This window comes from Colias eurytheme, chromosome 15 (assembly GCF_061535395.1).
Source record: "Colias eurytheme isolate Ceu_HAF_F1 chromosome 15, ilColEury1 Martin Lab GWU primary, whole genome shotgun sequence".
Lineage (NCBI taxonomy): Eukaryota > Metazoa > Arthropoda > Insecta > Lepidoptera > Pieridae > Colias > Colias eurytheme.
Genome location: NC_142994.1, coordinates 5,007,719 through 5,151,897, shown reverse-complemented (window position 1 = coordinate 5,151,897; position 144,179 = coordinate 5,007,719). Strand labels below are relative to the sequence as shown.

At 34.0% G+C, this 144,179-nt stretch overlaps 8 protein-coding genes, 1 long non-coding RNA gene and 2 pseudogenes across 11 annotated transcripts; 6 read left to right on the top strand and 5 right to left on the bottom strand.

The window, feature by feature from the left end:
• Positions 1-25,412: 25,412 nt before the first annotated feature.
• On the top strand, positions 25,413-54,230 carry LOC149902282 (gamma-tubulin complex component 2-like). Of its 2 annotated transcripts, XM_090110307.1 has the most exons (16): positions 25,413-25,547; positions 25,624-25,791; positions 25,865-26,009; positions 27,257-27,443; positions 27,975-28,270; positions 28,751-28,879; positions 29,235-29,408; positions 29,830-30,007; positions 30,361-30,649; positions 30,972-31,087; positions 31,312-31,483; positions 33,331-33,499; positions 49,057-49,200; positions 50,546-50,623; positions 53,072-53,235; positions 53,641-54,230. In XM_090110307.1, the coding sequence occupies exons 1-16, from the start codon at positions 25,477-25,479 to the stop codon at positions 53,729-53,731; spliced, it is 2,571 nt and encodes an 856-aa protein (XP_089966433.1). In that variant the 5' UTR covers positions 25,413-25,476; the 3' UTR covers positions 53,732-54,230. The 2 variants fall into 2 exon arrangements, with proteins under 2 accessions (XP_089966433.1, XP_089966432.1); XM_090110306.1 differs by lacking the exon at positions 50,546-50,623.
• pain (transient receptor potential cation channel family member painless) lies at positions 34,472-47,842 on the bottom strand. Its single transcript, XM_090110305.1, has 2 exons — positions 47,812-47,842; positions 34,472-37,477 (listed from the first exon to the last, which is right to left on the bottom strand). Exon 2 carries the CDS (start codon positions 37,455-37,457, stop codon positions 34,611-34,613), a length of 2,847 nt encoding a protein of 948 aa, XP_089966431.1. The 5' UTR covers positions 37,458-37,477; positions 47,812-47,842; the 3' UTR covers positions 34,472-34,610.
• A 4,351-nt stretch (positions 54,231-58,581) lies between the features above and the next one.
• Positions 58,582-86,746, bottom strand: Drp1 (dynamin related protein 1). Its single transcript, XM_090109771.1, has 16 exons — positions 86,509-86,746; positions 86,113-86,257; positions 85,190-85,264; positions 84,824-85,032; positions 84,476-84,686; positions 83,659-83,768; positions 83,239-83,376; positions 82,387-82,627; positions 81,903-82,048; positions 78,153-78,296; positions 76,990-77,151; positions 74,845-74,916; positions 73,834-73,957; positions 69,502-69,597; positions 67,527-67,738; positions 58,582-59,287 (listed from the first exon to the last, which is right to left on the bottom strand). Exons 1-16 carry the CDS (start codon positions 86,608-86,610, stop codon positions 59,231-59,233), a joined length of 2,244 nt encoding a protein of 747 aa, XP_089965897.1. The 5' UTR covers positions 86,611-86,746; the 3' UTR covers positions 58,582-59,230.
• On the bottom strand, positions 60,602-62,618 carry LOC149902281 (uncharacterized). Its single transcript, XR_016457534.1, has 2 exons — positions 61,460-62,618; positions 60,602-60,825 (listed from the first exon to the last, which is right to left on the bottom strand). It is a non-coding gene; the product is annotated as an uncharacterized LOC149902281 (long non-coding RNA).
• Positions 86,747-87,529: 783 nt separating the features above from the next.
• On the top strand, positions 87,530-91,656 carry LOC149902279 (TIP41-like protein). Its single transcript, XM_090110170.1, has 6 exons — positions 87,530-87,680; positions 87,760-87,917; positions 88,145-88,324; positions 88,561-88,774; positions 89,117-89,275; positions 91,475-91,656. The coding sequence occupies exons 1-6, from the start codon at positions 87,645-87,647 to the stop codon at positions 91,577-91,579; spliced, it is 852 nt and encodes a 283-aa protein (XP_089966296.1). The 5' UTR covers positions 87,530-87,644; the 3' UTR covers positions 91,580-91,656.
• Positions 91,657-91,994: 338 nt separating this feature from the next.
• Positions 91,995-102,289, top strand: LOC149902278 (uncharacterized). The gene is made up of 10 exons (XM_090110159.1): positions 91,995-92,071; positions 92,273-92,489; positions 93,647-93,777; positions 94,172-94,426; positions 94,825-94,990; positions 95,987-96,153; positions 96,723-96,903; positions 97,216-97,524; positions 100,626-100,798; positions 101,583-102,289. The coding sequence occupies exons 1-10, from the start codon at positions 92,041-92,043 to the stop codon at positions 101,843-101,845; spliced, it is 1,893 nt and encodes a 630-aa protein (XP_089966285.1). The 5' UTR covers positions 91,995-92,040; the 3' UTR covers positions 101,846-102,289.
• A 142-nt stretch (positions 102,290-102,431) lies between these two features.
• LOC149902277 (circadian clock-controlled protein daywake-like) lies at positions 102,432-114,844 on the bottom strand. Its single transcript, XM_090110371.1, has 5 exons — positions 114,684-114,844; positions 104,695-104,923; positions 103,747-103,883; positions 103,401-103,550; positions 102,432-102,941 (listed from the first exon to the last, which is right to left on the bottom strand). Exons 1-5 carry the CDS (start codon positions 114,751-114,753, stop codon positions 102,778-102,780), a joined length of 750 nt encoding a protein of 249 aa, XP_089966497.1. The 5' UTR covers positions 114,754-114,844; the 3' UTR covers positions 102,432-102,777.
• A 10,712-nt stretch (positions 114,845-125,556) lies between these two features.
• On the top strand, positions 125,557-142,676 carry LOC149902273 (TWiK family of potassium channels protein 7). Of its 2 annotated transcripts, none has more exons than XM_090110374.1 (8): positions 125,557-125,758; positions 126,385-126,625; positions 131,965-132,138; positions 132,282-132,405; positions 132,528-132,686; positions 132,811-133,011; positions 133,116-133,333; positions 140,952-142,676. In XM_090110374.1, exons 2-8 carry the CDS (start codon positions 126,470-126,472, stop codon positions 141,114-141,116), a joined length of 1,197 nt encoding a protein of 398 aa, XP_089966500.1. In that variant the 5' UTR covers positions 125,557-125,758; positions 126,385-126,469; the 3' UTR covers positions 141,117-142,676. The 2 variants fall into 2 exon arrangements, with proteins under 2 accessions (XP_089966500.1, XP_089966501.1); XM_090110375.1 differs by lacking the exon at positions 125,557-125,758 and adding an exon at positions 125,985-126,101.
• LOC149902276 (cAMP-dependent protein kinase catalytic subunit alpha pseudogene) lies at positions 127,719-128,801 on the bottom strand (annotated as a pseudogene).
• On the top strand, positions 129,305-130,336 carry LOC149902275 (cAMP-dependent protein kinase catalytic subunit 1-like). Its single transcript, XM_090110323.1, has one exon. The coding sequence runs from the start codon at positions 129,344-129,346 to the stop codon at positions 130,334-130,336; it is 993 nt and encodes a 330-aa protein (XP_089966449.1). The 5' UTR covers positions 129,305-129,343.
• On the top strand, positions 130,648-131,716 carry LOC149902274 (cAMP-dependent protein kinase catalytic subunit beta-like; annotated as a pseudogene).
• Positions 142,677-144,179: the final 1,503 nt, after the last annotated feature.

Here is a 144,179-nt window from a genome sequence, read left to right as displayed (position 1 = left end):
TTAATTGGCATAAACCATTTATAAAACTACATTATGAAAATCAACAATAACGATGAACACTCTTTGATCTATCCACTATCTGATGTCCAGATAAATTGAAAACTCTCCGAGACCGTTAATGAAAAAAAATGTCTTTGGACGTTTAGATTTACCACGTCGCCTCTGATGTTCTACCGTTCCACACAAATTATCGACTCAGTTTGATCCCACGGCTAAAATAAAATATCATATTTCCTGTCAGACGAGCGAGCTTCAGCATACGAGTGTCTTTTTTCTACATTTTTTCAGGTCGCCGCATTTTTTAAAGAACTGCGTCGCACATGTTTGTTTAACAAACGTGACGCCTCCTTTTGATTTGTGTTTTTTACTGTCTAGGCGGGAGTAAGCGTCAGGATTACAAAATGATTGTTGCGAGAACGACGTAACAAATCTCAGTGCAATTCTAATATAATTGGAAGGAACTAGTTAGTGATCAATATAGTATTGTTTATTGCCGTTACAGCAAGCGTGCAAGCGCCGAGCGGGTGTGTTAGGTTGTATTGTGTGTTGCGCTGCTTCTCACGGCGGGTTGCGCGTCGGTTCCGTGCGCCTTGCATAACGGCCGAAGCACGTAATACTCCGTAACACCGCGTATTATGCATGTAGGGCGCGTGTCTAGTACGAGTAAGCCCGCTATGAGGCGCTAATCTACCATCAAAACACCCACTGCAGACGACTAGGTACTTGCTACGATATTCTAAGTAATATTCTTTCTAACTTCCTTGTCTTTCGAAAAATTAGGAGTTGCATCAGACATACGACATTCGTAATAAAAAAGGAATGTGTGAATTTTATGTTGCCAAATTATATAATTTTGTACCTAAAACGAAGCGATAGAGAATCTCATCTTTGTGAGCAATATAGTTAGTTGTTTTCATCATGTTTTTTAATTAATATTTTTTTTTACTTTATTTATATTGGATGTAGCCTTAGGATGTATGTAGCCCATAAGCATATTAAACAAATTTAATATTTATTGAAAACGAAAAATTACATTTGGATGGTTTGTAACACGGGTTTTATCTTTCACATCCAAACTATATTTTCCATTCGATATTATAGAGTGAGTAATAGGAATAAATATGAACTTACCGATCTCTAGCAGATAGTGGCGATGACACTTTAGACAAGTTTATCTAGTCAGATGGCACATGCTGCACTATTGTAAGCAACCACAATGGGCACCCCGTCTAGAGTTACGAAGATGACTAGCGCACGAGACACGTCAGATCAGCAGATAAATACCCAAATATCGCTTCTGACAACAAAAGATCGAATTGCGAGGTTGCAATCGAATCCGCAACCATTCCTCGGAAGCTACGGCGCCAGCTGCCGAGCTGGTATCAAGTTGCTTGCAGATAATAAAGGATTCTTTAATACGAAAAACGTTGAACGAATCGGAGGCATGTTCGAAACGTTTTTACGCTAAATCGAGTGCAAACAGAGGCCCAGTTGTAACGTACACCGGGTACGTCTTAAGTCAATTCGAAATTCTCTTTGCCTCTCAGAGCAATCTCATGTTACGCGTAACGAATTCACGTTTTAATCTTCGAATTCAAAGCCAATTGCAGATACGAACATTTAAATGATTCGTTGTTATTATGGAAAAATAAAACCGGCCAAGTGCGAGTCGGGCTCGCGCACAAAGGGTTCCGTAGCAGCAAATATAATAAATTACAGTTAAATCAACCTATCTCAAAAACTATAAGAGATACTTTGATCAAACCAAAAATCGTTGAAAGAGTTAATTAGCATGCATCACCTCTATTTTTTTTAGAATTTTATACCCCGTAGTTATAAAAATAGAGGGGGGGGGACATACTTTTTACGACTTTGAGAGCTGATATCTCAAAAACCGTTCACTTTAAGAAAAATGTTTTTTAGAAAACTTTATATCATTTTAAAAGACCTTTCCATTGATACCCCACACGGGTATGTACATCGAAAAAAAAAAATTTCATCCCTCAGTTACATGTATGGGGGGCCCCACCCCCAATTCTTTTTTTTACTATTTAGTGTCATATTTTTGTAGCGGTTCATACAACACATATTCCCATCAAATTTCATCACTGTAGTACTTATAGTTTCCGAGTAAATCGGCTGTGACAGACGGACAGACGGACAGACGGACAGACGGACATGACGAAACTATAAGGGTTCCGTTTTTGCCATTTTGGCTACGGAACCCTAAAAAATGAATACGGTAGGTATAGGTAGGTATTCGTTCAAACAAATAAATAATTAATATTCTAGTCTAGTCCAAAGACAAAAATATAGAAACAAAACATTATTAAATAGAAGCTAAAGCGAAATCAGGATTGATATTGCAATGAAAATAGGGCGCGGAAGTGTCGACCCGGATAACCGGGGGCGGATGAGTTCGGCAGGAGCCGGTCTTCTTTCCCATCCGGACTGTTCGTAATTACAACCTTTTCGCTGGCTTATTGCTAGGCGGGAATACACGTGTAGGTAAATATTATATTCTATTTGTATTTAATCTATTTGTATTATTTGTGTTAGCCTCCTACCCTCCTACCGACACTGATTAACGCACGAGAGAGCCATAGGATCCAGTTTTCTGTGGATAAGACTGACATAAGCATAGCTACACAGAAAACAATTTATTTTTAATGGAATATAAATGAAACTTAAATTAAATGTGATAGAAGACTTCATATTATATTTTATTACAAGAAGCAGTTCTAACTTACCGACTAAAATGCGAACAGCCAAAGTCATTTCATGAAGTTCCCTTCCTGGAACTGTAAAATTTCCCGCGGAGTATTCAATTGTTTACGCTTCGAGATTAATGCTGATATTAAGCAGTTCTCGCTCAAACTCATACATTTTTGAAACTATTTATAAGTTAAAATTTAACGCGAATTTACTATTTCTACTTTTATTATCAACTTCATAGATTTTTAATTGACTTTCAACAGGCAGGGGGTTGACTATTAAGAACTAAAGTGTGGTTATATAATACGTTATTGATATCATAAAATCAGCATAAATATTCTTTAATAATCTTGTTACTCATCTAATATAATAACAGTATGTACTTATAATTATAAGCCATTTAAGTTTTATGGGAAGCCGCGGGAGGGCGCGTGTTTTATAAATATTATTACGCCATTAAGGCTGAAACGGAATGTATTGATGACTATTCGAAGATTCCTTACAGATGCTGATTGAACAAATTAGTACCTAATAGAGTTCAATAAACTGAAGTAGTAATTACAATGAGACAAACAAAATGTGAGTGCCACTTGTTTAATTGGCGATTAATTGAGATATGAAGTGTGGAGTGTTAATAAATAAATGTTAAGAATATTTTAAATAAATGGATAATAATATACCGTATATAAATCGAATGTAAAGATACTTTAATTTGAGTATTTAAAATATTTTCTTTATTTACTATATTATTTAATTATTTTAAACGTATAAAAAAGTATTTTCAGCTATATTAATTTACAGTTTACAAATATGAAATAAGTAGATCCGATAAGGAGTAAGTAAAATTATCAAACCATGGATTACTCCTGGTTTGCTTCGCTGCATTAGACTTAGGGATAAACTACAAAAAAAATTTAAAAAAGCGCCTAATAATCTTATCTTATCTATAACTTATAAACGTTACCGTAACTTTTGTAACGCATTGTTAAAAAAAGTAAAAAGAAATTATGAACGGACACTTATAATAAACTCAAGTAATAACAATAAATCACTTTGGAATTGCATAAAAAAATTTACTCACATGAATACTCGAAATCAAAATGGCTGTGACTTACTTAATAATTCTGAAAATGCGGTTGAAACGCTAAATAGCATCAACTATTATTTTGCTAATATTGGCAAGGAACTTGCAGAAAAGAATTCACATAATACATCTGATGCGACTCTTCCTTCCTCGTCCAATTTTTTAAATTCTTTTTGTTTCTATGAAACCGACGAGATAGAAATAAACAATCTGATAGTCTCTCTTCGAAGTGATTGTGCAGTTGGATGGGACAACATCCCAGCCAATATAGTTAAACAATATAGACCTATATTTGTTAAGCCCCTTGTGTACATTTTTAATTTGTGCTTGTCTTCTGGGACTTTCCCCAATACTTTTAAAAAAGCCATTATCCATCCAATATATAAGGCGGGAGATAGAGGTTCTATGAATAATTATCGCCCTATATCGATACTCCCATGCCTCTCAAAGATATTTGAAAAAATAATGAATACACGTTTGGTTGCTTACTTTGAGAAGCACTGTATTTTATCACCCAATCAATTTGGCTTTCGCAGATCGAGATCAACGACGGATGCACTACACAATCTTATCGATCACGTTGTGGCTAATCTTGATATAAATAGAAGATGTGTTGCCGTCTTTCTCGATCTCGCGAAAGCTTTTGATACGGTATCGATGCCCCTGCTATTAAACAAACTAAATTATGTCGGTATAAGAGGTAAACCATTTGAATTGTTCAAAAGTTACTTAACCGATAGAACACAAATTGTTAAACTAAACGGCTTAATTAGTACTGAACAAACGCTTTCTTTTGGTATTCCGCAGGGAAGTATTTTAGGTCCAACGCTTTTCTTACTGTACATGAATGACTTGACAAATCTATCTCTTGACAACGGCAAAATAATAGCTTATGCAGACGATACGGTTTTAATATTTGATGGTCGAACGTGGGAGGAAGCTTTTTCACATTCACAGTCTGGTTTAAATATCGTAAGTAATTGGCTGCTATCTAATTCGTTGACTCTAAATTCTGATAAAACCAAATACTTAACTTTTGGCATAAACAAAAATTCTATAAGACATTCAAGTAACTTAACACTTAAAGCTCATTTCTGCCCTGATAAACTATCTTGTACATGTATAACTCTTCAAAATGTTGATTCCATTAAGTATCTAGGTGTTATTGTTGATTGCTATCTAAATTTTAATAAACATGCAACACTTCTGGCTGCCCGCATTCGTAAATTGATAATTATTTTTAAAAATCTCCGTCACATCATGAACTTTAACCTCATTAAACGGATATACTTTACATTATGCCAGTCCTTAATAAATTATGGAATATCTGCTTGGGGTGGCATGGCTAAGAGTTACATGCTTACCATTGAGAGAGCACAAAGATCAGTTTTAAAAGTCATGACCTTTAGGCCAATTGATTATCCGACCAAAGATTTATATAAAAAATGCCAAGTCCTAACAGTGCGACAATTGTTTTTGCTGCAACTTATTTTAAAAAAACACCAGGAACTTGAATTTGAATTAAACAGCACTGATAAACGTAGATCCTACATGGTATGTGAGGTTAAACGTTCTCAACACTATTTTCCTATGAAGTTTTATGCTAGATTAGGAGATTATATTTACAATAAAGCAAATAAAATCTTAAACATATATTCTATGAATAACTATAAATGTAAAAAAACAGTCACAGATTGGTTACAGGAGTTGTCTTATGAATCCACCGAAAACTTACTAAAGATAAAACTATAAATTTTGTTTCACATATAAATATTATAAAATATATATAATTTGTTTAATATTTAATCAATTACATACTAAATTTATTAAAATTATAAATCAATATTTGTTTATTTTACCTATTTTTTGTATTTTTATTTATTCTCTTATTTATTTATAAGTTACCTATTTGATACATTTACTTTATTTTGACACACATATACACACACCCTCACACGCCTACACACACACACACACACACATTACTCATAAACTTAAAATTTTATATTTATTTATTTAATAATCATATTTGTATAATATGCTTGCACATTCCATTTATATAACTAGCTCACTTCAAGTTTTTTGTTTTATTAAAGTTCAAATGACTTAGGGAGAAGCTGGTGCCTGTATACACAGGCTAGTTCTTCGAACTAAGCCTAAAACGGGTGCCACTTATACTTTTTACTTGTGAACAAAACTATAATGAATATGTCCATGTCTATGTATATGAAAGAATAAGAAATAAACGTTATTATTATTATTATTATGTGTATCTCATCCATAATACTCGGGTACCATCATAAGGAAGGTACCCGGTCCTTTGGAAGGCTTACGTGGGGACACGGATCCAACACGCAGAGGCCCTTTCGAGAACTTTACTGTGTTGTGGGACACCAGCCGCAGCCTGCCCATGACTGCACTATAGAGATACAGTCCTAGGCAGTCCGCGGCCGATGTAGGACTATTTCGAGTAATGGAAAACAAAATAAACTGGGCTATGGAGTGGGATGTTAAATGGGCCGGTATTTGGGAACTATTGGAAACTATGGCACCTGCCTTTCTACTAAAAGAAAGTAAAAATATGTTGGCAGGTGGTGACTCGCCCTCTCACTGTATGGGCCCCCGAAATAAGTCGCTGCAATAGTGCGACAAGGGGGCAACATATTGTGAGCAGCTAAGGGTGGAGAGGCGTCCCTGGACTTTAAACTACGATCACGCGCTCCCTGAGGGTCCAGCATCACGTGCCCACTCGCCACTTACGCTTCGCATCCACCCTTCGAGCTAAAAGCTCTCGCGACTCCACTCTGGCCGGCCGGTTAAGGCAAGCCAGAGGTGGGGGTCCTGTCCTCGTCAGGCTTCACTCCGACCGGCCGGTGAAGGCGAGCCGGAGATGAAGACAGGGGCCTCCCCCGGGAGCACTCGGTTCCCGCGGGGTCGCTACTCCCCGACACCCCGCCACAAGGTGTCCTGCGGGTTGACTGATTGCACGGGTGGAATATCTATTGTCACGTAGACAATAGATATTCCAACCGTGGGCGATGGGGTCGTCACATCCCTACGCCCTTATTATTATTATTATTATTAGCTAAGTGTCCACACGTGTGGCGGGTGGGCAGGACGACTGCACTAGCAGAATGTTTCTGTTCTCGGAATCGGTTTAATTTGGTACATGACGTCAGTTCCCTGTCGTCCGACCACTGCTGTTTCCTCAGTCTTCCGTATCTAATGATTATTATTGACTATTTAAATTTTCCTGTAATTAGACGCCGGCCGGTTATAAGCTAATTATTGTTAAAAATATTGAATAGAAATAGAATTGGAACACTGTTTGGATTTTGGTAATGATGGGTGTTGCTCTATCACATATAAAGTACTGATCACATTAATTCATAATTATATATTATTTATACGAATTACCGCAGTTATACCTATCTAGCTCCTAATGCAAGTATGTTTTAAATAGTTAATAATTCAAATGCTTAATAGGTAGGTATGCATACTTTTTTTATAAATGCATATACATTTACATGTTCCTAAATTGGTCCATTTTACTATTATAAGACTAGCTTAAGCTAGCCATGTCTTAAACATTGCCTAATGTAGAAAATACTATAATCCGCGGTAAATCAATAATGCTCCATTGCTAAGATAAATATCGCCCGCAGTGCCATAATAAGCAACAAGGAACTAAACACAGGGCGATAATAAATAGCTGCTTCACGACACGACAGATGTAGGAACAATCGCACCGCGGGACGTCCGAGGTTATGACGCCTCATTGACTCTACAATCGATGTACATTCACTAACAACCCATTATTTTAGCCTTTAAAAGTAAACAAAGATACTTCATTCAATGCATATATTTAATACATTTCATTGATCAAAATAGTTTTATGGAATTTTTATTTCAGATACTATAATACTATTGTTAATGACAATATCAAATACCAGTTGAGTTAACCCTGTAAATTCACACATATATGCTGATGTATAATTTTTGTGGAATTTATATTGGTATCTTTGAAATGTGTATGCATTTAAATACTTTTTTCTGAAATGCTTTTTATCCCTAATGCACTAATATAGCTGTAAAATATTGGTATAAAAACGCTAAAAGGCTTGTCGAGCTCTGATTGGAAACACATGTCGCCACCGAACTATGGAATAAATTAAAAAACAATCACCAGATCATTTGAGTAAACAGAAAAAAGGTTAGGCGTCGCTGCAAACGAGACATTTGCTGCCGTAAACAGACGTGGTTATGTTTCAAAGCGAATCAGGTTGGAAAGGAGTTTTCGGTAAGTCATATTATTGTAGAGCAACGTAAATGTTTTTGTTCCAAGGGCTTCGAGAATCTCAGCGTGGGAAAGTTCGGTAAGGTCAGGTGGCAGCACATGTGTTCCTTAAATGTTTGGAGGTTTAAAAATAATATTTAACAAAATACGAATGTAGGTGCTGAGCAGACATGAACATTTTATCCTCACTCTCGCCTGGTGGTCCGTTAACAATAACAAAGCATTATTTTGTCTTAGTTATGATGAGCATGGTTTATATTTGAGCGTCTTTAAATGTGCGGTTGCGTCCTAATCAAATTACCTACAATGTGCACACGCTTAATCGGCAATTCTGTGGTATTAACGCAATCAGTATCTACACGTACCTACTTAACATCTGCATCGATGTAATAAATAAGCACTTAACGACTGTTCTTTATAGTTATTATATACAAAATCAAGATCCGTGTATACTGTATATGATGTAGGCCGTAGCCCGTAGGTATATTCGTAGAATACTGTTACGTAAAGGTACTTTCGACTTCTAGGAATAATGCATGATGCTGTATAGACGCTGTTCATTCTTGTCGAGTGATATATTAAGAAGAATGTCTTTTACACAAAAAGTTAATCTTCGCGTCCAGACAACGCCCAGTATTGGCTCCCGTTGGATACTCGAGCCCGTGGGATTGAACTTATAATGGACTGGAATTTGCAACGTGGGTGTTCGTTTTGCACGCATAATGCACAATTTTTTATATCCGCAATCCGCATACTCTTCATGCTTTAAAAACTCATTGATGCGTTATAATATTGGTTTTGTGAATGAAAGCTTAATGTAAACACGGTCAGTACAGTATAAGATTACTTCTATAAGATGTAACGCGTGTACACTCTTTCATTCACCGCTGAAATGTTGGTGACATTTTAATGCGAAAAATACAGAACTGAATGGAAGAAGCTTTTTATATTTTGAACAATGTGTATATATTTATATTTAATGTAATCATTACGTATATAAACTAAAAGCATTTGGGTAATTTCTGTTTAAATATTATATTTAATAAAATTTATTAGTGTCACTGCGGAAGACAAAATACCACGCGGCAGTGAGTTAGTGTTAGTCAGAATCTCTGACAATGATTAATACTTCCTATTGACATGTACTTGACGCCTACATGTACTAACATAAGCTTTAAATATAAAAGTTAATGCTAAACTTGCATAAAACGACACAACTCAGATTTCCTAACAAGTAAAAAAATATAGTGAGTTGGACTACATTTTTAATTAAATATTTAAGATATGTATGTCGGCGTCAACGACGATAAACGACTACCCTCAAACTTCTAAATAATTATAACTAGCTAAAGTTTACTTTGATCTTTTTAAATAAGTGGTTGATTCATTAATCAACCACTAATGAAATAATTAAATTAACGAAATAATTAATCTTTGTTAAAAATGATAAAAATTCATTGTAAAAATTCGAGTGGCAACACTCAAACTAATTCTTGTGAGTCATGGTTTGCTTTAAATGCGATCGCCCGACGGCACAGAGCACATTCACTCGCCGGCCGTCAGAGCGTTCGGAGCTCTCTCTATAATTTCCACGTAGATTAAAAAGGCAGTAAAAATACCCACAGGCGTTCTACTCCGAGTATGAGCGCCTGCCCTGATGATGGTGACGTCGGAATTGCTGACGTCACTCTTTTAAAAATAGCCTTTTGGGCCCTTCTTCCGTCATCAGAAGTTGGATAGAATTCAAGCTCACTCTTTTTAAATGTTAAACGTTTACGACTTACGTAGTTTTGTAACGGCATACTGGCGTTTGTGTTTTTTCGTGCGTTGTGTAAAGTAAAAGTTTGTTACGTGGATTATTGTAACGGGAGTGTAGTTCATCGAAGGAATTGTGTGTGTTATCTGAGCTGCGCCTCTCTTTGTGATAAGCATAAATCTACGAGAACCTCCGAGAAATCTACGAGAACCTTCGAGAATCTGCCTATATCACAAATGAGTAGGTGTTGATCACATGATACGCGAACGGACTGTCTCTGTCATGTGGAGTGTTCAGTATTCTGAAAGGTCAGTGTGGCCGAGGCAGTGTGTTTTTGAAATCCCGAGATGAACTACCGTAGTGTTGTAATACGAGAAAAGGCGTACGAGGACGTACGATTGACAGTATGGCCGTGTTAGACTTAAAATCTACGAGAACCTTCGAGAACCTCCGAGAAATCTACGAGAACCTTCGAGACTCTCCGAGAACCTGTTACTAGACTGTCTGGTGCAGTCTGATACACAAATTCCTATAGCAGATTTCACTTGGTCGGTCCAGCGCATTGGTGACCTGCTTGGCATTGTTACAGACATTTACAACGAGGCTGGTGCAGAGCGCGCACCGCCTGTCAGTATGGCCGTGTCGGCGTCAACGACGATAAACGACTACCCTCAAACTTCTAAATAATTATAACTAGCTAAAGTTTACTTTGATCTTTTTAAATAAGTGGTTGATTCATTAATCAACCACTAATGAAATAATTAAATTAACGAAATAATTAATCTTTGTTAAAAATGATAAAAATTCATTGTAAAAATTCGAGTGGCAACACTCAAACTAATTCTTGTGAGTCATGGTTTGCTTTAAATGCGATCGCCCGACGGCACAGAGCACATTCACTCGCCGGCCGTCAGAGCGTTCGGAGCTCTCTCTATAATTTCCACGTAGATTAAAAAGGCAGTAAAAATACCCACAGGCGTTCTACTCCGAGTATGAGCGCCTGCCCTGATGATGGTGACGTCGGAATTGCTGACGTCACTCTTTTAAAAATAGCCTTTTGGGCCCTTCTTCCGTCATGTACTGTGCATGTACATACATAGGTAAAGTAGAGGGTAAAAATTGATGTTCAGATTCTATTTTGAAAAAAAAAATGTAAGTAGGTAATCAATATTACTTTTAAAATTAATACTATTCCATTTTTAAATCATCGGATATTATGTTTATTCTAATTTCAATAACAACTTTGATTTACAAATAATTTTTACGCATACAAAATAACTATTGATGAATTGAATTTATCACCTTAAAATACGGAAGCAATCGTCATTTTAAACTAAAAGTTTAGGTCAAGAACAACAGCTTCATTCATATCTTATATTACCTCATCTACGGTTGACGGAAACCCTTTTAAAGTTCTTATATTAATCACCTAATTTTAATAGGAAACTCTCCAAGGTCCATCTCTATTATTGAAGCGCACGCTCGTAATCGTCTAATAAATTACCGTTAACTAAGGTAAACTGGATATAAAGGGTATGAGACCTTCGTCGTAACCTTAAGGAATATATAATCTATTCCTGAAATACACAATAACAGAAAAACAGTAATTATAATCTTCTATAATCTGCGAAACAATGGTTCCAAAAACTTGTCGTAAGACTTGTAGGTGATAATAACTGTAACGATATGGTTTTACAAAGCAGGACAGTAGTTGTGGGAATCGATATTGATTAAAGTGTTACATAAATGCGATAATAGTTACACAAGTTGAGAGCTGCGAGTTACGTGGAGAAAGCAAGGTGGCCTTGGCAGTGAAGCGAGCGGTTACGCGAGCTACGTCGCGCAACGGCCGCGCCCCGCCTCTATCCAGTAACAAGATTTAGGTACTTTTTTTTTAAAGTTACAACTAGATCCTGTTTTTGGCGCGTAACTGCTACTCTATGGAGAACTTTGGTGATACGTAAGTTCTATATACAATTTTATATTTGGAAAAATTTTTGATCAACGTACGACATCGTGATGTGTATTTATCTTGTCATTTTTAGTGTTTTGCTAACTCGGTATTATCCAACCATTTTTACCTGTAGTGTTAAATGAGCAAAATGACTTGACAATTTATCGTTTTGCTAACATTAACTACGTTATTATAGCTTAATAAATCATTTAAATATATATAAATTCCATAAGTAAATTTGAGCGCAGATGAAAACCGCAACGTATAACAAACAAGCAATTTCGCGTAGCGACCAATATTTGAACAAATAAAGGCATATGATAATTATTTAGTTGCTATATTCACCTAGCAGAATAGCTATTACGTAATATACTTAGAAATTAATTTAATAAATAATAAACTATTACGCTTTACATCGTGATATCATCATCATAACTCAGTCGGCGCGACAAGATTTTATTAGCCCATATTAATATCGTTAATGCTAAAAGATGCTGCGATGTGCACTTGTTTTCACGCAAACAATACTTTCATTGTCAATGAACTTGGAAAGCGGGGATGTTCATTGTCATTAGATATAGCTGCAGAGAATGCACTCTCGCTCCGTTACGTGCAAAGCACACACGCAAATGATGCAATTATCTCGTGTTATGTGGATTCTTATAACAAAATTATGTTAACGAATTCATTTTGTGTAGGTATATGGATTAAGTGATTCTTGGAAATCCGTGCACGTGGTTTTATAATTATCCGTCTTATGTTCAAATAATGCTCTAGATATAACACTAATAATAATTTCGGAGAGCGACGTTTTAGTCAAGATTTATTTAAATTTTAGTGCTAGTTTTATATTAAACTATTCAATATATTATGTAGAATAGAATCATACTTAAATACGAATTACAATAATAGCTCAACAAATTTATTTCAAAACGCACGAAAGAAACATGTTTTCAAATACATATTTCAAGCAAGCATAAGCATCAACTTAGTCTATTTTGATAGACTTCACATATTGTTTTGAAACTACTTACCTATTTTGATAAAATATAATATACGCTCAAAATTCTCAAAAATGTGTTCAACGTAAAGGGGAACATTTTTTGCAGCAAGCCTCATAATGCAGGCACTCAGCTTTAAAAATACACTTGTTCTTAGTTTTTTGCAAGATAGTGAGGGTGTGGATTAATTACCCTTTAATAAGGCTTCAGGTGACATGCTACTCCTTTGAACTGTGGGAAATCGTGGGTGTAGTACCCTTGGCTCTCTCGCTTGACGCTCCAATGACCACGAAAACTGCTTTGTGATGAGATTTCTAAAAAACAGAGTAGCTTTTATATTCACTATAAAAGTCATTCTATTGTTATGGTCTTAATATTTTGTATTTTGTTAAAGAGCTTGTTCATTTTGGGTTAAAGTTACGGGTTCAACACTAGGATTTTTTAAAAATATTCTGAATTAAGTTATTAACGTGTAATTTTAAAATTCTTAATGCATTATCCTAGAGTTAGCTGTAGGTACTTATATTATTAACTTTAAGTAAGTCCTTAATTAGCATAATAATTAATATAGACCGTATTAGTTCTCCTTCATAAATATAGTAACCTTTGCATCATTATGATTTATGATTTTGTTGCAGTTGCTTCTAATTTTGTAAAAAAGTTTCAGATTAAAACATCTCCACTCACTCAACAGTTTTCCCTGTTCTCAAATCAGTGTTCACAATAAGAAAGGCTCAGGAAGCTCGCTCCATTGGCGTCGTCGTTACGCCAGCCCTTGAATGTAATCCGGACGCCATCTGACGACTTTATGTGACACCTACTATTGTTTACATGTTTAAATTAACTAATAAACGTTTATTTAACCTTAATATATAAATAGAAACAAAGTTAAAACTTAAAAGCAGGATTTTGTTTATTTTTTTAACAATCCTATCTTTTATTATGTAGAGTTTTAATAAAGCTCTACGCACCCTTTTTCATATTTTTGTATTTGCATGTAGATATTATTATTATACAATATTTTTTTCCTTTTTTTATAATCGTGAATCCCAACAAACGTCGATCCTCTTAGATTTGATATCCAATAAATATAAAACAGCCCCGAATTTTTTTGGAGTTGGTTTGTATACTGATGGGAGTTTCAAACGATTTAAAAATGTATTTAATACCTATATTTTGTCCTTAAACTATATAAGTAGAGTCATAAATTTAGTTACTTTGCTTTAATTAAATACAAAAATGTTGTAATTATTATTTCCACCTTTAGCACTACAGTTGGCTACAATCTATACAATTTAAACCTATATCCTGCTTCCGCTCAGTTAAGTCATTTAAAAGTCAGGTCTATAAAAATAAAGCCAAGTGGGTCAAATTACAACGAGTGTACAACTTCCAGTTATTACGTCAAATCTAAATACTTTTCAAGCGATTTCCGTACAAGTCGAAATTAACTCCGCTCAGAGGCAATTAATCACGGACCTTGACAATCTCTTATCGTACAGGGAAATACGTTGAAAATTACTAAATCCGCTCACATCCGCACAACCCATCGATTATGTTATTATTTTATTAAAAGTATTCAATGGCTCATCTATACTCTCTTGACAAACTCGTAGACGATAAGGGATACAAATCATCAATTAATTTTACTACCAAACATCATTTAATATAATAAAAAATTATGCGTTAATAACAAATTTACTAATTCATTTATTTTTTCATAATGATAGATTAACTTCAAAATTTATAGAGCAATTATAATAGTAAATTATTTATTTAGTTCCTACTTTGACTTTGTAACAAAATTGCAGTCGGTTAAACTAGCCATAATTAACTTTAATTGTAGTACAAAAACATTTATGTAGCTGCGTCATAACGAAATTATCCAGTACCTAGTTATCTAATAACTTAATATTATCAAATCTTAATACTAACGACATTATGATAACATTCAAAATATTAATCCAAAGAAATTGCTAATCTTATCAATTTACCGCAGATAATCTCATGACTTCATATGATTTACGGATATTCATGTTCCTGTTGATTGTACTTTGGTACAATCTTCAATTCTATAAAAATATTTTGACTTGTATGTTTTTGTGTCTTTTTCCCCATCAGTAGGTAGTGGACACTACCCCGTTATTTGTATACAGTAGCACCTCGTTAAGTCGAACCTCGATAAGTCAAAAACCTCCAAATCTCGAAAAAATGTCTTGTTCCCTTCCCTTCAAACCCGAAAACCTCCGTAACTTGAAATCTTGGCACTCTGTTAGTCGAAATAATCACTGAGTCCCTCCAAGCCATTTTGGTACATATTTTCACTCTATAACTCGAAAAATTAAATTTGACCTCTGTATCTCGAACATGGCAACATTTTATTTTACAATCTTTATAACTTGATCATTTGGACTTTAACAACTTGCCGACAGTGCAGTACACTATAATAATTGTTTCTTAGAAAACATTTTAGGAGTATACGATAATAAATTTATGGCTCACGAAAACACGTGTTTGCATTAAGTAGGTATCTGATGACGAAATTATCGATTCAGTAGCTCAGAAAACCGATACTAATGATTAAGATGACATAGAAGACGTGAATAGTACATGCGCTCCATGCGTTTCCATCAAAGAGGCAAGAACCGCATTGAATACCTTACGAAATTTTATAGAGCAAACGTATCTCTGAAGAAGAAGAATTTTCTGTTCTTTATAGATTAGACAATGCTAGAGAACAACCAAATTATCTAAAGCAAAAAAATACTGACTTTTTTAATTCCATATTTTTTATTTTAAAATGATTTGAAATAATGTTGATTTTTAATAAATAAAAACATGTTTGTCACCTCTGCAAGTTGAATTTTAATTTACTTTACCTCTCTAACTCAAAATTTATAAGAATAAAACTCAAACTCTTTATGTCGAATCAAAATCCGCCTAAGTAGAAATCCTCCATAAGTTGAAAACTCTATAACTCGAATTTTTTGGCGTCTCCCTTGATATTCGACTTATAGAGGTGCTACTGTATTTCCATCGGGGAACTTTAATGGCAGTTGGCACAAGTACTGAGAAGTAAAGGAAGTGAGCGGACGCAACCTTGACATTTCCCGCCAACAATCGTAGACGCAGCCGTTACTAGGAAGTGCCAGTTAACAGATCATTGACCAAATTACTAGTTTAAATCCAAAAGACCAAAACCTAAACTTTTGACCTAAATTAGGATGAGTCCTTACTATGAAGCAAAAGGTATCTACACATATTTTACCGATTGTGCATAATGTTAATTTCTATCATTACCAATTTTATTTTCTAAATTTGGCACATGCAACCAATACTTTTCGTCCATTATTTATATAATGGCTTATGCGTAGACGTGAGTCAGAACATTGAATCGTAAATTATTGTTGGCGGTGGCAGATGGAAGTGTAATTCCATACTTCCAATGATGTCTCAATAACAAAATAAAAAGTCAATCTACATCTGAGCTCGAGTGTATTAATGCGAAGCACAATGTGCCCGCAGACCGCAACCACTTGAATCGGAGTACGTTCATGTTGTATTGAAAAAACCCTTTATGTAAATTTAAAAACACATTTTACTTTCGGATATGGCCACTGAGGAAGATAAGGAAGACGAAATAATTTTTAGATTTTATTATTCATGCTCTTATTCTTTATTAAAATCAAAAATATCTATTTTGCATTAGGTAATAATTAGGTCATTATAAAAAATGTTATATATAATAAAGTAATATCGATTTAATGGATGGATATCCTGTATGATCAATGATATATCCGGTACAGTTTAGGAAGTCTATAATACGGTAGCAGACTAATGCGGTTAATATTGTTTCTCATTTGCAATATCTATTAGTAATGTACGAGCATAGATAATTCAGTGTTTAATATATTATATGGAGTACATATAAAATATTAATAATTATTAATTTGTAGAGTAAAAAGTAATTAAATAAAATATGAATGATACAGGAATTCAATTTATCTTGCGTTATAATTTTTCAGTCAACTTTACGTGGTCACACCGTGGTCATTACTTTCAGCGCCATCTAGTATAATTATGAAGATAAACTTTGATTTTCCTACTCCTCAACAGATGGCAATATAATAAAAACAAATGCAACATTAATCTTTATTTGAATTATCATTTTTGTTATTATTCAATCACCATTCAAAATATTATGGGAATATTATATTATTAAATATTACCTTTCATAAGACCCCTTAAAACGTACAATATCTTAAATTAATAACTACGTATAATATGTTAGTTTCACATGTTTTCGTCACAAAGGTAATGTACTTTTTATTTCCTACACTCACATAATGTTAAAAATAATATATTTGTATACATAGGTTTAAGCAAAATAAGATAAAAACAAAACGGACTCCTGAATGTAGGTAACAATTTCCAACCATATAAACTAAATGTATTTTTCGGGTCTTTTTGATAAAGATATATAAATCATTAATCCACCATCGAAGTGTATACTCAATAAAAAATATTACTTATAGCCACTGCATACCTACACGTTCATACTGAAGTTAAGGCCGGAAGCAATTATGTTAGCGTTCTCAGTACTAATTCCCATACAGTGATTTTCACATGGTCTACGTGACATATAGAGTAAGTAACGTCACCGTGCGCTACGGTCATAAATTTTCTTAGGTGTTCTTGTTGCTTTGACCGTCAAATATCATCATTTGTATTCATGAACCGTTCTAAACAACAAGTCCGCATAGTAAAACGCTACTTACATTTGCTTTTGTGTCATTTGAAGTTTGAACCATTTCATTTTAATGTCTTCGATTGTCTAGCTGTAGCGGTAGATGGAGTTTTAATTTTAATTTTTGTAGAGCCATGAATTAAAATTGTTTTTTAAACATTACAGATTTATCAATTTAGTATCAACTAAATGACTATAATATTTGTTTTGACTTGGATCTTTATGGTTTGGTAAATTTTGCTACGAAAATGTGGCTACATAATAAACTAAACCGGCGCACAAGCAAGAGAAATAGGCATGTAATGCTAAATTGCAAAACTGATTCTGATCTGCGTTATTGATAGAGAGAAATTTGTAGTTGATTTGATCCATTTGGTAATACATAATAAGGTTTACTTTACAAGTGTTAACATCTTTTACCTATATGCCAATAGGAACTTCAATGAAAACATTGTCATGTAAACTTGAAAAAAAAAATGCAGCAACTTTAAATTAAAAGTTATGCATTTAATATTTTAGAGACACACTTCCTTATTTTTATTATTGTCTTTATTATATAAATAATTTAAGAACGTTGAACAAGGAAGAAACAGCAAATATGAAATATCTACCTACAGAGCTTTCATGCGTTTTCATCGCGATAAAAATAATTGAATACATAGCTAGTTTGAATAACATCAACGAACAGGATTCTGAATACATTTCTTGTGACGTGTGAGGGTCTCTAGTCTCCTGCATAGTTATTATTCACATTTGGCATAGTATCGGACGGTGTCATCGCCCCTGCGTAGGGCTCACGTACTTACACAGCTGCGGGGAAACTCAACAACTAGGATTTTTAATAAATTATTATTTTTTTAATTTTCTACTTAATTATTAGATTTCTGGTATAAGATAAGATATGTATCTAGATACCGTATATGTTATTAGTGATATGAAATTATATGCTTCTTGATGGTTAGAACCAGCTTTTGTCATGCACCTACTTGACCTGAAAATGCTAGTGATTTTCAAATTGCACTAATAATAATTAATGTACATAAGAGTTAGCTTTTAAAACTTTTACTTTAAATGTTTAAATCTTTTACCCTGTTTATGCAATTTTAATAACAAGAACTGGGGAGAAGAAGGGAGAACGGTATTTTTTTTATTTTCTTGGCAATATGTTTTTTCTTTAATCTTTCCTAAAGAATAGGATATATGTATTCGTTTCTGATTACAAATGTATAATATTTCTATCAGCGGATAAGAAAAAGTATAATTCTAGACATAGAGTTGACACAACAAGAAGTTAGGTATTTATAGAGACGTTAAGATAACCGTCTCTACATTCCTTTTAGTGATGCGAAGAGTTCCGGGTTATATGTTTTTGTAACTAATTACGGTTGCCAAGCTCACGTCAAATTATACAATTAAATGACCATAGTGGCCGGGAACTCGGCCAGCAGGAAGCGACTCCGTCTGCCGCATACTGATACCAAGCCCTGCGCCTACTGTTTGCTATTATCGTATCAGATTCAGATATCATCTTTGTATACCCTCAGATAGCCTTAAATTTAACGTCGATCGTAACTAGCGTTATTACTTATTTCACACACTTTTAGAGATTCATGTCAAACAATACTTTGTTTACTTCGTAAGTTTAATGTCACTCTGTCTTACTTACGTTACACAGTAGAGTCGCAATGTAGTCCATGCCCTATTTGGATGTGCTTTATCGTATTCATACTATAATCCTCATTAATATTTAAAGCCATTGTAATAGCCATCAAACAATTTTGGCGGTCGATTTCATTGTAATCATAAAAAATTCACAAAGGTGAGTGCCCCTCATTATTATGTCGATCGTAGAAAAATGACAATGGTAAAACATACACTAGTTGGTGTCGAAAATAGTTTCGCACCATTCCAGCTAGTTAGGAGTCCGTAGCCATACACGAATACAAAGGCGACTTGACAAGGCTCAATGCTTATGCAAGACGACGCTCGCGGTCACCGACTCTATCTACCGAGTAACCCTTCCCTCCTACCACGTGGTAACTGGCATATACGAGCGCGCGTCCGCGGCTTGGTACCGCGAAAATGGGCATTTCCACGAACCAGCCGGAACTGGGAACGGTGACAAAAATACATTATGCTCGTGACAACTGTCTATTTGTGTTTGCTTCTCAGAATATATGTAGTCGTTGGTCTTTTGATATAGGTATAATGTACTCTGATTTTGAGACAAGTTCAAAATTAGCGCTATTCATAGCCGGTATAGAAATGAGTAGCTTCTACCAAGTGGGCATTTAAAAATAAACTCTTTTGATCTTTTATATTGTTTTTTGTTTACAACTCAAATAATATTTCGAGTGCAAGACCATCGGCAGGCAGGTATTAAAAATGTTATGAATAATCTGCCTAACTGTCAAGCAAAACAGATTTAAGTATGTATAACGAAGCGGAAGAGGTCTTATTACCCAATATGGGAACAGGATTTCGCGTTTATCTCTGTGTTACTAGTGTTGTTGGGTAACTGGGAGGCGTTAGCAACACTTGATGTAACCACTAATGCCGCAACCTTTCCGCTGACGCAACGTTCAGCTGGTCCTACGGAGGTATTAAATAGTGTCAGTCTTACCGATGCGGAAATAATTAGACTATTACGTAATCGCTTTGAACAGGTTTCGTAAATCCGTACACTTTGAATACTTATACGAGATTACCAATTTCTTCCAGGTTTATTATATAGTTAATTATACCTATGCATTGCATACAATGCATTCTTGTGTATGTTGTAATGTTGTATAACGATTATTACGGATGTTTATTAATCTATTTATGTTTACAGTTTATACTAAACAGCATAGCTAAACAGTAAACATACATAGATTTAAAACACAAAGAGCTGGTTCCCATATATAAAATAAACACTTCTAAAGCTCCTCAGTTGTTTAATAAAAGCTACACTCACCCATTTAAAATGCAGGCAGCACACGATGCCTCCACAATTCTCGATACGAAGTAATGGTCATTATTTAAAAACAGTACGCACACGTTGACATAATCGCGCTTCCATATTGGGCGAAAATACATTGTTCGTTGTATGTTCCCGAACAATAGTTAACAGTAAGGCTGTTTCTTATTCCGCTCGGATACGGACACAGAGGGACCGGTTGAAGTCTGTAAATTCCGTACATTGTAATTCAGATTGGATGTCGAAATGCACGAGTCGGCATGCGGCTATGCGGATGCCTCGACTGAGGGTTTAACGCACTTTGATGTGTTAACCACAAATAAATATTACTTTAAAGGTGACTTACTTAGAGTACATAAATAATAAAGTGTAGTTTAACAATTTTCTGTAACGTACCTACCATAGGGGACAATACCAATAGGAATAGGAACTCATGATCATCTTAATTCGTAAGTATAAGAAAGTTTAAAACAATTTAGTTATACTGATAAATAGTGCTTACACGTATATTTTAGTAATAAAAGTAGAATTTGAAATAATGTTACATATTAACTCAGTTCAAACATACCCAAAAATTAAAAAAAATATTTATACATATGTACATATATATATATAAGGAAGAAAATTGTATAAATACAACTCACGCATGTATAAAGCTCTTTAAATCAATTTAATTCTAGGAAGCCGAGTCGTTACTATCATCTTCCGCATCTCCACCCACTTTATTAATCAGTAAATGTCTCGCTGCCAATAAAACTGAGGCATTTATAGACCTGGTATATAAAACACATAAATCTTTAGCAAAAGAATGGTCTGATCTCGTGAACCTAAACTAACATCACAGAAACTGATTTCAAAGGCGCGTCGTTTTTCATTCGATTAACGTTCAGGTGTTAAAAAGGCGCCTGTCACTTTTATAGTGTTTATTTAATCCTCTTTGTAAAAAACAAACTACATACTATCAAAAATCACCAAACGTATTAATAGTTTAATAATACTTGATTTCGATTGGAGTATTAACAAAGATTTCTAAGAGAATCGAAAGAAAAGTAATAGGAGTACCCACTCCCTAAGCTATGGAAGTATTAAAAAATGCCATCGGCGTTATGTTGTGATTTTGTTGGGACTGAAAACTTCAACATAGGTATGTTTATTGTTTACCGACAAGGATCACGTTGATCATTTTGTTCGTGCTCTACAATGATTCGCACTTTTGTACAAGTGCAAAGTGTTTAGTTTTCCTATCAAACAATCACAACAGAACCTGATTCCCTTTATTACTTTTACAAACGGCTGCCGATATTAAGCTTTTGTCAAAGATTTGCCGCATCGCCGACAAAGCTAGAAAAAACGGCGTTACGATTGTTATAATCTGACATAACATTTAGTGTGAGAAACCGCTTCTATACACCATTTCTACAAAATCTTTTATATTTTTTATTTTACTTTGTAAAATTTAATGCTATCAAAAGACTACTATACTTTTGTCATTTTGAAGCTGAATTTTTCTCATAGGTACTTAGGCACTTGTTGAGTGAAATTTTCCATTTGGTTGTTTGCATGATGTCTTTGATTAGGTATATACTTGTTTATTGTGTTAAATACATATATTCCTATTACACGTAGTATATTATTATTAGTCTGTGCTATGACAGTTAATTAAGATAAACAATGAAAACATTTTGTCGTTAATTGTGTATAGGCACAGGTATTGTATAGACTATTTACCTACCTAGCTATAGATACCTACTAGATAATTGATTAGTTTAAAATAGTAAAAGTTTTCATAATATTTCACAAAATACATAATATGTATTATGTTCTTAAGTAGGTACCTACACATATGTATTGATTGAAGAAGTAAACCTACCTTCTAATATGTAATAGAAATTCGAAAATGTGGAAGAGTGGTTAGTGGTATTGGATAGAAAGAACATGGCTACGTTTGTTTTAAAGAGCTAGAGCAGTTTAATCACGTTTAATGCTCTAAGTCTAAGGTGCCAATACGTACTTCGTCTATAATTCGTTATACCTACATTAAGATAATACCTATCAGGTAAGTATAATCATGGACTAATAGAATATAGTATAAAACCACTGAAAGGTAATATTTTTACAAAAATAGACCTTGGCACAGAATAATAACTAATATACATTGGAAACAAGTGTAGGTATAAAAAGACAAAATAATACAAACTTACATAGTTACGATGAATTTCTGTATCTTCTTTCTTTATTTTGTGCTTCTTTCTTTAGTTTTCCGTTTCTTCACTTTCAACCAAAACACTATTTTTTAAGAAAACTTGCTTAACTGCGTTTAACACTTTTTGATAGGAGAAAACCCTAAGCCCTAAGCGTTTGCGTCAACGGCTAAAAATTATTAAAATGATTAAATTTTAAATTTTAAATTTCGAAGTTATAAGTTTTCACTAACTATTTCTTTCCGAGATTTCTTTTTTTGTAAGATATACCTACCTAGCTTTTTTTTCAAAGTACTTATTTTTTTTTAATTGTAAATTAAAAAATAGAAGTCAGTAATCAACGTAGACAGAGAAACCAATAGACAAATTGATATCTTATGTCGCATTCACACAAGAAAAAGAGCAACTTATGCCGGTGTTGTGTAAAGAAATGAGAGAGAACGATAAAATTTTTTGTTTCACGCAGCGTGCCGCTTTTTTCAAGAATAGCAACCTACTTTGATAAACAAAGTTTGACAGCTAGCTATCGTCTTCCATAAAAATATAGTTTTTACATGTTCTAAGTTACGTAATTCATGGTATGTTTGGTTTAAAATGATTTAGACTTACTGTTAATACCTTATAAAATAATACCATGGTGCGGTGTAGCGTTAAAGGGTGTAAAAGTGATAGTGGAACGAAAATGCCTGGATTGTCTTTTCACTCGTAAGTATACAACTCTTTATCAGTTTATAGGCCTTCATGATATTTCAGCGTGTTAATATATTGTGTATCACGTGCTGTTGACCTGAATACATTGTTTAAAAACCACAAAAATAACAATTATACATTTTAACCTAAAAAATTTTGTGTTGCCAACTTTTCTACAAATTGTTACCCACTATTATGGGAAATAATAATATATATTCTGCAGTGTGTATTTAATTAAATATCTGAAATATTCAATGGCTTGTTCCAGTTTTCCTGAACCGGATAATTTACGACAAATTTGGATTGTAGCCACAGGATGAACAGATTGGAAACCAAAACCGAAGGTTAGAAAGTATTACGGCAATCACCACCACCGCGACGCTGCCCCGCCGAAGACAATGAACACTCTTGGTTCCAACATTGAACCGGAGGGACGTAGTTATAGGGATAATTTAAATGTAATTTTTTTATTACAATAAATGATTAATAAGTAAATTTCGTTTTTTTTTGCGCCTTCGCGGGTCGGTTAATATAATTAACCAGTGTATCCGTTAACACTTTCGAAAATAAACATTCTTTTATTTTTTTTATTTTATTTTATAAAAAAAATGTTGTGTGGTTTTATGAAACCACGGTAAAAGTTTGAGACGATGTACCTAATAAAAGTTTCACTTTAATAATAAACAATCGAGTTTTCATCTACATTATCATTACATACACATTTTCATATGGGATTATGATAATGATAACTATCTAAAAGTAATATGTTTATATAGGTATACTAGCTGCGCTCCGCGGTTTCACCCGCGTGGCTCCACTCCTTTTGGTCTAAGTGTTATGGTACAATATAGCCTACTATAGCCTTCCTCGATCAATGGGCTATCTAACACTGAAAGAATTTTTCAAATCGGAATCAAAGTAGTTCCTGCGAATATCCCTTCCCTCCTCACCTTCACCCCGTCCCGCACTACGCCTCCTCATTGTATTAAACAGTATACCTACTATTTTCTGTAAATTGACACTTTTAAAAATTCGTTATATCTTTTAAATGGAATATCACGGATTTTCTTGTAGATATTGGTCCATTCTATAATACCGTAGAACATTTATTTGTTCTATTTTCAAAAGATTCCGCAGCGCACGCCATGACAGAATTTTTATTAAGGATACATTATTGCATTTTTGGTAAAAATCTCTAATTTTTTTGAAAATGCAATATAGCCTATGTTGCTCAGTGAAGATGCAGCTTTCTAATGGTGAAATAATTTTTGAAATCGGTCCAGTAGTTTATGCGTGAAAACCATACATACATACATACATAATTACAAACATTTCCTCTTTATAATAGTAGTATAAACATGTAAGTATGTAATGTGGATATCTCATTATTATCCACTTATGTTATGTGAATAATGATATTGAAAGATTTGTATCTTACAAATTGCGGGGTAAATTTTCCCTCACATGGTAACCCTAAATATTGTGACGTATTTTTTTTTATCTTTCTGCGACACGCATTGCCGGTGTCTATTGGATTCTCTGTCTACGGTAATCAATGATCAATCAAAATTAAAAATAGAAGTCGGTCTTCAATAATCATTTATGTATACAATTAATACAATTTAATTATTATTATTAAAATTAAATACTTACTGCTATAAATTGCTTTTACTTTTTCATAATTAAAACGTATTTTAATTAATTATTCTAAACAGGTGGACACTTGGCCAAAAAACCGTTAGTTTCTATTTAAAACATTGCCAAGGTAAATAAAATCAAAAATTCTATCAGTAAGTTAAGAGTTTTTGTATTAAAAATTACTAATTATGTATCTTTTGTTCTCTTTGAAAAGAGATTATAATATATTATAATTTGTATGTAAAGTTCTTTTCAAACTGTGTTTTCAAATTTTAATTACAGGATTAAATATGTTGACTCTTCTTCCTCATCATACTGGCAACTCCTTGTGTCAGGGGATGTCATGTATGACTTTGACATGTAAAATGTCAAACAACTGAAAACAGTAAAACACGGTCGGATGAAGTGTTTTTGGAGACAATATTTAATTATTAATGTATCAAAACTGGATTTTGCCCAAAGATAAAATGCAAAGCACGATAAAGGAGCTTTTGGATGCTTTAGGGTACAACATAATCAAATATTTAATTTTATACTCGAATATAACAAATCGCGTTAATCGTTATTTTAAACGTTTTCAGGTGCAATTTAGAAGCTGATACAGTTTTGGACTACATACAAAATGATCCAAACTATGGAAATAGTACTCTTACACTTAAACATGCCAATGAATATGCCCAAAGACTGGCGTTAAAAGCTTCCAATGCTAAAATATTTTTGAAAAAATATGAAGATCTTAAGAGTCGAAAGTAAGATTTTATTATAATGGATAGTTTAATTTAAAATACGACTATACAACTAAGCAATTATCATATGTTTCAGTACTGACAATTTGGCGGATATTATAGCATTATTTTACAAATTGGTTTGTGAAGAAAAGAGGTCTAAGATGTCTAAACCAAAAGTTGCACCAAAGCCGGTTTTAGGTGATAATAAACATCAAATTACTAAAGAAGATTTACCACAGGTGATTTTACTTCCCATATTGAATTTTACAAGATCTTGTAACTTTTATCTTGAGTTAATTTGGAAAACATTACAGATTATGGTTGTGGTGTTTATATTTTCCTTATAGTAACTTTGTCTGTCCCTTCTTTATGCCTAAACCATTTAATCAATGTTGATGAATTTTGTTACAAAATGCAAGCAAAGCTGTGCATAACAGATAGTCTAATATATATTATAAAGGCGAAAGTTTGTAAGGATGTATGGATGTATGGATATATGGATGTTTGTTACTCTTTCACGTAAAAACTACTGAACCGATTACAATGAAATTTAGCACACATATAGAGGGTAACTTGGATTAACACATAGGATAGTTTTTATCCCGGAAATCCCACGGGAACGGGAACTATGCGGGTTTTCCTTTGCAAACGCGGGCGAAGCCGCGGGCGGAAATCTAGTATTGTTATATACAGGAGATAAGATGATGGACAGATTTTCAATGATATGTTGAATCCTTAATTGTGAATTTAAACCTTTAAAACCTACATTTTTATTTCTTAACTAGAGGTCCGCCCCGGCTTCGCCCGTGGTACATATTTCGCAATAAAAGGTAGCCTATGTCCTTTCTCGGGTATCAAAATATCTCCATACCAAATTTCATGCAAATTGGTTCAGTAGTTTAGGCGTGATTGAGTAGCAGACAGACAGACAGAGTTACTTTGGCATTTCAAACTCAAACTCAAACTCAAACATTCATTTATTCAATTAGACTACTATTTAGTAGCACTTTCGAATCGTCATTACATAGTATTTTTAACATTTACCACCGATTCGGAAAGCAGCATCTATGGAGAAGAATCTGCAAGAAACTCCATAGTTGCTCTTTTAAATAATGTCAATAAATTTACATAATATGTAACTTATATCTACCTAACTACATAATATGCCAAAGAACTGTCCTGTGGTTTTTACGCGACAACCCTCCATGGGTCTTTATCGTCCATATATTCCTGAATACTGTAGTACGCTCTCTGAACTAGTACATTTTTTATGTAAGTTTAAAATTTAGAACTACTAAACTCTTTAATATTGTGAGGAATTCTATTGTATAAGCGTATACCTTGACCCATAAATGAATTTTTAACTTTAGCTAATCGGAAAAATGGCATTTCAATTCTATTCTTGTTCCTTGTGCCATAATCGTGTCTATCTCCTACTCTTGTGTGTAAGTCAGAGTCAGATTTATAATATTAGTATGGATTTCAGATAAAAGACAAACTACTGAAAGCTGTTGATGAAAGCAAAAAATTAGTGATGAAATCATTTGAAGAGAAGGAAATGAAACTTCGGCCTAACTGGTATAACAGCTTGGAATTGCCCAACTGGCAAAAGGATCACCCATCCATGTCTTGGGACTTTCCTAAGGAACCTTTACCTGTTATTGCTTCATTAGGTATGAATAATAATTTATTATGATAAAACTGACTAGTTGTGCTCGGTTTTACCCGCAGTGCTCCCCTCCTGTTGGTCTGAGCGTGATAATATATATCCTAAAGCCTTTCTCGATAAATGGGCTATCTAACACCAGACGAATTTTTCAAATCGGATCAGTAGTTCCTGAGATAAGCGTGGTCAAACAAACAAACTCTTCAGCTTTATAATATTAGTATAGATGTATAGTCTACAAAAATTGTCTCGCATTATACCTATATTAAGGTTTTTATACTAGTTACTGATTACTGCTTACTTAGTTGTGAGTGTGTCATTGATTATATCTGATTAAACTAATTGTCTATGATACACATGATATTGGATGTGGTTTAATACCATTAAGTCCATGTAATTATAACACTACTTATATACACAAGATCAGTTAATTTTTCATATTATATACACAAAGCAATGTGATGAATATATTGATAAAAAAAAGTTTTATTTGTATATTTAGTCAACTTTAAATTATCCATTAATTTTTATTCTACAGCTGGTATCCCAATTGCGTCACAGGAAAATATTATAATAGATGAACTGTTATATGTGTTCAGTGGAATCCCAGGCAATTATATAGTCCACCAGCCAGTTAAAGATACATATGATCCTAGGCAGTTTATAATATCAGAAGACTTAGATGACGCATTGAAGCAAATTGTTCAGCAAATGTTGCCAATAGCGTCCAATTATTCTATTGTGAGGAGATTCATTGAGCACTGTAATATGTGGTCTGGACAAGTTTTGCATGCCTTGGTGGCCGCTATAGAAATCTTGTTAAAGGATTATTATGTGAGTAAATGTAGAATTTTTATACATAACTTTGTTCCATTATCTAATATCCTGATTAAGAAGAAATTTGCTCTATGCTAATTTGCAATAATAACTTCAGCCTTGTTTGTAACTCAGACACCTTCAGAAATCAACACATATTTCTATTTGCAATATACCCTTAAAGTGTACTTTTAAAGTCAGATTTTTGAAGTGAAAACTTCTTTAGCGGCGTTGAGCACTTTTTCTGTAATGGGTATAAAATCTTAAACTCGCGTCAGGACACGTGACCTGATCGAAAAAGCGTAAGACGGATACCATTCCAAAATATCAAACATGCTGAACATTAATAATCAAGTTTTCGCTTCTGCCGGCACTCCCGGAGTGCAACCCGTCTTTTTTTTTAAGTTGTCCTGCAACTGATGATGATTAACTATGAATATATGATAACATGATTTGTTAAAAAATTACTTATAAATATATTTTGGTGTTGATTTTCAGACCATGATAGCACAATTGGAGACTGAACACATGTCAGGGAGTTTAAATCTACAAAAGTTGTGGTATTTTGTTTTACCAACTATGCACACCATGCAAGTCTTAGCTGCTATTGTCACTAGTATTGGAAAGGTAATGATTTGTTCTGTTCATACTAATATTGAATACAAGCCCAAGGATATAACTTTTTTAATAATGTATATGAAAATGTGTAAAATAAGGTGAATACATATCCATGTTACTGATCACTTTTCTCTAAAAATTAAAGACTAGTTGCAAATAAGCACCAAGCTTTTTTTTCCTTTTACAATAACAATTGAACGCGTTTCCAAAAAAACGCACATTTTGAAAAATCTCACGTGAGATTGGGGGATGGGGGAGGGGTTTAAATAAAATTTAACAAAATCTCACCAAGGGAGAGGGGGGTGAGTTTGAGTTTACGTTCTATAATATTTTGTAATTGTACTTATAAATGTAAAACTTACAGAGTGAACTACGCGGTGGCGCAGTTCTGACAGTACTTCACGATAAAACGAACACATTAATGGGAGATGCGCGTGCGCAGGAAATATCCTTGTTCCTCACGGAGCGAGCTTGCAGACCCTACCTCTGTATATTAGATCAATGGATACATAAAGGATCTATCACTGATCCATTCCAGGTAAAGCATATGATGTATAATATATAATAATTAAAAAAGTGATTGAATGATTTATTTCAGTTATTAAGAGAACAATTTTATAGATTGGGCTCGCTTATCAATATATTATTTTACCCAGATTTCGACGCTCCTATGAGCCCATTCAAGCAAACAAAAAAAGAAACTCTTAAGCTTTATGATATTAGTATAGGTTAAATTAATAATTGTTGCTGTTGTTTCAGGTTACTTAAATTTACCTGTCTTATCGTACCTATAAATCTTTCTACATTTGTTTATTCCTGATTTATTGATATTACACCCATGTTAATTTTACCCGGAACCTTCAATTATATGATAAACACCAGCATGCAATAAACATTTTTTTTATTCCAATTGTTCATTGTAAATCGCACAATAATTTTACATTTTCTGTATATTTCAGGAATTCATGATAGAAGACAACGAGTTAATAAACAAGGAAGAGTTGCCTGTAGACTATTCGGCAGATTATTGGGAGAAGAGATATTGTATACAAAGAGATAGAGTTCCCAAGTTTCTTGAAAAGTTTACAGATATTATTTTGCGAACAGGGAAATATTTAAACGTTATTAGTCAGTGTGGTAAGTAGGGAAATAACGAATATTTATTTTAGACGAATATAATTACGGTAAAAAGTGTAACTAAGCAACTTGTTGTTTTTATAGGACATTTTTGCATAGGATACATTCAACCTGACTAAACTACTACTTCTACTAAAGAAAAATCATGTTCACCCTGTATTTATCACCCATACCAGTCGTAGTTATTTATTTATAGACAACAAAAATTTTACTTATAGGATTTGGTGTATTTTAAAAAAGGAAAAACACATCACAATATTTTGTCAAGCATTTTTAAGCTCGTGATACATATTAGAAATATAAGTTACTTTAAATTCCAGATATTTACAATTAATAAAACCTTTTTTTGCCAGGTAAATCAATAACGAAAACAAATACTGAAGAAATAAAATACTCACTACGAGAACAAAACTACGGCGCAATCATTCAAAAGGCGTATGCATTCGCGAGTAAATCTTTGCTCGAATTATTGCTAAAGGAGTATGATTTAATGGGACGTCTGAAATCTGTGAAGAATTATTTCCTCATGAGTCAAGGGGATTTTATTGTTCAATTCATGGATGCAACTGAACAAGAGCTGTCGAAGAAAATCGATGACATCATTCCGTCCAAGTTGGAGTCCCTTTTGGGACTTTGTTTGAGGTAAGAGTTTTGTTAAACATTTATTTTTTACTAATACTTTGTTAAAAAATTGTTACTAAAAATTGAGGGTGAAATTACTATGCTTATTTCTTTCTTGATAAAATCTTTCTTACATTTGCTAATAACAAATACATATCTATGATTTGAGCATGATGCGTAAATAATTAATTAGGCACATAAATCTTTAAATGTTTTATTATGTTTCTGTTATAACTACTATCCGAAATAATAAAATAGTAAAAAGATTATGTTATTTATTTAATTACTCTTAATTTCCAGTAAAATATTTTAAACATATAATATGTTTTCATTATTCTTATAGATTGTCAGCTGCTAGTCACGATCCCTACAATGAAGACATGAGAGTGGAACTCTTGCCTTACGACTTACAATTTCAAATGTTCAAAATTCTTTCTATTGAAACTGAAGAAGAAAAAGGTATGAACATAAGTTTTTTCTATGTAATTTGATATCAAAATTGCTTTTGAAAGGTTTTCGATATTCACGTGAAAAAAATATTCTTCATTCATTTTGGTGAAATTCAAACATTGTGAATGTAGGCCAAAATTCTACCTAATATTGTGATAGAAAATAGAGCACAGTGACTCTACCATAATATCTATTGTCACTTAAATAATTCTAATATAATTATTTTCTTACAGAATACAAACAGAACAAAGATTGTCCACCATTAACAGGCATAGAGATTTTCTCATTTGGTATGGAAGTGAAATGGCCAGTATCTTTAATACTGAACCACAAAGCCATTGCTTGCTATCAGATGATATTCAGACATTTGTTTTACTGCAAGCATGTGGAAAGGCTATTGTGCCGGTAAGTTTCTTATTTTTAAAATGATTCGTAGCTATAGTAGCAAGAATAAGAGTCCGTAATAAAAATATATTTATTTTTTATTAATTATTCAGCCATGGCTGTCCCACTGCTGCGCAAAGGCCTCTCTTCCGTTTATTTTATATCTCTGTATTAAAATTAAACCAGAGCTAACTTAAAAAAAGACTCTCTCAAAATTTGGCATGAATATAATACAGTTTTTCATTGACATTATCAGACTTTACACATGAACAAAATATTTTCAACCCAATCTATATCGTGTTTACGCCGTTTCGCTGTTAGTACACCGACGCATTTGCGTCTTCTTCACTTTTTCGCAATGCGTCTGTGTAATGGCCATTTCGCAGTTCCATGCGAAACAATACTGACAAGGACGCAACTATTTCATCTATCTATGTGCTAGAGTGAGACATATCATATGCGAAATCCTGCCACACTATACTGACAGATTTTTCGTTGTTTCGCTGCCGCACGCGAATGCGTCGGTGTATTTTCAAAACTGGCGGAGTTTTAACCAAACTTATTATCCTACCCTTAGATTACAAAATAAAATACAGATGGAGCATGTCAATCATTCATCGCCCTTGTCAAAGAAAATACGAAATCAAAAACGAATACGTTCCTCCGCTAGTGCTATAGCGATTCTAGTGTCATGCAATACGTCAAAAGGGGTTTGATATTTTAGTAAAAAAATGCTGTCTTGTGATATTAAAACGCTGTAAAACTTGTTCCCGAAAACAAACAAAAAGATAAAACATCGTTTTACAGATTTTCTGTAGATTATTTGGCTTATTTAATTTTGTATACAAATAATAATTTTACAAATACGAAGGAATTCAAAACTTCAACGTATGCTGCCAGTATTTTGAAAATGAATTTGCCATTTTTAGGGGTAAAATGGTTAAAAGATATTCGGGGTAGTGCTGTTGGATTTTTCGATAGTGAATGTGATTATTTGTATAGTGCAATAAAAGTTCATGGTCATTATTAGATTATTTTAAAAAGCATTATACATTTTTTTGTTACTTTTATAAAAAGCGTCGTTTTCGCTTGCGATTTAATTCATGTGAATGGATATAATGAAAATAAAATGTCCCGCATTCTCGACTAAAAACTACCGCTATTCGCATTCATATGTTTTGAAAAATAAAAACTTTTTTTAATGTAATTTATTTAATAAATTTAATGTAATTTATTTAATAAAAATTGAATAAAATTATTTTGTCCATGTATAACTTTAGTAGATAGGTGATAAAATAATTTTTACAATATTATAAAATAATATCAAAAACCCGAATTTATATTAAAATAAAAATTAAAACATGACTGCTAATAATTTATGTAGCCTACGTCACTACCACCACAGCTACCTTCATAATTCAGATGATTGCAATGACACCTCATAAGTCACAACTCAAAATCGATCCAACAGTTTATACTGCAGGGCGTGTCAAAGAAATATATTATACATACATACCTACACTCGAAAAACATAACCCTCTTTCTTCCGTAGTCGGGGAAAATTTAGGGAAAATTTTCAATATCTGGTAACATAACACCCACACAGAAGCACCGTGTACGTACAGTGCAACGGCGAAATGACAGCACACATAGCTTTATGGAAATGACGATAAATTATTCGGTTTAGTTCGGCAACGCTCCATCTGTCTTTTATTTTGTAATCTAAGATCCTACCCTTTTTAACCTTATTAAGGTGCGTATAACGAAACACGATGCAAGATTTTCACGTATTTTTAAATATTATTTAGTGCTGTGCGTTTATTAGTTACGATTAAGTCTATTTATTAAAACATAGTCTCAACATACAGGGTGTGGCTATACAACAAGGTGGTGAAGCGTTTCTCGGAAGCGCGCTTATACGCGGATGCGTTCGCGTTGCGCCAGCGCATGCTGAGCTGTATCCAACACTTGCAGTACTACATGTGCGTGGAAGTTATCGAACCGTCCTGGTGTCAGCTCATACAGAGCCTGGATAAGGTATGTTGATAGATATGTTAATGTTTTCATAGAAAGCGAATGCATTATTGACGTGATAACGTTTTTAAAATCGTTTTAGTCGGGTGACATGTTCAGAAACTTGTGTCACACCAAAACCTCACGAGCGCGATCGCAGGTATAACGAGAGAGAGACGGACCGATTTCCCGTCTCATCTCGAGTGCTGCCACCAATAAGACGTTATCACGTAAACATCTCGATCGTAAATCTACTTTACAAACAACCAATGTTTATTTCTTACTAGCTTTTCGCACGCAGCTTTGCCCGCGTAGTCAAAGGAAAACCCGCATATTTCCCGTCCCCGTGGGATTTTCGGGATAAAAACTATTCTATGTGTGTGCCAAATTCCATAAAAATCGGTTTAGAAATTTTTGCGTGAAGCAGTAACAAATAAACGAACATACAAACTTTGATATTTATATTATTAAATGGTAATTAATTAATGAGCTATATAACACTAAATCCTACTATTCATTATATTCCATATTCCCGTAAAGTTTCATTCAGATCCAATGTCTATGTACAAATGTCCAGTACTTTTGATCCAATTATATTTTTTTAACAAACATACTTCTCTTTATAATGGAAAGTATAAATTTATTAAATTTATATGATATATTTAAATATATCTAAGAACAAACAATAATTATACTTACTCCTTTTGTGAATGTTTTACATATACATATATATAAATGCAAAAAAGCCTTTACATCGCAATAGAGCGATTATATATTGTCAGGAGACTACATTTTGATATCTATTCTTCTTTTTACCCTGGTGAAATGAATGATGATTCCATTCCAAAAATTTAAATTCTTTAAAAAATTATTAAGATTCTCCTTTTACATTTTGCTAATATTCTAGTATTCTATCCCTTTGTTAGTTTTTCTCTAAAGCTATCCATTTAACTAAGCCTGTATACGTATTTGTAAATAAAACAAAAGAGGTATAGGTACTTTTAACTTTTAATATTAATTAGACAAACATAAAAAATGTTATACATTAATACAGGCAGCTTTCATACGTTACTTTATAAAAATAAATTAATAAAACTTAAAATTATTTTAGTTTGTTTGATTTGATGTAGATTGTTTAGTACTTATTTTCTAATGCTTGTAATACTTTTTTGAGTGTGCTTTCGATGTTTTCAATTTTTGCTCCACACTGCGAAAGCTTTTCTTTTATTTCATCGAATTCAGAGACATATGTCCTTTTGCTTATGATTATTTTCGCATTTTTTACAATTTTACGATCTAATCTGTAAGTCTGACACCGCTCAAAACAACATTTTCCACCTTCTATATCTTCATAATCTTCTCCATACTTACCTAAACTCTCAGCGTGAGGTATTTCTATCTTGTTATCTTGGTTCGGTTTAACAATTATACGATATTTGGGCAAAAAGTTTGGAAATAAACTTATTCTCTTTGCAAACGGTTTCATGCACAGGGTTTTCGGTGTAATGACGTGCAAATCTTGTATAAATTGCGGGAACCAAGACCAACACTTCAAAGGTTTCGTATAAGATTTTCCGATGAGAACGCTTTCGAAATAAGATATTAGCTTTACTCTTGAGATATGGCCAACTAATTCGGCGTCAGCTCTTATTTCTTGTGTATCACTAACTGCTAGACCATTTAACAAATTAAACAAAACAATTGGAACCATGAAAACGAAAACAATAAAAATTATATGACTTGTAACTGGGAATGTACTGAACTTAATTGAACCAGCATCAAATTCGCCGGTCAACATAACAATAGTCTTGAATAGGGATGTGCCTGGATCTTCAAAGAAATCGTCGTCTTCTTCGTCTTCAGCTGCGTTTGGATTCGGTGCTATTTGATCTTCCTCGACATCTTTTCTAAATAATGTATAAAAACTTAATGAAAATGCAATAATTAATATGCAATACCAGAGAAGAAATTTAAAGAAATTCCAGGATACTGTTTTTAACATTACAATGTTGGTTGATAAGGTTGGGAACTGACCAATGAGGAGGACAAGCTCAGCTGAAGAAAGTAAAATTGCAACTGCTGATAACTGTTGTTTTGTTGATTCTTGTGCAGAATCGTAACAAACTATCCAAGCAGTAACAAAAATTAATGCAATTTCCATCCAGTTTTCTATACTTTGTAAATATCTCGTAGGTGATACAAGTAATTGAAATAGTTCTCGGATTATTAGTAATATTAATCCGATTGATGCTCCTATGTGAGTGATAACGTTAAATGCTTCTATCGACTCCGGCTGCTTCTTTTCAACTCCGTAACCCAAAATAATGTAAAGCATTAAACATAACCATAATAGCGAATAAAATGTAATATTAGCATAGAACAAGCAGCTTATTCTTTGCCATTTTAAATAAAGAAAACTTGTAATGACAGGATGTTTTAACAATGGGCGAAGCTCTGCGTTTCTTGTCATGTATAAAAGTGCTTCGGTTTCAGGAGCTAAAATAGCATCAAACTCTTTATCAGTGTTATTGTTTGATTTATCCATCAAAGGTTTGCTTAATTCGTTTTCCAATGAATTGTTAGGATATACGAGAAAACTATATTTTACATGTATTTCGTAATTTTCATCGCTCGGGCGTTCTCCGTTTGTCGTAATGCATTCGTCTAAATAGGTTTCGAGAGTTTTAGCATTGATATCTGCCAATGGAGGTTCATCAAATTTGTTTCTTAGTCCCACACATGCTCCATTTCTCAATAAGTCTAAAACCGTCTCATTGTCACCATTTCGCGCCGCATAATGCAGAGCTGTATTGTATTTGATATCTTGATGATTTACATCCATATTTATTTTGGGATGTTTTAATAACATGTCCAAACAATTATTAAAATCTACTTTTGAACTTTTGGAACCAGAACGCATGCCTCTAATTGTAATCTGGAGAAGAGATTCACCGTTGACAGAATCAAATAAAGTGGATTCGTTTTCAATAAACATTTTCAAAATTCGATTGAAACCATTGTAACAAGCTATGGCTACTGGACGGCTAGTATTAGCCGAACATGTGGCATTAGGGTCAGCTCCATTATTTAATAATACCATAACTACTTTTTCAAACCCTTTATCAGTGGCTTGTTGTAGCATAGTATTTATGCCGTTATTAGCTGCCAAAACTGATCGATGATCATTTTTCCTGACAAGTTTATTGAAGTCACGGATAAAATTGTCTTCCTCGTGTCTATTTAAATATGAAAATAATTTATCGGCATCTATGGCCTCAGCAATTTCAGATGTAGAGTTAAATCTCTCTACAAGATGCGGAAATGCTTCTTGTAAGTAATATCGAGCCGTTTTTCCACGAATATCTTTGTATGCGTCTAGATCGACAGGTTCTTTAGAATAATCCAAGATATGTGTAATTACTCTTTCAAGGCCTTGTTTTGCTGCAGAATAAACCGGTGTTACTCCTCTCATGTCTGGAGAATTTGCATTGCATCCTGCCTTTAACAGTAGCTCAACCATATCTTCACACACAACTAAATCATTGTCTCGATCATCGTCCAAGTCTTGTATTTTCTTAATCGCCATGAGCAGAGCAGTGTTTCCTTTGCATTTTAGATTCACGTCAATTCTGTCATCATTCAAAAGTGCTGCCAGGGCGTCTTTATTTCCGCTTTCAACAGCGAAATGTATTGGTGCTGCGCCGTGAGTTTCATTTATCCGATTGACTTGCACTTCATGAGCTAATAGAAGTTTCACAAATTCTATTTTATTTGGTTCGGAAACAGCTAGCTCGAGGCATGTTTTATAATCAGGGTAAGGATAAACATATTCAAGATCAACTGCTCCATAGCCAACGAGTTTCTTGAAAGTAGCAAAATCATTACTGCGTAGAGCCGTTTTCAGTTGGGTTTGAGGATCACCTCCGAAGAGAGATCCACCTCGCGACAGCCGGTTGTTCATCTCATAGGTATCGCGTGTCATTGCTTGTTACGAACTCGCATCTGAAAAGATAATTTAACAAATTAGAAATTGGCTCAATTTAAACAATAAAACTCTTGGGTGTTATTACTTTTGTCCAAATACGGCGTGACAAGCGATTGCCATTATTCAATTAGAGTAAATTGTTATTTCGAAAGACGTTATTTATCTAACCATATGGTACTTCTAAGGGATAATAACTCGATTTGTATGTTGCGTTTAATTCGTAAGACGATTTGTACTGTACTGAATGTGTCAATTTAATTAACAGGGCTAAGCGCTAGTGCAAACGATCGTGTGAAACTTTTGGTGATTGGCACAAAAAGCTATATTGTAACGGATCACCACTGATTGATAACTATTGTTTTAGTTAATATACTCAATTGGCTTTTAGTAAAAAATAACTATAGACAACAATAAAAATTATACCGGTAAGATTATAGCTGTAGCGTTTATTTTAATATTACGTAGCTGTAGGTAACAAGAAGTCATTCGATAATTTTATGTTTATTTGTCTTAAAAAAATGATGTTCAAGTTTAGAGTTTGTAAATTAATGCAGTAAATGTAAAAACATAATGAATTTTCAACTCTATAAATGTTAATGAGCTCATTCGATATGGACCGTCGAAAGCTATAATGAAGGGGCAATTATTCCAAAATTCTATTACCGCACGTGCTGCTAACTTACGAGATGTGAGTAATTATTCTGATTTGCACTCTTCATCATTAATAATCGTAAACTCACATTTCCCGCTAAAATGAGTCTTATTGTGTTTGTGCTTGGTAACTTTTTATTTTAATTTGATAGCGTTCAATTAAGAGATAGGCATAGCGGAACGTTTGTTCGTCGAATTCAATTTCGAGTTTCATTATGTTCTGTCTGTAAATTTGTATATTGAATACCCGCATATTGTTTCGACTTTCATGATCGTGCCGCACTATATCGGTCGATGGCATACTTGTCTCTTCGGTCGAGGGTCGAGCGCAGTTCGGGTTGAACCATTGTTTCGTATAAAGTATATTTCATCCTTAGCTTTACATATTAAGTAAACGAATTTTATTTTAACGCAATCACAATGGAATCGAATCTCCTTTTCAACTTAAAAAACATTACCCAAATAACATAACAAGACTTTATATATATATTTTTTCCATTCATCATTAATTAATGCAACTTTTTTTTATACAATGCGCTTAAATTTAATGTGTTTTATCTGAATTATGAATATTATATTAATGTTTCACTTCCTTTCCTAAATTAGTTTAAAATCCTTGGGTGTAGTTAACTAGGTATCTGGCAAAAAAAAAGCAGACATATCATCACGTCGAATAAAATAATCAGAAGCCTTGTATCTACTATCTAATACCTGTAGGAAATATAAATAATTATGTATTTTATTCCTTTATACATATTCTACGATTGCGTCATTGGTACAGATCATCTCAACTAATAATCTCGTTATACGCATTACATAAACGTAAACATAGCAGTTTTAATGAGTCATAAACAAATATTTCACTTATCCAGTAGACCACTTTGCGATTAAAAATAATTATCGTTTTAACATTGACTAAATATTTATGTTTTTACTTCATACATATATACAGATTAGATTAATTATTGAGACTTTAGAGGAACGCACGTATTTTGTGAGCTTTTAAGTGACTGTACTAGAGAAAAATTTCCCTGTGATTTTTCTAGGTCGACTTTCTGTTGCCCGAACGTTATGTTAATTTTTTTAGACATTTTATTAATATAATTTTTAATAATAACATTAACATAATAAATTACATTTCCTACCCGACTATGTTAAGTAATTTCCGCTATGTTGTTTGCAGTTCTTAAGTTCTTAACTCTATAGAAAAATACATTTATGCGTTTATCATGCATCTTGTTACACGTATGCTAAACCAATGCGTTATATGATATCCTGTTATGTTCATATTACCTACAACCCGAGCTAATAAAAGGAAGTGTATCATTCATTGTCAGCGATGACCTTTTTTTTACTTTGTCGCTTATGTGTAAAGTTGTATGAAAAATATTTGATACTGACGTTAAAAATAATTTCAGAAAGGAAAACAATAAAGGGGTAAAGACTTTACTTGGTGATGTATCTCTGTAGATATTAAATGGCGGTAAAATTGTTAATGCATCTTACCTAGCCTCTACCTCTACACTAGAGAAGATAATTTTTGAAACAAAAAAAAATCGCAGTCGGATGAAACCCATTAGAAAAGAAGGGGAATATGATAAAAATGTAAGGAAAAATAAATTACGGTCAATCCGAGTTCGGGAAGCGGGAGGGGGGAGCTTTAAAGAGAAAAAAATGGTTTCTCTCGATTTCCGACAAAACTACAAGTCCTATAGAAAAAAGTTCAATGGCAAAGTTGTAGGTAATTAAAAGTTCTACAACTTTTGTATTCACAATTTTTTCACATAACCTAAAAATTTAGGTGAAAAATTCAAAAAACCAAGTTTTTGGTCTTTTATTTCTATCTACTTCAAAATTTATTTTTTTTCTACAAAATTTGGTGGAAACTTACTTTATTATGTCCCAAATACACTGTAATTTATTTGATTGAAAATATTTATTTTTTCGCCTTATTTTGAATTAATACCAAAAAAACAACCTAATTTTCAATCGAAAAGTCACCCGTCAAAATATCAGCTTTTTTCAAAAACTTGGGGTGCCTTTTATTCATTGAAATCTCTACTTTCATATGGTGTAAAAAAAATAAACACCACCATAGTAAATGTTCTCAGGAAATGCATACAAACAGTCTGAAAATTAGCTTTTACTAAATCAGGCACACTTCTCGAACTACCTGAAATGTTTTTATCGACATCATTTTGCTTTTGAATATGCTGTAAAATATTAAACTTAGAACAGATAATTATTTTTCTTTTGAAATATTACCGAAAAGCCGATACAAGAGAAGATATAGAGTTCAAGAAGTGTGCCTGATTTAGTAAAAGCTAATTTTCAGACTGTTTGTATGCATTTCCTGAGAACATTTACTATGGTGGTGTTTATTTTTTTTACACCATATGAAAGTAGAGATTTCAATGAATAAAAGGCACCCCAAGTTTTTGAAAAAAGCTGATATTTTGACGGGTGACTTTTCGATTGAAAATTAGGTTGTTTTTTTGGTATTAATTCAAAATAAGGCGAAAAAATAAATATTTTCAATCAAATAAATTACAGTGTATTTGGGACATAATAAAGTAAGTTTCCACCAAATTTCGTAGAAAAAAAATAAATTTTGAAGTAGATAGAAATAAAAGACCAAAAACTTGGTTTTTTGAATTTTTCACCTAAATTTTTAGGTTATGTGAAAAAATTGTGAATACAAAAGTTGTAGAACTTTTAATTACCTACAACTTTGCCATTGAACTTTTTTCTATAGGACTTGTAGTTTTGTCGGAAATCGAGAGAAACCATTTTTTTCTCTTTAAAGCTCCCCCCTCCCGCTTCCCGAACTCGGATTGACCGTAATTTATTTTTCCTTACATTTTTATTATATTCCCCTCCTTTTCTAATGGGTTTCATCCGACTGCGATTTTTTTTATCTTTTCATTATTTTCAAAGGCTTCTACCCCAGTCTACTCTGACAAGTGACACATACATTTTTATAGGATGAATCCAAGATGGATCTTATGATTATCGGCTTCATATTCGAACGATATTTTTTTCCTTTTTTCAATAGATAACTTTTACGTTTTACATAACAGTACCTATAGAATATCTACCGAAATCCAGCTTCACCGCTTGTTTATGTTCATCCATTGGAACGACGCACTGAGATACCCCATATGTTCCAACGTACAGGCTAAATGTGTTACAATGAATTTTGCGTCCGCTTTCGCCAGATAAAAATTCTATTGTGCTGTACACCTGTTTACAATCGAACTGAGGCATTTATTTATTGTCGAGCTGATCTCAAACTTTATTTCCGAGTAGTGGCAGTGAATTATTAAGCACTTTCTTGTCGAATCGATATTGCGTAGTTAGATTTAGTTTGATTTTTATCACAAAATTCATTGTTAACGCTCGTACTTAGGTAGTTGAAGTTGAACTCTTGATAAATAGAGTTATTTTTGGTGAAGATCTTATGGCCTATAAGCCTTAACGTTTTTAATAAGTTATTTTCATAATCAATAAAAATCTGTCAAATTAAACTATTTTAAATACAATCTACTAATAAGTACTTCGTGTTATATTGATATGTTTGCTCTCGTAAATGCAGTGACCGTTTAATAAAAATATCTGCTAACATTAGCAACGAGATATGGTTTTGAACGGGTACATATTTGAACGAGGCGATATCTTATGGATTAAATGCAGTAAATGTTTAATCAAGGCAGTTGCTATGTTTTGAATTTAAACAGTACCAAAAGATTTTAACACTTTAAAATATTTATGTACTTATGTAATTTATTATTATCAGTACAAAATATAAATAAGTCGCTCTCCCTATGTCGTCTGTATGCTTACAACTTTAAAATTACGAAACTAATTTTGATTATGTTTGTAGATAGAGTGATTCAGGAGAAAGGTTTTAGTACATATCAAGTTTTTTACAAAGCTTGCGAAGCCGCGCGCAGAAAGCTCCGTTCAACTTTTTTTCATTCTATTCGAACAGTTTTGATTTAACGAACACTTTTAAAAGTATTAATTAATACCTACCTATTCCATGACTTTTGCGTTGAAATGCAAATTAGCTAAAGCTTACAATGAAAATTACTTATGCATACATCTATCGGCAAAGACGATCGCCCCTGTTTGCACCTTATGTTTATTTTTAGTGTCGCGATATTTGATTCATATAAAGCTAACAGCGGTTTCTTGCTCAGATTTTAAACAATATATATTTTTATATTGGGATTCTCTTTTATTTTAATGTTCTATATTATAGTATAGTCTAGACTCTAGTAAGGTTGCAGTACCTGATTGTAATTTTAATAGTGAAGTATTTTTATATGAGTTAAAATTGACACCCTTTTCAAAAATTAAAAAATACAGACAGTTATCAATCTTTAAATATGATAGAAAGGTCACTCACTAACAACTCTATTACCGGTTTTACCACATTTCTCAATAATCAGTATATTTGGAATTTATCTAGATTCGTGAATAATTCATATTATAGTATTATCCTACTGAATAAATTTTGATGATACTGGATTGTCGTTGTTGATTGATAAGCTTATACTCCAGATGAACACTTAAAATATAGAAGTACTGTTTTTGCACACGGATTCATTCCAGGTGTAAAACCGAGCGCCACAGCTTGTATATGACTAAGAGATGCATGTTTTGAAAGCAGATATTATTTAATAGATCAACTTATTATGGTACCTAATATAACTCAAATTTTACAAAATAAAAAGATCAAAACAACTGAAGAGCGAGGAATTAATAGGAATTAATCAATAAATAGTTAACAAAGATTTATCAAACTAAAAATTTTCTATACATTGAATAAGAGATAGAGCGAAACAACTTTCCACTTTAATTATTGTTGTTGCATCAATTATAGTTTCCGCTGTTCTAAACTGTATCTCGTAAGTCGTAACTAACTGTACAATCGTTTGGTCTTTATTTAAACCTTTATTATTATGGTCGAAGCTTTATCAAATAGGACATAGAGAAAATCTGATATAAACAATATATTATATATTAATAGATAATTTATTAAAATTAAAAATCGTTACTCGATGCAATTAGGCCCAATGTCAAGTTTTTCAATTCGTATTGCAATAAATTGAATCTACCAAAACAATTATAATGGATGAGGTAAAATAGTTTATATCCAAATAACACTAATGTCCTCCTAGATTATTGTGGTTTGTGGTTTTCTAATTCTATTTGGTGTATCGTCTAAGAGTCAAATTCTTCCTAAACAAATATCTATGTATAATATTATTTCCATGAAGAATTTTTCTAATCTTTATCTTTACATAGTTTTATCCTGTGGTTTTATCTGTATTATCCCCAAGTAGCCGCCTACTTACGTATACGTATATTCAATAGCTGTAAATAACATCGGTTAAGAACGTCGGAAAATATTAATTATGGTAATTAGAATACTAAACTATCACACAAATTATTTTAACTACGAGTTTCTCTCGTAATTATAACGCTTAAAACTTGTTTTGGAAATTTCATAGAATTTTAGTCGTAGCGTAGCATATCCATGATGTGATCAACATATTCCCAGAAAATTGAATAGGCTCAATTTATAAATGAGTGTCTTGCGTTTGCTTTTTGTATTCATGGCTCCTTTATATTAAAAAGCTACGCACCGTCGAAAATTTATTACGCAAAGAAACACATCATAAATGAACAAAACCACAACACCTAATCGAAACGAAATTATGACCGGATATAATCTCTCCGAAGAATTTCAAATAACAATTACATTTAATAAGTCGAAACAAAAAAACATATGGTAAAAATAACCAAATTACCGCAGAGACTCGCTCTCCCAACATATCCGGTGCGTGAACAAGTAAAGACTTTAAAATAAAAACCTTCCGTTCCGCACACATTACAATTTGGCCTCTCGTTACGACGCCAACGGTAGCTGGCTTTTTGTCATCATTGTGCTTAATTTGTTTTGCCCTAAATACTATTGCTTCTACTTTCTATAGATAAACATGTCAACGAATCACTAAAGGGTACTTAAGCGCACTTTAAGGCTGCCTCAGACCAATAAAAAAGTATAGACGGAGCTGTCGCAAACAATCGGGGCGAAATAAGTGAGGACTAGTCTCGGCTTTGTGTGCGTAACTTGGTGTAAGACATCGTAGATTTGCGCATGTGTGCTAGAGAAAAATGTTGCAAGCGTTGCGATGCGACTCCCAAGTGCGAGAGATATACTTTAGTGAAAAGTGTTATTAGTATGTAGTATTGTTGTGTATTATTAATTTATTATGTATTTGTCTTGGGTGTATGAAATGAAAGATAATTTCTTTTAATGACAGTTAGGTATTTATTTTCATTTTAAATACAATTATGAAAAAAAAATCTAATTTAAGAAAACACACAACATTTTATACGTGAATGGATAAATGAATGACAATAATGCGAACCATGTATGCTCTAGCTTCTGTCTTCAGAAAGACATGATATTTCGCTTTTATACACACTTCTCATAAAAAAAATCCAAATGCCTATAAAAAACAAAAATATATTAATGATAATTTAATGCCCTTTATGTTGTGACAGTTTTTTGTAATGTAGTAATTTTGCTTACTTTGTAAAGTACTTAGTATTCGTAAAAAATTACGATTTCCCTTACTTTTGGGAAAAAAATAATGTTTTTAACTTGCAACACTGACACAATGGCGTGTTCCGAGAAAGTATGTCTAGTATTTTTACGATTTTGTTTAAAATATACAGCAAATAGGTTACTTATTTGTGAAAAGTTATCCCAGAAGCTTTATTTTTAAAACAGGAATTGTTTTTGCAACACTTTACAACACAGGACGGCATAATTTCGCAATTATTAGGTATTGTTTACTACGTCATGCGCGCTCGCTTACTCGCTGCAGACTACCGCACAGCCGTCTTCATATTTCCGAATCGTCTTCATATTACGTGCCTCACTTGTAGGAGCGCAATGTTCCGTCTATACTTTTTTATTGGTCTGAGAAGGCTGCATGTCATTTATATTATTGTTATTTCGAAGCGAAATTATACGTATGATACGATTTCAGAACATGTGTTTGGAAAGTTATGTTTTATCTCAATGAACACCGTATCCACTAAAATTTATCTTTTTGAAAGATTTGCGTCATTGTTTCATTTTGTATCATTAATTTTTGATACCCAAAGTGATGAATGTTTATTTTGGAACCGATTCGTGCAATCGCATATGCCTGCTCCAGGTCGATTCTGCTGAACTCTCGAATCAAAGTACTTAATAGCCCATAAAGATTCATGCAAAATGTTGGATCATTTACGACACCCCGAAGTGCGATTAGTGTACTGTTTTGAATTTCTATTTCAGGCCGTTGGAGCGACGCGGACCCAGTTTTGTGATTAACAGTTTTTTACGAAGATCATTGCTACATTTAAACCTACTTTTTAGACGTTTTCCATTTATCGTTACGCACGGCGGATGCTCAACATTTCGACTTGCTCGTATATTCTCTTGTTGTATTGTTAACTGTTACGTTCTGCTTTAAAGCTTGGTTAAGTAATATTTTTAATCTGCGATAGCGTACTTCTGCGTTTAAAGTAGCTAAAATGGATGTCAAAGTGAGACAATACATATTATTAAGCCAAGTTGATTTCAAAATTATTATTCAATGCCAATGACACTTCCATATCTGGATAACATAGTAAAGTGATAAGTGTTTCGTAGCTATTTGTCCCCATATGGGCTATCGTTTATTGATTACTGTGCCGGAAATTTATAATGTATTCGTAAAATAATCGAGAGCGTATTTTGCGTTTGTCTGTGGTCCCTATTTGGTGTCACAAGGTATGTGGGTGAGGTGTAGTCATCGACCATCGGTCACAATTGCATCAATGTTTATGACTTACTGTGGTCATACCATAAACGATTTGCAAACACTTAATTCAAATGTGCCGTGTACTATAATATTTTGAATATATGTATATTTTACAGTCAGAACTTAAGAATTTTGCAGTTAACAGTGGTTTTGACCGGTAAGTACAGTAACATATGCAGAACAAAGAACTCTCATAGGAGCCCTGTGTCCCTGCAGTGGGATATTATATGGGCTGATGATGGAGTGGTCCGCCCCGGATTTGTCTGCGGTACATAATATACAGCAAGCACTCAGACATCACATCCAACCGTGAAAGAATACTTGAAATTCCTTAGTTCGTTTAGATTATCTCGTTCAAAGAAACTATTCAGTTTTATGTTATAATTGAATTAAATGTTACATATAGTATACAGAGTACCCGAAAATTTGTGAAATGCAAGAAGAAAGTGAGATAAATCTTAACACTTAATTAAAGATTGTGGTACCTACTTAAACAATTAAAGAAATTTATTGATTCCTCGGTTCAAGGTGCTTACGAAATCTGTTGACATATCTACTTTATTGCATACGTTTTAAGAATATTCCAAAGAAAACAAACGCATATTAAGCAAATCCGTCCTATTCGTTACGCGGAATAGTAAAGCGCGTTTTATACATAATTTACAAATTAAACTGCACAAACGGGTTCCAACTTCCAGTGGTCAGTTATGCGCTAACCGTGAGAAAACATCGACCTATTCCTATGATATAATGATGTACTCAGATTATTGCTCGAATCAAATCGATTACTTTCCAATGCAGTAGAGCACCTTTTATGTCAGGTCGTGTCCATCATATGTATAGTTCCGTTCTTTTGTTGATGCAAATTGGTTGAGTGATTTGAATATGTATTTTAATATCCGAAACCAGGCTATTACAAAACTTTTAGCATAATGTTCTTTACTGTTATTAAAGCGATAGTTTAAATTATGTTAAATCTGCAACTCGTAATGATTCAATCTTCAGTTATCTAAATCGATAATAAGTAGACAAGGTTGTCTATATTTTTTCGTCCAATTGCAATTTGTTCAGTCTCTAAAATGCAATTGCAAACGCAATATCCTAACGCTAAGAAACAGTCGGTAAATCAATACCTTTTACCACACTGAGGCTAACCAGTTACAAGAACTTGACTTGATGGAAACACGACGTATATTTGATACTAACGAATGCATTGTCTGTAGTTTTAAACATTGACAGGATGTGTGGGAATATGACTATGTCGGACTCGCGCTTTATCAATTACCCCGCCTCATCCCAGTCTCGGGCCCGTATGTCCTGCATCATCATAAATGTAATGACGTCATCTTCGTCGACCTTGTTCGAGGGCTCAGTCAACATATGTATTGCTCCCAGTTCAATATTTACACCCACATATGTTAATGTCGTTGCCCAAGCTGGTAACCTTTATATTGGATTACGTTATTGTAAGGGATATGCAATTTTAGTGTTTGCGCGCAATCATCAAATAACGCTTGTTTGACTCTTTGGGCAGTATGAAAGACACAGGCGAAGGAAAAAAACATGTACTATGTACCAATGGTAAAAACATGATTTACCCTATAAACACTCTACCTAATCCCCAAAACATTGGCAGAAGTTTTCTGTTTAAAAATCTTAACACAACCATAGTTTTTATGAGTAATATGATAAAATCAAAGATAATCCTTTTAATTAACTAAAAAAAATTGCGTATATGTACATCGCTTTACATAAAAACGCAATTTGTTTGTTTATGTAAATTTTGCGCTATTTAAAAAGGGGATCTTAACGGGATAAAGTAAACCCACCTGAATATATTCACTAGAAAACACACAGAATCACAATCACTCGTTCAACTTTGCTCACTGACTTTATCCGCAATTGGTTCGCATGTCGTGCGGCCGCGCCACTCAGCCTCTGGTGTAGAGTGAGGAGTGAGGAGGCGCGCGCGCAGCCAATGAGTAGGCGCTCCAACTTGCTGATCCTGCGCTAATGGCAAACCCAATTACATCTATTGCCCTACTACGCTCGCTCCTTATATTATTATTACATTTACACCCGATGTTTTTGTTTACTTATATGTATGTGCATTATATCGGAATGCGATGCAACCAAAGTGAATGAAATACAATGACTGGAAACACGATACGACATCGGACATACCATGAAATGGTTCTTACAACAAATTGAAATGTCAAATGAATATCGATGTTTTTGTTATGCGGCAGATCACAATGCATTTTTTAACAAAATTTTGCAATTGTGTTTTTTCAGTGGGCGGAGCGGTTTTTTACTTATTGTAGGCGTTGCTTTTATACCTACGTCACAAGGCTACATTACTCATTGCTTTAGCAGACAAACGTTTCTTGTTTTGTTCGTTCATATATTTAAGACTTTATTCTTTTATTTTACTGTCTGAAAAGATCGAAAACGTTCTTAATAAAACTGATTCTATTGCGTCAGTATCATTAATCCGTTATTTAATAGGCTTGACCATTAATGACTCATTTTGCCGAAGTGCATTAGGGGCCTTATCAGTAATGCTCCTTAATAAGGTATCATAACGCACTGGTTGCATTTGCCTAATAAATGAGATCTTCGAAGAAATGCTTACTCGAATTTAGAAGTAATTATATAACCATGTACTAATTATGTATAACAATAAATATTATAGGCAAGGTATTAACGGATTTCACATTAAAATTAAATGTGTACCTTAAAATTTTACAAGTATGAAATACTTGCATCTTGTGGAACTATAAGTTTGATTAGGCTTTACATGCGTGGTACCCGATAAAAAGTAGCCCATGTATTTATCTAGACGATAATCTATCTCTGTACCGAATTTCCTACTCATCTGATCAGCAGTTTTTGCTTTAAAAGAATAATAAACATACTTTTAACAAACTTTCCCCTTATATATTTTATAACGATAACGCAAAAGGCGGTTCTATTTACTAAACTAACTAGTCCTATCTTCCTAGTTCTGACACAAAAACTTCAAGTATGAAACCACCCCATCAGACAACTTCAACTTATATTATGATTTCCAGGTGAACAACGTGGACGAAGTACTGGAGCGTCACAACGACTTCCTGGAGTCGTGTCTGGGCGACTGCATGCTGATGAGCCCACAGCTCTTGAAGGCTGTCACCACACTCTGCCTGGTTTGCGTACAATTCTGCACATTCATACAGGTATAACGCATATAAATATAGTATATAGGTATAATTGCATGAGTTTATTTATATGGTGATTATTGTTTTTCAAATTTGGCGGGATAGAGTATGTCATATATCTGCGATAATTTGTTATAAAATTTTTGAAATGACTTAAATATTGTAAAAAAGGTTCAATCAAAAGGTTAGGAGGGAAGGTTTTGGAAAAAGGTTTTTATATGTCTTAGTATTAAGTATCTATTCTTTCAAATATTAAATGGTATTGCATGAAATGGTTATAATTTTTACGTTAATTAATTCGTGTATGTTATAACAAGCTTGCATTTATTATAATTTCTAACGCAGGGAAACATTATTGGCAGAGGAAGGTGATGATGATATTTTAATATACTTAATTACTATATTTATAACTTTTAAATATATTATATGTAAAGCAATATCTTATTTGGAGAAAATCTTTCTACAGCTGTAACACAAAATTGTGATGTAAATACAAAGATAAATTATTTTAATTTTTGCTTTCTATTTCTAGTTTTCAACTCTCTCCTTCTTTATTTATACTATCTTAGTGACCATTTCTTTTATTTATCTGTGTTAGATTCTATAATATGTAGTTGGTGATACTCATTACTATGATCTAAAAGAGAAGATTATATTAGAAAAATGTTGTGTGGTTTTATGAAACCACGGTAAAAGTGAAACTGTTCGAACGGTTCCGAACACTGCTTTGTGTAGCGCATGTCGCGTGACGGTCGGCTGCCGAGTAGGTATACCTACTTACAGTAGCGATACACGCGACATGCGATACACAGACCAAAAAGTTTGAGACGATGTAATAAAAGTTTCACTTTAATAACTGCGTTAAAAACAACCGACTTCAAACTTGCACTTGCAACATTTACAAATACAGACAAAAATGCTCATAAAATAAAAACTACTGGGCCTATCCGAATAAAATTTTTATGGGACCAATTCGACACCATCCCGCATCGAACAAAAAAAGAATCACGTAAATCGGTTCAGAAACCACGGAGTAATCGGTGTACATACATAAAAAAAAAAAAAAAAACATACCGGCCGAATTGATAACCTCCTCCTTTTTTTTGAAGTCGGTTAAAAATGAGTGTCATCTGATGTCCAATATGGTAATTAAACACTATACTTATGTATTTAAAATGTTTACCCTAGAATACAGGATATTTAAAATAAATGTTAGTTTATTGTAAAAAAATAAGTTAATGAGTAAAACCAACTATATCTTATATACCGTGTCAAAACTAGATGCTTCTTATGGCTCAGAATTAAATATAATTTATTTTATTTTGTATCTTTTAACGCTACCAAAACACTTTAATTGGCTAAGGAGATGCACAAGTACTTCGTGGACGCTGAGCTTAACAGTATGCTTGGATCGACGTATGACAATACAGAGTATAGTGAGGTATATATACATACAAGCAGTAATATCGTGTATGCACCCGCGTTGTTAATTCCACGTACGCACAGATCACGGTCATTTGTGTGAACACGACCTATATAATATATATATTTTTTATTGATTTCATTAAAGCATAATTTCGAATTCTGATGTTACGTTTTTAGAAGTCGAATTAATACAGTTAACGATTTTTAGCTGATACCGACATATAGAGTCAATTATATCCTAAAGTTTTTATTTTGTTTTTCTATTTACTTACTTATAATATTTGTAATCTTTTTTATGCGTCCGATGGCGTGGGCTAAAGCTTCAAATATTTAAAAGCTATTTAGGTACATATTTTTTTGCTGAATAAAACAATTGGTACATTTGTTTATTTATTTTTAATTTAACATCCAATTTTTATACGTGTTATCATCAGTAGTTTATACTCAATTGCTTCTTATCGATGATTTATATTTTATATAATTTAAAAGATTAGGAATTTTTTTAACTTTTTTTATTCATAAACCTAGGCCGTGATCACACTAAGTATTGTAACAAAGTAATGTCTCCATGTAGTATTTGTGTGCAAAATCATTGATGTCGTCTTTTATTTTTCATGACTCTTCTTTTCTTAGAACTGCGCGGTAAGTGTCCATTTATTTATGCGTTGTGTAACTTGTGTATGTAAATATTGTTATTTTTATATATTCTAACCCTTTTCACTTCAGCTCACGATTAGTAAAGTTGTATGTTGTATTCACGGTAGTTCTACATATACATATATTTCATGGTTTATGGAAACTAATATTAATTTTAATTAATAATTATAGTATAAGTATTGGTATAATTAAAAACTGGTAGGATAATATACATTGCTGAAGGGCTCTGGATAAAACAGGGTCACTTAACTTCACTGATTGATATTTTATTACAAGTAAGTTATAAGTATGTATTTGCAAGTTCAAGCAGTTTTGAAGATTTCTACTTTTAGACTTGTTTCTTTCATTTGAAGCTTGATCCTGAATGTTAAATTATCTTTTGATCCCTGTTCATAAGAGCTGTAACAGTTTTGCTAGTGGACAGCCGGTATGCAAGCTTAAGAATTTTTGTATTGAAACCCAGAAACGGTACCGGTCAAATGTGGCTACTTGACCACATTTTTTTACTTTTTCTTAGCTAACTTATTTATATTAAACTTTTATTAACATTTTATGATTTGTTCATGTCATGAATGATTTCATCATTCACTTTTACTAGGTATTTCTTTAAAATATATTGAATCTGACATTATTTACAAATAAACGTAATACAGGTCAAGTTGACACTGATGTGGTATCTTGACCTTGCACATCAGTTTTCATAGGTAGATGCTTAACATTCTTGTTTTAGGCTAAGTTGCTATTACTTTTTAATTCTTCGACTTTTTAAATATTGCAGCCCGAAGCTTTACAATAAACTGTTAGGCTCTGGCTACCTGGTCAAGTTGCCACGGGATTTGTAATGATTTCATACAAAGCATTACTTGTCGGATAGGGTTGTCACAAACAAGACACAAATTTTAATGAACTATTTATTTATTAAACTAAATTTAATACATATGTATATGTATATTACTTAATACTTATAGGTATTTATTAATAGGTAAGGAAACATTTATTTTTCATTAGAAATATGCTAAATCGTTGTCATCAAAGAGAGTATAAGTATCTGGATTGTCCGAAATTTGCAGCAAATTTATTGATTTTACTATGCAAAACTCGAAACAGATAAAAAAAGGAAAAAATGCAGTCACGTTATTTTTTGTGTCAACCCTAGGCGTAGGTCAAGTTGCCACGCAGCGGTCAATGGCAACTTGACCTAACCTGAGGCATCAATGCCCAAGCAAATATTTCGACAGATGAGCCTAAATTTGGATAGTTCCCACTGTAAAATCAATCTCTAGGGTTTATTACACAACATATCAAAACTGTAATCACCTGAGATGTGCAGTTTAAGCTCTACAAACATAATAATACTGATACCGGCAAAAGATCCTTAGTCACAGTCACACTTCGATACGTTATATTGCGAGAACCAACAGCGTTACCGCTTTAAAATTAAAATATGTTGCCAATTAATATTTTAAAAACCTACCAACATCGATACGTTAGGTCAATTTGCTTTCAATTCTACAAAATTTGATATTTTGTTGTTAAACGGAAGGTGTGGTCAAGTTGCCAAGTAAAGGTCAAGTAGCCACATTTGACGGTAATTGGTCAACTAACAATACCTATGTGGCCCATCGATCAGAGAAACTTTTCGAATTAAAAGTTGATAAACATCTTTAAAGGTAGCAAGCATAATCTCATAATAATATTTTCTGGAAAATTACGCCTCTTACACATCTATAAATACTTGATTGTTAAAAAAATATCCTTGTACAATAAGTTTTTTACTTTATTGATAAAAAATATTCTAATACAACAGACTACGGGCTGCGGCACAACAACCAGCGGTTCAGCGGATTCCTTCTCCCGTTCCGTGTCTCGCTACGGACTACGATTCACCGCGGCTTTGCTCTCGGTTCTAGCGATTATTGAGAGGATGGCTAGAGACAATAATACAAACAAACTGCTTAATATATCAGCCAGGTAAGTTTGGGTGATGAAATAGATTTATAAAAATATGTGGTGCAACTTCTTCGAGTTTCTGAATTTGAACAAACTGTTTGTTCAACGTTATAATTTACTGAAATAAATATTATTTGAGCCTTAAATGTTTTACATAAATAAAAAAGATTTAATCATCGACCTTAATTGTTAATTAAATGAACTCTTAAAGAAATTATGAATCAAATCTACATTTTCGTGTACACAATAAGCTTAAAAGTATTTTACTATAGAGATATCGTTTTATATAAAAATGCAGCGTAAATGTTTTATATTAATCTTACGCTGCGCACACATATGATAACTGGGAATATAATCCTTGATAGTCATATAACATAGTTAAAATTACACGTACGACTTATAAACTAAAAAATATTTTGTTTTCAGGTTAAATTTCAACACATACTACGTGAAAGAATTGGAGAAGTTTTGCGCTGACGATAAGTTTCTCGAGGGCGAAACGAAAAAATCTTCCTAGCGCCGCGCCCGGCGTGCGCGCCATCTTGTCACTTCTGTGTGATATTTTATTGTTCAACACCAAATATAGTACACGCACTATTAACTTTTATAAAGAAAGACAATGAAAAATCCTGTAACTGTATTTTAATGGAAATGGTTATAGAAATCGTAGCTAACTGCCGGAGAATTTAATTGAAATTTTTCTTTGTGTAACTAAGTTTTCTATATACACGCATTATAAACTTTAATGACCAATATAATAATAACCATATAACTGGATTTGTGAATAGCAACTGACTATATTCACGTGTGAAAATTTATTAATGAACACCATTAATATAGCACTTTGCACTATAAACTTTTGTAATCAATAGAATACCGACGATATAACTCGATTTGAAAATGGGGACTGGTTGTATTCATGTGTGTTTAATGATGAACACCAAAAACTACTCAACTATAAAATATTGAAAGCAATAGAATGACAACGATATTATTAAAATTCGTAGATGGAATACGATCGATCGATCGATCGATATGTGGAAATTTATTAATAAACACTAAAATTTAGCATTCGAAACATGAACTATGATGGCTTATAGAAATAAAATTAAATAATGAACACACTACAGTCTATACTATGATAACCAATAGAATGAAAAAATGTTTCTTGTAAGTAATGTAGATATTGGCATATTAATTAAAAATATTGAAGATACACAATAATTGCCCTTTGGAAATAACTTGATTTATGTTGTAGTAATGTCCCACGTAAAATTTACTTGTATTGAAAATTTACAAATTAATCGATATTATCATTCAAAATCTCGTCGAAGCCACAAATATCTCTCCAAAATTACTCATTAAATAAAATCTCAAGTACATAATATGTATATGAATTGGAAGCTCGAATTTTTAAAGCATTTATATAGTTTTCTAGGTTATCTTTATTAGGGAGCACCATGACAATATTTTAAGACAAAAATAATGTTTTTTCAAAATCAGCGCAAAATGCACTCAATTTGTAGTATTTTTAGCTGGACATATTCTCAAAATATAGGATTAGATTGTCCAATAACATAAGATAGGCACATACAATGATCTTATGATTTAAACATTGCCGAAAGCAATAAATAGGCTTTTAATTCACATTAATAATAATTCAAGTACAAAAATATTAACAAAATTATGGTAGTTATATTTTTACACAAGTATTAAATTTATATTTGAGATTTCCGCTTAAAGGTATATTTTTTGAAATAGATTATAGATACTGAAATCAAGGATAAACTTTCAAATAGATTACACTGAATTTAGTTTTAACGAAGAAATTATCATAGTACTCAAATTCATAACTTAATAGGCTTCTTGAAAGTAGTTATTCCATTAGTTATAGAATATAATACGAAAACCGATATATATATCAAGTAAAAAGCCGTCATTAAAAAGTACAATTATTTTTAATGCATGCAAATAGACTTAATATGGAACACAAATAATATACAAATAGACAATAGTAAAAGCAACTCCATTTTTATTTGTATCACAATCTGTATTGGATCTTAAAATTCAATATTCTATTTACATAAAGTATTTTAGAATATTTATAATGCATGCTAATCAAATATGAAATCTAAAATAAGGGCCACTCAAATTGTTTTATACCATTCATACATTGGCAGTTGACATCATGCCGTCTCACTTGCACTTATTGCGCATAGTTTATATTTTTCTAACATCATAATGTATGAGTAGTCTTCATTTTAGATTGATTCTTTATTGGCATTTATATTAGGAATGTTGTAATGTGTCGTTTTTGAGTACATGTGTTGTGTAATTTTTTGAAGCTTCCGTGTTAGTGTTAAATTAAATAAAATATGTGTAAGGAGCGAAATCTGTATCGATTTTAAAATTATAATTGTGATATTTTAAAACGTGTCATATAACTTAGCCATTAGATGTAAAAAGACAAAGTATTGGAACTGTTGTTTTTATATTTTCGTGCCATTGTTATAATAAATATGGATTTAAAGTTGCCCAAGAATCTGTTATATTTTTAAACAATAATTGTGATGATATGTAACTGAATAACATAATTAATTTTTGTCACAAAGATAGCTGGTCACTGCTTAACATAGTAATGTTAGTTAATGGTATTAATAAACTGCTTTTTTATACATATTATGTTTTATTTTTTAATCTCATCCCAAATCTATTTTATTCTCAACCCGTCCTTTAAATAGTCACATATTTGTGGACATTTTACACCACACTATTTTATAACGATCTACGTAATGTCTTGAAATGTTCAGATAAGTAATTAAAGCTGAAATTTATATCGAATACGTCTACGGTCCCTTGATGCTGTGAAAAAATCAAACATATAAGCCAACGCAATCAAAAGATACAGCCGTAATTGCTGAAAATTTTCGCAAATTTCGACATTCGCAAGGGAATCAAAACTCAAAACCTACAGGGTACTGAATCCGTAATCCCGTGAATTGAGAATCTTGGTACGAAGCAACATCTTAAAGCACAGATAGAGGAATAATTGCAAAAAATGTAAATTTTTAATTAAGTACATCATATAAAATGTATCTTTAATAATTTTAAAGTTTCCTGTCTGTCAACACCCTTTTTGCGTGGAGGTATCGGGCTGAAATTTGTATCGAATACTGAACTCTACCTTCCCATCAAAAGATACAGCATACAGCCGTTTATGCTGCAAATTATTGCAAATTTCGATATTCGCATGGGAATCAAAATCTACACTGTACTTCCCGTAAACACAGATTCTTGAAATTTTAAAGCAATGTCTTATAGCACAGATAAAAGAAAAAATTGCTAAAACATTTTTGAGTTACAACATAATAAAAAGTAGGTTTGTTCGGAGCCCTCGGTGCGCGAGTCCGACTCTAATTTGGCCGGTTTTATTTCCTATAATTCCTGTATACTGTATAATATGTAGTACCCTAACTGACTTGACTGTATAATTTGGTCAAGTGTAATAAGATAATATAACTGCCAATTGACGGCATACATGAGACATGCTTTCGCTGATGGGTGACAGGAGAGAATATTTGGTGTGCGATATTCTATATAAGAATTACTGAAACTTAAACAAACTGTACGCTTTCATACCCAAAACTAAAAAAGAAATGTTTTTACGAGTATTTATGAACAGTAATTTTTTAAACCGCCATCTATTTTGAAAGGTCGCTTCTACCCAGAAGAATGACTGAATGGTATGAAACTCGTTAGAGCTTAGTTAATATATCAGATGATTAATCATAAATCATAAGCCTTGTTCTTTACAAATTTATAAGATGCCGTATCCGTTGTCAATAATAGTACATAGTAGGAATACTTGTGCAAAAGCTAGCTCCAAAATCGTATTGTTCATACGTTCGGACTTCGGAGCTACGATGCCACAAATAGGACGCACACACTCAGTGACGAGTTTAACTTTTATCACGGCGTAAGATGGCGTAAGGACCGGTGCAGATATGGCGAAGCGCATACCCGTCACAACTCACACTCATCGTCATTACTCATTCGTATTGCAATTTTTCGAGATACACGTGTACATTCGCGAATAAAATGATGGACTAGGACATGTTATTGATTACATTACGTCTTGTAAAAGAATAAGAGTAAAGAAAAGAAGAAACAGAACATTTTGGGTTGACGCAATTTGAGAGCTGCGCGTGCGTGTCGGTGGCGCGCTCAGCGGCCGGCGGAGACCGAATACGGTGTGCGTCGCGCGCTACCGTTCGCATGTGACGATTCGATGCTCCTCGGGAATAAATTGTTGTTATTTGATTTTGAATATTATTTTAATTAGGAAAATGTCGATAATAGTATAATAATAAAAAATGCGCTGCGCTGCGCTGCGCCTCGCCATATTTGCGCCAAAATTAATTACTAGTGCGCTTTCAGGTTATATTATAGTCTTTATTGAGGTTCTAAATATTGTATTGATTTTTAAGGCATTATATGGCATAAATTATGTTAAGTTTACAATTAAAATAAAGAGGGATGAATGAAATAAAACTCAGTAATTTGGTGACAATATTCTATTTAATTTATAACAGACTTTTAAATACAATCTTACGTTGCGTAACATTCAAATTGGTTTCGGTAAACATAGCACATCACACTGCGGACTATAACAATAAATATATCGCATAACATTGGAATACTAATCTAATTTGAAGATAAAAATTATATTTGCAATATCGTAAATTCTTTCGTTTCGACAATGACACAAGTATGACTTCAAACATGCATGACTTCAATATGTATAAAGGAACTCCATTATTATTAAAACATACTGTAAAAGCTTCATCCCTAGTCTAAAAATAGCCAATAATAAATGAAAGACAAAACGAGTATCTACTCTACAATACCAAGAGCCCTGTTTGCAATCAATTTATAATTCACTCATAATTTTAAGAACAAACACAACAATCGAACAGTTAACACAATTTCATTAACCGAACATCCATGTAAAAAAAAATACCCAACAAATTCTACCACTTTGGAAGGGGCATAAGAATCCTAAATAATATCACTGTTTTTCACTACAATGTAATGTTACACTTGATACGTAAATTACCTTAAAAGCGTTTAAAATACACTAAAAGCGAAATGGTAACTGAAGTAACTATGTTGTTTGTGCACATTGAGAAAATAATTAACAAATCAGTCCCATTAACATTTCATTTATTTTAATATTATAATGATAGTCATGAATCTTTCTTGCATGCAAAATCCGACTAAGTACAAAAGCATATAACCTTTTAACGAAATCAAAAGGTTACTTGAATAGGACTGATTTCTAAAAGCGTCATTATAATTATAACAGCTTTATAATTTGCACTTGGCGCAAATATTAAGACTAAACTGTCTTATGTTACTAACTACCTTTGTTTATATAAAATACATGAGTGCAGATGCCGCGTTAGTAAAATTAATGCATAAACAATAAAAAACTTAAAAAATTCCTAATTCATTCTCAACTCTCTAAAATCGTAACGCAAATTATTCCATTAATGAAACAAGAATCAAGTGTAATAGCTTACTAATATTTTTAGCTTCGTTCCTATTTTCCTGACGAATTTCCAAATTACTGTCATGTGTCAAAAGACGCTTACAAACATGAAAAAAAAAACTCTTGATTCTAAATTTAGTTCTTTTCAATGAAAAATATATTTCTATTGTCTATTTCATTTTTCGTTATTGCATAAGCATATTGCATATTTAACATTGATTATTTTTTAATCAGATATCGAACAATCGATCCATTTATCTTTGGGAGAAATTTCATACATGCACATTGATAATAAAAAGTAAAAACACAACTTTTTATTTAATTTTCAAGTTTGTACGCGCCCATAACGTCAGAAACACGCAAGAACAAAGGGGGTATAAGTAAATAACGCCTAACGCACATAATTTCGCCTACGAGTATGTACAGTACAAATTCACTAATTCACAGACTAGAGTCGTCTCGCGATCACCACATGTGTGTCTCTCGGATCTCGCTTATAATTTGACCGGCGCGCTGCAGAGCCTGAAAAAAGTAAAAAATAAATGTTATTTGCTTGGTTACTTATTTCATGTGTTACAAATTATAAGGTCGCGTCATGTAAAAAGAACGCTGACGGTTAAGCTGCGCATTGGCGATTTATAGGTCTATTTGGTGTTATGAGGTGGTATAAGAATAACAAATATGTAGTTGCGAAGCCACGACTCGAGAGCCTACTTCAAACATAAAATAAGCAGCAAATAACTTTCGTGCTAAACTCGATACATGACAAAACACACCCCATCACTTTCATCCAGCGTTCTTTTTACATGACGAGTACTGTACATATTGAGATTTTTTTAAAGAATAGAAAAAATCTATCGCGATTCAAACCAGCGTCTTTCGCCTTACCAGGGCGACCCTGATATCACGGCGGTGATCCCGCCAGAGCAATCGAATTTCTTCTTTGATTTTATGAACTTCAAATGAAATTCGTATTTTTCTATTTTTAAAAATTTCTCGTTTATGACATTTCAATGCTATAAAATTAAATATCACATTCAAATTACACATTACCTGTCCGTCAACGATTAACTCAAAAAAACTACTGAATCGATTTTCATTCTGTTTACATTAATGTTTGGCGCTATATTCGAGGATGGTTTTACTGACCCGTCTCAAAATGCCACCTGTATAATCTCTACTAATCTCTATGTTGCCGCAACAAAATCGTGCGGAACGGAGCGTTGCGACTGCGTCATCGCGTCGTCACGTCGCGGCGCCGTGCGATTGGCCGCGGATTGAACCCACTGTCCTCTACTACTTCGACTCGCCACGCAACCGCTGAGCAGGACACTCCCTCACTAAAAATCAACTGTACCAAACCGCACTCTGTAATTTTAATCAATAAACTTTATACGCGCAAGTTTAATTGTCTTCTTCTTTCGTCGTCAACATTTCTGGACCTTCGACACCGGATCACATCCTGGATTTTGGAGACGCAATCGGCGAAGAAGTCGCAAAATTACAGTGCAGTTTGGTAAGACGGCCAGCTAATTTATCCAACCCTGTAAAGCTTCATCTGAGTGATACTGTGCTTTGTATATTCCAGAGCTTTCGGTGTTGCTTGCCTCCTCACGTGCTTTTACGCTACCGAAGAATCTGCTTCACGTGGCACGTAAGTACTTGTAGCTTTTTACTTCAGTCATTATGTCTCTTTCTGAGCAAAAGGAGCTTAAGGATTTGAGGAAAAAAAGGGGGTTAATCAAATGCAGGTTAACGAATTTTAAGAAATATGTTTCGTCTTTTGAAAACGTGGATCTTGATACACATCAAAGGGCAGAACTAAAATTACGTATACCAGGTGCACAAAGTTTAATGAACGATTTCAACCAAGTACAAAGTAAAATCGAAGATCTTGTCCCGGAGTCAGAAACGGATAAACTCATAGAATCACGCGTAGAGTTTGAGAGGGAATATTATGTTGTCCTGGCGATGCTGGACTGCATGGTAAACCCAGATAATTCCGAGGATAGATCTGTTAATAAATCCATTGACTGTTCCTTAGCGCACGACCATACGACCTGTAACAATTTTAATAACGATTCAGTAAAATTACCGACTATTTCTGTACCTAGCTTTGACGGTTCACATGAACACTGGGTAGAATTTCGCGATACGTTTTCATCCTTAATTCATAATTCGAAAACAATACCACCGGTTCAAAAATTCCATTATTTAAAGGCGAGTTTAAAAGGCGATGCCAAAATCGTTATAGAAAACGTTGAATTTTCATCCGAAAATTATCTGGTTGCATGGGAGCTTTTATTACACCGTTTTAATAACACGCGATTGATAGTGCAAAGTCACATTAAGGCAATATTTTCACTTCAAAACGTCTCAAGAGAATCGGCTATTCAATTACACAATTTAATTGATACAGTTTTAAAAAATTTACGTATTCTTAAAATCTTAGGAGAACCCACGGAATACTGGGACACTTTGATTATTTATATCGTAGTTTCAAAGTTAGATCCTACCACTGAACGCGAGTGGGAACAATTTAAAAATACCTTTTACAAAATAAACAAGGACAAAATTATTAAACTAAACGATTTATTAGAATTCATTAAAGAAAAAGCCGATTTATTAACTACACTATCCGTAAATCACAATAAACCTAGTATTTCAAATAACTCAAATAAATTTTCTACTTACCAAAATAAAAATTCATCATCCAAAATTCATTGCAACAAAGTTTCGGATAACAAACAATCTAAATCGCAATCCAATAAGTCGCGCAGCCATTACAAGTCATGTTTGCTATGTAGCGAAAGGCATCAGCTGTATTCATGCCAGAAGTTTCTCGACTTATCTCCGCAACATAGGGTTAATTTCATAAATGATAAAAACTTATGCATGAATTGTATGCGCCCAGGTCATTTAGTTGGTACTTGTCTTTTTGGTCCGTGTAGAAAGTGTGAACAAAAGCACAATAGTTTACTTTGTGATGCAATTAAATTATCACCAATTAAACAAAATACAGTGACGTTAACTACGTACGAGCACCCCTCGCTTACTAATACGCATCCCGTTTCAGTGGTTTCAGTAGATAACGCACACATGCAACTTCAATGTATTAATCACGCACAAACCGTTATGCATACAAAGGATGACAATTATTCGCAACAGATTGTCATATTGTCTACGGCGATAGTTGAAGTATATAATGAATCGGGTGAGTATTATTGCGCACGCGCAGTTCTAGATAGCGGAAGCGAGCGATCCTTTATAACGCAATCGTTTGCAAATAAATTAAATATACGAATATTACAGTCCACTCAACATATTCACGGTGTAGGTAATTCTATTACGCAATGTTCGCAATCTTGTAACATTGAAATTAAATCGCGCGACGGGAGCTTCACTGCCCGTTTTCAATGTTTGATTTTGCCCCAAATTACATCAAAATTGCCTACAACCACGGTTAATTTAAATCAATTTAATATTCCTCACAATTTATTGTTAGCTGATCCCAATTTTTACGAAAGTCAACCTATTGATTTACTGATCGGTGCTGATTTATTTTGGGAATTAATAACTGAAGGAAAAATGCGCCTGAAAAGTGGTCCTTTCCTTCAAAACACCAAATTAGGTTGGATAGTGTCAGGTGCAATTAAATCTTTTCCGTATACTAGTAATAAAAAATTATCACATATTAATTGTAATTATTCGACATTATCCACGGAAGATGATTCACTCGATAAGTTAGTTAGGAATTTCTGGGAATTAGAAGAATTATCCGCGCCTAGCAATAAATTACAGCAATTATCGAGCGAAGATAATATTGCTTGTGAGGAACATTTTATTCGCACAACACGTCGACTTTCCGATGGTCGTTTCTGTGTTTCAATTCCGTTGAAACAATCACCTGAGTTATTAGGTAATACACGCGCACAAGCTGAACGTCGTTTTTACGCATTAGAGAAACGTCTTCAGCAAAATACTAATTATAAAAAGATGTATTCTGATTTTATACAGGAGTATATTAATTTAGGTCATATGAGTCTCGTCAATACGTATGGGAATCCGCACTATTTCCTACCGCATCATGGTGTGTTTAGGGAGCACGCCACCACAACTAAATTACGCGTAGTTTTTGATGCGAGTATGAAGTCTAGTTCCGGCGTATCATTAAACGACATACAAATGATTGGACCTGCTATTCAAGGTGACTTGATTTCTATTTTATTACGTTTTCGCGAGAATAGGTATGTTGCATGCGCTGACATTGAAAAATTTTACAGGCAATTGAATATTGCTGAAGATCAGCGTGACCTGCAGCTGATCTTGTGGCGGGGTGATCCCTCAGAGCCGCTGAGGGTGTACCGACTCAACACCGTGACGTACGGAACGGCATCCGCACCGTATCTAAGTTGTAATGTTTAAAGGAATTAGCCAAACACTCGAATATTCCGTATGTAGCCGATACTATTAATAATTGTTTTTACGTTGACGATCTCATAGTTTCATCGAATTCTATATCCGAATTAGAAAATATTTGTAAAGAAACTAGTAGTCTTTTAGAGTCAGCTTGTATTAAATTACGAAAATGGATTTTTAGTCATAATTTAAATTTAATTACGCCTAGCGTTAATGAATCGCAAACACACGATCTATGTTTACTGAATAAAACTTGTAACAATAAAACTTTAGGTATCGGATGGAATAGTCTCGATGATTATATTTATTATTTCACGCAAATTATACAAAAGAGTGAAGTAGTGACAAAACGTATTATTTTATCGTGTGCTTCACAAATATACGATCCGCTAGGATTATTAAGTCCGTTTATTACTATCGCAAAGCATTTATTACAAAGATGTTGGTTGTTAAAATTGACGTGGGATGAATCGGTTCCTAACGAAATTTCGCAAATATGGGATAAGTTTATAAATGGATTATCTTTTCTTAGTAGTTTACGAATACCGCGTCACGTTATGTGCATTGATCCAGTGCGAACCGAACTACATATATTTACCGATGCTTCACAGGTCGCGTACGGAGCTTGCGCATACGCTCGTACGATCAATGCAACAGCTGATGTCACAGTGCGCTTGATATGTTCGAAGGGTAAGATCGCGCCGACTAAACCTACAACTATACCTAGATTAGAGTTGTGTGGTGCGTTGTTAGGTGCACGATTATATTATAAGCTTATTGGATCACTGCGTTCAAATTTTGATAAAATTGTATTTTGGACAGATTCAACTATCGTTTTAGGTTGGTTAGGTATGCCTATTAATTTATTAAAACCTTATGTTCAAAATAGGACGGCAGAGATTCACGAGCTGACCAAGGAACATCCATGGCGTCACGTCGCAGGCAAGGATAATCCAGCCGATTTAGTCTCACGCGGGCAAAGTCTAGAAGCGCTTAGCTCCTCATCTTTATGGTGGGAGGGTCCGTTATTTTACATAATGTACATTTTGAATTGCCCGAATTAAAACATTCCAAATTAATTAATTCAGATTTGCCGGAAATTAAATCTACAAATATTTGTTGTCACATAAGTAATAATTTAAACGATAATTTAATTATTTTTTCTCGATTTTCACAATATAATAGACTTAAACGCGCAGCTGCTTATGTATTACGTTTTATTAATAACGCGCGAAATAAAACTAATAAGTGGACAGGTTTATTATCAGTCGAGGAATTAAATCGTGCTGAATTAACGTTAGCAAAGTTGAGTCAACAGGAATCGTTTCCCGATATTTACTATGCGCTTAAAAATAATAAAAATATAACGAATATATCAGGCTACAATCAAATTTCTAAATTAAATGTATTCTTTGACGCAAATAATAATTTAATTCGTGTAGGTGGGCGTATTCAAAATTCGCCAAGTTTTAGTTTTAATAAAAAATTTCCTATTTTAATCGCAGCTAATCATCATTTTTCACTTTTGCTTTTTCGGTTCGAGCATGAACGTTTACTCCACGCCGGGCCGCAGCTTCTACTGTTTACGATCAGAGAGATGTGGTGGCCGGTCGGCGGCAGAAATCTCGCTAGGAAGGTGGTACATTCGTGCATGCGCTGCGCACGACTGCAACCGACTACGGTCGCGCCTATTATGGGGAATCTACCGCAGGAGCGTCTGGACCCAGGTTATCCGTTTATACGTTGTGGTGTCGACTACGCTGGCCCAGTGTTCACGTTGAATCGTAAAGGCAGAGGTGCTAAGTTACAAAAATCGTACATATGCTTATTTATATGTTTTGTTACACGCGCGGTTCACTTGGAACTTGTTAGCGATCTATCGTCGGATTCATATCTATTAGCTTTGAAACGTTTTATATCGCGGCGAGGTAAACCCGTGACTATCTTTTCTGACAATGGGAAGAATTTTGTCGGTCTCATGAATGAGTTCAAAAAATTTTTAGCTACCTGTTCTGATGAAATTAAAGCATATGCAACTTCGCAAAATATTAATTTTAAAATGATACCTTTTTACGCTAGTCATTTCGGGGGATTGTGGGAAGCTGGAGTAAAAAGCTGCAAGCACCATCTCAAACGTGTAGTAGGTAACGCACATCTAACGTTCGAGGAGTTTAGCACAGTATTGACCCAGGTTGAAGCTGTCCTGAACTCCCGTCCTTTGACCCATCTTTCCACAGATCCCAATGATTTCCTTCCACTTAGCCCTGCACATTTCCTGGTTGGTCGTCCGCTGACTGCACCTGTAACGGCTGAGCTGCTATACGACGTGCCTGAGCTTCGTCTCCCGAGGTTCCAGAGGGTGGAACAAATACGCCAGCACTTTTGGAATCGTTGGTCCAAAGAGTATGTCTCCGAGATGCAAACGCGAACCAGATGGCACCAGCACAAGGGGGAGCTCAAGGAGAACACGCTCGTTCTCATTAAGGACGACCGATTGCCGCCGTTGAAGTGGAGCTTGGGGCGCATCCACGCGACATATCCGGGGAAGGATGGAGTAGCACGAGTGGCCGACATTCGTACTGCAGACGGCATCGTGCGTCGGGCGTTCACTAAAATTTGTCCGCTTCCTTCACCAGATAGCTGATTCTTCGCTTCGTGGTCGACAGTTCGTTGGAACCAGCACGTTCCAAGGCCGGGAGCATGTTGCCGCAACAAAATCGTGCGGAACGGAGCGTTGCGACTGCGTCATCGCGTCGTCACGTCGCGGCGCCGTGCGATTGGCCGCGGATTGACCCCACTGTCCTCTACTACTTCGACTCGCCACGCAACCGCTGAGCAGGACACTCCCTCACTAAAAATCAACTGTACCAAACCGCACTCTGTAATTTTAATCAATAAACTTTATACGCGCAAGTTTAATTGTCTTCTTCTTTCGTCGTCAACACTCTACTAAAATTATAAATGCGAAAGTAACTCTGTCTGTCTGTTACTCAATCACGCCTAAACTACTGAACCAATTTGAATGAATGAATGAATGAATGAATGAATGAATGAATGAATGAATGAAAGCTTTATTGTACACACCAAAATAATGAAATAACATAAAGTAAAATATACATCAAATTGCACAATAGGCGACCTTATGGCTACAGAGCCATCTCTTCCAGGTAACCCAACCAAGGAAAACAGTAACAAAGAAAGAATAAAAGTAGGTGGTGCATACCAAAGCAATATATATAATAATAATATAGTAATACTAAGAAAGTAGGAATATAAATAATACATAATTTACGACAATAAAGAAAATAATATATAAAATATGTAATAAAATAAATAAATACAGATAAGAGAAAGAATATATAAAGTCATCACTTAATTAAGGACATGTGGTAATCAAAGAGCATGTTTTTGAAAACATCAATGGATCTAGCTTTGCGTATGGCTATTGGTAATTGATTCCATAGTCTAATAGCTTTGACAGTGAATGAGGTGTTAACAAATTTTGTTTTATGTATAGGTACATTAAGGAGGCAAGTATCGTTCGATCTCAAATTCAACCCATGATTACGAGCGTATTCAAAATTATTTTTTAAATAGGGCGGGGTTCTGGGATCGAATAAAATTCCAAACAATAGATGCAGCACATGAGCATCCCGGCGATATCTGATAGGCAGCCATTTCAGCCTGTGACGATAAGCGGAGACGTGGTCAAACTTGCGCAATCCAAAGATAAAACGGATGCACAAGTTCTGAAATCGCTCAAGCTTGTCAAGCTGGATTCCAGTTAGGTCACAGAAACTGACATCAGCGTAGTCGAGGATGGGAAGAAGGAGTGATTGCGCTAACAAAATTTTGGTCGGAATCGGAAGAAAGTTTCGTAATCGCTTAAGGGAGTGGTATGCCGCAAATAACTTTTTACTAACATGTTTCATGTGCTCATGCCAGGAAAGTGTAGAATCTATATGGACACCTAGGTTTTTAACAGACTGACTGAAAGGGATTTTAGTGTCGTCAACGTAAACAGATGGTAAATTATCCCATACAATTTTAGACATAAACTGCGGACTTCCAATAATAATAGCATGGATATGGAGATATTTTGATACCCGAGAAAGGACATAGGCTACTTTTTACCCCGGGACATAGGATAGGTTTTATCCCGGAAATCCCACGGGAACTATGCGGGTTTTTCTTTGACTGCCTGGGCGAAGCCGGGGGCGGAAAGTTAGTTACTTATAATCGGTATTTTCTTTCGCCACGTTGGCGAGGTTGCGGGGGGAAAGCTTGTCCTTCATACTATTTCAAAACACATCACACCACCATTTAATTATGATCTAAATACCTTAAGCATATCAGCCGCCTCTTTCCTCCTCTGCGCGATGTGCTCGCTCTCATTGAGCAGACTCTCCGCTTGGTCCGACTTGTACAAGTGCGTCACTAACTCCGACTGCAAGTTGTCCTTCACATAGTTCACGAGAAAGTGCATCACCGCCTTGGGCACTGAGTCTTGTATCGACTTACGCACTATGTAGAAGTACGATTTGATCAGTTTCTCTGGAAAATAAAAATAATATCAATATTTTAGGTAGTGTATTCAAGAAGCTTATATCTAATACACTCGAGATTGCACTATGACCATTAACTTGTAACAAGAAAATATGATGTTGAATGACGCCTGTATGTTTTTTTAGGGTAGTATTTAAACGAGTGACTGTAAATTAAAGTTTTAGTTAACAAAAATAATAAATTGGGGTAACAGAATTACTAAGTGAGTGACTGACTGCGAGCGATGAAAAATTAATAGATCAGCAACTAACAAACATTCAATTTGCGTTACATAAAATACAAAATGAGCAGCTTCATAATATTTGAGCGACCTAATATTAATTGTTTGAATGACAAAATTACGTCTTGTATTATATTCATTATTTGGCATATGATTTATTTATACTGAGTGGCATTTTATCTTAATCGAGGTATTTCGAATAGAAAAATCACTTTGAAAAATACTATAATGGACAGAGTAGTTACTATCTGTTCAATTTGTTTTTGAAAGTTTTATCAAATAACTATTTGAACAATTTATTTTAGTGTTTTTAGTCGCTCTAGATGAGCGTAATTTAGTCGCTCACTTAGTAATCTATTCGCTCAACTAGTAATTTAGTCGCTCATATAGTAATGTAATCACACAGTTAGAATTCTAATATATCAAATGGATTAATTACAATCCTCCTTTAGTACGCTCAATCTGTATTTTATTATCAACTAATTTTCATTGCTTGTTTAGTTTATTTGTCGATTACTCAAATTCATACCGCTCAAGTTATTAAATCAGTATCTCATAATCAGTCGCTCACTTTATTTTCAGTCGCTCGTTTTATTATTCCCCGTTTTTTTATACACACCTAACTTGGCAAATTGGTGTGAAAGAGATAAAAAAACATACATGCGTCATTCAACGTCATATTTTCTTGTTACAAGTTAATGGTCATAGTGCAATCTCCAGTGTAGATATAAGCTTCTTGAGTGTATGTAGTCCCGTGGAAGACGTGTTAGTTACGTGTGTACTATACGCGAGGTGTAAGTGCGTATTAGAATTAGTTCAAGTGTAGAACTATGTGGTAGAATGCAATGCTTCCCTTGGCGAAAATTATCATATATAATGGATAATTTATTTCCCATCCAATTATTCCCATGATTAATTTATTTCATATTTAAATAATTATAATGTAATATCATTGCTGATGGAAATTAAGAAGTCACTTCTGACGTTATCCGACTTTTGTAATTCATACCCAAAAACAATTCTTTTCGTGAATAGAGGTGCTGAATGAAAATAGTTACATATTGAAGAAGGAATGAGTATTGTTACATTCTAGGAAATAAGAAGAAAGAAAATTTGAACTAAAGAACATTTAGCTAACAACGTCTATCTACGAACATCCAATTTTGCACTCAATCTAAAAGATAAGGTTAGTCATTTCGCCATCAATCAAATTAATCTACCAATATAATTCATGCCCTAGGTTACATTTTAATTTGAATGAATGAATTAATGAAAAATTATTTATTGTACACCAGGATACATTTTATAAACTTAACAATAAATTTCAACTTTTTCAAAAAGTTCGTCAGTTATAAATTATAATATTCAAATTATAGAGAGCGAACTGACATCAAGAAAAAAACTTACAAGTAAATAGAAAAAGAACCCAAAATAGACAAGCAACAAGCACACAGCAATTCAGATGAAAGGTGGCCGGAAACCTAGTGAAATGAGTAAGCGTTATTTGCACATCGCCTCTATTAGTTCTCACCGACTAAATCACCCATATGATTCAAATGCATCATACTGATCCCGTCTATTGTCTTTTGATTAGCTTTTTGACAAGTTCCATTCTCGCTCCGTCCACCTACCATCACAAAATTTATGTTAAACCCACTGACGTACAATAGACAACTACACTCACAATCGCGTTCAAAAATTGTCCAAAGCTAAACTCTGCCTATTCTTATACAAGGCAGAGTTTTATAATAAACGACTAGCTGGTGCGTTGTGCGCGGGCTGCAAGCAGCCCGCGAGCCCCTTTTGCCCCTGGGTTGAAGCAATAGGGCAGTCATTTGAAAATGCATCAAAATCCCCCGTCAATTTGTTATTATTTGCCAACAGCGATTCCACAGTCAATCGGAAGTGCTTATAAATTCCCAATTCAAATATTTTCTATTTTGAAATGCTGTCGACCTTCGAGGGTGCGTGGTGCGCGGGCTGCAAGCAGCCCGCGAGCCTCTTTTGCCTCTGGGTTGAAGCAATAGGGCAGTCATTTGAAAATGCATTCGAATTTCCTGTCCATTTGTTACATCTGCTAACAGCGATTCTACAGTCAGTCGGTAATGCTTATAAATTCTCCATTCAAGTATTTTCCACTTCGGGAGGCTGCCCACCTTCGAGGGTGCGTGGTGCGCGGGCTGCAAGCAGCCCGCGAAGCATCCCAGGGCAGAATTCCACAGTCAATCGGAAGTGCTTATAAATTTCCCATTCAAATATTTTCTATTCCGGGGGGCTGTCTACCTTCGAGGGTGCGTGGTGCGCGAGCTGCAAGCAGCTCGCGGCTCATCCCAGGGCAGAAATCTTCAGTCATTTGAAAATGCATTTGAATTTCCTGTCCATTTGTTACATCTGCTAACAGCGATTCTACAGTCAGTCGAAACTGTTTATAAATTACTTATTCAAATATTGGTTAAATTCTTGAAACGTGATCCCCGAATTTCATCATTTTGAGGTGTCTAATCGATAGTGGGCAGTGACTTTTCATAATAAACTGTTAAAGAGTTTACTTAACACGCTCGTCGCTTCGCTCCTCGCTACCTATTTGAATATTTACGCCGGCCGCTGACGTGACTTGCTCGCTTCGCTCGCTTGGCTAGTGCGTTAGTTCAAAAGTAACCTAACTCGCTCGTCGCTTCGCTCCTCGCTACTTCTTTGAGTATTTACGCCGGCCGCTGACGTGACTTGCTCGCTTCGCTCGCTTGGCTAGTGCGGTAGTTCGAAAGTTAACCTAACTGGCTCGTCGCTTCGCTCCTCGCTACTTCTTTGAATATTTACGCCGGCCGCTGACGTGACTTGCTCGCTTCGCTCGCTTGGCTAGTGCGGTAGTTCAAAAGTTAACCTAACTGGCTCGTCGCTTCGCTCCTCGCTACTTCTTTGAATATTTACGCAGGCCGCTGACGTGACTTGCTCGCTTCGCTCGCTTGGCTAGTGCGGTAGTTCAAAAGTTAACCTAACTCGCTCGTCGCTTCGCTCCTCGCTACCTATTTGAATATTTACGCCAGCCGCTGCCGTGATTCGCTCGCTTCGCTCGCTTGGCTCGTGCGGTAGTTCAAAAGTTAATAAATATTTTCTACTCCGGGAAGCTGTCGACCTTTGAGGTTGCGCGGTGCGCGGGCAGCAAGCAGCCCGCGGTGCCGTATTTGCCGTTGCTATTCCTATTACCCTTCCTACTATGGAAATTTCCATACAAAATTTTCGAAAAAAAAAATTTCGCTTTTTACCAAAAATTATTATATGCCTGGAAGCGGACTACGTTTTGAAGCATTTTTTACTTCGGCGACCCCGTCCTTAGTGCCACCGGTTCAGAGAGCCGTTGAATTTCGTGATGTATGGAAAATGGAAACCGGGGGTCGGAGAGAAATTCTGAGTATGCAGTTTTGTAAATCTAGTTGATTAGAGCACAAAAGTCAATTTTCAGACCGATCGTAAAGTAACCGGCGCTACCATCTTGCTTTGAAAAAGTGGCCATTTTTGAAAAAAAAAAATGCGTCCAATTTGAAATTTCTCCATTGCCCTGGTAGCGCCCCATCTTCCTGATCATTTTTTAGTTCTACACCCCCCACCTATCTGGCGCCCTTTCGGAGAGCCGTCGAATTTTGCGTTGTATGAAACTCGGAAACCAGCGGTGGAAACTCGATTATGAGTATCACACCTTAATGTGCGGCTCGATTAAAGCCTCTGTGCCAAGTTTCAGCGCGATCGGCCCAGAAATGGCCGTTTTAGAAATTGTATGGCGGCGGCCATTTTTTCCGCCATTTTGAATTTTTTTCACTATCTGTGGTAATTGCTCGAGGTCTACTACACATTTAGTTTGAGCACCCCAGGTGTAGCTGCTACCGTTTGCGCGGGCCGTTGACCGTCTTCGAGAGATGAGGGAAAGTTTAAGATTTCGTATTTTTCTGGATATCCTGGGAGCTGGGTGAGTACGAATGCATCATTGGTGTATTTCTCCGTTGCGCCACCTCGTCTAAATTTACGTTTTTATGTTTGCGCCAAAAATTGAAAAATTCCAAAATCGAGCGTCCCACTATGGCTCCCTGGTAGCGTCCCAGGGTGGTGATCATTTTTAGTTCAGGGACCTCCCACCCAACTCGCACCGTTTCCGCGGGCCGTTGGATTTTCCAATGTATGAAAGTCGGAAACTGGGGCCCGGAGCCACTCGAACGGGGCGCCGATCGATTCGCCGGCTCGAACAGAGCACGTGTGCCAATTTTGAGACGTAAGGATTCATAAACGGTGATTTTGGCAAAGTACGGCGGCCATCTTGTTTTCGCGAAAATCCCCATTTTTCCACCACCCCTGGTAATCGCCACCAGTTCTGAGCATTTTTTGTTCAGACACCCCCCCTCCAGGTATCACCGTTTTTGCGCACCTCCAGGGTTCCACTTGGTTTTCGAAGATGATCGAGATCGCTATATTTTTCCTCTGGTCACTCGGCGCACCTCTACACGATCACGTCGAAATCCCCCCCACTTTCCACGTAGTTTCTGAGAAAAGCGATGTCAGTGAGTCAGTGAGTGAGTGAGTGGTAGTGTAGCTTTATATATATATGATACAATGGACTTTGAACATTAATGCCATGAAATAATATTGTGTTAATTTCAATGAACTTTTCGTACAACGCCGTTCGGACACTTTTTGACGATCTTTAAATAGACGATTGTGAATCTAGTTGTTTATAGTACGTAAATGGTTAAACCACGCCAATTGGGCAATGCAACAGTTTATTTGTCTGGGTTAGGATGATTGGTTATTTTGGATGTGGGTTTGCTGTGGTAAGGAAAATACTTCACTGTATTACTATATGGTAACTTTTAAATGCGAACATTGTACATATTTTAATAAAATCTTACATGCATTGTTATGCAGGTGATCATTATCTGAGGTTGGTTATAAGTTCATTTAATAATGCGAAATAAAATTAAGTTGTGTTGATATTTATTCACTTAAGCATTTAATAACGCCTAATAGATCGTTAATTTAGTTCAAATAATTTTCATCATTATTAAAATTCTCAGTGCAACGAAAACATTTCACATTGTGAGAAGAAACAATTTCATACCGTGAATGCATAGAAATCTAAATAACAAGACACTAGAAGTCGTAAGCGTGCGTGACCTTGTCGCCACTCAGGTGATTTGCACAACACCAGTGCATTCGTCACTGTTCAGTTGCTCTGGAGACGTATGAGTGTATACATGGTGTGTTTCAGCAATTCCCATTGCGGAAATTCTTCCACAAGTTGTAATTATACTTATAAAGGAATAATATTTCATCGGAATATATTTTTTTTTAGAAATAATGCCGTTTTTCCTTAAAATTATAGAATATTTACAAGTATTACGCGCGTCACCATAGTAATCGAAATAACAATGAATGACACAGTCGACCATTCTTATTATCACGTTTGTTCGTATTGGAGCAAAAAGTCTCATATACTTAGGGATGTTATTCTAAAATAAACCGTAAATTCGTGCGTTAGGATACATATTCAAAAGCTTAATTTAATAGATAAGTTAGTTTTCACTAAAATCAAGCTGTCCAATAAAAGGCATAGTTTACTTGTGTGTACTGTTTAGCTTTCGGTTTGAATGTGTTGATTTTGGCGACAGCGGTTTTCATACGAATTATGACATTTTAGCACTTCTATGTGTCTTGTTATTTAGATTTCTATGCGTGAATGTAACAAACAGAAGGCCAATGCATATTCATCACTAAAGATTATAAAGATTTAAGAAATTCTGACGTCAATATTCAAGAAAAAAAGAGTCTTATGGCATATAGTAATAAGGATAAAATTAAAAAAATAATTATTTCTCACCAATAACATCGCAATCATGTTGTTCTCTATCGGAGAGTTTTCGTGAAGTGTGGCTCGGCACTTCGGGCAGCAAATTCACTGGCTTTTGTGGAGTCAGCGCTTTGTTCTCGGGACTTCCGTTCATCTGTGGTTGAGGAAACATTGTTTATTTATAACACTTTATTGTACAAAACAGAGTAAAATACAGTTTCCATTATTTAAAACTTTCATATATTATACGATATTTTGCATCAAAGGTTGTTTTATTTGTTATAAATCTCCTTCCCTGTAAATATTGTACACTCTACCAAGTCATTTCTATAATTCTAACTTGGTATAGAGAAATATGTAAGGTATTATAGTGTTCAATTAATTACATTTATCAGTATAGTAATATTTAAATCTATACTAATATTATAAAGCTGAAGAGTTTGTTTGTTTGAACGCGCTAATCTCAGGAATTACTGATCCGATTTGAAAAATTATTTCGGTGTTAGATAGCCCATTTATCGAGGAAGGAATATAATATATCATCACACTAAGACCAATAGGAGCGAAGCAATGCGGGTAAAACCGCGAGGCACAGCTAGTATTTAATAAGAGTGGCTACATAATTATTATAATGCTAAGTATAATTTTACATGATTATATTTTATTCGTCTCATATATTATAGTAGTTACTTCTTCAGACAAAGGTTATTCTAGTTGATATTGATTTAACGAAATGAGTTGAAATGAAGTTAAAGTGCAATGTCCATACTATCATTATTCGAGCGAAAATAATCGCAAGTCTAAAATGATTCTAAAACTCACCTATTGGCTTGATTTTGGTTTAATTTGATAAATATGGAATCTAATTGCAAAAACTTAATAACGATAAACAATTCCAATTTAATAACTCAAGCCCGGGAACCACAGACACAATAGAAAAATCTATTGTGTCTGGGACCGATCGGGTCGCTTGGGGCTCAATGGGTTAAATAAGTGCAAGCAACGCCGCGGGCTAAACAAGCGCAAAACAATGCAATGTACCTGCGGCGTGTTAGGCGATTCGCGCGACTGCGGCGATCTGTTCTCGTGGCCGTCAGTGATCGCGGGCACTTGCTGAAATGTACCCAAAGTGATGTTAGTTTTGATGTGAGTGAAAAAGTACGCAAAAAAAGACTGGTTGCACTCCGGGAGTGCCGGCAGAAGTGAAAACTTGATTATTAACGTTGAGCATGTTTGATATTTTGGAATGGTATCCGTCTTACGCTTTTTCGATCAGGTCACGTGTCCTGATGCGAGTTTAAGATTTTATAACCATTACAGAAAAAGTGCTCAACGCCGCTAAAGAAGTTTTCACTTCAAACAAAAATCATACTTACAAAAGTTTACAGCAACAGATATACAAATATTACAGCAATTGGTCTAAATGATAAAGAAAGGTTAATCGATGTTCTGTATGCTATATTATTCTGAATTTACAATTGAATAGTCATTTTTTATAAAATAATTGTCTATTTTTCTATACGTTTGATGAAAAATCATGCATCATTTCGCGATAAAATCTATTAGATGCACATTCGAACTCTGTAATGACATGAAAAACATGATTAGAGTGAAAGAGAGCCCAGATGGTACAAAGCGATATCCAAATGGTGTATGTAAAGTTCACACAGAACGCTACAGATTATTACCTGAGAGTAGTTCTCCCATATATTCGCTAGGTATACCAGAGTGGACCCTCTTTCACCCATTTGTCGAAGAAATTGCTATACACAGAAATGGAAAGGCTTTATATATAACTTATATTTCTATATATTTTTATCTTAGTTGCATTTTAAAATAATCAATTGTGATACTATATTAATCAGCCCTCTAAATACGTAAATATCTTAAAATTAGTGCTTGAAATCATATGCTATCATATAATATTGTATAGGCTTCCTAACTTAATTCCTAATCAAATGCAATGCAGTTTAAAGACAAAGTTTATATAAGTACTTATATTTATAACAGCTAATCATATAATTACGCAATGTAATATGTAAGTTATTTAGAGAGACAAGAATCAATAAATCAATCATGCACTCTTTCTATTATGCAGCTGATTAGTAAAAATCTAAAAATAATCACATTATTTGCGACAGTGCCACTAGCAGACAACACTTCTTATATATAATAAATAAATATGATTTGTAACATTGTTGTATATTAATCAGCCAGTAAACGCTCAATTGATAGATATTCAAGAAGTTAAGTAATCAATGCAGCCAAAATGGTTAGTGACAGAGCTGAGTTAAATACTCTATGACTCATACGTTAAAGTTAATATGCACATGCACACTATACAACTGTGAACTTTAGTAAAATCTTTACTCAAACTATTATATCTATACAATATAACTATTCAGTAGCCAAAGCTACAGTTATTTGTAATCCTTCATACAAACTTTAATATGTTACTGCACACTCCTTCAGTAATATTTCTTCCAACCGATACTTTAATAGTTAGCATATACTGCATACACGATTAGTACCTATCCAAACCACCCACAAATCATTAGACCAAGTAAGTAAATAAATAGTTTGGAAAATCCAAAAGTGCACGCCTCAAATTTTTTTTTTAATAATTATTTATTAATTATTATTTTGTTTATTTAATAACAATTAAACCACATCGAATCAGACCCTGAAAAATGAAAGGGTTCTATTCCTGAGCATACTCAAGCGTAAGAGAAAAAAAAAGACTCGATTAGTAAAGTATTTCGGTCGCTATCGTGTTAACAAGAAAATCCTCCGCACATACAGACACACGGACGTCCAAGACAGAACTTTTTTAAACTGTTTTTTAACTAGTTTAAATAACAAAAATGACATCAAAAATATCATGAATGTAAAAAATAGTGTTTTTTCTTAATATGTGTGTGTATGTATTATCTTACAAGTGCAATGTATGATACATAAAGACATTTTAAGTTTGAAAAATCAGATGTTTTGCCCGAAGTGACAGTAGTACCCACCTCAACGCTTCGCTTATGAGGCGTGCAATAACGCTGTGTTAGTAGACCTCCAATCCAACCAACTAACCAGAAAAGCAAACTTCAATAGTAACTTTTAACGGTATTATTTTAACAATGTCGTGTTAGTACTCCAATCCAACCAAACATATAAATAAATAAATAATCATAATACTTTAACAACGGCGTGTACCGGTGAGGGTGCAGGTCTCAGCGGCCTGCGGTCGTCCAACCCGTCCGTGCTCTTCAGCAGACCCGATACAAGTGCGGCCTCGCGGTGGAAGTCCGGGTGCTTCGTGTTTATGTATGCCAGCTCGATCGCCACTAGGTTCTCAACCTGCAAGATTTATTAGTAAAAAGTATTAGTTTGATATTTAGTCTTATAACAATAAAATGCTTTTTAATCCATCAGGCCCCGGAATCACAGACATAATAGAAAATCTATTGTGTCGTGGTCGGATCTGGCCGTTCGGTGCTCAATGGGTTAAATGAGGTTTTTTTTTTAAAGAACAGGAAAAAAACGATCAAGAGCCTGGATTCGTTTTTCAAAAGACACTGGTTCGAATGCATGAAAATTTCTCAAATGTGTTAGTGTTTCAATAGGTTCAAAAAGTGTTGAAGTGTAGTATGCTTCAAAATAAGTGTGATTTTTTTTTTGTGGTGTTTCTCAATGTTAGCCAGAAGGGCTTCTACATTTTAACGCGGACGCGGGGGTGAACTGAAGGTTCACCCTGGTAGCGACATGCGGGCGGGCGTCCCCCCGCCACGGGGATCTCGAACCTCGGCTTGGGCTGTCGCTTGAGTGGAGGAGGCCGAAAGGGCCCTAGTCAGACGGGAATGAGTGTGAAGTCCAGTTTGTTCGTATGTATGTACGCCACCGGGTGCCGCAGTGCGCACAGACACACACATCGCGCTCACCATAGAGTTGGTGGCGGGCAGGCGCGTGCGCAGCAGCTGCGTGACCACGTCCACGATGCGCTGGTGCAGCCGCGGGAACCGCAGCATCTCCTGCTGCACCTCCGTGCCGCAGTGCGCACAGACACACACATCGCGCTCACCATAGAGTTGGTGGCGGGCAGGCGCGTGCGCAGCAGCTGCGTGACCACGTCCACGATGCGCTGGTGCAGCCGCGGGAACCGCAGCATCTCCTGCTGCACCTCCGTGCCGCAGTGCGCACAGACACACACATCGCGCTCACCATAGAGTTGGTGGCGGGCAGGCGCGTGCGCAGCAGCTGCGTGACCACGTCCACGATGCGCTGGTGCAGCCGCGGGAACCGCAGCATCTCCTGCTGCACCTCCGTGCCGCAGTGCGCACAGACACACACATCGCGCTCACCATAGAGTTGGTGGCGGGCAGGCGCGTGCGCAGCAGCTGCGTGACCACGTCCACGATGCGCTGGTGCAGCCGCGGGAACCGCAGCATCTCCTGCTGCACCTCCGTGCCGCAGTGCTGCACGATGCGCTGCATCTCCTCGTGCACCTGAACACGTTTATATCATCATCATCATCATCAGCCCATATACGTTCCCACTGCTGGGACGCGGGTCTCCCATGAGGGTACAGGCCATAATCCACCACGCTGGCCAAGTGCGTGTTGGCGGATGACACATGTCGTCGAACTTTTGATTCTTCGACATGTCGGTTTCCTCACGATGTTTTCCTACACCGTTCGAGCAGTGGTGATGTTACAACATGCGCAGATAAACTAAAAAATCAATTTATTTCCTGCGCGCTCGCCCGGTCTCGAACCCCGGACTTATGGATTCGAAGTCCGAGGTCTCACCACTGAGCCACCTCTTAGCTCAGCTCTTAGCACACGTTTATATAATTACAATACATTGAATGTAAAATTATGTATATGCCAACTCCACGTGGTCATCGTTAGAGCCACAATGCAAAATTCTTGTTACAGCCAGAATGGAAATGCTTACGACATGATGTGATAGTCATTAATCATAAAAATAATCTTCTCTTATATATATATAGAAATGAATCGCAAAATGTGTTGGTAAGCGCATAACTCGAGAACGGCTGAACCGATTTCGATAATTCTTTTTTTATTATATTCCTTGAAGTACGAGGGTGGTTTTTATGTAGAGAAAACGTAAATATGTACCACGGGCGAAGCCGGGGCGGACCGCTAGTCTATAATATAAAAATGAATCGCAAAATGTGTTGGTAAGCGCATAACTCGAGAACGGCTGAACCGATTTCGATAATTCTTTTTTTATTATATTCCTTGAAGTACGGATGGTTCTTATGTAGAGAAAACGTAAACATGTACCACGGGCGAAGCCGGGGCGGACCGCTAGTACATAATGAAATTCGTATCATGGCCAACATGCTTATCGACTGCAACGCGTTGTGGCTATAAATAATAATAGATTGTAATAATTTTTTTTTTGTTGGATTGAATAATTATAAACAAAAAAGTCGTCAGGGCGGGAAGCATGGCAATTTATTAATTGTATAAAACTCTTTTTGACGTGACAAAGTCTTATAATTCGATAGAGCCGGCTGCACGCACGAAAAAACATGACTCATGCGGCGTTACCTCGCTCTGATAGTCCAAGATCCCAGAGCGATACGACATAACTTATTCTCATGTACATGTACATTATATGTCTCATGTACTTTGTATACCTGCGTGTTTGTGAAGTTTGCCCAGTGACACCTGGGCAGGTACCAGGTGAGAAAGGTGACTAAAAATAAGAGTTACTTTACTTAAATTTAGATGGCTGATTTTTAGATATATTTTATAGAATATCATTCTCAAATGGTATCGCAAGTATCAGACACTTTTCATGGACCAAAACTTTTGTCAGACGCTTTAAAGCTCCACCAAAAATAAAAATAAACTTTACTTATTTTTTAATGTCTGATTTTTTAATCTCTTCAGTCAATCAGTCTTATCGCTCTGGGATCTTAGAGCGTATACGCACTATGCGGGTAGCCGTCCGGCTGACCGCAAGCACAATTATGTACGTAATATTCATTTCTATGCGCACTGTGCGGTCTGCGCTAGCCGCATCGCAGTGCGCATAGAAATGAATATTACGTACATAATTGTGCTTGCGGTCAGCCGGACGGCTACCCGCAATGCGGCTACCCGCATAGTGCGTATACGCTCTTACTCTTTGAGGCGTTCCATGTAAGGCTTGAAGTGCAAGCGAGAGCGCGGAACGAGCGACAAAGAAGCAGAATCGGACGTTGTCACGTTCAACTATCGTCAGTAAACTTTGCAGACAACCAATTTTTTTTTATAATGTAATATTACGTCCATATGAGGTTGAACTTTATTTTTATTTATGAAAAAGCGGGAAATGAGCTAGCGCGTCATTGTACTGATGCAATGATGGGCGCTGCCCATAATCATCCATTGTACGGTTGCAGGTGTGTTACCTGCCCTTTAGGGAAGAGTATGCTCTCTTATTGAAATATCCCAAGTTGTATCTGTTGAACTTATAGATTTTAGCCTATATGCATCAAACAGATCTTTATTGCAATAAAGTAAATGCAAATTGTTTTAATAGCGTGGAGCAGCAGTATGGTTGTCCTCTTCTTCAAAAAGGGAGACAAAACCCTGTTGAAGAACTACAGGCCAATATCACTGCTGAGCCATGTTTATAAGCTGTTCTCGAGAGTCATCACGAATCGTCTCGAACGCAGGCTTGATGACTTCCAGCCTCCCGAACAAGCCGGTTTCCGAAGAGGCTTTAGCACCATGGACCACATTCATACGCTGCGGCAGATTATACAGAAGACGGAGGAGTATAATCTGCCATTATGCTTGGCGTTTGTGGACTATGAAAAAGCCTTTGATTCGATCGAGACTTGGGCCGTATTGAGGTCTCTTCAGCGTTGCCGCATTGACTATCGGTATATCGAAGTGTTGAGAAGCTTGTACGAAAACGCCACTATGTCAATCCGGGTTCAGGAGCATTGCACAAAGGCAATTCCTCTGCAGCGCGGGGTCAGACAAGGAGATGTAATTTCTCCGAAACTGTTTACCGCTGCTTTGGAAGACGTCTTCAAGCTCCTGGATTGGCAAGGATTTGGCATCAATGTTAATGGCGAGTACATCACTCACCTTCGATTCGCGGACGATATCGTAGTCATGGCAGAATCCCTGGAAGACCTCAATACAATGCTCGGTGACCTCTACAGAGTTTCACAACAAGTGGGCCTTAGCATGAACATGGACAAGACGAAAATCATGTCAAATGTCCATGTTGTGCCCACTCCGGTATCAGTTGGAAACTCTATTCTCGAAATTGTTGACGAATACGTTTACCTGGGACAAACCGTCCAATTAGGTAAGTCCAATTTCGGGAAAGAGGTCAATCGTCGAATCCGACTCGGCTGGGCAGCGTTCGGGAAACTACGCAACATCTTTTCGTCCAAAATCCCTCAGTGCCTGAAGACGAAAGTCTTCGAGCAGTGTGTGTTACCAGTGTTGACATACGGATCCGAGACGTGGTCCCTAACCGCGGGTATTGTGCACAAGCTCCGCGTCGCTCAACGAGCTATGGAAAGGGCTATGCTCGGGGTTTCTTTGCGTGATCGAATCAGAAATGAGGAGATCCGCAAAAGAACTAAAGTCACCGACATAGCCCACCGTATTAGTACGTTGAAGTGGCGTTGGGCCGGGCATATAGCCCGCAGAACCGATGGCCGTTGGGGCAAAAAGGTTCTCGAATGGCGACCACGTACAGGACGTCGCAGTGTGGGACGGCCTTCAACGAGGTGGACAGACGACCTGATCAAAGTGGCGGGGAGCCGCTGGAGTCAGGCCGCTGGTGATCGGTCGTTATGGAAATCTTTGGGGGAGGCCTATGTCCTGCAGTGGACGTCTTAAAAGGCTGGAACGGAACGGAAATTGTTTTAATAATAGAAGCAGGTAATGCTACAGGTTTATAAAGAAGTATTATGCTACACTGTTTTTGCTTAAACAATCGAAATATGAGACGATTTTATCACGCTCGTGAGCACATCTCCACGCTTCACTGAATTTGCAATAATATATCATCCACTGTATCATCTTTCGATAATATTTACAACTATACTTTTAATATAAATATCTTACCAATTCAACACAACGCAAAGAAGGATCTTCCAATCTCCGTATCTGCCTCTTGACTAGCAATTCGAATGACACTTCAGGCACAAACAGCGCCGGTCGAGGGCCGGTCGCGTTTCGTATCGCAGTTAGAATATCCATACGTGATAAACCTTAAAAACAAAACATATATTGAGCCTCTTTCGATATAGTTTTATTTAACTCAAGATGAAACTATCTATAGAATACTAATATTTTCAATGCTTGGATAAAACTTATCCGTCTAATAAAGTATTACACGATAATATTAAAATGTCACGTAAACTGTCAAATACGGGCAATTCGAATACATTTTTAAAATGGTAGTTTTATACATTATTCGACAAATAAGTTTTAACCAAGCATTGAAAAATCAGCCCTAATTGACATAAAGGTTTTATAAGTTATATAAATTTGCTTAATTAATCACGGCAAAAGTTAATCATTCTTTATATTAATATGTAATCCTTACCAACTAAGGGATGAATGGAATCCAAAGTGCGTCCAAAGGTTTCGTGGAAAATATAGCATATTCTAGCGCCACCACACAGTTCAGTTGTTTCAATGTTTCTTGCAGTTCCCTCGATAGTGGAGCAATATGCACTCGCAAACTTGGTGATAATTTGTAGCAGAGTCTGGGACTTGTCTGATACATCCTCTCCATATGAGTTTAGGAGAGATTGGAATTGAGATATCATCACATTTACTCTAACCTAGGATATATAATTATATTAATTAAAATTAAATACAGCTCTTTAATGTAATAATTAATAACTCAGGCCCCGGAATCACAGACACAATAGAAAATCTATTGTGTCGTAAACCGATCGGGCCGTTCGGGGCTCAATGGGTTAAGGTAACAGAATGGTTTTTAACTATAATGACAAAAACATCTTTAGTAGTAAAAAACTTAAGATTAATATTCATTATACTATGACTTTGCTACTTATTTAGTTTTGTACAGTTTGAACTCAATAATTAGTGAACCATTACTATTAAAAGTAAACCTGAATGTTACTAGTTTACATTACTTGAATATAAATCAATATATCAAGGTCACTGTGTTTAACTGTATTTGTCTGACTATTACTATGTGTAATATATACAGTAACATATGGATTGTATTAATAACTATCTATGCTGCACGGTTTTACCCGGTTTTACTCCTGTTGGTATTAGCAAGATGATATATAGCCGATCCTTCCTTGATAAATGGGCTATCTATTACTGAAAGAATTTTTCAACTCGGACCAGTAGTTCTCGAGATTAGCGCATTCAAACAAACAAACTCTTCAGCTTTATAATATGTATTAGTATAGATTACCTTCAGTTCCGGTAAACAGTCCCGTATATGGTGCATTAAGAGCCTATTTAAGGTCTTCGCCAAATAAGGTGTGCCATTCCGAGTGGCAATAGTAGGATACTTTCTTTGGAGGTAGGTTGCTTCGTCTTTCAACGAATCCTATCAAATAAATAATAGTTAAGAAAATACTTATAATGATAAAACACTAATTTCAGTCAACATTGTTTTAATTTTGTATTGGTATAAGATTTTTTTCCGGCATTTTTTGGTATCTGAAAATTTACTTTCACTCAAACTTTTACTTGCAAAATAATGCTAGAAATTGCAATTATTGAGTATTTTTAGACATAGCTTAATAAAGATAAATGGAATTTAGATAAACTCTCAAATTGTTCTAAAAGATAAGCCACAATTTGGTAAAGATAGAAGCAAATATAATACCGTAATAGTTTTCTTATCAATGATATCTTGCTGTGATCTATTGACAACACCAATAATTCCCAGTTTCACTGGTATCACACGCCCACACAGAATGTCTATAGCATCAGTTCCTGAAATAAAGTCATTGTTGTGTTTGGCGATTGATATAAATTAAAATATTGAGAAATAAACAAAAATTGTAAAATTATACCTGCTTATAAAAAAAAGTAATGTAGGTAAGTAGTACAAACTCAAAATGAAAAAATGTTTAGAATTATGTTCTTTAATCAAATAAAATGGCTTAATTGGCCATTTATATGATCCCTATTACCTGATTCATGTGTATTTAATATTTATATACCATATTCATTTAAGATGTTGTTGTAGCCTGGAGGATGTAGTGGCCTAGCCATTTTTGAAAGTATTTCTAAAATATTTCTTCTTTATCATTGAGTATAGCCTCAAGATTTGAAGGCATTTCTGTTTATATTTTATGTTAAGAAACACATTTTGTTTGCAAAATATAACTTTCCACACAAACATCAAAGAATCAACCAAAGATCCCGTATAAACTCCTACTAATGGGCTTAACATAATTATGTAAAAAAATTATAATATTATAAGCCTATATAAATAGTGTAATAGAATTTAGAAGGTAATATAATTATGAAAACAGGTTATAATTACACTCATTTGACTGGATAACATTTTCTATAATAAAACTTTCATATTTTAAATTCAATGTGGTGCAGCTTGATAAATGATAGTAACATTTTTTTAAAGGCATAGGTCGCAACTCGCAACTCTTCTTTATAAATGGAGTTAGAAAATATCATACCTGCGTCCATCAAGTCTAACTTAGTAACCACAGCCAAAGTTCTTCTGCCATCTGGATCAACTTCTTTAGCCATTTTTATGGCTTCACTTGTAGCCATATCAGTATTAGCGGCTGTTACAGCAAGTATTATTGAATTTGGATTAGCTATGTGTTTTATTATAAGATTTCTGATTTGATTCTCAATATCCTCTGGTTGATCACCTATTGGTACCTACAATAAATTCCAATAATAATTAAAGGGTATAAATAATAAAGCTTTAGTTCCATTTATGGCTTTTATATTTAGATAAGACTTCTTTTTACCTGTATATGGGAACAGTTGTAAACAAAAAAAAAACTATTAGATACCTTTGTGATGCCAGGCAAATCTACAAGTGTAAGATTCACAACTTTGGTTGAATATATCTTTAAATTGATCGGTTCTGGACAAATTCCTTTGTTGCTTCCAGCCATGCGGTCCGTCTCTCTTTCTATTTCTTGTCTTATTTGATCGAAATCTGTGTAAATTTTCTCCTTGGTATGCAGAAATTTGCCCCATTCTTCCAAATTGATTGTACCTTAAACAATATTTTAATCTAAGCAAATAATTAAATAATACTAGTTATAATGCTCTTTATTAACAGGACAAGGACACATTGAGAAAACACAAAATTAATTAACTACACAAATACAGCGTTAACAGGAAAATCTGACAGGATACTTGTCTACACTAACCTGACGAAAAAACTGATTTAGATAGTTGGGTAATTGGGTTCCACGATTCTGTCCCAGACTCCTGGCTTCTAATTACTGAAGTTATTATAAATAACAATATTTTTTAAATATATTAAATTCTACTATGGAATAGTCATGGAATGCACGGTACAAACATGAAAATAAATTGCAGAAGATAATGCAGTAGTACAAATAAAAAGTTTACTTATTAATCATAAAGATAAAATATTTGCAATAATAGCATAAATGTATTCTAAAATTAGCTATTCTATTTGATTATCTATGATATTTTAACATGACAATGAACTATCAACTATATTACACTAACTGTATAGCAATTTAAATTAAGTTTTTTAGCATGACAATATACATAATGTGAAGATTGCATTAAATGAGGATGTACTTATTGATCTAGTTAATACAAGTGTGGGATCAAGTTGCAATAATCATTGTGTGAATGACATTGAGTTTGCTAACAATACATAATAAGACACAACAAAGCCTTGGTTTTCTTTGTTAAAAAATGTAAACAAGTGTCTGATTCATTGACCTAATGTTTTCTTTTAATCTTTTGTTTTTTTTACCCAATTCCATAAGAATAATAAAATTAACTAAGGGCTGATTTTTCAATCCTTGGTTAAAACTTATTCATCAAATTAAATGTATAAAACTACCATTTTAAAAACATATTCTAATTGTCCATATTTGACAGTTTACAGGACATTTTAATATCATAGTGTAATAGTTTATTGGACGGATAAGTTTTAACCAAGCATTGAAAAATCGACCCTAAAAGTTAAAATATGTTTTGAACTTTGGAATTTTTTAAAGATAAATATTTTGTTGAAATGTTTCATACTATGATATTCAAATTTTAAGTCCAGAGTTTGATACATGAAAAAACCGAATAGAATTAATAATACCTTCTTCAGCTGACCGATGTTCCTTGCTTTCTTTGGGGCTGTATACTAATTGAAGAATAAGAGGACGGCGTGTTACAATTCCAGGTCCCCGAGGCAAGAAAGATTTTCCAACAAGACTTTCTATAACGGAACTCTTACCAGAACTCTAAACAAAGGAATTTTTTTAAAGCGAATAGGTATATAGCCAGAATATGAATATTAACTTAAAAGGCAATTAAAAATATTTTCCTACAATTAGTTATTGACAGAAGATGATTGATTTATTGAGGACAAAGAATGGGATTGACATATTTACATAACCACTATATTATATATTTTTCCTTTTTGCTTTCTTCAAATTCGAAATTAAATATTATCTTTTTTTATATAGTGAATATCTATGTCTTAAAAAATTACCTGGGTTCCCAACACGACAATTTGAGGTAATTGAATGGCATCAGCTCCAACAGTATTGAAAACGTCTTGTAATTTGTTAATAACTGGTATAAGTGCTTCCATAATTATTGATTAAATCAAAATATGCTAAATTTTATTATTTATGAACGAATGACTATGCTCCTTTTTATCTTTTCATGCAATTTAATAATTACTATCAAAACACAAAAACTGACCGGTAAAAATCGGCCATATTGATTTCGACTCGTTTATGCGTAGGGTTACCATAATCCAAAATATATTTTTTTCAATTTTCTTGTGTTTTCTACCTTCTACGCTTCTACGGTAGATAAGGGTAGATACCATTCTCAAAAGGGGCCGTTCATAAAATACGTTCGCATACGGTTTTCGAAGGTTTTCGAATATAATTTGGAGTACCTGTGACACACACCAACAAAGACAATTATGTATATTTGCTATGGAATATGGATATGTGGTATTGCATCAAATCACAGCATTTCTATATTATATGTATAAACATCTAGAATTTTTTTACATTGTAATTGTAAGGCGGCCTGTCCATCTGCAAGAAAACTTCCGCGAGAAATGTCTGGCAGTCTGTCTGGCAGTAGCTTGCAAACTGTCTAATTCCGCGTTTCCACCTGCAAGTAGACTTACAAGTTGCTGTCAGACAGACTGTCGGACATTTCTCGCGAAAGTTTTCTTGCAGATGGAAACACGGCCTAAGAATATATGTAGCTAATTTTATTTTTAAAAAACATTTTGTTTTTCTTTTCATTAAAAATGTAAATCACCAAAGTGGAAACTTGGATGGCCTTTTAACATTATTTCTTCTTCTCCTTCTGTTTGTTAAATATTAATGACCCCACCCAAAATAGGCACTTCAGTAAGACTTCAGTGAAATTTTCATTTAGCTTAAAAGTTTCGTAGCCAGGCCATTAAATCTAAAAAAAAAGCAATTTTTCATTTTTTATCTGTAGACTGTCATTGTCATTTGTCAAACAAAAATCATAATTATTATTGTCACATCATTATTTATAATTATTCTTCTGTTGTGTGATTGTATTTTTTTGGTAATAATAGTTCTGAGACTAAATTTTATGGTCATACGGGAAGTATTTTTTTAATATTCCGATATGGATTCATACGTCCCGAATTTATTCACTGCTGAGGTAACTTTAATGGTTGCTTGTCAACAAATTTAAACATAGAAGTTATGCATAACGTACAGTTTTTACTTATTAATTTCAGGAAAGCCGGGTAGACTCAGGACGATACACTACCAACTCGAAATCAATAGATTTTGGTCCATGGCATATTTCTTTCGACATTAGTTGCATTTTACCCAGTGTATGCTCCACGAAAATTGTTTGTGAACGAGATGATGATCAGTTTTGTCAGTTTTGTATGTAAGTATTTACTCCCGAGTTAACTTATGATGAAAAGTTACAAGTGTTTTGTTATAATTTAAGATCTGTAACGTAAAGTAGTATACATTACAACAATCTGATAAAAAGCAGAAAACTAGGGTTTATCATCTGTTTATAAAATTACTTAATTTGTTGATATGTACACAATACATATTTTCATCTTGCCATGAGTGTAATCATAACTAGCTATATTTTTCTATAAACAGATACTGCAGAGAATTGAATATTCCACATTTTCCTGATATGGTATTTCCCAAAAATATTCTGATACTGGAACATAGATCAGGTGCTACAATAGAATTTAACCCTCTTGATGCCTTGAAGAGAGTATCTTCAAGGGTGGAAGCCATTGAAGTGGCTTGTGCTGAAGCTTGGCAAGAATCACGGTAAGAAATCTAGCATCTTATATTAAGAATTAAGTCATATTATCAGTCATATTTAATTGTACACCTTTTATCCGTAAAAAACTAAAACTAATTCATCCAATGTTTCTGGCTTATATGAATATGTACAGATTAAACAGATATCATGATAATGATGCCAAAGTGGTTGTGGTTCTTAAGCAGCAAATAGCTATTTCTATCAAAATTGATGTCTAATATTTTATTTTTATATCTTTCAGTCCAGAAGCAGAAAAACAGAAGAAGTCATTTGACTGGACTTTTTCAACAGATTACAAAGGAACTTTATCTGGAAATGTCACTGTTCAGGACACAGATGAAACTATAAACTTTGACCTATTAAAGCGGAAAGAGCAAATCTTATTTTACCATGATCTAACTTTGTTTGAAGATGAGCTACATGATCATGGAATATCAAAATTATCTGTTAAAATAGTAAGCATTATTTTCCATTTATTTTATTATTCACTATAAAACTTTAAAAAGTCCCATGTCCCCTAGTGGGGTAAGGGGCAGATGTATTATTTATACATCTGTTTCACTGATCGATTTTCTATTTGGGACAAGTAGGTAATCAGCCTTCTGTGTCCTGCCAGACCGAGACTTTTTTGATTCCACATAATTTCGAATGTGTAGTAGTGTAATGCATAATTTAGAATGTATATTTTAATTCAATATTGTTTAAGTAAACACACAACATGTGTACAAGATACAAACAACTCAAAGGAAAACAAGAAAACCTTATTCATATTACTATTTAATTACACTTTTTTGCAGAGGGTTATGCCGTCATATTGGTATGTGCTCTTACGATATTTTCTTAGAGTAGATGACGTGCTTGTGAGGTCTCATGAAACCAGAATGTTCCACCTGTTAAATACAGACTATGTATTGAGGGAGTTTACTGCCAAAGAAGCAAGAGCACAAGATTTAAATGTGAGTATTAAGTAGAATTTTAATGGTTATATTGAGAACAGTTTATACATAGATTTCCCAAGACCAATAAATATTTAATTTCAGCTAATCGTTTTTATATTACATGTAATTCTTTTGCAACTTACTGACGAGCTTAACTTTATTGGTTTATTTTTGAATTGAAAACTTCTTTAGCGGCGTTGGGTTTAAAATCTTAAACTCGCGTCAGGACACGTGGCCTGATCGAAATAGCGTAAGACGGATGTTTTTTCTTTGTTTTTTTTAAAGCCCTTATATTCCATGCATAAGACGGATACCATTCCAAAATATCAAACATGCTGAACGTTGATAATCAAGTTGTCACTTCTGCCGGCACTCCCGGAGTGCAACCCGTCTTTTTTTCAGGGTTCTGTACCTCAAAAGGAAAAAACGGAACCCTTATAGGATCACTTTGTTGTCCGTCTGTCCGTCCGTCCGTCCGTCCGTCCGTCCGTCCGTCCGTCCGTCCGTCTGTCAAGACCCTTTTTCTCGGGAACGCGTGGAGGTATGAAGCTGAAATTTATATCAATTACTCAGGTCTACTGCCCCTTGAAGCTGTGAAAAAATCAAACTTCTAAGCCAACGCAATCAAAAGATACAGCCGTTTATGCCGCAAATTTTCGACACTTGCAAGGGAATCAAAACCTACAGGGTGCTTCCCGTGAACTCAGAATTTTGAAATTTTACCGCGAAGCGGTATTCGAAGGCACATTTTTTCCGTGGCATGCCACCGTTAACGCAGATGAAAATAACGCCTTAATCTATACTAATATTATAAAGCTAAAGAGTTTGTTTGTTTGTTTGAACGCGTTAATCTCGGGAACTACTGGTCCGATTTGGAAAATTCTTTCAGTGTTAGATAGCCATAACCATTCATCGAGGAAGACCAACAGGAGCGGAGCACAGTAAGTATTGAATATATTTCTTTTTACATTAATCAATTTAAAAATATAAACTAAAAAAATTTGGAAAATCCAAAAGTGCACGCCTCATAATTTTTTTTGATAAATATTTATTAATTATTATTTTTGGTTATTTAATAACAATTAAACCACATCGAATCAGACCCTGAAAAATGAAAGGGTTCTATTCCTGAGCATACTCAAGCGTAAGAGAAAAAAAAAGACTCGATTAGTAAAGTATTTCGGTCGCTATCGTGTTAACAAGAAAAAGGATCCGCACATACAGACACACGGACGTCCAAGACAGAACTTTTTTAAACTGTTTTTTAACTAGTTTAAATAACAAAAATGACATCAAAAATATCATGAACGTTAAAAATAGTGTTTTTTCTTAATATGTGTGTGTATGTATTATCTTACAAGTGCAATGTATGATACATAAAGACATTTTAAGTTTGAAAAATCAGATGTTTTGCGCGAAGTGACAGTAGTACCCACCTCAACGCTTCGCTTATGAGGCGTGCAATAAAAGTATAAAATTATGTTTAGTATAATCAATTTCACTTTGGTTATTTAGATAGATATATGTAGTACATTGAATTCTACAAAGAAAAAAAAACCGGCCAAGTGCGAGTCGGACTCGCGCACCGAGGGTTCCGTACAAACCTACAAGGCTTACAAAGTTGATTTTGTTACAGCTTAAAGGTATTATAGACCTGAGTATTTGGTATGAATTTCAATTTAATACCTCTACGCGTTTATGAGGAAATGGGTAGTAAGTTTAAAATTATTAAAAAAAAAAAAATATTATGTGATGTAACTAAAAATTTATGGTTTTCGTAATTTTTCCTTTATCTATGCTATAAGACGTTGCTTCGTACCAAATTTCAAAATTCTGAGTTCACGGGAAGCACCCTGTAGGTTTTGATTCCCTTGCAAGTGTCGAAAATTTGCGGCATAAACGGCTGTATCTTTTGATTGCGTTGGCTTAGAAGTTTGATTTTTTCACAGCTTCAAGGGACAGTAGACCTGAGTAATTGATATAAATTTCAGCTTCATACCTCCACGCGTTCCCGAGAAAAAGGGTCTTGACAGACGGACGGACGGACGGACGGACGGACGGACAGACGGACAAGAAAGTGATCCTATAAGGGTTCCGTTTTTTCCTTTTGATCGTGTATTTTCTATTCTTTATAAAAATTTATGATGCGCAATATAATCGTTTTTTTTTAATTCTTTAACAATTTTTCTAATATACTTTATCATCACTTAATTTCAGATTCCAACAGTTTGCATGAAAGAAGCAGATGATGTTATACCCCACTTGCCTGTGAAACAAAAAGTAACAGATAAACTGGTTGTGAATATAAATAGCAATAAATAAGTTTTGATCTCAATTAAATTTAAGTAATGTGTTGTAAATGTATATCAATAAATTTTCTATATAAAAATTTATTAGAACATTTTGGTGTTTGTTTTACAATCCTCTATTTATAATTATTGGAAACCCAGTCTTATATTATACTTGCAATTCTTTAAATGTTTTATGCTTGTTCAAATTGCCATAAAATGATCTTATTACATTATTTAATTGTTTAAAAAGAGTACTTCAAAAATGATGGCTGTCTTAGCCTTAGCCTAGACATAGTGGTTATCATTCAAATAAAGTATACTAATCCTATCAATTATGTAATGGAGATTATGATTATAATAGTGAAATGTATGAATATATTATGTATCTAGATTGCCTGATAATTTGATATGACCATTACAATTAATTATAAGAACAGCATACCCTGGCTTTATCAAATTTAGTGATATCATATTCACCAGTGAGAAATTACCATGTTTTGGATAAAACTTATTGTTTTGACAGGTAAGTTTTATCGTAGTTAACATAGTGGTTGGATTTAACATATTTTCGAAGCCTTACAAAAGGTACCTAAATTTTATAATTGTGTGGATGTAGTGTTATAATTTAATCGAAAATAATAAATTGTGCAGTGTAGTGAAGTGGAATGATAAATAATATGCAGATGTCTTATTCTGTCATCTTAATATTTTTTTTTTCTAACAGGGTTGCTTCATGTGAGTTTTGCTGTAGATAGTTTCAGTCTAAAGTTTGACGATGCGTTATTAGCGCAACGTGGTTTAGGATGGCCCCATAATCTGCAAGTAACGAAGGGTCATGAGGCTCTTATGAAATTATCAAAAACATTGAACAATGAACAGTCTTGCCATGTTACTACCCCCACTGGTGATTATTTCGATATATCCTCACCAAAAAATAGCAGGTAGACGATCATTTTTATTATTGATGTCTATTTATATTAAATAAAAATATTCACATGAAATTTCACCATGAGAATTGAGATCATAATATTACTTCCCGCTGCAGGGACACTAACTTACAATGAGGGTTTAGACCACAAACCAACACATGTGTGCGATGGCACCTTTTACATTTTCTCATTTCATAAGATAAAAAAACATATATGTACATACAAACCTAGTCTAATCAGTATTTTGCAAACAAAATAAGCATACATTTTCAAAATGGCATGTACTGCACTTTAGTGTGTTTCAATTACGGGCTCTATCACAGTCAGTGCTATTAGATTTTTAGAAATTTGCAATTTTGTATCACTGGATTACACATGTAGACCGCGACTACTGTAGGGTTAAAAATGTGCGAGTTATTATATTATTATGTTACGACTTACAAACTTTGATAGATTTTACGCAAAAATTTCCTAAGTTTCCATTATTATCGAGAAGGATATTATAATAATTATATTATGTCATAACTTATAACTTATAAGGTATAATATTTGCTTAAAACTTGAAACGGAAATTTAGCATGATAGGATCTTTTAATTTTAAATCTTAACTGATCCTATACTATGATTTGTTTCCAATTGAGAAAATGAAAGAAACACAATTAAACATCTTGAAATCATGTACTTGACATTGATTGTACAAGGTCACTCGTGTAATGAGCAAATATCTTTGTTTATTGATAATCAATTACATAAGATCCATTATCTTATGACTGTGATTGTTAAACGCGATAGACGAAGAAATAAATTATCGAGTATTTATAAAAAAATATCTTTAAATATGTTCAAATATCCACCATCTTTGTGTGTATTTGTCACTAAACTCCTGGACTGGTCACTGGACCGATTTTGAAATTTTTGGATTGGTGGATTCAAAAATGGTATGGATGATGGATCACCGATCAAGTACACACTAGAGTGTCCCCTTTCGAATGATAAGGGCAATTTAGTAATCGCGTGATTTTTTTTAACGTTAATTCTTTAAAATATTCTAACGCTGTCTTTGCAAAACAAATATAACTTTCCCGTAATCAATTTGTTTCCTCGTGATAGATACTACTACCACTGAAATACCTTACTTTATATGTACTTTAAGTTTATTAATATTTAAGGTTTGAACGTTGGAGTGATGAATGTAGTGTCCGAGTAAAAAATGTAGTGCCAAGCGATGAAGGAAGATGGCGCCTTGTCGCTTCAGGCGGCAACGGTAGCCTAGTGGGATGGATTGAACTTCTTGTTACAGGTAAATATTATATAGTGATGTTGTTATTCTCGGACTTTTAGCCATTTTTTTTATAATTGCGCTATTATCAAACCACCTGTAACGCTACCAGTTGCAGTGTTACAAGTGTTTATTCTGTAACAATACGGGAATTTTTCTTTTTTACGCGAAGAAAACAACGAATTTTGGTGATACTTGGCAGTTATGTAATGTAGCTAACGTAGTTGAATAAGACATAAGTTGTAGAAACAGTTAATTACATTTTCCTGCGGATACGTCCGCGAATGAAACTGCTCAGCACAACTACTTACTAATATCATAGTGCTATGGGGTATCTTTTTAACCTGGTTCATAGAACCTAACTAGATAAACATAAATTGCTACATAAAGATAAATAATCCATATTATATTTTAGAGGAAACGCCGTCATACATTGCACCTCCAATTGAACTGTACGATGGAGCCAGTGACGTGAAAGTAGACCTTTCCAGTTTAGATAATTCTTACTGTTTGGTTGCAAAGCCTTTTTCGGAAAGTTCTTTAGTACCGGGACACTGTAGTGTGACCCTTGATAGAACAACTAGAGCTGTTCAAGGCAATTGGGAAGTACTTTTGGGCATACCAGGAATGGTTTCGGAACTCTCCATGAAGAGGCATGTTATTGTTGAAGGTATGGATAATTGATTTGTATTGATTAATTATTTAAATCCAATGTCAAAAGTATTAAGATTATAAAGATCCTCAGTTTGGTGTTCATTCTATTTTTTCGTTTCTTTCCATTCTAATACGAAGAAAATTAATTAGTTACGCTACTGTACCAATTACTGTTTTTATTATTATTAAACTATAATACGGAGGATGAATTATTACCTACTGACAGTAAAGTGAAGTTAGGTCAATTGACTCTTATCATACAAGTCATCAATCTGTGTAATAGTATTTTTTATAAGCAGAATACAGCAATTAATCCTACCTACATCAATGAAGGTATTCTTATAAAAACTTATTTTTATTTGATGATCACTTTTATACATTTAATGATTCCATAGAAATGTTCTCCAATTTTAGCGGAGCATTTGGACGTCGGATACGTACATGACAGTAGTACTAATAAATTACACCTATACTGTAATATTCTGCATACGATGAAGAATATAACATTTTGTCGCTTTCAAAGGACTTCGCAGTCGTATGGTTATAATGTAATTGATGGATTGAGCGATGGAAGTCATAGGTATGTTTAATTTTTTTAATTTAAGATTCAAATATGTAATTGCGTTAACTTCTAATTCCTATACACAATCCCTTGACTTGCTACTTGCTAGCATATATTATTGACATTAATAGAAAATGGAGCATTGTAGAAAAGTTTTAACAGGTACCAATAACTATCGTAGAGACCCCTGGCAACTGTAAATCTATACAGGGTGCTAATGAGTTAAATGACAGTAATAACATTTAAAAAATAAAACGGGAAATACATTTAATATCTCATATATTTTGTATTCAAAGCAAATGTTCGGAGTGACATCCTCGTTTTGGAATACCATTGTATTCCACATCGAGCTCTATTTACAGTTTCTAAATGAATTTTCATAAAAATTTACGAAGTTATTTAAGCACAAAACCAAAAAATAACCAAAACCTTTCATATTACATGTTGGGGATAGTCATATATCTCTTAATAAATGTATGAGGTATGAGTATCGTGTTTGATATAAAATTTTTGGATATTTCACGTTTTATTAAAAAAAAAGTTATTATTGTCATTTTACTCATTAGTCATTAGGTAAAGGGCTTTCGATATTAGTTTAAAGTTTTTTGATATCTGCAATACCTAGTTACGGAATAGTTAATCGCCTGTGCACACTTAACGATTACACCCTGTATATTTCCTGGCAGGTAAACTACTCCTGCAAACATATAGGTAGGTACCTATTTAATTAAAAAAAAAATGCACTTTTCTAGAAAATTATGGAAGGTATAGGGAAAAATATTGTGTTTTTTATACTTTTTCCTATCAAACTTGTTCTGTTTGGTTTCGAGAAGTTTTACTCAGTTTATTTATTTTTTTCTTACCTAACTATTAATTTTAATAACCTAAATGGAAGTCGTTACAGGCAATTCATTATTAAGATAGAAGTGAACACAAAGCCCGTAAATGATAAAAAAATAATTCTATACATACCTAATAAATTTTATTATAAATTATAATATGAATTATTTTTAGCTACTACGGAAAGGGCTTCGCATGGAAAGATTGTGGGATAACAGTTGAGAAACCAACACAAAGTGACTATGGGACATGGAGGTGTACTCTTGGAGTCCAGATGTGGGTCGGCAACCGTATAGAACAACAGCCACCTATACAGGCCTTGATTAGTGTTGCTCCTAAAGGTTAGTTAAATTATAGTATGTAGTATATATATTAATAAATGTATGTAATGTAAAACAAACTAGTGTAATAATATGGTGTGTCAAACAGTTGAACTGAATAGTTCAAATCTGAACCTTTATATGGCAGCGCACTGCGCAGTGCGCAGTAACGAGAAAACAAAAGAAAACGAGACAACAGTGTAGATGAAAATTAAAAACAAGCTTTAACACATCGGTTTCAATGTATGTTAGAATTATTAAAATTTAAGACGCGCTAGTTAATACAACACACCATCCTTTAGTTGCACTTTTTGTTTATATTTTAATCTGCTTTTATTATTGATAACCTTATATCATTAAAATCTGGAAAAAAGTAAATACTTAATGCATTAAAATATCACCTAGTTACTGCAAGACCGAATTTGTAGTTTAAAAAAAAAATTAAATATTTAATTTTGAACGACATATCAATACATAATATAATAATAAAATATAAGTCACTATAGCCGCTTGTCTAAGCTTCGCCCGGGTTGACCCGAAAAAAAAAAGAACTTGTAACTCTTGTAAGCTACATTTTTCTATATTTTTAGCTGCATCACGTCGTAAGCGAGACACCGAACAGGGCGAAAGCAAAGCAGTATTTGTTCAAGAAGATGGGTCTCTTAAGATAATGTGCCACGCCGACGTATCTTTAGTCTATTGTTGGTTCCAACATCCGAATGGATCCCAATTCACACCTCTGCCCCTTACTAGCGAAAATCAAACGTTTTGGTAGGTATAACAAAATTGTCTTATTAGTACCTATTCCAATCTTTGACACTCAAGGTGGACTCAAAATTAGGATATCAACATGCTTTTCCTGTTCTTCTATAAAAAAATACAAGGTCAATGTCAGTTATCTTATATCAATTTGAAAACAAATAAATTCTAATAATACCTCAAATTTAAAGTTATTAGTTTTTATTGGATTTGTATTTTATCATTTAGATTACACTGTACAGAAATAGATTGCATGTATTCTTTGGTAAAAATCGTTAGTATTTTATAAAATGTTTATGTCAATTGCCCTTTTTTGTCCTACAGGTATACAGGAGAAGGTATGTCAGCCGGCCAATGTGGTATAACCTTCAACCACGTCAGGAAAGAAGATTCTGGAACATGGAGATGCCATATGGGCCCTAGAGGACATTTGGGTGTCGAAATGACTGATGACGTAGAAGTTAGAGTCACAGGGCCACTAGCTGCAAATCGAAAGGAAATAAAAGTGTCGGATGGTGAAACAGCGACTTTATACTGTCACACGTCTAATGGAAACAGACCTTTAGCGTATTGCCGGTTCTTGTCACCGACGTTTATGGGAATGAATATCGACTCATCTGTTACAGAGCAAAAGTAAGTTGATTTATTTATTTCTTTTTGCTATTACGATGATTTATTTGGGCAACATTATTGCTAAGAAATTAACATATAAGTAGGCAATAAAACAATTCTTATAACTAACTAAATTTTATCCAATTAAATTATAAATGCTTCACCATTTTTAATGTTAACATTGAGATTATTTAAATGTCATGATTTACTCATTTATCACGCATATATTAAATATACTTATACGTTTTTCAACACGTTTTATATAATTACTAGCAAAAACTTTATTTATACCTACGGTATTTTTAAGTTATTATATTATGTGTTTAAGTCTTACTCGGCTAATGTAGGTAAAAAATAAATATAGTAAACTATAGGTAAAGTAGGTATTATTTTTTATATTAAACTTTATTAAGTGGAATAATAACAAAAGTTTGAAATTGCCATGCTAATGGAATGGAAAATTATTTTCTAAAGAATACGATATACGTCAGAACTCGTGAAACAATGATGGTTTTGCGGGTTTTCTTGCATGCATAAAATATCATAGAATGACAATCGCATGTTCAATAAGGCAAGTATAGTTTGATTCCAAAACTGATAAACTTCGTTTGCGCACAATGTCGCGGATGTGTGTACGTGTTAATTAGTAAGCGAAACGGCAACACTAACCATGTAACTTTCCATAGAGCGTGTTCGGTACGAAAGCTTTAATAAGATTTACATTTTACGCATACTATTTTCCATAGGTAGGTAGTAGGTACTAGCAACTATCACGTTTCATGTTCGAAAGAATATAAATTACTAGGTTTCCGCCAGCGGCTTCGCCCGCGCAGTCAAAGAAAAACCCGCGTAGTTCCCGTTCCCGTAGGATTTCCGGGATTGTATCATTTTCCCGGGATAAAAAGTAGCCTATGTCCTTTCTCGGGTATCAAAATATCTCCATACCAAATTTCATGAAAATTGGTTCAGTAGATTGATTGAGAGGGCGTGAGAAGGCGTGATTGAGTAACAGACAGACTGACAGAGTTACTTTCGCATTTATAATATTAAGTATGGATATTCGTCGTTGGTGTAGCACCAAGTAGGTTCTAATGCTGTAAAAATGTTTACTCAAACATTATGCTATCTTTTACCTGTATACTTACTTTATGATAATTAAGACTGACATTTGACCCAAGTGAAAAAATAAAGTATAGGACCGTTAATTACAAATATCAGAGGTTATGTGGATGGAGTTTTCCAAGAATTGCAAGTATTCTTTTTTTCGTATAATTGAGTCGTAATTCTCTGCAGCTTAATAAATCAAAGTAACGCAATGGTTATTATATTATCAAGATATCTTCGATATTCCATCCAATCATATAAAAACAACGATAACGAGTATATAGATATATACTATTGAGTATACTATATATCTATAGAGTATAATCCTGCCAATTAACTCGTCTTGACTGGCTTTTTAGTTTTGAGTTATGATAATATATCTTCTTTTAAAATACAAAGGCAATTTGGCATTGGCAAAATATCAAAGACGGTGTATTATATTTAATACCTCATTATTAGACGATTCTGGAACTTTTAAATAAATAGATGATTATGGAAAATTTATAGGAAATATACCGTTCTAAATAATCATAGCCATATCAAGTAAAATATATTAATACTAATTTCACGACAACTAACCAATGCATTACCTATTTGAATAAAATTTATAAGAAGTGTTCATAATATTTTGAAAGCACAAATACTATTTAGGAATTCAGAACCCAAACATACTGACGTAAAGTTGTCGGAAACAGTAAGTATACAATTAGACCGGGAGATACTGACACAAAATTTCGAGTCATTTGTAACAGGATGGCGGTTCTACAGGGGTCTTAGTACGCAATGACAAAAAGAAAAACGATGCTGTGAACACTGGTACCGGCGGCTTAGTCGCGTGGGCGTTAGTCGAACTCGTCGTAAAAATAGCGAAAGTCAAACGATTTGTAACACAAAAATTTTAGAATTTACCGATAGCCCATAAAAAAGAAGTAGGCGGTAGTGTCATGCCATACTTTTCCGGTGTGACTTACAGCCCGCCATACCGACGCAAATGTGTTGATTTAAAAAAAAACAATTCAACCATTTGTACCAGGCTAACTTTTGCACAGGTAACCATCGTCGTGTAGCCATTTACGAAAATCACCATACCATACTTTTCGGACGATTCCAAATGGTCGCCATACCGTCGAAAATCTGCAAAAATTTTTTTTTTCGCCAAACTTTTTGTACCAGTATTGCATTTGGATTTTTGGAGAGTATTTGATAAAATGTGACCATTATTATATTTGCCATACTTCTAGTAGGGGGAAAAAGTGCTGCCATACTTCATTAATAAATTTATTATTAATTTATAGAAGTGAAGATTTCTACCACCTAGATCTTTGAAATTTTGTATTTATATTTGTTGAACCTCAAACTTATAGGAAAGATTAATGCCATACTGTTACAAATCGTTCAAAATACGAATAAAATCATACAATAAAAAAAATCTTATACAAATTTGCCACCTCCCACAGGTATGGCATTATCACACTTCTATTTATAATCATTCAGGAGTTGTTGAAAAAAAAAATTAGGGTGTTACAAATGGTTCGGCGAAAAAAAAATTTGCAGATTTTCGGCGGTATGGCGACCATTTGGAATCGTCCGAAAAGTATGGCATGGCGATTTTCGTAAATGGCTGCACGACGATGGTTACCTGTGCAAAAGTTAGCCTGGTACAAATAGTTGAATTGTTTTTTTTAAATCAACCCATTCGCGTCGGTATGGCGGGCTGTAAGTCACACCGGAAAAGTATGGCATGACACTACCGCCTACTTCTTTTTTATGGGCTATCGGTAAATTCTAAAATTTTTGTGTTACAAATCGTTTGACTTCGCTATTTTTCCGACGAGTTCGACTAACGCCCACGCGACTAAGCCGCCGGTACCAGTGTTCACAGCATCGTTTTTCTTTTTGTCATTGCGTACTAAGACCCCTGTAGAACCGCCATCCTGTTACAAATGACTCGAAATTTTGTGTCAGTATCTCCCGGTCTAAATGTGATATGAATATTATTAATTTCACGTTTGTTTTAGTGCCATTTTGGGCCGTTACTATTTCACACCGGGCCGTAAACTTGACATTGGTGACTGCTCGTTGACGATAAGTTCTATTGAGGAGCAGGATATAGGAGAATGGACCTGTGCTGCCGTTGTTGATGACGAAATTGTGGAGTCTCGGGATGAAATACGACTTTTTGTTGCTGAGAGTAAGTGTTTATAACAATCATTCTTTGTAATTTTCTTTCTGAGAATTACACATGTACATTATTTATTGAGAATTTACTTAAAGACTTTTTAACATTCTCTCTAAGTCTGCCCGTGCGAGTTCATGGTAAAGTTACTGACCACACACGGGCAGGATGACTTGATTGAAATGCCGAGATAAATGATAGAAGTAATAAATCGCGTTTACAGTACTTTAATACATAGTTAGGTCTTTCTATATAAAAAAAAATTTAATTCAGATATTGGAGCCTATTTTATTTATCACAAAGATAAATAGGATAGATTTCCATATTATCTTCCTGTCGATCAGTGAGTGATCTACAATAACAAAAACTAGGTAATTATTTAGATTGATGGAACCTGAAATAAGAATCTAAGGCCGTCCCGATGTCGACAGGCCACGCACTTGATTAATTGGGAACTAGTTTTTGTTAACTTGTAGGTACTAAATGATATATTATGACGATACAGTATAATAGAGTGGTGAACTGGTTTCATATTGAATAGCTATGTTACATTTGGTTAGCGTTTTTAATTAACTAACATTGTAATTTTCAAACGTCAACTGTTTCTATTAGCAAAACAAATATACAAACATGAACACATAGCACTTAGCAGCAACGCTCGTTGCATGTTAATTTAAATAACGTCCTTTCCTGTGGTCGCTGCCAGCAACAGTTCAACTAAGTGTTGAACTCTTTATTCTTACGTATTACGTTATTCGTATTACTCGACTTACAGAGGAAAATAATATTTTTCTTTCAGCATTCATTCCTCGACGCCGAGCTGGAGTTATAGGATTCAGCGTTGGATTAGGGGTCCTTGCTGTTATATTTATAGGTTATGTGGTGTATAAACGTGGCCCTTCCTTGCCATTATTGAGGCGGCAAACAAACCCACCAGCTTCAGATGGATTTTCTTTACGTGACGCACTTGGTAATGATTCGAGTATAAATGGAAGTAGGTCCAGTCAAAGCAGTACGGAATCTGTATCCGTCGCACAATCAGCTCATTCGCCGAGAACGTAGAGTTATTTGATCAAAATTATAACTTAACTATTTCTTTATTGTTTCTCTCTTCAATATACCCTATTTGTTTGCAATAATGTATAAGAATTGAAGAATGGTTTAATGTTCGTGGATTAATTATATATTATTCGTGTCATCGCTATAGTTAACCTTGTGTTAAATAAACTTGTTTAATTATGAGGAAATAATATTTAAGAAGACTTCCTAGGGTCAGCTATATTGTTTTTCTTAAGTTAAAATCTTTACATTAAATTAATAAACTTTTGGATGTTATTGCTTGACCTTCAAAAGATACACAGGAAATTTAATTAAGTGCTGCTCCTACAGGACATGAGTAAATCGATATAGGTAATAATCATGTAATAATCAGTTTCGATTGAATCCGTGTTGATAAGGTAATGAGCATAAAGTTTTAATTACCACTGTTTCATAAATTTTGTGTCATCTGAGTTTTGTAGAAAAATGTTCTCCTTATATTGTGTTACAAAATATAAGACATGTAAATTTTTAAATAAAAGAAAGTATATAAGAATCATAATGTTTTATTCTCTTTTACAATTCGAATAATTTTATTAAAAAACCTGCTTTATAATTTTATTGTAAGCAATAAATATTTAAAATATGCGAGACCCGTTTTTATAAGTTATTTTATTGGTTTTAACAAAACGAAATACTTAATATCAACTCGGAAATATTATTAAGAATTAGTATACGTCACGAGAGAAGTATTAATTTATAACATTATCTTAATATCACATACAATGCTGGCTACTTTTTTCTTCACAATAAATAAAATATTTAGATAGGAGTGTTATTATTTTACAACCATCGCTAAAGTAAAATTATCTGACAAAACTGTAACCAATGGTTAGTTATACTTAGGTAAAATATATTCGTCAGATAATTGTACTGGGTTGTAGAAATATCACAGCTTAAGCTTCGGTGTAATCACGGACTATTCTCGAGATGGTGACCTTCGAGAAGAACTTGTTGATGGATTTGACAATGGTCTTTACGATTTGCTTGATGACCGGCGGCGCGAGATCGTCCATGAGCTGGCGCCAATTCTCGTTTGCGAATTGAAGTGTTGTCTCCGCTAAAAAAAATTGACTCAATTAAATTATTTGTACAAAATAATAAGCATCACGGTAAAATAATAGATAGGTATACAGCTGATGATTTCATATTGCATTATACGTTAAAATGGAAAATAAAGTAATATGTAAGATGTGCGTTGGTAAAGTCCATAGTAAAGGTGGTAAAGTCCTTAATAAGAGTAGGTCTAGAGTTAAGTAATTAATTGTAATAATTTGTTAATTTGTGACTTGGTATATTATTTTGTGTTCTATTGTATTTAATTTTACATGTGTATTGTCTTATCATTTATTCATTTATTCGATAAATCCTGCATTATCTATAATTTATACTCATGTGATTCACTCACAAAGTTTTCTGAATTATATTGACGTAATCAAAGTAGGAGAGATAATATCAAATTGAAGTGTAAGGTCAATGTCAATAAACGAGACAAACGTGAGGTAAACATAGCAATTACCGAGTTGTTTGTTGCCGTTGAACAGGTTCTTGAAGTCAAATTTGGTAGACTCGATGTCGTATTTGTAGTTTGGCGTGGTCAGCTTGAAGTGTTCGCCCTTGCTGTCCTTGAAGTGATTTAATTTACTGTTGATCTGGACTTTCACGTTTGCTGTAAATAATCATGAATTTGTATTTCCGATATGCACACAATTATTGTAGTTATTTCATCAGGATTTATAAACATACGAGTATAGCGTTTTTAAAATAGGTTGGTATATTATGTACAGTTTTACGATTCTTGAACTGTTTTATTAAGCAATTTTTTTACTATTAAAATTAACGTTTTATAATAATATATTACTTACTGCAGTAGATGTTAGCATCTCCGTCTCCCTTGATAGGCAGGATCAAAATTTTACCATCAGCGTTGTAAAGAGAAGAAACGCTCAAGTTTCCAATCAAGTCCAATTTAAATTTCTCCTCCTTTTCACCGATGTCGATTCTAATAAAGAAACAGGATCTTCAGTTCATTTAAAGTCTTATAAATGTAACATTTAATACTCATGATATCCTTATCCATACTATAATAATATTATAAATGCGAAAGTAACTCTGTCTGTCTGTCTGTTACTCAATCACGCCTTAACTATTGAACCAATTTGCATGAAATTTGGTATAGTGATATTTTGATATCTGAGAAAGGACATAGGCTACTTTTTATCCCGGGAAATAGGATAGGTTTTATTCCGGAAATCCCACGGAATGGGAACTATGCGGGTTTTTCTTTGACTGCGCGGGCGAAGCTACGGGTGGAAAGCTAGTAGTTTATATAAACGCCATCGAAAAACACGATTATTACTGTTGTATACATATAAATCAAGAATGTTTATAAATATTTTTCAAAGAACAACGAGTCGTATTTAATGGTAAATCGCCATGTTAATGCATCCGTCATTTGTTTACAAACTGTTAGTGTAATTTGTATTGAGACAATGCTTCTGGTAATTGATCAATTTTGTGGAAAATTCTTTGACGTTTTATGATTCAATTTAAGTATATTCTCAGGTATAAAATTGTATAGAGATTTAATACAGTCCAGCAATTATCTACGATAACATAAGGCGGATAGAATCAAACTAGATAAGTAGTAACTAATCTCTATTCAGATTACTGTGACGATTCGCAGCTGTTCCAAAATTACAACGAAACCAGCTACTCATGTGCGTATAATATTGCAGAATAAATGTTAATAAACACTTAACGATCACCTTAATTTAATTGGATAAACAATAAATTATGGCTATCAAACTCACATTAAATCGGTCAGTTGGATGTTACTAAGACCGTGTAATTTGGCTTTAGTGAAGGTCAACTTAAGACCGTTGCCGTCAATGTGGATGTCGTCCAAATCAGCTGGGTCGATAGAAGGGACTCCCAAATCTGGAATTCCTTTCGCGAACAGGGGAAGACTTTTCACGATTTGTTCTCTGACACAGTTCTTGAAGGTGTCTTTCGAAAGTTCACACGGAGTGATGTACGATGCTATAAAATCGAAAGAAATTTTGATTATTTAAATGTATTAAATGTTGATTATAACCGTCCATATATAAAACTTGTAATATTTTTATACATTGAGTTCCGCTTGGCCAGAAATAAAGTTCATTGTCAAAAGTTTAATGCACCCAGAAGTCGAATGTATTGAAATTTAAACATATTTACTTAATTAAGAAACGTTATTTTTATAGGATTTTTTCGCTTAAATATTTACTCATTGGCTCAATATAATGGGTATATTTCTCAATATATTAAGAAATTGTTGGCAAATGTGGCCGTGCTACTATTTTATTATTTACATTATATTCGTCTAACACACACGCACAAATGTTGTACTTCCTTTTAATGTAAAATACTTTAAAAGTTTAAAAATACTTTAAATATTATAACGTGCTTGGAAATTAAAATCGGACGATTAATTTATTACATAAAGATGTTAATTTAGATTAACAAGATAATTGATTATATCCACGTGTAAAAGTATCAAGTTATGGACGAGAATTTTATAATAAGACAAATTATTTTATACAATAGGGGTATTTTAGTATATTTAGTCGTGAAATCGTATATAATATGGTGTAAGTTTTTATTTTTTTTTCTAGTCGCAAATAAGTATACCGATATAAAATTCTCGTGAGATAGTGTGTATATCCAGACTCCTCTGAATTTTTATGAAGTTTTACTTGTGTAAATTCAGTAAAACTGGTGGGTCGTAAGTCGTAACTATATTTATTTTTATCTCTATAAGTGATAAGAATGTGATATCAGGACAACGATTGCTGGGTAAGCTAGTACTCGTATAATTATATACCTACATATCCGAAATTTATGTGTAGGTAGGTACATAATACAGATTTATACATCACTTTGCAACAATGTAAAACAGATAATAATCAGTTATTTGATACCTATATCTGATGCATTTTTGGTAGATAATTAACATTGTATTGCCCTTTTATATTAAGATATAATAACGATAAAAAATTAATTAATCACTTGGTAGATTATACGAGCTAATAGAAGAGATTAGGTAGATTACAGGTTCGTAAGTATCACCGTACAATAAATATATGTTATATAGGTAATAAATAGCATTGATAATAATTGTACCTATTTTTTACACTATTTAAAAAAAATATATATAGATATATATTTTTCGCGACAATTTACTGATTAGGTAAAGGTTGGTAGATATAATAGGTTATAGTTTATACGATAAAAAATACACTTGGCTTAAAAAGCGTAAAAAAAACTACTTCTAATCATGGTTACTTACTTATTATAGACGAAGGTGAATACAAAAGCATTGATACTTAGCAAAAAATTTCCCTATAGTATGAAAATAAGACAGACTAAAGAATGACTTAACTTTAACATTAAGTTGATTGTATTTCTATGTCAATGTAAATAAGCGCACATTGTCTTGTTGCTATAATGCGTTGTTAATTGTTATTAGGTACTTAAAAATTAAATCTCACAAGGAAAAAGTATAAGAATGACATCTCCTTGACCTTGAGAGAGTTGAGAGTTTTTTACCACAATATTTGAAGTGAGTTGTTTTAGAATTTTTTGTGAGTGAGCTTCTAGTTATTATCCGCTCTGATGCCTCGGTTTCCGCTCTTAAACAGTTTAGTTTATCATATTAAAAATTTGCTATAGATGTCTACATACAATAATATAAGGCGGTTATTAGCTACAAATATATGACTTGCAAAAAGGACTAGGTTTTAAAAAGTAGATAATTAAAGACTTTGAAATTAGTGTGACTGAAGCAGCAGATTTTTGATAGTCAGTTAAAATAACCCTTTAATATGTTTAATAGTTTGTTGTATCTTTTAAGTTTGACTTTGCATTATGCTAACATCAAATTGTGGCTATGATCTAAAATGTTTAAAGATATTCTAGAACTTTTTAAAAATAACTGTCGCTATTGATTAAACATTCTCAGAAAGAACGATGACTAACGTTTTATGTAAATATCGATCAATTGTAACACAATTTATAAGATAGCATAAAAACCGTTTGCAATACAAATGAGCATAAATAATAATAGGTTCTGTTATGATGCAGGTCCTGACTATTTTTAATATTTTCTGACAGATTTTGTCAAAATATGTCAGCGAATCATAATTTGACGAAGGCAAATTTCTGTATAGGTAATGGGTATGAGTAAACCTAAGTAAAAAAATAATTGTTTTAGATATTACGTTCCTACGTATAATTTATGCCAAAGAAGTACAAACAAATCAATCTGGAATGCTAGTAACTTGTCATGTCATCATAAAAAGAAAAACCTATTTCTTTTTATAGACTAGTTTATTACGAACTTGGTTAATGACTACTAATTGGTATACAATAAGGAATTCTGTCTATTTTATATTTTTTTTATAATATTGTATATAATATAATATATGCACCTACTACAAGTTTGTAATGTTACAAAGTAATCACGGAAGTCACACATATCATGGTTGTTTGTTTGTTTTACATTTTATTCTATGAGGCGTATGTATATTAAACACGACAGCTATATTGAAATAATAATAAACAATGGGCGGTCTTAAAGCTTTGCATTGTTTATTTACAATCAAAGAGCAATAACTCTGATAATAATTTCCCTCCATTACAATGTCTATTGCAGAACAGCTATAATTAAATATAATTACAAACAAATACGAGTTATCTTCAGTCAATTTCTTTGTGTCTGTTGAATAGCGAGTGTGATTGCTATAATTCCAGAAATTAGAAGCAGAATAACTGAATAACCTTAATTGCTTTAGTAAGCAGTCGATAATAACTTTCGCAGAGATGCAAATTATATACGCATGACTTCATGTAATTCTTTTAATTACGAATAAACCCGGATTTTAGATGACACAATATGTACTACTATTTATGGTTGTTAATTATGAAATACACGTGAAGATTACGTTTTTATCTTGATATAGCCTTTTAAATAATAATTGATTGGTAGTTTATTTCATTTGATGGGATTTATTTCAGGTACGTATTACCTATGTTAATTTTCTCACTGCGGCTTTGCAAATGAATCGATGTATTTGTAACCTTCAATAGTGATAGCCCCTTTTATTCATACATAAATACTATTTTTACACTCGTACAAGTACACTCGTAATCAATTAAAAAAAAAGTAAAACAAAATATTAATTTAATTCCTTAATTAAATTGATTTTCCCACAATTAAATCTGGTCTTCAGTAGTGTTCTAAATGTATCTTTCAAAATTTCATGTAAGGCATCGTTAATATCATCGTCTACCATCAAACACTTCTTCATTTCTTGATAAACCTATATATATACATATACAGGGTGTAATCGTTAAGTGTGCACAGGCGATTATTCCATAACTATTACAGATATCAAAAAACTTTAAACTGATATCGAAAGTACTTAACCTAATGAGTAAAATGGCCATAATAAATTTTTAAAAATAATACGAGAAATATCTAAAAAATTAACTTTAAACCCTCCCGTACATTTAGTATGAGATATGAATATCCCATGTACATGGGTTGATCCAAAAGTAATGATAATCAATATTAAACAAGGTCATTACAGTTAAAATAATTATGTATTTCTCTAGATAGTCTTCTAACTAGATAATATACTTCGATATTTTTTTTTCTTAACTTAGAAAAAAAAAAAACTTTGACTTCATCTACAAAAACCCCTCAAAATCGGCCATCACTTCGCTGTCGTCTTAAAATTTTTTGTATCGACGGTGTTTCTTGTGCCGAGGTAAGAGATAGAATTAACTAGGAGCTAGATCTTACAAACAGGGTGGGTGTTCAAGCATTTTCAATGCCGATTTTTGATTGGCAGACATCGCAACTGACGCTTTGTGATCTGGTGCGTTGTCTTGGTGAACCAACATTCAAGACTGAAGTTTGCCATGTCTCTTTTTCTTACTAACCTACCCGCAATCTTTTAATTTGGTCTATGTAGTAAGAGCCCTGTGTAGTAGTGGCTACCTTCTTAAAATATTCCACATTTCTTCAGCGTCCCAAAAAACTACGGCTTTAATCTATCCCACTAATTTTCACTTTGAAAATCTTCACCGTCCGCGTCACTTTGGAAGCTCGCATCCAGGCCATTGATTGTTTCTTGGTTTCAGCATAAACATGGTGAACCCAGGTAACGCCCATGGTCACAAATCGTGACAAAAAATTATCCTGATCTCATTAAAAATTTAGAAATTCACCCTCTAAATGTCGAATCGTTGTTTCTTCTTTTCGTCGGGAAACATTCTGGCTCGCACTGTTCACATTAAAATTAATGTTAATACTTGGAAACGTGGCCTGTAGATATAATTTTTTTGTGATAACTTAGTGATTACATGAGCAAGCATAAAACATTTATTTCATATTTTTATGTGCACAGGAAATACCCAATTATCATTACTTTTGGATCAACCTATACATTTAATATGAAAGATTTTAGCTTTTTTTTTGTTTTTTTGGTTTTCTGCTTTAATTACTTCGCAAATTTGGAGGGAAGTTCATTTAGAAACTGTAAATAGACCTCCTCATTGTATTGCACAATAAGGACGTCACTTCGAAAATCTACTATGAATACAAAATGTATGGGAAATAAATTGTATGGGAGCGTTTAATGTAACATTTTTGGTTATATCTCGTTTTATTTTAAAAAAATTATTATGGCCATTTTACTCATTAGGTTAAGTACTTTCGATATCAGTTTAAAGTTTTTTGATATCTGCAATAGTTACGAAATAATCGCTTGTGCACACTTAACGATTACACCCTGTATATAACTTGAAAAATTAAGGGACTTTCCATGAAAAATTTCCATGGATGTATTCGCTCTATTGATGTAATTCGTAGATATTTAATCAACCAATACCAATAACAATAGTGAATAGACATTTATACCTATCTATTACCTATCGAATAAGTTGTGCTCGTAAAAATAGTATTTTTAATAAAAATTTTTAGCTATGTTACTATTTTTTTATATCACATGAACATAGTTACAAAGGATTAAGGCTATAAAAACTAAATAAATTATGAATCATAGTGGAAACGACGATATTACTCAATTATTTAAATTCCCTAATGTTTTTAGTATAATATGTTGATTTTTTGCATCTGGACAAACAATTATATTAAAAAGTTCTAGTCCCTATTTATTATTTTTCGTAAAATCCAATTTATTATAAATAATAGATGGTAGAAATTAAAATCACATTAAGGGCTTGGTCTAGTAGTGCAAACAAATGCATCCTGTCATCCTATATGTAAATAATACAAATGTACTAAGGGAAAGTTGCTCCACTTAATTTTTAAAAATTAAATCATTCGTATGCATAATTTAATATTCGTAATAAGTACCAAAAATGACAATTTGAAACAATTTTCGTGAAAATTACACCGGGTGATTTTTTTTTATCAGTACACAAAATTTGCGAATACTTTCTATTGATATCTTCAACTTCATGTTTATATAACTGATCAACTTTTACAAAGAAATTTGGACAAAATATAAAAAAAAATAAGCTTTCCATACAAAATGCATAACTCTATACATTTTTTTCGACCTAAGTTTCTTAGTGAAAGTTGTTCAGTTTAACTAATAAAACGGATAAACAAATTTTGTATATAATAAAAAAAATGTAATGTTTGTGTTAAAAAATTATTAAATAGAAAAATACGCAAATGAAAACAAAAGATATTTATTTCTGACTAGCTTCCGCCCGCGACTCCGTCCGCGCGGATGTCAGTCTTCGCGTCTTCTACAGATTTATTATATTATGTATAATATATAGATTTATATTGATAAACCTAATAAATCTTTTGCTAGCATTCTGATGCTTTATCGGTTGCACTGGATTTATCTCTTTTTTTTCAATCGCTTGAATGATATAGGATGGGTCCTTGATGGACATCGAATGCTGAAGTCTCGAATCAATCAATTCTGACAGTAGGCAATTTATGTAAAATCTTGATAATGGTCCATCATTTTATTTTGCCTAAACGTTACATACTTTTTTATATATTCTATTTTTAACGAATGATTCACTCCAGTCCAAACAGCAAATAAGCAGACTTCTGCTTCTGCAACGTTTAGTTGTCCCTGAATTTGGAAAAAATAGTCATGATTCTTATCTATGACAAAAGTGTTATTTTTTGCATTGTATTTCAAATATTAAATTTTTTTTTAACCGCATCTTCTGCATTCATGTCTTTTGCCGGAATTAGACATTTAACTTCTACTAGTCCCATTTTCCCTTTTTGATATGGGAGTGTATAAAGTAAATTTTTTAGATATTTCTCGTTATACTTTTAAAAAGTTATTATTGTCATTTTGCTCATTAGGTAAAGTAATTTCGATATCAGTTTTAAGTTTTTTGATACCTGCAATAATAACGTCATAATCGCCTGCACATACTTATCGATTACACCCTGTATACAATCCACCATCCACATTCATAATGTTTTCCTGTCCTCCTCTCCTTTACGCTGTTCACCGATACATTTTAAATGAGTAAATCTGCTACCACTGAAGGATGTTTCATTGTGATCAGCAAATTTTCACCACTGTTGTCGATTATTTGTTTTTCATTTTTAATCAGCAATTGGGAATCATCAGTTTTGTTTTTTGCAGATTGGTGATGTACCCTAAAAATACGTCGAAAAGGGAAAGCATCAACGAAATATCGTTTTCGTCCTCTTTTTTTATTCTTCGCGTCTCTGTTACTTCTGTTTGTTTAGTTCTCAACACCCACTGAATTTTCTATGTTATTGTGATCTTCCATTACATCTGAGTTTTGATGATGTGATGATAATCCATTCGTTTTAATATTGGTACTTAGAGTTGGTAGACTAAACTAGAAATGGCGGACTAAATTTGTCAGCGCGTCTGTAAGATCAGAATATAAAACCAACATCCTGTATTTAAGTTACAAAATTAATAATCAAACAAAATGCCGCTACGTTGAAAATGACTAGAAGAAAAAATTAAAACACCTCGGATCAATTTTGGAGTAAACAAATCATTTTCCCCGTATGGGGATTTCCCCGGATGAACTTGGGAAGTTAAAGTTCTCAATACAAGTTTATAATATATTTCGTATTTCTCAAACGAAAAATAAACATTTTTGGAACTTCAAAAAAATTATATTATAAGAAAATTTATGAGCTTACTTTAGTTTTAAAGAAATATACATCCCTTTACTGACACCCCGTAAAATAAAGAAATTGTTGCCAATCACCTTTGCAATCTATTTGGTTTCATTAACTTTATGTTCGAAGATAATTTTTTTTCTAGTAGTTACACGCGTATTTTTTTCGTTTATTTTCCATATCGAAATCAAATGTTCAAAAATACGAATATTTGCACAAAACTAAGATAAAAATAATCAATTAACAAAAATATTAAATTTAATGAAGTAGAGCAACTTTCACTTCAGTATGAAGGAAAATCGAGCGTAGAGCACACGTCAGAACGCTCCGGCCCAAGGAGCGCGACTAAAGAAATTCGCTAGGATTTTTCCTAATTATTTTAAATATTTTTTTAATATTTAAAGAATTATCAAAATTCAAAAAAAAATTTTTTAAAGGATTAATACTCATTGGTCTTCAACCAACTCGAATAAATTAATGGAAAAAATTACTTTTAGCAGTATTTATCAATAGATTTTGTAAGGCAAAAAATGGGAAATTTAATGAATTTATAACGTTCTAATTAAGAAAATCATAAGTTTTTCGGCAATTGTATTCAGCAGTTTTTTATAACGACTATATAAGGATAATAATGCGCTGATCAGATTTTGTAAATTGTAATCGGTTGCAACGTAGTAAGTGCACAAACTTAGCTCGAAATGTCTTTGGGGGAAAGAGACTTATCTTGAAGGCCTGATTAAGGTAACATAAAGTAACTTTATAAATGTGAAAAAATTCACGCGCATTGCGTATATAACACTAATTGATAAACAAGAAAAAAAAATTCAGTTTATCATTTCATTAGCCGGGAAAAAATTGTCAAATAACTTGTTGAAAACGCAATTTTGCTAGACTGCAGCCTTAAATAGAATAAAAATATTTTTGAATCATTTTAATAACAAAGTTTGCTATTATAAAATAGCAAACATAGCAAACTTAATTATTGTGTAATTTAAGTTTAAATATACAGGGTGTAATCGTTAAGTGTGCACAGGCGATTATTCCGTAACTATTACAGATATCAAAAAACTTTAAACTGATATCGAAAGTACTTAACCTAATGAGTAAAATGGAAATAATAAATTTTTAAAAATAATACGAGAAATATCTAAAAAATTAACTTTAAACCCTCCCATACATTTAGTATGAGATATGAATATCCCATGTACATGGGTTGATCCAAAAGTAATGATAATCAATATTAAACAAGGTCATTACAGTTAAAATAATTATGTATTTCTCTAGATAGTCTTCTAACTAGATAATATACTTCGATATTTTTTTTTTCTTTAACTTAGAAAAAAAAACTTTGACTTCATCTACAAAAACCCCTCAAAATCGGCCATCACTTCGCTGTCGTCTTAAAATTTCTTGTATCGACGGTGTTTCTTGTGCCGAGGTAAGAGATAGAATTAACTAGGAGCTAGATCTTACAAACAGGGTGGGTGTTCAAGCATTTTCAATGCCGATTTTTGATTGGCAGCCATCGCAACTGACGCTTTGTGATCTGGTGCGTTGTCTTGGTGAACCAACATTCAAGACCGAAGTTTGCCATGTCTCTTTTTCTTACTAACCTACCCGCAATCTTTTAATTTGGTCTGTGTAGTAAGAGCCCTGTGTAGTAGTGGCTACCTTCTTAAAATATTCCACATTTCTTCAGCGTCCCAAAAAACTACGGCTTTAATCTATCCCACTAATTTTCACTTTGAAAATCCTCACCGTCACTTTGGAAGCTCGCATCCAGGCCATTGATTGTTTCTTGGTTTCAGCATAAACATGGTGAACCCAGGTAACGCCCATGGTCACAAATCGTGACAAAAAATTATCCTGATCTCATTAAAAATTTAGAAATTCACCCTCTAAATGTCGAATCGTTGTTTCTTCTTTTCGTCGGGAAACATTCTGGCTCGCACTGTTCACATTAAAATTAATGTTAATACTTGGAAACGTGGCCTGTAGATATAATTTTTTTGTGATAACTTAGTGATTACATGAGCAAGCATAAAACATTTATTTTATATTTTTATGTGCACAGGAAATACCCAATTATCATTACTTTTGAATCAACCTATACATTTAATATGAAAGATTTTAGCTTTTTTTTTGTTTTTTTGGTTTTCTGCTTTAATTACTTCGCAAATTTGGAAGGAAGTTCATTTAGAAACTGTAAATAGACCTCCTCATTGTATTGCACAATAAGGACGTCACTTCAAAAATCTACTATGAATACAAAATGTATGGGAAATAAATTGTATGGGAGTGTTTAATGTAACATTTTTGGTTATTTCTCGTTTTATTTTTAAAAATTTATTATGGCCATTTTACTCATTAGGTTAAGTACTTTCGATATCAGTTTAAAGTTTTTTGATATCTGCAATAGTTACGGAATAATCGCTTGTGCACACTTAACGATTACACCCTGTATATTGAAAGAAAAAACTCGCCTATGTTAAGTATTTGCTCCTATACCGGCTCATATTTAATATTATGATATTGTAATAGTATCAAATCGAATAAAATTGTTGTTTATAAATAAAAATTACTCACGTAAAAATCCATCTTCAGCGTTTGTGCAGAAAAATGCGGCGAGGAACACTAAAATTGATAACCGTTTCATTGTTATTGTTTAAATTAAACTATGTTAATATTATAGAGCCTTAAAGGACCTATGATTTTTGGACAACAGCTGAACATCTACTGTTCGTGTTCAGGCAATGTGCTTTTATTTATGTGGAGTCGAGCCGACGCGTAGGTACCTTGGAGGCTCTCGTATAAAATTCACAAACACTCGGACGACAAGTTTTAAACAAATTGACTATTTTTTTAATTCGAGTATCTGTGTCCATATTTTATCACATCATGAATAAACATAAAAAGAGTTTTGTTTAATGTTAGCAATTTATAAAACGTAGTCAATTTTAAACAAACAAAATAATATGATGGTTGTTCAAAAATAATAATCGGTACCTTGTTTAGAGAACAACAATAAAGTGTTACTTATTCAAACTTATTTATTTAATTAAATTAAATACACTCATATTTTAATATTTAATATTTGTTAATTATAAAAAATAAGAAATTAATAATACCTAACAGTTTTTTTGCAGTTAATCTATTATTATGCGTGGTTTCGAATATTAAGTCCTTATTTAAATGCAACTATCATTATTGTAATAAATAATCCATGAACTGATAAATTTAAATAATTACTGCTTAAACATCATGATCTATAGGTATGTATAATATTTTAGTGCGTTTTATTAGACTGGACTTTGAAACAAAAATAAGACAATATATTAGAAAAAATATTGTATGAAACACCTTATTTTACAGTAAATAATATCATAAATTTGAAAAAAAAAACTAATCAGTTACTGATGCAATAAAGTCTGCTTATGATTTACAATCACGTTAAGTTATTGTCAATGCTCTAGTGAAGTAATTATTATTCATACAATGCCTGCTTTGCTATTGACCAGGCACCGATCTACACTAATACTAATGTTATAAAGCTAAAGAGTTTGTTGGGTTGTTTGTTTGCGTGAATGTGCTAATCTCAGGAACTACTGATTAAAATTATTTTGCATAGTCCATGCATGAAGAAAGGCCGTATAACATAAACCATGCGTTTTGAAAGAACTCTAAATAAAATAATAATAAATATAGAGATTTTATTGTTGTTTATTTGTACGTGTTGTGTAGATACGATGAGGCTGGATACTCTATCAACAAAGAATAGTGACGACTCATGAGCAGCTATATAAAAGGGAAGGAACATTATTATTTTATTAACCTAATCGAAAAAGACCTATTAATTTTTTTCATGAAAATATATATGTTATCATCAGCTAAAGGAAATTATGAAAAAAAAAAACAAACAATTCCTAGCAAAGGAACTGCTTCTATGAACTCTATTCTATATAAATGCACGTATATCATTATTCTAATATAATGCAGTTGCAAAGGCGATGTCAACGTATCCTCATAAAATAGAAATAAATGGAAATTTGTGACTTTTATACGTGATTATTCGTTTTATATTGTATTTATATCATTAAATGTATCTATTTATTTGATTTATTAAGGATTGTTGTATTTGAAGAGATTTAGAATACTGTTAAAAATGCAAAATAGAGACCATTTATTTAATCATGCAGGTACTACATTTGATTTGCATATAATATGATTTTTAATATTTATACAAACGATTTCCTTTCATAATATTATCTATATTATTGCTTTGTTAAGTTGGAAGATTCATTCTTCTTAAATAAAAATTTGCTGTAGCTAGGTAATATTTGCTGAGGCTAAATATTTTTCCTTTGTAGCATAAATTAAATATCAATTTGAGCCATAAAAGTTTTTTTAATTTGAATATTTTTTTGCCGGTGATGACAAATATTTTTCCTACAAACCAATACATTTACCTGCATTATTTATCAAGGAAATATTTGTGATAGGTACCTACGTGCTAAAAAGTTTTTCTAATTTTTATTTCATTGCATTATTATTTGTAGGTACTAACTATACTACCTACTGGTGACAGTGGCATAACCATTGCGGTACTTCTTCATGCCGCTGCTTTAAGTTTATTTTGTTTGTCTTCTGTTACTTTTCAAAGTAAAATAAAAACTACCCAATACTATATTTGATTCAATAAATTCTAAATCTACGGGAAAATCAACGGATTTATACTACATAATATTATGTTTTATTTACTAGCTTCTGCATACGCTTTGCTTTGCTGCGCTCGCGTTCAATTCGGGGTAGGTAATACGGATCCTCTTAGCGGATCCCCTTTCCTGATACAAAACACAGAAGATTTATTGTATTATTTATTTGTATTATAAGACCTGTACTAATCAAGCGGACAGTCTCATACAGATTTCAATATCCGATCGTAGTATAAGGTATTTTTCATTGCTAGCAAAAGTCTAGTTCGAAATCTTGAATTAGAAGATTAAATCTCATAATTATTTAATATACTTGATGTACCTATGCATATTCAAGTAATAAAACAGTATAAATATTTATAAAATTTTAAAGAGATTTTTTGCACAAGTCCATTATATTTTCTTTGTTTCCTTAGCAACAAATATGTATAGACCTACTTCAATAATATAAAAAAACATTATATAACAAAAATTATGCTAAGCAATAAACATTATAATCATTATTAATAAAACGCTCTACGCTCTAGTCATGCTCCATAATTTCAATGTAATATTTGAACGATTACCATATTTTGAGCATTGACTGCGAAGGTTTTTAGACATTAAAGGCGCATAAATTACACTTTAACAGATTTACCTTAAGTGGCTTTCTCACATAGCATATGTTTTCTTTGCTTCCTGGCGTATGTGACTCAGTATTCACGAGAAACCTTACAGAAAATCGACAAGTCATTGACATTTGAATCCAAAGCTGTTTTATTTCCTACTTTTCGGAAGTAGCTGTCACATTAACCTTTTGAACGCCAATGACATCTATAGATGTCATGCGCAATCGTGCCCTGTGCGCCAACGACACCTATACATGCCAAGAAACAGATCATAGATAAATACAAAATAAACATATTAAACCTTTACTTTTACGTGTTTTATTTATACAGTCTATGAACTGAATCCCCAGTTATTACATAATTGTACACAGTAAACAAAATTGCCAAGTAGTTATTCAAATATTTGATGACAAAAAATAACTTAATTAATGGCTAAAAAAGCATGTTCTCTCGCGCCAATGACATGTATACGTGCCTACTAGTGATGTAGTGTAATATTCAAGTAACTTCATTAAAATTTCAGCGAAATTACTCTAATTCGCTTAATTTTTGTTATAACTACAAAAAAAATATATAAGCTTAGTCACTGAGAAAAAAGGTAAATACTACATTCTTTGGTATAATACCATATTGTCTATATTGTGGATATTGTTGATTTGAATATTTTCCTTTTCGCCAATCATGCGCATCCCTAGCACAGTATTGATATGCAATCCCTTCTGCGCCATTGACATGAATAGATGTCGGACTGGTGACGTCGTAAGCGCGTGCCGTGTTGTTAAGTGCGGAAAGTTGTAAAAATATTTTATCGAGTATTGCCGAGAGTGTGAGTGCCTTTATTAGAATATTCTTATGATACAAATTGTCGCTATGTCATATCAAAATATGGTAACCTACATATAATTAGTATTTGTAATAACTCAAGTATTAAACTAAATGATTGGAAAATAAATATGTAGTTTTAGAGCTATTACGCACTGTCGACAAGTCGCCGGCGACTGTGACTTACTATAGTTTAAATAGGGGCTTGCGCACTGTCGTCCAGGAGTAAGTCCAGTCGCCGGCGACTGGTCGACAGTGCGTAATAGCTCATAATGCAATTCCCTTTATTTAAAGGTAATAGTTGTTTTGATATTTACAAATAAACACTCCACAATAATACCTATAGTTCATATAAACTTAATAAATAAACTCGATAAGTTATAATAATATACAGCTACACATCCCTAATCAGAAGCGAGAGATTATAAAAAAAAGGATGGTTGCCCGCGCCATTGGCATGTATACATGCCAATGGGGCGTAACTGATAGAGAATAGTGCTGTAACTTGCTGCAATTTTATATGTATTTTTGTATCTCAAAAGGTTGATTTTTTTTGTTGATAGTTGCTATTTAATGTGGTCTTAAGTTTTTACAGTAGGAGATGAGGTTAAATAAATATTATTTTTGTGTTATAAGCTGTTTATTCAAATATTCAGACGTGAATTATTATGTTTATCGATAACATTTTGGAATCCCTACTATTTTCAAGGTTATCTCATTGAATTTGTGGCTTGGCGTGGAGGGCACGGCGATGCGTTTTTGCTCTGGCGGTCAAAAGGTTAATCGGTTAAATTGACCGAAATGTCCCTTTTATTTTATGAGAGTAATTACTTTGATTTAATTATGGAATAATGGAAATAATGAATTTCATGCTTTCACCCGTCAGGTTTAAATTTGAGTCATCTAGAGCCTTCTTTTATTTTATTTTTTTTATTTCATATCAATATGCAATTCATTTTTTACTGGCAGGTTTTATATTAAGATTATGACCTCTTGTAATATCTAAGCTAAAATCGCTTAGCTGTTTTTTAGTCATAATGTGGTTCGATGTTTAGTATATGCATGGACTAATAGAATGGTATATGCTCTTATTCTGATAAGAAGGTATAAAAAAGCTCGATAGGTAGGTACGTAATTAAAACACAATCATAAATAAAACAAAAAAAATCAAACTGTACTTAGTAATAAGATGCCATTTTTTATAGTAAGCTAGTTGCATACCCCGGATTTATCCGGGTAGACCCGGTGTGTAAATAACCATAGGAATTTCATTGTATTAAATTTTCCTCATACACCGTATCTTCCGATTGTAGCGTTCATTTTTTATCAAGTTCCAGCAAAACTTCTTCCATTTTTAGCATTTATTTTAATTCGAAAAATAATACTAAAAAGGCTTGTACTTGCTTGTTCCTGGTATCTTTATTTCGGTATTTTACTTGAAAGTTGAAGTTTTTGTACAACATTTCCTCAAATCTATATAACCTGAATTAAGTGGATAATGGATATAAAGTTATAAACTATAATTGATACATATTATGATATTACTCATATAAATCGTATAATAACCTTATTGATACATAGATATACATATTTATAGGACAGGATAAGTATTGATAATTTTAATGTTAGAGTAAGTGCGCCAATTATGGACCACCATAAGGTTTTTTTGTAATAAAACTCAGAATTATAAAGATTAATCAGCCTTATATATTTTAAAAGGTTCGGTAGTTATCTAGGAACCAAATCAAATATTAGAATTCTTAGGAAACATTAAAATCTTAGAAATAATCAACATTTTCTAAAATATGTCATTTTTGTTCATTAGAAAAAAGTGTACAAAATATGGACCACATGGTTTTAAATATGGACCATAGTGAATTTGGTACAAAATTATTGAAAAAAAGATGTTAAGATTGTAGCAGGCTTGGTAGTTTTTCTTCCTCTGTTGCTGACAGTTTTCCTTAAATGCGGTATAGGCTGAAACACTTTTTGCGAAAAATATGATTTAGATGATGTAGAGGGACTAACTATTGAATCATTCATAGTCAGTGTTGACACTCCTGGTTGTGCATTTGCTTCAAAATGTTCATCAACGGGTCTGGGGTGATGGTTCAATTACAGATTAAGGTGTGGGAGACGCAACAGCCTTTGTCTCAGGTAAGCAGTTATCGGGTTCAGGTACAACAGCCCTTTGCTGAGGTATCGGGTTATCAACTGGTGTCGTTATTTCGCGCGCTGGGTTATTAGAAGGCCTCTCTACTGCTGGAAGGTCTTCGTCAATAAAGCCATGATCTTCGAAGACGTGTCTATTAACGGGATATATCCCTGTGGCACGAAAATCGCATAATGCAAACGCGCGCTTGCTTGCTTTAAACACGTGCTTTAATTGCATTAGCCATTGCCTCTTTATCCCATGTTTGTCTGTATTTGTAGATTTTATCCTTAAACAATCAAATTAAAATAAATTAAAATAAAACTATTTGACTTTTACTAATATGAACCACTAGTCCATATTTAAAACATGCCGGTGGTCCATATTATAATACACATACATTTTTACGGTAATATTGTTGCTAAGAAAAATATTTAAACTATAAGATATATCAACTTATTATGAATGATTGTAAAGCAACTCACCTTTCCCCTGGTATAATTCACATTTCCAAACAGTAATATTTTATGAAGTTATGAGCTTACGAAGTTAGGTAAAAAATTACATCGCGCGATGACAAAAACGAAAAATGGTTGCCGTTAAGGCTTTTACATGCGCTAATAACCTTGACCATACTTGACGGATCTCAAACCTCTCCCGCTGCACCTTCTTTTTTCCTCGCATTTTGTATTTAAAAAGATACTAATCAGTGAAACAAAATATCCTCGTCAGGGACTGTTGTGTAACTGATAATTTATTAAACATAAAATTTTCAGAGCTCTAAGTCAGCAGGTTACGAAGTTTATAGAGTATTTGCGGAAAAATCGATGACCACGGCACATTTTTTTTCTAGAAATCTATTAACTTTGGAAAAAATTCCTCGCGAGCAATTAAAGATCAAAGACCATCCTATTTTATATATTTTTTTCGGTATTGTGCTTTATGTTGTACCAGACTTTATAGAGGTTGAACATAGTCGAAATTGCCGGGTAACGCCTTAATGCGTGCGCGCTCTCTGCCCAACGGCAACGGGCAAACGACTGGCGAGGCTCTTGTGGGGTGGAATTCAGTTTGCGGAGACCGATACCTACCTACGACTGATGGTTTTCGAGAAATGAAGGTAGTCCATATTACGGAACCAGTCCATAATTGGCGCACTTACTCTATATTTATTCGATATTTACTTTTATATTAGCGGTAGAACGTTAACAAGATTTAAAAATAGCTCACTTTAAAGGAAAATGAAGAATATTAAACAAACACAATAAAACATGCCATTAGAATACACATGACAGTATAGGTTATGACATTTTGGAAGTGCACTGAACTGCAGGCTTAAATATTGGTGTGTTACTTTGTTTAATTTTTTTTCCAACCTCTGAACTTTATGTAAAAACCTACACCTGAAGAGTCATTGTTGTCAGTCTTCTATTGTTGAATTGAATATAAAAAACAATTTCGGAGATTCCTTTGTAAATATTTTTTTTATATTGGTAAAATCACTGATATTTAAATTTCACATTATTTTCATTACGTCAAATTATTAATTATTTTTACTATACTAGGAATATATTTTATACCATTTTAAGAGTTACTTAGTTAATTTAAGTAGAATTGACAAAGTTTGGATACACCTTTAATGACATAGTAAAATCTCAAAAAGAAAAATGAAATATAACTCAAGCTCTCTACCTATATTTTCCACTGAAACTAATGAAACTAAATTAATATATCAGTCCGGGATACATCGCCCATTTTTGCAAGTTATTACTATCAAGCTAATTTTTCGTGAGTAGCTTTATTTTGATGAGATGCCCAATAATTTCATGTACAAAACTCTCGATTGTGGTAGCTACCAGAGGAAACAAGGATAAAATATTTTGATTTGATGGTTCTCAAATATTAATTACTAACTGAATGTTTTTTTTTGTTCAATCTCAAGATAATTATCTAAATTATTGGAAAAAATATTTGTCCTACAAAATCTATGGTTTGATCAAAGAGTCCCCCTTTCCAATGTGTATCGATAACGAAGTCATCATAAATGATTACTAACCAGCTGATTTTTTTATTTTCACTTATTTAATACTTATGTAATTCAACAGACATATTGTCCTACAAATTGCGTAATAAATATTTGAGAACCGTCAAATCAAAAATTTTTATCCTTGTTACCTCTGTAAGCTACCACAATCGAGAGTTTCGTACATGAAATTATTGGGCATCTCATCAAAATAAAGCTACTCACGAAAAATTAGCTTGATAGTAATCACTTGCAAAAATGGGCGAAGTATCCCGGACTATATTATTTACATAATATAACGTGTTAATATGAACCTATCTATGGTCTACGTAGATAGAAATATTCGATTAATGAAGATAATTATTAAAGTTTTCTTAGATTAAGGGGAAACATCCTTGCCTTTTATGCGTTTCTTTTTGTTGGCTAAATAAATGGTTGTAGAAAATGTGAAGCATTAAAAAAAACCATGAAACATTTTAATTAATCAGTTATTTGGATGAAATAAAAAAAATATTAATTAATTATACCTGCCTATAAATGTATTTTTTCTAGTAACCTAAAACTCGAAAAGATAAGCTGCTCAATTAAATTTATTCTCTACACCGTTAATTTTTAGTACCTACGATTTACATAATATAATATATTTTTATGCATATTTAATCAGCTATCAACTAAAATTATAATTAAGTTCTTCATATCGCTAAGAAAAAGCTTTAGGTACTTGGAATGCGAGATAATAGAGCCATTTTGCTAGCAAAGAGTTACCAAAGCGTTTCTGCGAAATTATAATTCAAGCTGGTCTCAGTAGATAAATATGGTATCCCGCTTGTACCCCGCTCTTGAAGTTTATGTTTGTAAAATATATCCTATATATCAACAAAACAAATGCCTGGAAGGTAAAATATTTGTTAAGTCTAAAATATTAATAGAAGATTATTAACTGTTTCATTGGAAAAACTTCTAAAGCCCAATTAGCTATGCATAAAAACATGAAGCTAAAGTTTTAAAGAAACTTATAACGAGGTTTATAGTGAAATTGTTACTTTCGTCTTGTTAGTGAATATTGGGAAACTTTACGAGCATCAATATTACAAAATATATTGAATATTGTATACAATTTTAATAAACAAACTAAAGTTTTAAAATTGCATAAAGGTTTTACCTGGCATACAGTTTGGTTATTAACTGGCATACAATTAAATCATATCGTACGTTACTAAAGTAGTTCGAGCCTGTTACCAAAGCTTGGCAAACTTTAATAAGCCACCGCCATAAGCAAAAGGAAATGATCAGGCGCTCGCGTGCCCTAATGAATTAGCTTTGCGAGGTCCGCAATAGTAATTAACTATGTATACGGTATACCTGAATCTATCGATATTAAAAACACTGCTTTACCATTAACGAGCTTATCGCAAAGCTTACGGTATGACCCAGGTCAGTTAAAAGCGTACGATTTTAAGCAGAGAGTGATTTTTCAAACTTATTGTTAACGAATAAGCTTAGTAATGCTAAAACACACACCTATGCACTGTGCTTTCATATATCTAGGAGTAATAGAGTACATTCTTTAATTCGCCTTATTTGTATTGACGAAAAGAAATAGTGTATATGTCCTTCGTCAAAGTTCAAGGTCAAATTCCCTTCATCACTTTTAGCAGACACAAAAAATTGGTGTCACATGTATATTATTAGCAATGGATAGTAGACACAAGATAGCAGGTGATTTGTGTTGTATGATATGCAAATGAGTTCAAATGGTAAACGACGCGGTCCAAATTCGTGAATAATATATTTCTGGTGTTGAGAGCACTCACATGAAGTGTTTTGTTACGAATAAATACTCATCAATATCAATACGTAATATATGTAAAGCTGATACTTTACCAGCCTCTCAGGTAAATACCTATACGTCTCTTTGGAACGGCTTAATGTAGTTCCTAAAAACCGTTAACAGCAAAACATGTGGATGGGTACGTTTACTCATATGAGAATACCTACGTATAGGTTTGTTAATATGAATGTGCTTTATCACCTCAGATATGAACATATCATAAGTAATAAAAATATAGCGTAGCATTGCAGGTTATGAATGTTTTAAATGTAAAGCTTCAATGCAGTATTGTTTATCACAATTTTACGTAATAGCTAGAGGACATGCTAAGGTATTATAAGAAACTAGGCCTACATTATTCCCGCATGTTTGGCTGACAAAAGTAACTCCCTAGAAGTATAGAATAAGTTAATAACAAAAAATAAAAATATTGATCGCTGTCCCATTTTTTTAAAAGTAAGTGGCACCCTATGTTTGACATTGAGACAAATACAGCCTGTTTTTGTATGATTTAATTAAAAAAAACATATCTTAGTTATTTGTGCACTAGCACAAATTATACAACACCACAGACAATATAGGTATGTAGTTAATAAACTAAACTAGCAATAAAACTTTAGCTAGGTATACCTAATTTGAATGAGTAGGTAAGCTTAATTATCTCATTACATTGTTTTTAATTTTATATTAATTTTTATTATTGCATGGAGGCTGGTTACTCATTAAATAAATACACCGTTGCTAAAACAGTGTAATTAATTCATACTACCAGCCAGAGCCAGAGCTTAATGTTGTACTTACTTCTTTTTAAAGATATATAACTACGTAGCTTAATAAATAGCCGCTTCATAATTTTATTGATGATGTCCCAAAACAACTAAATTGCAGGATTGGTAACATCAATCGCACATGACACATACTGGTATAGGTAATTTAAATAAAACAAATCCTAAACCAGTTCTTTCTCAGCTTTGAATAAAATTTTAAAGTTATAAATCTTTAGTGTAAACGTCCATATTCCTGATAAGGAAACATAATAGACTTAATTTTCGTGTAATATTGATGTTCCTTAAGTAGGCTTATGATTCCGATACGGAAATAAGGCGTCAGTGTTTTGTTAATAAGATTCAATTTATGTAAATGATATACATTAAGGCAATCGAATTAAATACATTAAAGGAATTTGGAAACTAAACGCGTAGCGAAACTCGATTAATTGCAAGGGGTTAAGCTTTTTAAAGCTCTGGGCTTAGCTTTACTAGCCTGAAGCATTGAAACGGTTTTCAGTTTATCGCCTACCGCTGTCGGGATAGGATGTTCCCGTAAAACGCTATTTTCGTTTCATTCTCGAAAAGTTCGTTCTTAAGTCACGTGATTGTGGCCGGTATTTAAATGAGGTTTTTTTATATTATTAACGGTGAAACATTTGCACGTTTTATCTATGTATAATTATTATTACCATTTTTTTTTTATTCGAGTTAATGTGAGTGTATTATAATTAATCAAAGGTCAGGTACGTTTAGTGGATATAATATTATTTTGTAATTTAATGGGAAACTTTCCATCATAAAGTGTTTTATTTTAATTTGCTATTTTGTGTAGCATAATAAAAAAAACGATAAGTAGCGAATTTATTTATCTCGACTTAAGAAGTTTTCTACATCGTCTGGTTTTCTTTCTTACATAATTTGACGCCATTGCAGGCTACATTATCCTTAAAAAGTGCTTTTAAATTATATTGTAATTTTCTAAACTACTGATACATCGGAAAGATAAGGTTATATGGGGATAACCTACTTTTGGTAATCAGAAAAAGTTTATGGTAAAAGCCTGCAGAAATTCCTTGTTCAAAGTAGGTCAGTACATTTACAGTGTACCTACATTGGTCATGTTTCTCTTGAACGTGATATTACACAATAAAGATTGTTTAGCTTACAATAGTTTTTATAATTTGGTCAATTACGTGCTACAGTTTGACATCTTGTATATTATTTAGTGATAAGTAATTAAAAGGCTTTTATCTTTTCTTTTTCATTTCTTTTTAAATACACACACCAATTTGTGTAATTTTGTTTTATCTTTTCACATTTTAAAGCTATCTTTTATTTATAGTGTAAAAATAATGATTTATATTTTCAGACACTATTAGTCACTATGAAGCTCCATAGTCTTCGGTGAAAAATGGTTAAATTTATTTTAATGCTGAATCAAGTGTTTTGACACGATGTGTAAAGGAGTGAAGAATGTTAGTTGGGAGACAGAGACGTTGATGGGCGGTGCTCCTCCTCCGTCGAAATGGGAAAGATATTTTCCTAAAGCTGCCCTTTCTCATGTCGGATTGTTTGTCGCCCTCATGCTGTATACGGCCGGTGGTGGACTGGTACGTATAAAATAGTCCGATAACCAACGTAAAGATGTTTTTATCAAATAATATTTATAAAGTCAGAAGGATTGTACTAGCTGTAAATAGTAGTAATACAATATTATACACCCAACTTGGAAGAATGAGGTATTCCCAACTATGTGTGAATTAAGACTTAAAGAATAGTAATAGTTAGGTATATCATTTCGACTAAAACTTATAAAAAAACCCATGTTTTTATAAGTTTTCTTCTGAGAATGTGTAATTTCACAAAGGTTTGATGAAATCATCATCATTATAATATCCATTGTTATTATACGAGTTTTGGACAGGCATATATTATAATTTTTTAATAAAAAAGTAATGGTAATAACTATTATTATTCAGAAGTTCTGACTAAACCTCAACGTAAAGAGATTTCTGACTCAGATGTACGATTTTATATGTCGGTTTATCTATACTAATATTATAAGGCTTGAGAGTTTGTTTGTTTGTTTGAACGCGCTAATCTCAAGAACTACTGGTCCAATTTGAAAAATTATTTCGGTGTTGGATAGCTCATTTATCGAGGAAGGCTATAGGCTCATATATTATATCATCACGCTTAGACCGACAGAAGCGGAGCCACGCGGGTGAAACCGCGGAGCGCAGCTAGTATGTAATATAATTTAAAGTTTAAATATTATATTTATAGCAGTGATGTTATCATAAATTTCTCATACTTCCTTTTCCCATAATGTATGTTACGTGTAGTTGGGTGATTATTTGTGTTAGCTAATTAGAACAAAACATAATGATGTCAGAACATGCATAGCGTCATTGTCTTCAAACTATTGACGTGTTGCCAAAAAATATAGTATAAATTCAATAAATAAATTTTGTATTATTTTATCTTGTTGACCTCAACATAAAAAATAACATTATATTTTATTCAATTATTTAATTGTGTACATAACACAGCATTACATCGTGACTTACAAGACAAAACGCACTTCAACACCATAGCCTACTAGTAAACCTTATTTCGTTAAAAGTGCTTGCTTAAACTAAAAAAATCAGAACTCTTTAAGTAAATGAAAAATAGTAGTTACTAAAGTGAAAAATGAATATTTTAAAAGTCAGCAAACTCTTCTTCATATAAACAAACAGGACTCTCCTTTATTTTTTCATCTTCATAAGTTTCAAAGTAGGAAGTGTCACCGGGTGATCGTATTTTGGGAACAAATGGCGCCTGAATTCGACTATTCAGGAGACCGTCCCAATCTATTTGTCGAAACCATTTGTGATTTTTAAAGTCAAGGGCGCCATCTTTTAAATTTCCGTAACGCTTCGTTATATCCAATTGCAAAATATGTGCGAGCAAATCTCGAAGTTCAGGGGTAAAATGGCTAGGACATCGATATTTTCCTGCTACGATTTTTTCATAAATTCTCATCGGATCGGATGCATAGAATGGTGGGTAGCCAGCGTTCATTTCAAATATTAATATGCCAAGTGACCACCAATCTACAGACATTCCGTACCCTTTACTCAAAATAACTTCAGGTGCGAGATATTCGGGAGTTCCACACAAGGTCCATGTTCTGCCGCGAACAAGTTTACAAAAACCAAAATCTGTGATTTTTATGTAGCCAGTTCGTTCTATGAGAATATTTTCTGGTTTTAAGTCACGGTACACTAACTCACACGTATGTAAATATTCCAACGCTAAAACTACCTGGGCTCCATAAAATTTTGCAGTGCTCTCATCAAACTTTCCTAATTTCCTCAAATGCGTAAACATCTCACCTCCTGCCACAAATGGAAGGACATAGTATAAATATACGTTGTCTTTAAAGAAATATTTCATATAGACCACAAAAGGGAAGTTCAGTCCACAAAGTATTTTCTTTTCATAGTAGCTATGTTCAATCTGCTTCATTTTTACAATTTTTTCTTTTTCCATCATTTTTATAGCATAGTATCTTCCTGTTTTTGTGTATTTAGAGAGATAAACAACTCCAAACGCTCCTGTACCTAAAACTTTAATTTTTTCGAAATCACCTAAGCTTGCATTACATTCCAATTTTTCGTTCCACGCTTCGATAAAATTGTGTTGCAATTTTTTAAGATATTGTTTGTACTGCTCTTGCTTAGATTGCGAGTATCCTTCAGGATGTGGCGAATAAATATGTCTTTTGGCATCTTCTGCCATAGCATCGATATCTCTTTTGGACAACAGTTTGAAAAATTATTCATAGGCTATTAAGATGAAAATAAGTAATTTTTATATGGGGTTCTATTTCACGTCACATTGAAATTTAATACTAACCAATACCATAGATGCTTATTTTATTTAATAAAAATGTTATAACAAATATTAATCTATATAGCAAAATTTTAAAATATAATTATTTATAAAAAAATATGTAAAAGTCTAAGTGTTAAAGTTAAATTTACATAAATTCTGAAATTTATAAAGGTAATTTGCGTAATTTGTAAATTATGATAATCTGTAGTACTTAGCAGTTTTCGATGAATGCCAAAGATGTGCCAATGTCGTGAATTATGGACGGATATATTATGACAAAATGATTTTTATACAATTATATTTTGGAGGTGATTTTATCATTTGATATATGAATTATGTAAAATATATAGAGCCGTATAATAAAGAGTATGTATGCACATGATCGTACTGCTCCTACTGCAGGATACACTGATCAAAACCATAAAGATCACTTGCGATACCTAGATATGCTGAAAGACGAATTCAAAAAGAGATATGAGGATCCACCCAATGCTGATAAAACACTAGATGACTTTGATAATATTAAAGCAATTGGAAGTGGTGCTTATGGAGAAGTATTTTTAGTAAGAGACAAAGGAACATTTACTTATCACGCTATGAAAGTTGTCGAGAAAAGAGTTGTAGTTGAAAGGAGGCACGTGAAACATTTAATATTGGAGAAGAAAATACTAGAAAGTGTGCATTTTGCAAATGTTATATCATTAGACGTTGCTTTTAAAGATAATTTATATTTATATTTCATATTACCTTATATTGCTGGAGGTGAACTTTTTACATATATTCAGAAATATGGGGGATTTTCGGAGCCATTATCAAAATTTTACGCTAGTCAAGTAACATTGGCCCTAGAATATATGCATCACTGTGGTATTGTTCATCGAGATATCAAACCGGAAAATATTTTAGTAGATACCAATGGATACATTAAATTATGCGACTATGGATTTTGTAAAGTACTGAAGAAGAAAACGTGGACTTTATGTGGAACACCTGAGTATTTAGCGCCAGAAGTGATACTGTCAAAAGGATATTCATTTGGAGTGGATTGGTGGGCACTTGGTGTTTTAATTTTTGAAATGGGATCCGGCCATCCACCCTTTTTCGCATCAGAACCAAGCAAGTTGTACGAAAGAATATTAGAAGGGCAATATAAATGTCCAGATTCGCTACCGCCCGATTGTAAGAGTTTGGTAAAAGGGTTATTGCAAGTAGATCCGACGAAACGGCTAGGATCATTGAAAAACGGAGTATTTGACATAAAGAGTCATAATTGGTTCTTTGATATTTGCTGGCAATCAATACTCCACCAAAGATTACCCGCGCCATTTGTTCCAATATGTCCATCTCCAGGCGATACAAGTAATTTTCCTGAAATGGAACAACAGAAATTAAAAAAATCATCTAAATGTTTATATGAAAAAGAATTCGAAGATTTTTAATGAAAATTGTCAAAAATTTATCTAGAAATATAAGGACATTATGCGATATATTCACCGACTACTGAGACAAATAAGTGAGACTGCATGAAATTAAAAACAACATGATTATAATAATGATTTTTTATAAAGAGTAGTCTCCACAGAATCGAGATATACTATGATTTGTTCTTTATTGCTTATGTCTATTCTTTACATATCAATGTCATGATCATTACAGTGTGTGACATTTTCTTGAATTTGACCAAATATTATGTATGTTGTGGAAGCACATAATTCTTTACAACACTTAATTTACTTAATAATGTAGGAATATGACTTTTTCTAAGCAGGAAATTAAACCGTATACTTATGAGTTACAACTGAACCATAAGCGCTATTTGGACGTACTAAAGCAAGATTTTTTAGAACATTTTGCTAATCCTGTGAAGCGTGAGAAGTCATCTGAGGATTTTGATCTCATGGCAACTTTAGGAACAGGCGCATTTGGAACCGTTTTTCTAGTTCGAGATAAAATTTCACTCGAATATCTTGCCATGAAGGCGTTAGAGAAGGTTCAAGTTATAAAAAAGAAGAATGTTAAGCAACTTTTCCTTGAAAAGAAAATTTTAGAAAGTGTCACTTTTCCATTTGTTCTTAATTTAGAATTTTGTTGCAAAGATAATTTTTATATATTCCTTATAACGCCTTTTGAACCTGGAGGAGAATTATTTTCTCTATTAAAAAGATTAGGAAATCTATCAGAGCCTTTGTCACAGTTCTACGCTGCGCAAATGGTTCTCGCACTTGAATATTTACACCATTGTAGTGTTGTACTTACATAGAGATCTTAAGCCAGAAAATATATTTCTTTCCGAATCTGGATACATTAAATTGGGTGACTTTGGTTTTTGTAAAATCATACGTAATAGAACATGGACAATATGTGGAACGCCTGAATATATAGCCCCGGAAATTATTTTATCAAAGGGTTATACATTTTCTGTGGATTGGTGGTCATTCGGTATTCTTATATTTGAAATGATCGCTGGATACCCTCCATTTTACAGTTCAGACACGATGAAACTGTATGAAAAAATATTGGCTGGTTCTTTCAAAACCCCTAATTGCATGACACCAGCTTGTAAATCATTGGTAAAGAATCTTTTAGAAGTGGATCCCATAAAACGTTTCGGATCTTTGAAAGCAGGTGTCTTTGATATCAAGAAGCACGTATGGTTCGAAGATATCTATTGGCATTCAATTCTACACCAAAGAACGTATCCACCATACAAACCAGTAATAAAGAATATTGGTGATACGAGTAATTTTTACGGCACTGATAATGCAAAGTTAAAAAAGTCTCCAGAGTGCCTTTTTGAGAGAGAGTTTGAACATTTCTAGGCTGTACTTGTACATATTATGTTTTATTATACAATCATTATACTATAATTGTAATATGTTTTTGTAAATAAAGCGATTTGAGATGATTTCAGTTTACTTATTTTAAGATTAAGGTAATACATATTATGATTTTTTTGTTGTTCTTGATATGAGATGGATTTATTGATTTATATATTTCATTATTTATGTATTTTCATTGTTCATGTATAGCGAATATTAAACTGAATAGTTGTGTTTCTTAAATATAGGTATTTAGAGCATTAGAGTATCCAGCAGAAATGGCAAAGCAGGAATATGTTCGAGACCGCTTACTCACTGAACGTTGGAATTTAATACGAGTGGTATCGGATTTCAATTTTAATGGCACTGAAGTTGTGAGCATGGAGAAACTGCTGAGCGCCCAACTATCCATTTACGAAAAAGTAAGTCAACTGAAATGATGAAATATTTCTTAATGTTTAGCTAAAATTATATTAAAGTTAAAATGAAATATTATTTGTTCTTTAATACTACGTTTTTCTACTTTACAAAGTAAAAAATAAGTAGAGAATATATATTTTAATAGGTTTTAGAGGAAGCATCTGGTAGTGGATTGGCTTTAGAAATAGAAAGAAATTTTCCACCTTTAGAAGAGAAATGGAGTATATTACAAGCAGTTTTCTTTTCATCCACTGTGCTCACTACAATAGGTGTGTAAAAACATGTAAGCATTCAATAAGTTTGTTTAAATTTTGTTTTTTTTTACTGTGGTTCAATAACCGTGTTAATAATATATTATATTCCATGTGTGTATAGTTAAATATTTTTTTAGGATATGGAAACATAGTGCCTGAAACTTTTTGGGGACGGTTATTTTGTATAATATACGCACTTGTTGGAATACCGTTGACGCTCACAGTGATTGCTGATTTGGGAAGAGTGTTTGCAACATTTGTGTCCGTGATAGCTAAACATTTACCGGAGATGCCAAGTAAGTTTCACTACAAGGTGATTTATTTTGGCTATTAATATCAAATTGCTCATAAATCTCTCATCAAAGGCTTAAAAGAACTTATATATACCTATCTTCATGAAGTTTGTTTTGTTATCTTTAGAATGGTGTAACCGGGTGTCAGAAGCAAATCCAGCTGGACAACGCTCACTGTACGCGTTTTGGGCTGTCGGATTTTTATTCGTATATCTATCAGCTGGTGCTGGTTTATTTAAAATGTGGGAAGACGATTGGACTTTTTATGATGGATTTTACTTTTGTTTCATTACTATGACGACTATTGGATTCGGCGATCTTGTGCCAAGTAAGCATAAAAATTCCGATATTGTGGTTTTGCTTTATTTACGTCATCATTGCGGATTATGTACGATGCAGATGCAACTTTTCTCATTGTCGTCCTACTTTCAGAGAGACCGAAGTATATGCTGCTATGTACGTTGTATATACTAATCGGTTTGGCGCTCACGTCTACTATTATTGAGCTAGTTCGTAGACAATACGCTCGTTCTTGGCAACAATTGCGAGCGCTGTCAGGTCCACTGGCAGACACATTAAGGAGGCTCGGCGACGCCGGCAGAGGAGTCGACGTGTCTGCGCTGCACGACCTTCGGAAGGTTTTAACTGTCGTGAGTACCCATTAACCAAGTATTTTAATTGTGTTTTGTACAAATTTACTACTGGCTTAAAACTGTCTTGGAAATTAAAGCGTCCGGTTTAAATTGTAGTTTTGAGGATTATATTAATTCGGATAATTTATTTATTAATTAAAAAAGAAGCGGATCCTATCATTGCTTGAAATTAAAATGATCAATGTAACGACAACTCATGTGTAATTCATAACACATCAAAATGATATCGATGGACATCAAGTTCAAAGAACCGTTCAATTTCGGGCTTCGTAAAGTCGACAGACGTCCGTCTTCATAAACAAGATTTTCGAGTTTCGGACAGATCGCGATTGATCTTTTATAAGCAATAAATTACATAAAGATAAACTTCTTTGAATATGTATATTTGAAGCGTAGGTACTTTGGCTATTAGACGAAAACTTGATGGCAATCTTATCTTAATTTTATATAAGAGTTTTTATGAGCCGAAACTTGTAATAGTGCCTTAATTGAAAATGCTTGATACTGCTACTAGGTACATTCAAACCAGGTCGATGAATGTTTCAATGGCGCAATAGCCACCCTTTTAGTTTTAGTATCCCATAAAATTCTTCGAATAACACTATTATGTTCGTAATTGACGCGATGGTATTTTTATGTCAAGCTTTTTTTGGCTTTTAAAGCTTTGATTATTATTAAACACAAATACTGAATTTCCTGAATGTATGTCCAACATATACAAACATTATTGGATAATTTTATATGTTTCCGATCCCGCGGTTGTAAAACATCGTGTTGTTATAAAAGTGCGTCAGCGGTCCGACAGAACGTCGACCTTCACAGAGATCCGACCATTACGTGTCAATGTTGTATGGATATTGCTGCAACCTATCGTTGCTGCGGATTTAAAGATAGTCATAAAATATATAAATATCGATGGATAAACCACATCGTTCCAAGTTTCAAATGTACCGCACTTTATATTTTGTGAAATTATGAGCCACAGCATAAAAATTTCAAAAGAATCGACCGCGTACCGCCGCCTTTGCTTATTCTCGGGATCATACCAAAATTATTAAGGTTGGGCGAACATTATCATGTATGATATTACTTGGATCCAGTAATCTCTGTTATTTACTCGACTCAGATTTAATAAGCTATTTTTCTGGTCGTCCGTGTTATGTAAGTACTACTGAAAATACGTTATGCTCTTCTATACTAATATTATTAAGAGTAAAGGTATGTATGTATGTATGGTTTTCACGCATAAACTACTGTACCGATTTCAAAAATTCTTTCACCATTAGAAAGCTGCATTTTCACTGAGCAACATAGGCTATATTGCATTTTCAAAAAAAAATAGAGATCCTTACCAAAAATGCAATAATGTAGGTAACTCAAGGTGTAAAAAATTCCGTCTTCGCGTGCGCTGCGGAATCTATTCCATGAAGTACGAGAAAAAAAACGTAAACATGTAGGTACCACGGGCGGACCGCTAGTAGGTAATACATATTAGTACAAGCTCAACGTTTCTCTATGTTATATTACCTACATCCACATGTATAATGTGTGTATAATTTGATTGTAACTAAGCAATAGTTGCCAGGTAGCCCATTTAAAGTAGGGACTATTCGAGAGTGTGGTTCTGCTGTACAATATATTGTTAATTTTGTAAGTATTAATTGCTAAAAAATTATAAATAAGTGAAGTGTTTTTTTTTTTTTTTTTTTTTTTTTTTATGTGAAGAGCAGGCAAACGAGCAGACGAGTCATCTGATGGTAAATGATCATCGTCGCCCACTTGCACCCACAATACCAGGGGTATGGCGAGTGTGTTGCCGGCCTTTAAGGTAGGTGTACGCTCTTTTCTTAAAGGTCCCCAAATCGTAACTCATTGGAAACACTGCCCGCGGGAGCTGATTCCAAATTTCGGTAGCACGAGGCAAAAAACTTCTTCTAAAGCGAACAGTTGTTGATCGCCAGCTGTCCAGATGGTGTGGGTGGAATTTCAGCTTATGACGTGCCGTACGATGGTGGAATTCAGCAGCAGGCAGTGCACCAAACAGTTCTTCAGAGCACTCCCCATGATAAATGCGGTAGAAGACGCATAAGGAAGCGACTTCTCTACGCAATGCCAAAGAATCAAGCCGATCGGTTAGACTTGGCTCGCCAACGAGTCGCACAGCTCTCCGTTGAATTCGGTCAAATGGAAGGAGATACTGTTGAGGTGCACCGGCCCAGAAATGGGAGCAGTATTCCATATGCGGCCTGACTTGCGCCTTATAAAGGTTAAGGCGATGGCTCGGAGTGAAATACTGCCCCGCTCTACAGAGTACACCTAGTTTCTGCGAAGCTAACTTAGCTTTACCTTCCAGATGACAAGAGAACTGCACATCACTCGAGATTTCGAGTCCAAGAATTCCGATACTGGCTGTGGCTTTTAGAGGAGTACTTTGAAAAACGGGAGTCGCGATAAAGGGATTCTTCTTAGCGGTAAATGCGCAGACTTGTGTCTTATTGGGGTTAAATTGGACCAGGTTAATTCGACCCCAATTCGAGACTTCATCTAAAGAAGTTTCGATTACGGACACAAGATCGTTCCGGCACTCAATGACGCGATCCCGAGAAATATTGCTGCGGCCGGCATAAACTGCATCACACGTACTGTCGTCTGCATAGCAATGAATGCTGCTAACGCGCAGCAAATCATTGATATGCAGAAGAAACAGTGTGGGAGACAGAACGCAGCCCTGAGGTACACCAGCATTCACGAGCTTAGGTTCGGAGCATGAACCGTCGACCACGACTGTCATACTACGCTCAGTGAGAAAACTGGTGACCCATCGGCAAAATTTCTCGGGAAGCCCATAGGAAGAAAGCTTCGAAAGAAGCGCTTTGTGCCAGACCCGATCAAAGGCTTTCGCTATGTCCAAGCTGACCGCCAACGCTTCACCCTTGCTCTCAATCGCCTCCGCCCATCACATCACATCAGCCTATTCCCGTCCACTGCTGGACGTAGGCCTCTCCCAGATCGCGCCAGTTTTCTCTTTCTTCGGCATACCGCATCCACCCAATGCCGGCCACCTTCTTCAAGTCGTCAGTCCATCGCGCCGCAGGGCGTCCTACACTACGCTTGCCTGTGCGTGGTCTCCATTCGAGCACATGCCGACTCCATCGACCGTCTGTTCTCCTACAGACATGGCCAGCCCACCGCCACTTCAACGTGCTTATTTTGCGAGCTATGTCGGTTACTTTGGTTCTTTGTCGGATAACCTCGTTACGAATTTTATCAGACAAAGAAACTCCTAACATAGCTCGCTCCATAGCTCGCTGCGCAACGTTGAACTTATGGATGAGTCCGCATGTGAGAGTCCACGTTTCGGCTCCGTACGTCATTACAGGTAGGATGCACTGGTTAAATGCTCGCGTTTTTAAACTCTGAGGGATTGACGACTTAAATATGTAGCTAAGCCTGCCGAATGCTGCCCAACCCAGACGAATTCTTCTGTTGGCTTCCACCTCGAAGTTGTGTTTGCCTAGCTGGATGTTTTGGCCAAGGTATATATAGTTTTGCACAACCTCAAGCGTGGATTCATTAATGATCACAGATTTTGGGACTACGTGTGCGTTGAACATTACCTTCGTCTTGTCCAAATTCATCTTGAGGCCTACCCGTTGTGAAGATTCGTTTAGATTGTTCAGCATATCGTCAAGCTGTTGCACGGATTCCGCTATTATAACTATATCATCTGCAAAGCGCAGGTGCGAGATGTATCGACCGTTGATGTTGATTCCGCGTTCTTTCCAATCGAGTGTCTTGAAGATGTCCTCCAACGCATTTGAAAAAAGCTTTGGCGATATAACATCACCTTGCCTTACTCCACGTTGCAACTGGATTGATCTTGTACTCTGCCCTTGTACTTGAACGGTCATCGAAGCGGTTTCGTAGATACACCTCAGCACATCGATATAGCGGTAATCAATTTGGGCTCGCTGCAAAGAGTCCAACACTGCCCAAGTTTCGATGGTATCAAAGGCTTTTTCGTAGTCAACATATGCCAGACAGAGAGGTCGATTATATTCTTCCGTTTTTTGAATGATTTGTCTAAGTGTGTGTATGTGATCTACGGTACTGAAACCTTGTCGGAATCCTGCTTGCTCAGGTGGCTGAAATTCGTCAAGCTTACGAGCGACACGATTTGTGATAGTTCTCGAGAAAAGCTTATATACATGGCTTAGGAGAGATATAGGACGGTAGTTTTTCAACGCTGTTCTATCACCTTTTTTGAAAAACAATACCGTTGCACTCCTACTCCATGTTTCTGGGATTGAGCCGCTGTGGAGGACAGAGTTAAAAAGCTTAGCGAGTTCCTTTATTAGTGGCGATCCGCCAGCTTTAATGAGCTCAGTTGTAACTCCGTCCTCTCCAGGAGCTTTATTATTCCTAAGCTGCTCAAGTGCTATCTTGACCTCATCTACGTCAATGTCAGGAAGTTCATCTGTATAGTGTCGAGTTAACTTGGCTCTTGGCTCATCTGTAGTAGGGATTTCAGGCCTTTGTTTTTTGTGTCCATACAGATCGCTATAGTATCTTTCGACTTCCATAAGTATATCTGGTTTCGAAGAGACTATATTGCCTTGAGATGTTACCAGTTTGGTGATGTGACAATGAGAGGTATATGGCTTAGTGAAGACTTTAGAGCCTTTATTGTTTTCTATGGCCTCTTTGATGGTTTTGGCATTATATTGGCGGATGTCATGCCGAATACGTTTTTTAACTTCCTTATTCAGGTCTCGGTATTCTGACGTATCTTTGCTAACGTATTCTCTTCTCTTACTCATCAAATCAAGAGTCTCACTAGAAAGCTTAGATTTATGTCCCTTCTTCTTTGGTTGAAAGTATTTTTGCCCCACCTCACGAATTATTCGCACAAGTTCATTGCTAGTGGCATTGACATCGTCGTCGTTAATTGGCAATGCTTCAAATCGATTTTTTAATTCTAGTTGAAACTTTTCAGAACCATCTTGGGTATAGAGTAGGTTCGGACGTAGAGTTGACTTCATCAGGCGCTTACGCTCTAGTTGGACATCGATATTAAGCGTACCTCTTACCATTCTATGGTCGCTGCCGGTATTGAACCTATTGACCACAGAGACGTCGGTGAATATGTAGCGCTTGTCGGTAAGGATGAAGTCAATCTCGTTCTTTGTTATGCCATCTGGGCTCCGCCATGTCCACTTTCTTTGGGGCTTCTTTTTGAAAAATGAGCTCATACTGTATAGCCGCTGACGTTCGAGAAAGTTAACAAGCATTTGACCCCTTGTGTTTCTACATCCATATCCGTGTGGACCCACTCTAGATTCACCCGATTCCTGAAGTCCAACCTTAGCATTGAAGTCACCCATTACAACCTTAAAATGTGACTCGGAATTAGACATAGCCTTAGCTATGTCATCGTACATAGCCTCGACCTCGTCGTCAGAGTGCGCAGACGTAGGAGCATATACTTGGATAACCTTCAAGGAGTACCTTTTGGTTATCTTCAGTACTAGAAACGCAACTCTACTGGACACACTCCCGATTTCGACAATGTTGTTAACGAGTGACTTATGAACGACAAAACCCACACCACCTTGGGAAAGTTGGTCGCCCTCACGGTAGTAAAGTAAGTGGCCTGACTTTAGAGTCATAGTATTTTCTCCCTGTCTCCGGACCTCAGATAAGCCCACTATGTGCCATTTAATGTGACTAAGCTCGGTCTCAAGTTCTGTGATGTGTTCGTCTAGCCGAAGTGTTCGTCCGTTATACGTAGCCAAGGTCAATCGTTTACGGTAGCCATCATTAACCCGGGGATTCCTAGCACCCCCTGCCCCGCCGTTACCTAGGTCGCTACCATGACCAGGAATAGCGGAGCGACCGGGAACTGGGGGCCGTTTCTTGGATGCAACTTTCATATTCTTCTTTACTATATCTGGGAGGATATGCCCTAGTCACCGCGCTGGGCAGGCGTGTTGGTGACCGCAGTGAGAGACTTATTTAATCGACAAAGCTGCTGCCCAGTGTCGATTATTTTAGATTTGTAAGCCCCTTATTAAGAAATGGTTATTCCGCCATTTGTCGGTCGCCATTGCCTTGTCCGTTGTATAGCAGGATGTACCACGAGCAGGTAAGGTTGGCAGTTGGGCTATCTAGATGTATGTCGATATCCCCTTACATCCCAACCAACGATGTGTTAAATATACTAGAAGATCACCAGCCGATCGTTCGTGACGGAATCCATACTGACGGTCACAGATCAGCTGGTGCTCTTCCAGATACTTGAGCAACTGGCGATTGATAATGGATTCCATTATCTTGGAGAGCAAAGAAGTGATAGCTATGGGTCGATAATTGGACGGGTCTGAGCGATCGCCCTTTTTCGGGATAGGATGCACTAAAGCTGTCTTCCATGAGTTCGGGACAACGCCAGTAGAGTAGGAGTGCCGGAAAAGTCGCGTGAGAATCGGAGCCAATTCAGGTGCGCACATCTTAAGCACTATGGGAGGAATACCGTCAGGGCCACTTGACTTATGGACGTCCAGGGAAAGGAGTGCTTTACGCACTGCTCTCTGACTGAAACGAATGTCGGGCATAGATGCATCACATCGTGGAATGGTAGGTGGTAAGTACCCTGTGTCGTCCAACGTCGAATTAGCAGCGAAGAGAGAGCCAAGAAGGTCGGCTTTCTCTTTTGCTGTGTGGGCTAACGAGTCATTCTCCATGCGCAGAGATGGTAAGGACGGCTGACAAAAATTCCCTTGCACAGCTTTAGCGAGGGCCCAAAAGGCTCGAGTTCCCGAAGGAAGTAGGGCAAGTTTTTCGCCAAGCTTAGCAATGTGCTCTGCCTTCGCTCTTGCAATAGCCTTCTTGTAGGACCTAGAGGCCGAGTGTAAGAAAACTTGTTCTTGAAATATTGTTTTGCTATATTTCGACCAATTATTATTTTGATGGTAGCTTGCATTCTACGTAAATTGTAAATTTATGATCGGAGTTAATAATTCAAATTAACGTTGAATATTAAATTTAACGATTAGGGGTATAGGGATTAGGGTCTCATATTTCGCGAACATGTTCAACCTTAGGACATAATCATAAAACACAACATGCCCCACGTGACACATTTAGTTTTGCGTGATGAAATTATTGATACCGTCGTATTCGAATATTAACGTGACTCCGTCCATTCTGACACGAAGATTACGAGCATATAGACACGTCCCTTTGATATATTTGATTAGTTTCCATACAATGTGATAGATTTGGAAGTTAGATAGGGCCTTTTCAAAACGCAAGCATATAATTTATTCAGATTTTAGAGCAGTACTATAAAAGTGTCGTTATAAGCTAATGGGTCGGAAGTATAAGAATTCAAATTCGACGTTTTCATAAAACCAATAGTATAAAAAAACCAGCAAATGGAAAGTTTCATGGAGTTTTTTCCTACTTGTAAAGTTAAAATTTTTTAAAAACCATATATAAAATTGAAGCCTCCAATTTACTAAACAGGTTTAAATATGAAAAATAAAATACTAGTGGTTAACCGTTACATGTTATCATAAATATTATAAATTATGTTAATTAAATAATTTATTCGCAGGTAACAATGCCACGACTGAGCGGTGGTCGCGAAGCCCTAGCTGAGAAGCGCCAGCTCGAATGGGAAGCAGCTTTGGAGGCCGTCATAAGAAATATAAATTCTCCATCACCTACTCAACAAAAACCACCAATAGTTCAAATTGTTATTTATGAATCATCCGTTTAAATGAATAGAATATAAATAAAATATCAATGATGTTATTCCGCGGAGCCGCAGATAAGCTTATTTTTGGAACTGTACATCTATAGTCTTTAAAAATCTAGTCACTATTTCAATCAAGCAGTTAAGCTCTTAATGTTGATCGCGTGAAAGCTTATGCTTTAAAGACCAAAGATTTTGCAAACTATTTTAAGATTACACTGAGTCTAGTTGTTACAATTTTCCTTTTTCTACGCTGCCCTTCAATGTAACAATTAAAATTACAAATGTGTACATAATATTATAGCAATTTAATAATTAAGTAAATGATGTGGATATTTTTTGCATATTGATTACCTACTATTCAATATTCATTTATGGTAATTGCTATAAATAAACCTCGATTAAAATTTAATTACGAACGGACGTTGTAATATAAATATAAACTTTGTTTTGTTCCCTTCCGCAATAAATAAGTTCTTGGGCTTGAGCAGTTATTTTACTTCTCTATGTTATTGTATAACTCTGTGAATGTTCGGCCGGTTTTCATAAGGAGGAAGTAAGTACCTACACTGCGGATTGCTACATTAAAAAACTTATGAACGTTTTGCGTGATACTCTGATATTTTGTGAATCGGGAAAATGTCGCGACAAATTACTTTCAGCTACGTTAAATTTTCGATGAACGTAATTAAATAAAGTAGCATATTAACAGATCACGCTTTTCTCTAGATAAATTACTTTTGATACAAGACTGTCCTGTGTTAAAATAAAATAATATAGGCAATTGTTTTTGTGTTCTATTAAATAAATGAGGATAGTTCTTGGTAACGTTAAACAATTTTGAATGATTATAACATCCTGAATGGGATTTTCTTTGTTAACCTAAATACTAAATAGCGTATTTGCTCTAGAAAAAGATTGACGGATAGCGGCTTAAATATTCTAGTCACAGATTCGGTCAAGTAGACTGGGTAGCCGTAGTGTAAAGAAATTGGATCAATAGTAGCACCTTCGTCAGATATCACAAGGAGCACATTTGCTAATTATTACATATCCTCTGTCGAAATACTTTTCCGATACGTAAATTATGACGCGTGTAAATAAATGTATGCATGATAAACGATTTCTATGTGGTTACTTCGTGCTAAAGCTAACCGCAAAACCGCAAACTATGCGTTTGTTATAATAGATATTAGCTAAACAAAATTAAATTGTCTGCTTTAAAAATATTGTCTTCCATGCGTAATTAACGCACCAGTTTTTTGTATAATGTAGATATGTATAGAATTTAAGAATGATTAATTGTTTTCCAAATTTGGAATTCAATTTGTTGTTAAAATTTGACGCATGATTACCATTGCTATAAAATTGTTTTAAGGTTTTTTGATATTCACGCCGATACACGAATCTAATACACAGTAAATCACATAAAGTGTTTCTATTTTATGCTAAGTACCCAGCATTAGAGCTTTTTACTACGTTTCTATACAATGACCGCATTATTGGGTATTACTGGGAACGTAAACACATTTCCTGAAATTGCTATTATAAAAGTACGTAAGGTAATAAAATTCTGTAACAACATTCGCAACAATGTCTAATTAAAACTATTTGTATTATTGACTGGTTTTTATCATCAATGTTAATATCTTTATATCGTTATCGTTAGTTTATTAAGAAATAACAGAAATGAATGGTGATTACCTACAGCTAATTTTGTATTCGAAAAAATGAACATTGAGCATTATCATGGGCTCTACATGGAAGCTCATTACATATTTTACTACTTATAAGCACTACTGACGTTAAAAAATTGTTATTTAAAACATATTCCATGTGCATGTATACGTGTCAATTGTGGTGTAGGTAACTTCACAAATAAAGCGATTTCTTCATTGAGAGTGCAGTATAATAACGCATACAGACTCTTTATGAAACTGCCCAGGTTCTGTAGTGCATCTGGCATGTTTTTGGAGACGAGGGTCCCGGATTTCATGGCCATAATGAGATCTCGAATCGCAAATTTTTGGGAGAGAATGAGACGCTCCAGTAATAGTATTCTGGTGGCTGTCTCTAACTTTTATGACAATCCTTTACTTCTGTACTGGTGCAAAGTTCATTCATCATATTATGCTAGGGATAAACCTATAAAGCCAAGAAAAAACTATAAATGATGCTCTAATTGTCTTTAATTTTTTTGTATTTTATTTTGATTGTAATTTGTAACTTGCATATGGGAAGGGACATTTCCTGAAATAAAACAATTTTATTTATTTTTTTTATTTTTATTTTTATTTATACATATTTTTATATGTAGCAGCCTGGTTTCAATTTTTCAGTGTCTTATAACATTTACATTGATTAATTCATAAATTCAAAAATTTAAAATTTCCTACCGATTACGTAGGACTTTTTTGTACTTTGCTCATAGGTACCCAACTACATATTATATCTATTTGTGTTCAGGTATATTCTTTTAAGCTATTTCAAATAGCCAAATATCAAACACATCACGAAAAGCAAAAACTTTTAATGAATGTGTATAAAAATTCCTTAACGTTTGCGGGACGATCTTCCATTTAGATACTTGGTCTTAAATTTTATAGCGCAATAAAATATATGGGTGATTATACAAAAATGGGGTAACTTTTGAGGATATTTTGTTTACTATATTTTTTATATCAGATTGTTACAAATTAGGGTGTATATGATAGCTAATCTAATGAATATATTGTTCCAAATCGGGCCAGCCACTTTTTTAAGTAGATTGTGAGATATTTTAAATTTTCTGGAATTGGCCTCCAGGGGACTGATGAGGCTAACATGGTACTGATAAAAAACACAATTTTGTTATATTCTTAAAGAAATTGAATGAAAATTTCTACAAATCTCTCAGTTTTAATAATAGCACATGTCTTTTAAGTATTAAAATCACTTAGTTACGTTTAAAAATGATAATTAATAATATGTGATACTGGGAAAAAACAATGTCTCAAGTTTCAAAACAGCCTTCTGACATTTAACGCTACGTGAATATTCTTACTCTCTTCCTTAACTTTTACTACTTTGACTTAGTTTTACTTGATC

Bases quoted from the DNA above. Each gene is read 5' to 3' on its own strand.
- LOC149902282 (XM_090110307.1), top strand. From the start codon at position 25,477: ATGTATCAAAACTGGATTTTGCCCAAAGATAAAATGCAAAGCACGATA. The intron at 30,650-30,971 runs GTAAGAGTTTTG...TTATTCTTATAG, and splicing joins CTTTTGGGACTTTGTTTGAG to ATTGTCAGCTGCTAGTCACG. The intron at 49,201-50,545 runs GTATAACGCATA...TAATTGGCTAAG, and splicing joins AATTCTGCACATTCATACAG to GAGATGCACAAGTACTTCGT.
- pain (XM_090110305.1), bottom strand. From the start codon at position 37,457: ATGACACGCGATACCTATGAGATGAACAACCGGCTGTCGCGAGGTGGA.
- Drp1 (XM_090109771.1), bottom strand. From the start codon at position 86,610: ATGGAAGCACTTATACCAGTTATTAACAAATTACAAGACGTTTTCAAT. The intron at 74,917-76,989 runs GTATTATGATTA...GGTACATTTCAG, and splicing joins CGGTACACGCCGTTGTTAAA to CAAGTGCCCGCGATCACTGA. The intron at 59,288-67,526 runs GTATTTAGATCA...TACTTTTTTCAG, and splicing joins AGGCGGCTGATATGCTTAAG to GCTCTGCAGCGCGCCGGTCA.
- LOC149902279 (XM_090110170.1), top strand. From the start codon at position 87,645: ATGGATTCATACGTCCCGAATTTATTCACTGCTGAG. The intron at 87,681-87,759 runs GTAACTTTAATG...TATTAATTTCAG, and splicing joins CGAATTTATTCACTGCTGAG to GAAAGCCGGGTAGACTCAGG. The intron at 88,325-88,560 runs GTAAGAAATCTA...TATATCTTTCAG, and splicing joins GAAGCTTGGCAAGAATCACG to TCCAGAAGCAGAAAAACAGA.
- LOC149902278 (XM_090110159.1), top strand. From the start codon at position 92,041: ATGTTTTGGATAAAACTTATTGTTTTGACAG. The intron at 92,072-92,272 runs GTAAGTTTTATC...TTTTTCTAACAG, and splicing joins AAAACTTATTGTTTTGACAG to GGTTGCTTCATGTGAGTTTT. The intron at 100,799-101,582 runs GTAAGTGTTTAT...TTTTTCTTTCAG, and splicing joins ACGACTTTTTGTTGCTGAGA to CATTCATTCCTCGACGCCGA.
- LOC149902277 (XM_090110371.1), bottom strand. From the start codon at position 114,753: ATGAAACGGTTATCAATTTTAGTGTTCCTCGCCGCATTTTTCTGCACA. The intron at 104,924-114,683 runs GTGAGTAATTTT...TCGATTTTATAG, and splicing joins CGCTGAAGATGGATTTTTAC to CATCGTACATCACTCCGTGT. The intron at 103,884-104,694 runs GTGAGTTTGATA...TTTCTTTATTAG, and splicing joins ATCCAACTGACCGATTTAAT to AATCGACATCGGTGAAAAGG.
- LOC149902273 (XM_090110374.1), top strand. From the start codon at position 126,470: ATGTGTAAAGGAGTGAAGAATGTTAGTTGGGAGACAGAGACGTTGATG. The intron at 132,687-132,810 runs GTAAGTTTCACT...TGTTATCTTTAG, and splicing joins ACATTTACCGGAGATGCCAA to AATGGTGTAACCGGGTGTCA. The intron at 133,334-140,951 runs GTGAGTACCCAT...ATTTATTCGCAG, and splicing joins TTCGGAAGGTTTTAACTGTC to GTAACAATGCCACGACTGAG.
- LOC149902275 (XM_090110323.1), top strand. From the start codon at position 129,344: ATGCTGAAAGACGAATTCAAAAAGAGATATGAGGATCCACCCAATGCT.